Source organism: Dysidea avara, chromosome 9 (genome assembly GCF_963678975.1).
Source record: "Dysidea avara chromosome 9, odDysAvar1.4, whole genome shotgun sequence".
Classification (NCBI taxonomy): domain Eukaryota; kingdom Metazoa; phylum Porifera; class Demospongiae; order Dictyoceratida; family Dysideidae; genus Dysidea; species Dysidea avara.
This window is the reverse complement of record NC_089280.1, coordinates 21831834-21976012: the sequence shown is the minus strand read 5'-3', so window position 1 is coordinate 21976012 and position 144179 is coordinate 21831834. Positions and strand designations below refer to the sequence as shown.

Here is a 144179-nt window from a genome sequence, read left to right as displayed (position 1 = left end):
TAGTCCAGGAGCTTGGTACAAAATTGGACAGTCACTGCAAAACAATTGAAGCGATACCAGCAAAAGTCCCTGACCTTGCTACTACAATTGCTACCGTAACCTCGTCCTTGGCTACAGAACAAAGAGAAAAGGAAAAACGACAGCTCAACTTGATATTTCACAATGTTCCTGAGTCCAAATCTAGTGATCCTAATACCAGAAAGAAAGAGGACACTGACTTTGTACAATCAGTTTTTTCAGACGTGCTAAGCACTCCTGCTACTATCACAAATGCCATCAGGCTTGGGAAAAAAGACTCTCGTACCAGGCTTCTTAAAATTACTGTAGAATCACTTGATGAGAAAAAGGCTATCCTTCGTAATAAACTTAAACTTAGGAGGGAGGAGAACTCAGATCATGTACGTAAAATTTTCATAACTCCTGACCTTACTCCATCAGAACAAAGGGAAAATAAAGCATTAAGAGTTCAACTAACTCAAATGAATCAAGGTGCAAAGAAATATAGAATAAAAAACGGACAAATAGTGCAGCGCGAGCCTCAATGAGTCACTCCCGCTGCACTGATAATGTAATATTTAATGATTCCAATCTAACACCTTTAGATAACCCTAATCGCGGTAAAAATCACATAATTAAACTTAATATGCACAAGTCATCCACCAACCATATATCACCTGATATAATTAAAGTTATCAGTGTCAACTGTTGTAGTTTAAGGTCAACATCCAGACGAGCTAGATTTTGTGGACTTTTACAAGAACACGAGCCGGATATTATAGTGGGTTGTGAATCACATCTTGACAGCTCTTACTTATCATCTGAAATCTTCCCAGCAAGTTTCAATATATACAGAAAAGACAGATCAGCTGGTGGAGGGGGTGTATTCTTGGGAATTAAAGATACCTTAGTTTGTACAGAAGAACCTAACTTAGATACTACTGCAGAACTTATCTGGGCTAAGATAAGCCTCCATAACTTACCATCTCTTTATATCTGCTCATACTACCGACCACCACATTCTGACCTACAATCAATTCTCGAACTCAATGAATCGATAGTTAAATTAACCAGACAAAATCAAAGCTGCAATTTTATCCTTGCTGGAGACTTCAATCTTCCCAGCATTGAATGGAGTGACGGTCAGGGAACCATCTTACCCAACCCCACCTATGGACATGGCTTAAATGAAGCTTTTATTGACATTATAAATAACCACAACCTAGAACAGTTTGTCAGTTCACCAACTAGGCAAAATCATGTACTAGACCTTGTATTTGTATCGACACCATCTCTAATTAAAGAACTTCATACTGCCCCTGGAATGTCAGATCATGAGATAGTAACATTTTCGATCAACTGCAACCGTCCCCTAGTTAACAAGAAAGCTTCTCGTAGAATATATCTATATCATAAAGGTGACATAACTGGTTTAAAAAATGAACTCCAAGAATTTCAAGAACATTTTAGTGCTTCAGATCCTTTGCAGAACTCAATCAAACACAACTGGCAGCTTCTAAAAGATGCTATTCAGACAGCCATTTCCAAGCATATTCCATCCAAACTTGCAAAATCACGGGACAAGTTACCATGGATTAATCCGCTAATCAAACAGAAAATGAAATTGAGAAAGCGCCTGTATGACAAGGCTAAGCGAACAGGTAACTACACTGACTGGTGTGACTATAAACAAGCTAGAAATGAAGTTAACACATTACTAGAAACTGCACATCGTAACTACTGTACCAACTTATTTAATGATTCTTCTTCAAGTAAAAAACGATTTTGGTCATATATTAAGACAAAAAGAAAAGATAACACTGGAGTTGCACCACTTAAGGATGGAAAAAATATTTGTACTGATGCGAAACATAAAGCTCGTGTTTTAAATAACCAATTTCAGTCTGTATTCACAACTGAGGATTTATCAAATGCACCACAGCTAGATCACTCCATTCATCCTTCAATTCAAGACCTCAGTTTCTCAATCCATGGCATCCAACTACTACTGGAGAGGCTCGATCCTACCAAGGCTCCTGGACCTGACCATCTTCCCACTAAAGTAATTAAGCTTTGTGCACCACAAATCGCTCCTGTATTGCAGACCATCTATTCCCAATCTTTAGAACATGCTACTCTCCCTCAGGATTGGTTGTCAGCTAACATCACCCCTGTCTTCAAGAAGGGAAATCGAAGTTCTCCTGCAAATTATAGACCAATCTCACTAACATCAGTCCTTTGTAAAGTAATGGAACATGTTATTTTTCACCATACAATGTCCTTTTTTACATCACTAAACACTTTAAATCCTCTACAACATGGATTCAGGCCCAACCACTCCTGCCAAACACAACTAGTTGATTTTATAGATGAGATCCAACGATCTATGAATAGCCAGCAACAGACTGATTTATTGTTTATAGACTTTTCTAAGGCTTTTGACACAGTTCCTCACAAAAGACTATTAAACAAATTAAAATTCTATGGTATACGAGGGCCTCTTCTTCAATGGATCTCTTCCTGGCTAACCAAACGATATCAAAGGGTAATTGTTGATGGAGAATCATCTAGCGCAACAACTGTTAAGTCTGGGGTACCACAGGGTACTGTACTAGGCCCCCTTATGTTTCTTGTATATATTAATGACATAAATGAAAACATTACATCTTCAGTTCGATTGTTTGCTGATGACTGTGTTATTTACAAGACTGTTACAACACCGCAAGATTCAAAGCAGTTACAGGAAGACTTACATAAAATATGTGAATGGACTCACAAATGGCAAATGAAAATAAATGTTGAGAAATGTGCTGTGCTGAGGTGTACTCGTTCCCTGAACCCCATACAATATACGTATACCATATCAGGTCATAATGTCGATATAAAGAAGTGCCATACATACTTAGGTGTAGCGATTGATAACACTATGTCATGGTCATCACATATACAAACAGTAAGTAACAGAGCAACCAAAGTGCTAAATTTTATTAAACGAAACCTAAACAACTGCCCATCTGATACTAAAAGAACAGCGTATTTAACATTGGTTCGACCAATTATGGAATATGCCGCCCCAGTTTGGGATCCGTATTATAACACTGACATTTATAAGTTAGAAAAGGTGCAAAGAAGAGCTGCTCGATGGATTTTATCAGATTACTCCAGAAATAGTGTTACGTCATTATTGTCCTCTCTTAGTATACCTACATTACAACAACGCCGTCAGTCATCAAGATTAACACTATTCTATAAAATAATTAATAATACACTACCGATCTCCATCCCCTCACATTATCAAAGAACTCAATTTTGTACCAGGCAACATCACCCCAATCATTTCATTCTGCCACAAGCAACCCTCAACACCTATAAATATAGTTATTATCCTAGAACTGTTAAAGACTGGAACGAGTTGCCAATTAATATAATAGAATCAAGAAATTTGGATGAATTTATTTACGTACTTAACCTTCACTACTGTAATTAATTATCAAATTGCATGTATGTATGTATGTATTTGATTGTACCATTTGGGGTTTTCACCCCCTGGGCAAACCAGCTGAGCTGACTGCCCAGTACCTAATCTTAAATCTTAAATCTTAAATCCTTTTGTTGGTGTATAATATAAAATAAAAGGGGCGTTACCACGTGACTATATAGGCTATAGCGGATTGCGTGGGACAGATCCGAAGTCCACGTGATCTTTGTACTTCATTGCTTTTTGCTCACTCTGAGGGATTTTCTAACATGCTAGCTAACAAGGCGTACTCGTGCTACTAGGTGAAGAAGGAACTCGACTAATGGGATATGAGGTATAGGAGTAAGGGTCGTACATATAATAGCGTATTTTTGGGGTAACTATGTGTTACCTTTGGGGAAGACTTTATGCATTTTATTCTAAAGGGAAGATTTTATGCCACTCTGCTTTATGTATTAGAAAAATTTTACGCCAAACCCCACACATTGCATGGCATAACAGTAATACCACTAATTGACATGGTTACTATGGAAACAAGAACAAGCTACCGTATGGCTCCAAATTTAAAAAAATTTTACAAGTTTAACTGCAGGTTAAAAGGTGTTAACTTAAGGCGACAACTGTCTGCTAAGCAGGCGCCCTAGCTATAGCACAAGTATTTCAAATTCCCTATACGTGATTGGTAAAGGGGCGGTTAGTAGAAACAAGTGGGATAATTTACCCACTTCTGCAAGAGCCATATCAGAGTGACAGCTTACATCTTTGTCTCCGCTCCAGTCCAGTTTCTGAACGTTGTAGACTGCCCCTTCTTCTGGTGCAGCACCATGAATGGACCACTCCCAATTCTTCTGGCGTGCGCCGTGTGAGGACCACTCCGTACGCCCCTAAGTGGATCACTTCGTCGAAGTTTCTCTGCCAACAGTCCAGCGCATACCGCGCTGTCAGTTCTACCGGTACCATACAAAGTCACATTTTTGGCCACTTCATCGTCATGGTTAAATGGTACAACTCGACGTCATCAAGGAGCCGACCCTTGGACCCTAACAGCAGTGGCGTATCACAACTCATGGTCTATGCAGTGTTAGCTATTGAGTGTAGTATTCCCACCCCAGCTCACGGATATGTGCTATTGTTTTCAGCTAATGGATAGTGTGCTTTCACTCCAGTTAATGGACAATGTGTTCCACTTCATCCTGTGGATATGATCTTCATTGTAGGGTGTAGCGTGCCCACCTCAGTTCCTGGATACCGTGTTCTGTTTCAGTTCACGTGTAATGTTCGGAATGGTTGGGGGAATTTTAAGCTCCACTTCTTGGTGTGTAACTACCTACCCCCCCCCCCTTCCGTTCCATGGATTGGAAACTCAATCAGCATACCAAAGGCATGATGACATGTACTAAGGACTTATCAGCTTGGAGAGCTGCCATGAACACTTGATGACCTCACATCATTAGATGGATGTTGTATCAGTTATGGTGAGTTCCTCTTTCAGATGTCAGGGGACCGCTATGGAGGATAGCGTGTTCCCTTGTTGGCAGCATATCCTCCTACACTCTGAATAATATGTTCCACTGTTAATGTACATGTCAAGGATAATACTGGATACTTTCAGCTATTGGCTCCAATAAGGAACTGTCTGATCGGATGCAGCGTGCCCATCCCAACTTCAGTAAGAAGTACTTTCTCTCAGTTACTGGGTGCATTGTGCCCATCTCAGTTTTGATGTGGATATTAGAATTTGCTATGGTCTTTTCGGCAACAAGTGTGTTACACTTCAGTTAATGGCAGATGATGTGTGTTTTCAGGTAGTGTAGATAATACGATAAAATGTACATATGTCAGGTGCATGGATACTGTGCTCCCATTATATCATATATATGGATGTCACAGTTATGATAGATGGACAATGTCTCCCTGTTGAGCTTTTGGGCACAGCATGCCCACCCCATTTCCATTAGTACCAAGTGTAATATGTACCTTGTAACATTGTTCTGTTTCAGTTGACGGCTGATGTTCCTTGGACTTAGGAATGTTGGGGGATAAACTCTCCACCACTTGGTGTGTAACTTCCCTTCATTCTGTGGATTTGGAGCTAATGTACACCTACAAGCATCATGTTAAGGGTACACTGAACTGTCATGATCATCTCCCTCATCATTATACAGCAGAACCTCAGTTACCCGGACTCCACTTATCTGGATTTTTTGGTTAACCTAGCTATGGAAATGACTGCTCTATTAGAGTAGTGACTTTGTTGAATACTACAGAAAATATCTGATATTTTTACTGTTATTCTTTATGCTATTTATACACAGTTCAGAGATAGACTTTTCAGACTTATGGACCGGTCCCAATGGGTTCGGATAACTGAGGTTCCGCTGTAGGTCATGTGTCATCAGGTACAGAGGTTAGCATACCACCTACTGGTGCAGCGCATCAACCTCAGTGGATAATTTGCTGTGGTTTTAGTTATTGGGTGCAACACACCCACCTCCCCAATTATGGGGCACTGAGTGCTTTGCTGTCTCAGTGCCATGCAGAACAAAATGCTAAGTACGGGGACTTAAGAATGGTGGTAGGTAATTGATTTAGTTTGTGTAGCATGAAACACAGCACGCGAAGCTTGCCTACATGTAACAGGATCTGGCATGTTACACAAGAAGTTTGATCACTTACCTTTGCAACATTTGATGGTCATAATAGTAAGTGACAACTCTCTAGCAGTGGCCAACTGCTCTGTTAGAGTATCTTGATCTTGCAAAGTGAAAGGGTTAAATCTCTGACATAAGACTGAAGGGGTTCTATCCCTTATGGCTCCCCCCTTTGTATGGATAAAGTTATATATTTTTTGGATGCCATATAGTTCCTCTTCAGCTCTTCAATAAGATGTTTGTGCTTTGTGTGTCAGTTATTTGGCCGCAGTGTGCGATAATGTACTCAGTTCATGGATACAGGGTCTGTGGGGCTCACCTCAACTAGTGGATAATGCGTTCCAACTTCAGTCATGGGGTGCAGCGTGCCCACATCAGCTTATGCCTTCGTGTTTCAGATGGGTGCAGCATGGCACCCCAGCTTGTGGATAATGCAATTCAATTTTGATTATTGGGTGCAGCATGCCCACATCAGCTCATGCCACTGGTGTTCCAGATGAGTGCAGCTTGCCACTTCAGCTTGCCACTTCAGCTTGTGGATAAGGGACAGTTATTGGATGTAGTATACCCACTTCAGCTCATGCTGCTCCTGTTCCCAGATGTGTGCAGCATGCCACCTCAGGTTTTGGTCCAATTTCAGTTACTGGGTGCAGTGTGCTCACATCAGCTCATGCCTTTTGTGTTCCAGATGGGCTCATAATGCATTCATATCAGGGGTGCATCAGCTTATGCCATTACTGTTCTAGATGGGCACAGCTTATCACAGATAGTGTGTTTCAATTTTGGAAATTGGGTGTGGCATGCCCACTTCAATATGTGTTCCTGTCTCCATTACCAGATGTATCACACCCATCTCAGCTCCAATGGCAGGTGCTTTTATCTCTTTTACTGGTGCAGTGCACCTCCAATAAGAGGACACTATATCTCAGTTTTGGATGCAGCATTATTCCCCTCTCAGTTTAAACAGGTAAGAGCTTATATCTCAGCTATTGGATGCAGCATGTCCATCTTGGCCCCAATGGGGAGTGTTACTACAATTTGGCAGCATGACCATCTCAGCTGCAATGGTAAGTCAATTATTAGGTGCATGCAATACACCTACCTAAGATGGTCATAATGGACTCAGCACCTTGGCTTCACTGTATGCTCAGCTACAACATGGTGTATATGTTCTGATTTCAATTCATAGCTGGGTCACAATGTCCTTCTGGACAGTGCTCAGTTCATGAATAGTGCAGTGCAGTGCACTGTCCTTCCGGACAGGGCTCAGTTCACAAAGTTTAGTGCTCTGCTCTTATGGACAGTGCTCAGTTTATGAGTAGGATCCCTGAAGCATTCTAAAATTGGCTGCAGCACTCATGGTTGTTCATGAGCCAGCACATTTTCCTACATGGCTACAGTCCTTGTATTTAACTCATGGGATATGGCTACTCAGTTCATGGATATTGAGCTTCCGTGTCAGCTTTGAGGTTTACCTTACTAAGCCCAGTTCACATATCAGTTATGGGTATGACATATTGTAACTTTCTTGTACTGGTGATGGTCTGTATGCATTATCCCCATACTTGCATTCCAGTTATCAGATGCAGTGTACTAGTATCTTTGTTCTGGCTCCTTATGTTGACAGTTCCTTACGTTAGGGGGCCTTTCACCCATCTCGTGCGTAAAGTTTCAATCTCTTTTCAGGTGGAATTCAGCACTGTTTTAGTGTTACACTCTACTTAGGACTCAAGGTTTCCCACTGTTACCATAGTAGCATTAGACCAATGGTCACCTAATAGTTGACTTCATTGAGTGCTTGCAGCAAACCTGCAGTACACAATTGATTGAAATGTTCTCCCCTATCCATCCAGTCTGGTCTGAGTTAAAGGGAGTTGTCGTCAGTATCTGATGTGGAGTTTATGCTAGGTCAGGCCTCCTCATGCTCTACAGTTAACTTACAATCATTCCAAGGAATAATGCCCTATTTGCTGTGTCAAAATGGAGCCAGCATGGAAGCTTCAGCTCATAGAGCAGGATGTTCTGTTACTCACTCTGGAAACTTGTATCTACTGCAAGTGTGAAAGGATCCTACACATGTGCAACACTGGGTACTGCCCACCACTCAGGGAAGGAACTCAGAGGCAGGGCTGTTCCCATGGCCAGGTTGCAGTTGTTGATAAAGCTGGTACCTGATGTAGGGAAGTTCTTGCTACCAGGGCAGGTGATTCAGTCGCTTTTGGCTTTTCCGAGGTCTGTAACTTGTTACCATGGTACCACGCCATCACTAGCTAATTGCCCTGAGTCTCAGGGCTGTGTCCTATCTTGTCAATGGAGCTTCCTCTTATGGTGTACCAGGAGATTTTGTAGTAACTCAGCCTACATTAGATGGTGTATTCCTGGCTAATTGATAAATCACTCAACTACCCATGCGTACCATTGCAGGCAACTCTAGCATTGCACTCACTGAAATACAATCGTGCTAATGCACAACTGCTTTAATGGGTGAATGGTTACTTGTGTGCTGTAGCTTCATTGCCGTGGGGGAATGCTAGACTGCTTTATCGCAGTCTAGCTTATATGTGTTTAGTGCCCCCACGTATGGAGGGAAGGCAACAAATGCTGAGGCAACTCAATTCAGCATTCAGCCTGCGTGCTCATAATCAGTTGCTGTGCAAAGCAACCACGTAAGAGCCCCCTCTGCCAGTCACAGAAACAGTCGCGTGGGATCACGTGATGTGACCTTGCATAATTTAAGCCTACAGCACACAGTTCCCATTCTCCCATTCCATAGATAGCACAGACATCATATATATAGATACCATAACCATCTATGCAGACATCAGTATCCTTTCATAATGGCTTGCTGCCCATATGGAGCCGATGAAGTTAACATAAAATGCCATGTTTTCATGAGTATGTAAATTTTCGTAAAAATAAATTCGTAATTATTCAAGTTTTGTAATTATAGCGGACGTACTTTTACGGAGACATAGCAACACGTGTTACCATGTGAAGCATCGTACTTGTGTCAGAGGGTATCATGTGTACCAAAACGACTGGACCCCGGTTTTAGGTGAAGTTATCCATTGTTCTCGTGAAGTAAGCAATGTTCACGACCCATTTGCCATAAAAGTCACCAAGGATGGAAGTATTGTAGGTCACTTGCCGAAGAAAATAAGTTCAACTTGTTCACTCTTTATCAGAAAAGGCGGGAAAATTAATGTGAAGTGACTGATCCGAACAGAAGATACTCCAGGGATCTAGTACAGGGCGGTCTAGAAATACCTTGCGTTATAACGCTCCAAGCCACCATGGACTTGATAGACAAAGCTAGTAAGTTACTAGCCATAAGCAACATGGAAGTGGTCATACCTCCAGTGACAGAGGTTGTCACAACCTCATTGCAAGCTGGTGAGACAAAAAGTGATTCCTTCCTTGTAATTCCAGCTGGAAAGAAGATTAAAGTGGAGCCACTGGAGGTTACTGTAGAGGTGGAACAAGATGTAAAGGGAACTACAATAGAAGAGAACCAAGATGTTTGCGCTACCTTTCACAACACAAGAATACAGCTGTTTTTTGAAGACAAATTAATGATTCAAAATGGCTGAAAGCTTAACGACAAGCATGTGAATTTTGCACAAGCTGTTCTGAGAGCACAGTTTTGTCAATGTGAAGGGTTGCAAAACACTATTTTGCAAGATCGACTGAGATGGAGTACAACTTGCAAAATTGTTCAGATAATTCATGTCTGAGGTGATCACTGGGTTGTGATTTCAAATCTTTTTTGCACTGAAAACAATCTCAGGGTGTACAACACTGCTTTCAATGACATTAGTAACTCAACAATGACTTTGTTGAATTCAATGTTCAGTAAGGATGTTACTGTTACTCTAGCACCACTACAGAAGCAGCATGGAGATGTTGACTGTGGTGTATTCAGTATCGCCATTGCTACTTTACTGCTACATGGTCTTATTCCAGGACCTTACAAACAAACTCTCCTCCGACCACACTTGATCCAGTGTTTTGAAAACAAGTTAATGCTACTATTTCCTTAAAAACTGTTACTGTACATAATTGTATGTAACACCATAACACAATACTATGATACTCAGTAGTGTCATTTTGATTTGCAAAATTTACATGTACAATTAATAGAATCAACCAGTTATAATTGAATAAATGCCAATAAACTCTATTTACTTGGCAAGAAAGTCAGTGATCCCAACATGCTTGAAGCCATTTTTAAAGATTTGCGGATGGGCGAGAAAATCAGAGATCCACCATCCATTTTGCAGAAATGGGCTTGACAATAGATAGCCGCATGTCCACTGGCTCAATTTCTTTTCCCACATCCTTTTGTGCGACAATTTGGTCGGCATACCAGTTCTCAAATTTGGTTCTAAGGAACTGCTTGGCTGCTCAGTTGACGCTTACGTCAAGCGGTTGAAGACGATCCGTGCAATTCGGTGGCACAATTACATACATTAGATCATTAGCTCCTAACAACTTCAAAACCTTCTCTGTTGTCTGCCCTTTGAATTCATCCAAAATAACCAGCCCGGTGTGTTTGGGATCTAAACCTAAATGTCTCCTTTTCTCATTCACATAAGGAACAATGACAGTGGTAATGTAATCAACCATTGTATCCTCATTGCACCAGTGATTTGGTGTATGAGTCACATTCCATCCTTCTGGGAACTTTACAGTTGGGTGGCATTTTGTGGTCTTCCCCTCATATACCATTTGAACTGGTAAAAAATTACCAGAAAACGATGCAGCAAAGGTTGCAGTTATTTGATGCTTATCGTCAACCCCAACTACCTCAACCCGCTTGGATCCTTCTTGAGCCATAGTCCAGTTGGACAGTGGAATGTATTTGATGGTAGTCTGATCCCAGTTTACTATCATGTCTTCTGGAACGTCTTCCATAGTGACCACAGCTTTAATATCAATCAAAAACTGAGCCTTTAATTCTTCAAAATTAGCTACTGTAAACTTATGTTTCTTTGTTGTTGCTTTACGCTTGACAAAGTTCTTTTTCCCTAGCAAATATTTTGTCCAGCTTTTCTGCAAAACAACATGTCGACCATTACACTCAAGCAATCGTGGATCCATCCTCTTCACAACCCCCAAGCCTGCAGCAATTACAATGGTTGTATTTATGATGCCACCAGCATCACATATTGCACTGATGTACTTCATAATAACAGTGGTGATCTCGTATGGAAGCATTGATGGCCTTCCTCTCTTCTTGCTTTTTAATTCTGTAACAGGTTATTGGGTTTTCTTCTCCTCGTCAGCTATTGCCTTCTTCCAATCGCATATAGTGGTATACTTCAACTCCGGATACTGAGTTTTAAAATGGTGAAGTGCAGCAGTTGGGCCATGCATTTGTGCACAGTTGCCAATAGTTGCTCTCTCTGTATCACTGTACCTCTGGTAGGGTCCTCGTTGCTTCACACCTTTCCCATTTAAATCTCTAGCCTTTTCAAGAACTTTCAAAACTTCATAATTTGCTGCACCTATTGCTGTCGAAGGTATTTCACCACTTGGAGATGGTAACAGAGAATTCCTTTTAAAGTACTTGAACAAACTCATTTCGTACCAACATCCAACGCTAGCATACTCGAGCGAACTTCCTTGTGCTATAGGACTGAAAATACCATTCATCAGTTCCCACATGAAAAATTTTCGTAGCAAAATATTTTGTAATTGCAATACAATTACGAAAATTACATAATTTTTTGCTACGAAAATTTGGAGCCATACGGTATATACATTATTAGGTAACCATGGTAACAACAACAGGAGGTAGGACATGACATCACAATAATTGCATGACGTGTGCATGTACTGTACATTTTTAGCATAGGGTATAGTTTCTATTAAACTGTGAAGTTTAGCACTGGATTAATTGTCATAAGTGGTAATTCACTAGTGTAGAAATCATTTCATATGTTGAGCTCCAGTGATTTTACAATGAACTTTGCAATAGAGCATTATTTAGAATAAAGTGATCTTATTTCAGGTATCTGTGTCATTGTTCACTGTATTCTTAGCCACTAGTAGTAAATGCAATCGACTTTAATGTCTACAATGATGCAAGTAGCTGGTACGGTTAGTTTCATCACGTAATTATCATTGGAATATCAATTACCAGGCCCGTAGCCAGGAATTTTGAAAGGGGGGTTCTTTTTGACCAAAAGTGGACCTTTACTTGCATGATGATTAATAAAGGTACTGAGACTGGGTGTGCGAAGCACACCCAATCTAGGGGGGTCTGGGGGCATGCCCCCCCAGAAAATTTTTTGAAAACAGATACTAAAAGGTTGAATTTAGTGGCATTTCAGTCAATAAAAATAACAATTTTTTTAGGTAAGCTGAAGACCAGCTGTATGAATGATATCTGGAAAAATATCTCTACTGCTACTGTAATTATACCATCTGCACATGCATGTGTCTAAATATAATATATTGGAATGTCACAATGAATAAGAATGGGAAAGATTGAGCACTCTGCCATGATCAACAGGGGCAGTGTAGCAGAACAAAGGGTGTCTTAAACAATGAAATTTACACATTGCATGGAGTTGAAGCATGGATGCTATTTGTGGGCTCTGCATGGAGGGGCTTGTCCACCAAAATCTTATATTTTAATGAAAGCTCGGTTTAGACAATCTACATGTAAATTAAGTAGCTTTTAAAAGAAAATGTAATTGTGACTGTTCTATTAGAGTGATTGTTCTATTAGAGTGGTTGACTGCTCTATTAGAGTATCTCGATCTTGCATTGCATTTAATGCAAGCATTGAATGAGTTACTCGGAGCACTTATTTTAGCTTCTTATTATAGTGGTATCTAGTAAACTGTAGCTAATGGACTTTTGCTCCTGAAAATTTGGACTTGTATACTAAAATTGTGGACCTTTTTGCTAAAATTGTGGACCTTTTACTGAAATTGTGGACCTTTTTTCCAAGAGGGCGGTTCTTCAGAACCCCCCGAACCCCCCCTGGCTACGGGCCTGATTACATTACACAAAATCGTACGTAATGACATCATGTCCTACCCCTGCCTGCATGTGTATGCACTGTAAACAGTGTGCATCAATTAGACCAACCACAAGGACAACTATACCAATTTTCAGTTGTCAGGATTTTTAGCACAGATTATTTAGGGTGTAAGATTCCAGCATCACAGTCTGACATAATACTTTACAAGGAACCACAGAGTAGATAATTAATGTACGAAATGCAGAGTAGACTTGCATGTGCATTTATTGCATGGCAGCACAGCTTTAAGTTCTAGCATTAATAATATCAAACAGCTAACTCACTGCCGTGGTCAAGTGATAGCCAAATTGGTAACTTTAGTTGTTATACCAACAATAAGTCTTATGCAAGACTAAACTGTTGAATTGAACAAAATAGACCTTCCATGCAACTTAGGATCAGTGCAGTTAGACCGGCATGCTGAAAGTAAAGCCCTGACAGATAAATCTGATACCCTTAATTTAGCCCATAGTGGTTATTTGGTTATGCAGATAGTAAATCTTGCAAAGATACAGGCTGTAAATAGACAAAATCAACTTGGTCTAGTAGCCATTGATAAGGCACATTTGGTGTATGAATGGGACTTCAGGCAAATGTATAAGAGATGTGAAGAGCTGCATGTACTGCTGTACGTTAAATGCTCCTATCATGGCACTTTCTGTCACAGTAACAGTCCAAATAGAAAATGTCTTTTAAGTGATCCAGTAGTGTCGTGAAGTACAGTTAATCATGACAATGTATACTTAGCTGTTGAGCCATGTAGCTTCAAAAGGAAAGATGGGTCTTGGCAAACCGTATCTCTAGACTCAAGAGATTTCAACAATTTTACTGACTGAATTAAGCAGTTAGTTGGTGATCAATTCACCATAGTGTACCCTATCATGTATAAGTGCAATTGTTACTGCACTCAGGGATAGAGATTTAAAGGGATTAGGTTACTATGGGAAGATGAAGGAAATAGACAAACAAGATTGATGTGTACAAAAAATGGAAAAATGATGAGGTTCAGGCTGCATCATATAACAAATCCATAAGGTTCTGAGTCCATAGTTCACCAGTATGCTGTAAAGTGTACTTAACTTGTGAGTGACTGTTGTTGAAGGTGTAATATATTGTTGGTTAAATTTTAGGTTTGGAACTGGTGCCCTCTTCGGAGATGGTCAATATGCTGTAAAAGGAGTCTGAAGCAACTACAACAGGTTTGTAAATACTTAGTTCCTATGAGATAGTGAGTCATCCACTGGTATTCTGATCTTATCCAGGCCCCATGTAAATGAGAGTCTTTTAAAATATAGTTTCCCAAGTGAGTGTGCTACCCTAATAGTAATAAGTTTCCAGCCTACCAGTCATTAAGCGACACCACAAACCTAAGATGCAACAGACGCTTTATTAGGTGTGTCCTGTTAGGTGTATGCAAAACACAGATAATATTTGACAAACAGCTAGTTCTGGTGATAAAAAAAATTGTTAAAAATTTTCATCAAGACCGCATGACATATTTGGCACTTTAAGTGAAAACACTACTTTCATTGTTCAAAAAGAAGGTGTGCATTGTTTAGTGGATGCTTATAGAATTTATTTTGGTGGCCTGTCAACAGTGTTGGGAGTAACCATTACTTATGTAACGTGTTACGTAATATTATTACTTTTGTAGTAACAAAGTAATATAACGAAATACGCTATGAAAACCAAGTAATATAATGCAAGATACTTTACTTACAAATGTAACGCGTTACCTAAGTAATATAATTACTGTAACGAGTCTAATGTTATGTAATATTATTATTAAAAGTAACGAAATTACTAATCTCGTTAGTAATGCTCTGAGTAATGCCTAACCACAACGAAGTAACGAGGCCTACTGAATGAAACTTATTCACTAGCTTCTTACTTATAACCAAGATTTGCACATTGTCCAACAACGCAATCATGTCACGTGATAAGGTGGTAGTTTCACACATGACAGCTTAAGGCTGTGGACACAAAGTAATATAATATGTAATATTATTACAGTTACTTTATTTTATGGGTAATATGTAACTGTAACTAAATAGTTCAGTTGCAAGTAATATGTAATATGTAACTAGTTACTTTTACAAAGTAATTTGCCCAACACTGCCTGTCAATATGATGTTTATTCAACACTCATTTCACAGTCAGTGTTGGGAGTAATGCATTATTATTACTTTTGTGGTAACTAAGTAATATAATGAAATACGCTATAAAAACAGATAATATAACTCAAGTTACTTTACTTACAAATGTAACGTGTTACCTAAGTAATATAGTTACTGTAACGAGTCTAATATTACGTAATATTATTACTACAAGTAACAAAGTTACTAATGTCGTTAGTAATCCATGAGTAACGCCTAGCCACAACGAAGTAACGAGGCCTACTGAATGAAGCTTATTCACCAGCTTCTTACTTATAACCAAGATTTGCACATTGTGCAACAACGCAATCATGTCACATGATTAGGTGATAGTTTCACTCGTGACAACTTAAGGCTGTGGGCGCAAAGTAATACAATATGTAATATTATTATAGTTGCTTTATTTTATGGGTAATATGTAACTGTAACTAAATAGTTCAGTTGCAAGTAATTGTGTGAGTGAATCAACGAGTGAATAAACAAAGAGCGAGTGAATGAGTAAAACCCCTTATTGCAATCTCTCTGTGCTATACAAAAATCATTGGCTTCTTCTAATTCTTTTCAATGAGTGTTAGAATAGTAGTGAGCTGCATTCATACAATCTTACCACTTTCAGAGCAAGGGTTTCACCATAATAAACAAGAGTTATGGAATGTTTCACAATAACTCCAGCCATTGTGCCTGATCATGATGACCTCATGTTTGTCCAACATGTTATCTTACCACAGAGTGGGACATGCTGTGATGTGTTGATAACCATTAACCACATGTACTGGTAGGATGTGGGGTTACTATTCAGTGGACTGGACTACTGGACTGGACTACTGGACTGACATATTTTTGGTTTTTACACATTCTGAGGTTGGTTTTATTGAGTCTTGCTAGTAAGAACCCTTTGGGTACCTGCAGCCCACTTCTAAACACTGAAGACAAACAGCGGAATATGCGAAAACTGTCTCTTAATAATTTCGCTACTGTTCATTATGCCACTATACAACACTTATTCCTTACCTGGTGTGTAGTAATGCTGCAGGCAGTGAAGGGAACTGAATATGACAGCAATAGTTAACCAGCGATCAACTAGCCAGTAGACAATCTTTCGAGATATCCTTGAGGAGCAAGCTAGTCTCGCCAGCATGGCCAGACCTCTCTAGTCAGTGCAGGGGCTTACCAATTAGAGATTTTTCAGCATGGGCGCTTATAATCTTTATTTGATAAGCCCCTACACTGAAACAGCAAGACTAGTGAGAGCAAGACTAATGAGACTAGCTTGTTCCTCAAGCTTGCTCTAAGGATATATCTTGAAGGATTTTGCCTACTGGCTAGTTGATTGCTGGTTAACTATTGCTGTCACATTCACTGGCGGAATTCCCTGCACTGCCTGCAGCATTATGCACCTATCAATGTAATGCCCCACTACCACAGGTACGGGCTGAGGTGGGGGAAGGTGGGGATTTGTATTCCTGAAAATTACAATGCCCCACCTACTGGAGGAGTACAGCTGGTAAAAGCCCCTACAAATCCCGACAATACCCCTAGTATATACCTGGGGGAATGTGGAGCTTAGAGGGGGTTAGATATTTTTCAACAATAATAAAAATTTCATTAATGATAAAAGATGTACACACTCTGCATTAAGCCACACCAACTATTTACACTCTTCACATACAAATTCTTCAGGCTCTTCCACAATACCTATACAAACAAAATGGAACCATCTGTCACATAAATCACAGCCTATCCACTTTTCTACGGAATCCGTGAACTCCTGGAACTCTTCATAACAAACTGCACAGTGGTAAGTGGCTACAGCTGTTTTACGTTCTTTGTTTTTTCTTCTTGTTTCAGCAGCCTTTACTGCACCTCTTCTGCGGTTCTCCTTGATTGTGTGTAGGTGTTCGAACCATATAGTGACATCACTTACTGATAGCAAGGTTTCTTTAGCAATTTCAGAACAAAGGGACTCGGGTGGAGGGTATGAAGTTAACTGGTCAAATTTTTCCTTAAGTACTGTTGAAGGAGGCTTTTTCATTGGCAAAAGTTGTGATTGAATAGATGACTTAGGTGGCAAATAATGACCAGTACAATTTTCTTTACATTCAGTGCAATCAACATTACCCCATGGTCTGTCAGGGTCAGGAATAGGCAGTGGTAAGTGCGTGATAAGTGGTCCTCCACTGTACCAGGGTGGCATGTGCTTCTGCTCACTCCTGCACACAGGATGACAACAAGAGGGATCAAAACAGCAAACAAGAAAAAATGCGTATTGGGGTGGTAGTCCCTTAATGCTATGCCTTTCCTTTAACTGCCACACAGTGTCAAAATAGTTGTACAATTCTGGCCTTTCCCTTTTTAATGCTTCTTTTTGCTTCTTAGTACCCTTATAATATTGTAGAAAATATTTACGGACTACTTGTTGTTCTGAAGAATTCGCTCCATTGTACAAATGTATGACAGTATCTCCACATGGAGCATCATTAACTCTGTTTATGTAAACATTAGTAGCCAATTCCATATTATGCTCATATTTTTCTTTATTGATCTTTCCTGTGTTTGAATCCATGCATGTTCCTCCAAGAGTGGATGGAATGAATAAATTTGCATGTGCTAATGCTAAACAACCGTTTTGTAATTCAACGCGATTTAAATAGCTGGACCCACTGTTCCTTGCTGTAACAAGGCATGCAATAGTTGACCGTTTCAAATGTCTCTCTGTCCATATGAATTGAACCTCTTCATGAATCGGGCCTTCATCACTGGCACCATCTACCCGAAAACATTCAACTGGTTTTCTAATATCTGTACTAGGATTGAAGAACATTGGCTTGAATTCTGGTGTTAGTTCTAGCATTTCTAAATCAGCACTGTGTTGAAATGGGTTTTTTGGAAAAACACCAGTTGCCTTAACTACACCTGCACACATCTCTGCAGTAGTATCTGTGGCTGTAAAATTATATGATGTAGTCTGCAGAATAGAGGTATAAGGATTAACATAGTCTGTATAAGTCGTTAGAGCTTCATGATCTTGCACTACTGGGCTCTTGTGCAAACGATGAGTAGCCATCGTATCTAAGCGGAATCCAGCAGCATCATCTCTGTTAACATTAACAATGTTGCAGCCATCCTTGTATTGTAGGTAGTTTAAACCAGCATAAAAGGCTGCACTCCAATGAGCGTCGGGATTAAACTTGAGCATGAACCCCTTTCGTGCACGTCTACAAGTGACTTTGGCCAAGCCTTTATAACGTTCAGCAGATTTTCTTCTTTTGTTCCTTGCCACGCATAGCTCTACTACAGTTCCATAAGCAAAGTTTCGTCCAAAGGTTTTGATTAAATGATCACGTATCCTTCCAAAAGTGGCTTTTGATTTAACACGGATGTTCCCATCAAATGTCAACACACCAGTTCTGCGCCATGCATCAGCCCCAACATTGCAACTTTTCACAAAATCTTCGATTTCTCTTCCAATAGTAGGAAACTCCTTTACAATTGTTTTCACACGGTCACTTTGCTTCTTCCTAAGGTAGTTTCGGCTAGCAATAGTTTTACTTATTAAGTACTGGGCTCTTCGTTGAATGGTCTTCCTTTGTTTTGCTACAATAGCCTTTGCCTTCTCACTAAATGCATCTTTGAGGCCAATGTACTCATCAGGATCTTCACTTTCTGAGTCTGTCACAATAAAACCATTTAAGGCATCCACACTCCTTTCTGCCTCATGTCGATGGGTATTATTATAGTTGGTAAATGCTTGATATGATTGCTGTAGCAACATTTTATGATCAGATGTCAAACATTTCTCTAACAATTTTGGAAACTGTTGGGACAGTTGATTTGTAATACCTTTTTCATCATCACAATCTGCTTTTGTTAGCATGTGGTCAACTAAATGAAACCAATTAAATTTACTTTCAACTAATGCTACAAGCAGCTCATCAAAAACAAAACATTTATCTTCTGTGGCAGTTTCTAGTGAACAGTCAGGCTCAATATCTGAATCATCAATGTATAACTGAGTTACCGCAGCTTCTTGATCTTCACTTAAACTTCTGATTGATTCTCGAATATGCAGAGACTCTTCAATACAAGCCTCCACCCTAGCAGTTCGCTCAGTCATATTTTCAAACCCATAACAGCGCCTGGCTGATGATGGTGTAAGTCCAGAAGCTTTGAATGTTGCATACCTAACTAGTTCTCTCTCCCGGTCATTTTGAGCAAGGGACAACAAATTCTGAAGGTCAATCTTGGAGAATGTTTTTGAACTAGTAGCAGAGCTGTTAGATGATTCACAAATATCAATGAGTTTCTCATAGTCGACTCCTGGATTGAGTTCCATCACATACACTTTAGGATCTTTATTTATCTTGATTAGCAAGGCAGCTAAAGGCATTTGTAACAGTCTACGCTTAGCATTTGGAGTATGATAAGTTACGCCTGGAAAGCAGCTCTGAAATAATGATTTAAGAGGAGTGATGCCTTTCTCCATTACAATATTTGCAGCTTTTATCATTTTAGGGCATTCCTTACAATTACGGTGGTGGCTTTTACAGTATTGTGTTCTAGCTAAACAGTATTGTCTAAGGTTAAATTCTTTAATTTTACTTATGCTTACACGATTAGAAAGTATTTCATAATCCGATAGTGAAAGATTAACATAATCATGGTAAGTACTAACAAAGTCAGTCTGAGGCCTCCCTGTACCGGCAATACCAGTACAAGGAGGCTCTGCTAAAAAAGTGTATCTTTTTGTTGGTTAGTTATTTGACCAACAAAAGACATCTGGCCAGCAGAAGAGATCTGGTCAGTGGAAGACATGAGTTCAGTGGACGATGTCTGGTCAACCGAAGGTGATTCATCAACAAAAGAAGTCTGATCACCAGAGGACATTTGGCTATTTGATGATGATTGACCTCTGGAAGATGTTTGTGAACTTTCATTGTCAGAGAGTATGATTGTATCTGCACTACTGCTGTCATCACTATATACACTTAACACTTCAAGCACAACCTTAGATTCCTTTGGTTTCAAAGATTTATGCAAACGCCTGGTTTTACTAGAGGAATCATCTGACTCCTGACTGGAAGCAACATTTCTGCTATGGTAGGACATCGATCTTTTAGTTTTTTTCTGTAAAACCAGCAGTTCATTTTCTAGCTCTCATTTTTGTTTGGACAAACTGGCAATCTCTTCAGTAATATCGTCACAAGCCTTGTAGTTTTTCACATTTTCAGCCATCTGTCTTCTTTTCTCTTTGTATGATATTCTTTCCTTTAAATTTTGTATGTCTTCTTCCAACCGTTTCATGCGTTCCACTCTAGCATCAAAAGTGAGCCTTGGCCGTTTTGTAGCAGTGGACTCTACAGCTCCACAATATTTGTTACTGCGGCTTTTCCCCTTCTTAAATGAGTAGCTTGAATTTACTTTACTCCTAGCCGCATCCAAGAGCTTCTGACGACTTGAAAGATATACGGGATTCTGTAGGCAAATTTCTTGAGCTGCTTTATTTACTGATATTTGATATTCAGTTAGAGATCGTATGGATTCCTTCTTGTAAATAAGGGCTCTCTGCTTGATGTCTTCATCAGACAGACCTGGACTAGCCATCTCAACATTTGGAATGCTAGATTCCTTTATAGGGTATAAAACATACAGAATGTAAATGCAATGCAACTGTTACATGCACTTAACAGGAATAAGCATACATTTGTTTTTGTGTGTGTGTGTGTGTGTGTGTTCTTTTGCAGCAACAATATAGACTGAATTAAATTCTTTACGTAAAATTTGTACGTATGATATACCTGTGTTGTGCCTCTGCAAAGCGAAACACCAGACTTGGATAAGCTTAATTGGAGTTGGGTAGAAGTTTTACCAGGGGCTGCTGCAACCGCACCAGAATCCTGAGGATGGTTAAAGGCCACCTGTACACAAAATATAGATACTATGTATAATTTTACCACTGGAAAGATTGAATACATATTCTGCAATATAAATTTAGTAACACTATGCATGCTTTATACAAGATAGTAAGTAGCTGCAACTTAACAATGCATGAATGCATGTATATAAATGCTTAGAACAATATCATAATACTCTAACCGCTAACAAAAGATTGCTAATATTTAGTAGTGCAAACTATTAAAACTATAGATACCAGTATGATAACTACATAAGTGCAACATTGCACTTGCTTGCAAGAGTTAACTTGTTCACGATGAGGTTTATTGCCAGTAAAGGGACGTGGTATTCACTATACTCACGAGTTTTCATCCTGCGGAATACAGGGTGAACCTGGCTATTAGCTCTACGGCAAACAAATTGACTCTTGCTAGCAAGTGCAATGTTGCGGTTGGGTGGTACCACAGCTAATCAAATAGCTATTAATCACAACCTATGCATTTAACTATAGCACTGTCAGCAATTAACCAACAAACCATATGCAAGCAAATGTAGGTGAAGATAAAAGATTTTAACAAATAGATAAACTCTTCACAGATACATTTCAATACTCTAGAGCCGGAGTCTAGACTGGTGGGCTGTATTGAGCTCTGTTCAGAACTTCCAACTATAAGTAAAATTTATCAGCTAAGCCTCAATTATATATATAGCATGAAGCAATCAGTCTGTCAACTAAAGCTAAGCGTACAATTCTGTAGTTTTAGACTTAAGCTGAAACTGTTTTACAGACCATCTTAGCACAGATTAGAGCGTGGTGGATAAGAGTGCTATTAGCAGTAACAGGTTATCACTGTTAGGCTTCACAATAACAAGTAGAGCAAGCCAGTGTACATGCAGCACTTGCATACCATGTAGTTTAATACCAGGAATGTATTGTATGCATCTAATTACCCCCAGCAACATGCACTGTGTGACAAACATCAATCTTTTTCAAGCAAGTATAGTTTTTGCCTACCTATCATGACAAAATGCACCAAGAAAAAATAGCTATTTAGCTAGCTAATTTATTTTATATACAAGCTACTAACCGACTGTGCGGTGGAAAGATTGTTGGCTGCACCTTCCTCGGACTGAATTGTTTCCATTATCCTCATCACAGCTCTGTCAGGAATTTCCTGGTCCAAGCCGCAGGGGCGTAGGCAGGGGGGGTTCAGATGGTTCGGACGAACTCCCCTTTCAGAGGCAGATTTTTTAAAATTAAAAATCACACCAAATCTTACAGCCCTGGAGCTCTCCGGTAGCTACTTGCCCACTGGCGCTCCTCTGTACTACTCCTGAGGGTCACATCACATTAATGCTGAACCATTGAAAAGCATATCTATTGCATCACATGATCAATTGCACACGTGATGCATGGTTGAAATGGCGCGAGTGAAATGGCAAAGGACTGTTCAATGGTCGGTTGAGACATATTACAAGGCAGCAGCTGATAAATTTGAGTGGTCATGTTATACATGTGTCAGGTTAGCACAAACTGTGAATTGTTGTTGTATATTTACTTGACGAATGGTTTGTTTATTTGTTACATGTTGTGGGCACGTGATGTCTCGAACATATTGGAGTACAAGCCAAGTCTGAAGTTGCTGACCATCAACAGGAGGACCGGCCGAGAATAATGTATCTGGAAAGAAGTATTGCCAACTAAGGGACTCGAGTGTGGAGGGCTTCCGTGTGTTAGGAAATTGAAGTTGGCTGTCAGTATTTATTTAACACTTTACAGTGACCAGCACTGAAGGTCTACAGCAACATGTGCTGCAGCCTTAGGATTACCTAACCTAATTTCCAGGACTTAGATTTAATGACTTATAGCTAGAAAGGTGTAACAGAAAGAGGCCAAAGTAAGGAAAAAAATCCCTCCAACCCCAGGATTCGAACTGCAGGTCACCCAGTATGCTGTCTGGAAGTGAAGATTAGTTAGTTTTACAACAGCTAGGTTTATAGTTTCTATAAGCTGCATAAACAGCACCTTTTAATGTTACTGCCTAAGGGCACATTTTGTGTATGCATCATTTTCATCCAAACATGGTCTAGGGGAAGCACCCAGGCCTTCCCTGAAAGACATTCCACTTTAAATCCGAACCCCCTTTAAAAAAGTCCTGGCTACGCCCCTGAAGCCAACTACATCAACAAACACGTTCTCTCCCCAGCTGTCATCTCGTACTTGCAATATCACACTACTCTGGCTGCACTGCAAAATATCCTTAAAGCTCTCTAGAATTGCAGAACGGAGGACAGAGACGTCGCCACTATATCTCACAACTCTTGTTCTTAGCCCACTAGGTGTGCTGATAGACACCAGCGCACTCTTGCTTTCTCTTCGTTCCTCGCTTCGTTCACACATCGCCACCAGGCCAGCTGCATTCAAAAACGAGGCGTGCGCAGTTAATTATCTCACGTGATTGCCAGTCATTGCATTTTAATGCACTTTGAGGATACGCTTGCGGGTTGTGATATGTACGGCTGGAGTACGCTGATGGTTGACTATCCGATACAAGTGAATTTCTTTTATAATTTTCAAGGTAAATACAAAGCCCCACTACCTCGGGGCAATCGGGCTATCAATTCCCTTACCAACCCCGACTTTCTCCCACCCTCAGCCCGTACCTGTGGTAGTGGGGCGTTACATTGATAGGTGCATTACTACACACGGACACCAGGTAAGGAATAAGTGCTGTATAGTAGCATAATGAACAGTAGCGAAATTATTAAGAGACAGTTTTCGCATATTCCACTGTTCAGTCGAAACGCAAGTGGCAAAATTATGCTTTTTTACGCGTATTTAATTGCACGGCTTTTCCCGCGAAGGAACCAGCGGTAATTGTAGTAAAACACCATCTCTTTTCATACGCTTGTAACTTCCTGCTGTGACGCTACACATAATTATCCAATGGAACACGAAATAATACGTCAGCTGCCTTTCCCACAGTAAACAAACCAGGCAGCTAGAATATGCTAGCAACGAAATAGAGACCGCAGAATGAACCAGGTGAGTATTAACACAGTGGTTTTGCATGTAGTACAAATTTGTTTCAAGCCATACTAGTGTTGTTAATCCATTTAGTTAGAGAAACAAAGGCTTATGCTTGAAAATAAAGCTTTAAAATGTTGTGCACTTCAGTTGTTGTAGCCAGATTCGTTAATTATTTACAAGACTATTTTAACACATGTTTTTAATCAACAATTTTAAATTTAGTCATCAGGTGGAGACTCCTTGTGCCAGAATTCTGCTATCACTGCTCCTGAGTCAGCTGAAGAGGAGACCTCACAGTGCTGTGTCCTGTGTGGAAACAGAGTTAGTCAAAAATTAAGGTACGTATATCAATGTAGGGGCTACAGAAAAAGAGTTTTTTAGTAAACACCTTGGTAAACACCTACCCGAAGATAGCAATATTTGTAAAAAACATTGGATAGAAGCAAAACGCTACAATAACATTCCCCACTATACCCCGAAATGGAAAAATAGTATACAGACATCTTCTAAATCCTGTATACACCCTGCATGCACCAACAAGTTAAGTGATAAACTCATCAAGCCTGCTTTTGCTAACATAAGTGAACTTGAGGAAATGCTTGGGGTACAGTCATCACCAAGTACTCCATTCCTCCTGTGCCCAAGCTGCTATAGTAAAGTTTATCGTGAGCTAAATCATCCACAAAACTGCTCCTCTTGTGGAGCTACACCTAAACCTGGTCAGAAGCTTTATCGTCACAGTCCCAACCCTGTAGTAGTTTCAAAATACATTACAGATACAACTGGAACTGACACTGTTATATCACCAGATGACTATATTTGTACTAGCTGTTATAACACACACTGCACTATTGCTAAGTCCACCAAAGCCATAGTTTCATCTGTGATATATGTAGCCCAGCACTTATTGGTCCAGAAGGCCCTTTTACTTCCATGGGTATGTCAAGTGTTTCTTAATGTTTATGGTATTCAGCCCTCTGAGGACACCAATACTGTTCAAGTTACCCTAGACGTGGGAGATAGCAGTGTGAAATTTACTTCTCGTTGGCTACTACACCAACTAATCACTCACCTTGATGGTTACATGATGTACTAGTGTGTTCACAAGAAACTTGGGACTGTATTGTATCGTCAAGGGGGACATGTCATAGTTGCATTGTCTTGGGCACTCAGTGCATCACAACCCCCAAATCAGTACTTATCTGAACCTGAAATCCAATGTCAAATACCAGACGTAGGCACAACACTAAAGGAAGCAAGCATCATTGTCAATAATTTATTACATGAAAAAATAAATAAGTCATCTCATTCACAACCATCTCCCAGCTGTGCGTTATTTAACATTAACGAAAAGTTAAATAGTATCAATCTTCTATTACTTCAATTTTTAACATCTATAACAACTACAGTTAGAGATAGAGAGACCACCAATGTTACAGAACACATTTAAAAAATTCGATTATATTAGAGATGTGGCTGTAGAAAGAGACAACGAAGCTGTGGACCAGGATGTTTGTGCCAGGAATGCACCAATTTGAATATCCCCAAACCACCACCAGATGATGGTACTGAATCAGAAGAATCTGAAGATGAGCCACAATGTGAGGGTGATGAGTGTGAGCTATATGAAGAGGAGGTTATAACAGAGGATTTATTTTTAGATAGATATGATATTGTATAACAGAAACAACTAATCACATACACTGTGTGTATAATTATTAGCATGACTACCATGTGTGGGATAAGGAATTTAATGCTAACCCCACTTTTGATAAATGTCTGCTTTTGTTGCAAGAACAAACATACAGCTATGGGGATGGCTACAGTGGAACCACTCTATAAATAACAGACAATTTGGGAGGCAGGATTCCAGGCCTAAATATGCTGCAATAGGTGTTTTTCTCCTTCAGCGGCAAAACATATATTGACTGGACCAATATCTTTATATTGTCTCCTTTGTTAAGGGAGGTTCCACTGTATTGCAACACCAACTGCAATAAGCGAGTACAAATTTGTTTCATAGCAGTAAACACCTTCATACAGCTTCTAAACATACTACATACAAACCTTTTCACTTTCATAGACTTGGATTTTGTGCACTCTTCTTACTTTATCCACAGCAAAGCGAAATCGGGAGCAGTTAAATTCCTGTTCAATTCTACCAAGGAAACATTTCCAACCTGCACGATTCATGATTAAAAAAAACTGCATAGCTATCTTCATAAATCATCTCTTGAAGTGTTTTTGTTCGAATACAACCCAGAAGCTCAGTGGTTGAAAGGCATTTTTCTCATCCGCGTGGCACGTCTCGAACGCCATTTTAGACTTCTCGTAAATTGCGCGTGCAATTAAAAACTCCCGTTTTTTGACGGTTGCGTCCCGACTGTGTTTGTCTTCAGTGTTTAGAAGTGGGCTGCAGGTGCCCAAAGGGTGTTTACTAGCAAGACCCCATAAATCCAACCATAGAATGTGCAAAAACCAAAAATATGTCAGTCCAGTAGTCCAGTCCACTGAATAGTGACGCCCGGTAGGATGAAACTGTGTTGATATCAAACATATGCAATAACAGCAGTAGCAGTACCAAAGATCCAAAATGCTCAACCCAACAATTCTATTAATTTTTAGCGGCATAAACAAGCTTTAAAGAGAGAATATGGTGACCTGGTTAGGAAGGTGAAACATCTCTCATTTGCCTTATTAGTTTACAGGTACCAGAGGCATGGGTAGAGAGGCAACTGTTTTCTGTCGCTAACTTGTCGACTTAGGGTTTCACAAGAACACTTTTTCACAAACACCATACTGACATGATACTGGAATACACTATCATTTTCGTATTGTGTTTATCACTAATAACTCCTATCAGAGATACATATATAGACTCTTGTGTACATAGTGACTATAATTTTATCCAGTAGTTTTCCCCTGCAACTGCATCCGAGATGTTGGCAAGAGCATTCCATTTATCTAGCCAACAGAACTGTTGACAAGTTAAGATACAAGTACCAGGAGTCCATAAAATTCATAAGCACTACAAGCAACAAAGCACCTTGTGGTACTTATGGGCTCCTATTAGAATAAGATTGTCTCTGCTACTGTCAATGTTTGCTGGTACACATTGAAAACAATAGGACTTGGTGTAGAAGGGCAGCAAAGTATTTAACTACATAGCTGGGCACAGAAATTAAAAACATGGACAGTCTTTGTCAGATTGTGATGCCCAAAATTTCTTAAGGTATATACCATATTGCTTCAAAATACAGCTGGTCCCCACCTTGTCCCATTTAGCTGATCATAGAGAATCACAACAAAAATAAATGCCATGTTTCAAATAAATGCCAGGTCATCAGTGTTGGGCGTAACGTGTTACTTTTGTAATGCGTTACGTAATATTATTACTTAATGCAGTAACTGGAGAAATGCAGTAACTGGAGTAATGTAATGTGCTACATTTCTTATGCTAGTAATATCTAATGGATAGTTACTTTACATATGTAATGTGTTACTAAAGTAGCGCATTACTACTTGTTACTGACTTAACAAAGTACTAATGTGTTACTTAACTATCACATTACTGTAATATTATTACCTAACAAAGCACCTTTATACATTGTGTAATATGTAAAATTACAAACTGTGGAATCCCATATCCGACAAATATTGATTAAAATCATTTTGTTTGTTCTGAAATTTTGGATTTTGCATAATTGCTATTTTTGTATCTGTCTAAATATTCTTTCCAAAGTACCCAGTTAGGAATCATTCTCATGACTACATCTTAACACATCACTAGCTAGATTAACAAGTACACAAAAATTTTTGGAATTTTCAACTAGAGTAGGGACCATAGCACATCGATAAAACAGTACTGAAACAAGCTGGAGTAGTCCATGATATTAAATCACAGTAGAACAATAAGAAGTGCTACATCCCTACTGTGCATTTCCGTTATGGTATCTTGAGCACAGTAGGGATATAACACTACTTATTGTTTTACTGTGATTTAAAACGTGCACTACTCCAGCTTGTTTCAGTACTTTTATCAATTTGCTATGCTCCCTACTCTAGTTGAAAATTCCAAATTTTTTTGTGTACTTGTTTGTTAACTTCTTTTGTAAATAATTATTATGACTGGTGAACCCACGCATACCGCATCTGAAATGGCGCCACGCACCCCAGTTAAATCAATTGTTGTCTAAAAAGTAAAATATCCACTACGCTTCGTTGTCAGTTATGTTCAACCCATTACACGACATTACGAATCAAGAACTGTTTGAAAAGTACCTTTGCAATCAAAGTAGCCACTATGAAAAATACAGACGATTTCCATTACAAATAAAAGCCATCACGTGTTACCGCCAAATTGACACTTTTTGCTGTCAGCAAAGATGAATGGGTCACAAAAGAGGACACTGGTAAGTCCATGAAGAAAGCATTGTACATACTGTGGTATGCTAAACGGCACCTGTCAGGCCGAAGTGACATGAAACAGTGAAAAAATCAAGCCCGTAGCCTTAGCCATTATCAAATTACGCTTGTCTGAAGGCATCAGTCAGTTACTCAGTCAGTAGAAAATTCTGTTAAATATTTTTTTAACATTCCGTAGCAACTTGTTGAAAGCATTACTGGTCGATCTAAAGGCTTGTTTGGGCTTAGTTTTGCCTAACCAATACTGCCTCATCGTCATCTGGAAAAAGTGAGGCTGGTCTTTGGGTGATGTTTTTTCATGGGCCACGCCTGCTCTTTGTGGTCCATACTGTACAATACTATCATACTGTATGATAACCAGTCGGTTATCTGGCAGGTCATCACTTGTAGTCCATACCATGTACCATTGTGTGGGCAGAGAAGTGAACTCTGTGATAATGGTTGTTATCAGATTCACATAGCATTTCTGTGTTGTACAGTACTATCATGTATGATAAATATGGTATTCATTACTCTCTCATTGTAATACAACAAGTATTGATTAGCTAAATCAAATCCAAAGGTGCATTCAATGTGTTTCAAGAGAATTTTTATCTCTATTAAGCGAACGGCTACTGCTTTTCGAGGGGGAAATTTTCATGGATTGCCACTATCCAAAATTTTGAGGGGGAAAATTTTTGCTTCTTCGGGGAATAAATGCTATTCCAACTGAGCTGACAATTTTGAGGGAGAAAATTTTCGTGTAACTGCCAATCCATAAATATCGCAAAATTTTTCCTCCTTGAAAAAATCCTGCTATACGGTATGTTAACACTATAGGCTTGGTTTCTTCACTGCTCAACATTACTCTCAAGCTGTAGTATGCAGCTACATTGCATGCATCTTGGACTTATCTTGGTTTTCCTTTTGCGTCCCATTTCTTAGCATGTAGGTGTTGATTAGTGGGTAGTGCATGAATGGCTTCTTGTGCTGGCACGCTTATAGGAGGAACTTGCACTCCTCTTACTTTTAAAGTGAGCAGATTGTTCGTAGAGATGCTGCTCATGTTGTTCTCTGTATATACATATTATACTTCAACTCCCTTTTCATGGAGTCTAGAGTTTATGAATCTGTGTTCATAAGTTTATTCTCCATCTCGTGGAAGTGAAAAGGGAGTTGGAGGATTTAACTGCTTGTTCTTTGCCCAGAATTTGATCTTATATCCCTAAATATTGTTATATATAAATAGTGTTATAACCAGGGATCTGAGTGAAGGTACTTTTATCCAATTTGTCATTACCAGGATCTGAAAGGATCTGTGGCCAAGTGGAAGATTCTGTTGTACCCATTAAAGGGCTATAGCTGTAGGGGTCTTGAGGGTACTGGGAGTACCTTTTCTTGTTAAATTTGTTATGTGTAAGAGCAGTGTCCCCATTCAAGGAGTTTAGTAGAAAGTGTCTATTGTCCTTATCCTGTGGAGGATAACCACAGGAAGGTCCTTTTTGGAACCCTTGAAGTTCTTCAGTTTTGGTATAGTTGGAGTTTACTCCAACTCATATCACTTTTCTTGAGATGAGCATCCTGCTTTGGTTTAAACTACTTAAGTAGTATTCCTCAGATCTTGAATAGCTTCAGCATGTTTTCTCCATTCTCCAAAAAGGTTAGGGACTGACTTTGAAAATTCTATTCCTTGACCATGTAGGCCTAGACGTATCAATTCAGACAATTCAAATCTTCCTATGTTGCATGTGAGTGACATGTGACTCACATGAACATTACAAAAGCAGTCTGTAGCGGTACTCACGAGGTTGGCATGTGCCATTTCCTTGCCTGGCTCCTCATATGTGGCCACAAGGGGTCCAACTATAGATTCTGGAGACAGCTATCAGCATCCTTCTCAATAACACCTTGTTGCATTACTTGTAGGCACTTGGAACTTTTTCTTCCTACACCTGACAGACTGCAAGGCTCATTTTTGTCTAAAGGCCAAATATGGCACTAGATGATGTTTGAATGAGTTATCCTGACCATTGTCAAACCTTTATCTCCAAGTCTCCTTCTGATATGAACCTTGATGGGTCTGGAGCAATTGAATGAAGTATTTGTGTGTCCTCAATTCCATTTGTGTGACAGGATCTGTCAGCTTGATGGTGTTTACTAGTAGTGTAGTGATTGTTGCTGCCATTTGTCTCATCTGTTGCCACCCAGTGAATGGGATACCTGTGCACCACTCAGGCACTCTCAAGTCTTGTGCAGGAAAATCCTCCTGGGACAGTACTAACAACCCACACCACAAGAAGGCTATCCAAGTCTGTGGAACCCAAAGTTCCACAATGACCTCAACACTGCTAAGCGAGACATGGACAGTTGGCCATTTGTTCCCCAGTTAACACCAGGCACCCATTGATGTTACGACTGGGTGGGCTGCTTCCCCCAGTTGACACCAGGCCACCAGGTCCCCATTTTGCAGCTGGGTATACTGGAGCAATATGTGTAAACTTTCTTGCTCAAGGAAACAACAGGAAGTTGGCACAAACAAGCATCGAATCTGGAACCTTTTAATTACCAGGCCAATGTTCTAGCTAATCACTTGGCTATGCTGCTGCTTCACACACACACGCACGCACGCACGCACACACACAAAGGAAAAAGCAAAGCCTATGGCAGCCATGTAAAACACAGTTATTGCAGCCCAGCAAACCAGCACTGGGATGCCTGTGCATCACTCAGCCTTGTGCAAGCAAATCCTCAGGCCAGTAACCCGCAGGAGGACTGTTCAAGTCTCACAGAGAGAGGTCACGGAAACCGAAGTTCCACGACGACCCCAACAGTGCTAAACGAGACAAGGACAGTTGAGCATTTTGCTTCCCCAGTATACATTGATGTTACGTACAGCTGAGTGAGCTGCTTCCCCAGTTGACACGAGGCCACCAGGTCCCCAATATACAGCTGGGTAAGACTGGAACAATGTGAGGTTTAAGGAAAAACAACACTAAATTGGCATAACCAGGCATCAAACCTGGAACCTTTCAATTACTGCCAGGCTAATGCTCTAGCTACTTGGCTATGCTACCACACACACACACGCACACACACACACACACACACACACACACACACACACACACACACACACACACACACACACACACACACACACACACACACACACACACACACACACAAGCAAAGCCTTCAGCTGCTGCTACACGGTCACGCTGCCCAGTGGTCAGCAGTGGCATACCTGTGCATGCACTACTCAGGTGCTATGAGTCAGTGCAGGCCCATCCTCCTGGGGTAAGACTAGTAACCCACAGGAGGCTGTACCATGTCTCACAGGTGAAGGTGTGGGCACCCGAAATCCCACCTGGACCTTCACCTGCTATATGAGACATGGACAGTTGAGCATTTACTTCCCCAGTTTACACCAGGTACCCATTGATGTTACAGCTGGGTGGGCTGCTTCCCCAGTTGGCACCAGACCACCCGGTCCCCATTTTAACAGTTGGGTAGACTGGAGCAATGTGAGTAAGTGTCTAGCTCAAGGAAACAGCAACAACACACACTCACACACACACACACACACACACACACACACACACACACACACACACACACACACACACACACACACACACACACACACACATACTGGTAGCTATTAACTAAACAATGTGATAGCTTTATTACATGAGTAGAATTCTACACTTCATATATAGAGCTGTCACTAAGAAAAATTGACCTGTAGAAGTTTTTAAAAGGGACACTCTTTAGTACTGTTTTCATTTTACATATAATTGTGACCCATTGATATTAAAAACACATTGAAGAGCTGTTGTATTACTCAATGATATGTAAACCAAGTTCATTGAAATAATTGAAAATCTAGTGTGTTTACAAGACAGTTTAATAAAATGATAACAAGTAGTGCTTGTCACAACTTAGAGACCTTTCTCACCAGTGTAACATCTGATTGTTGTGTTAAGATAAATAATGGAGATTTCCCAGGGAGATTGGTAGCCTCGTGAGGATCGCACTAAAAGTACGATCGCACTAAAAATATCTTACAGTGTTTTTATTGGATAAAGTTTCCATAACATTCACAAGGTGCATGGATAATGTAAGGCTTGGCTGTTAGCTAAAGCAACATACATATATTAGGTTGGTTTGTGCTATGCCTATATGGCATGGATTTACAATTTAAAAATTAAAAGTTTCTTACAGCATATGCGTACATATAAGTAAGATGTGATAACAAATATTCTTGTGGTGAAAATAATTTTGAAACTATGGTACAGTTATTGAAGTGTTCACAAACCTGAATGGCTCAGATCACAGAGAGGTCACCAGCTATTATGGAGTGCATTAGGAATGTGAGGTGAGCATATCATCCTAGTTTTCCATATTCAGGAACAACAAAAATGAGAAGCACCTACATACCATACGTACATATAAGTACCTCCATTTGCTCATATGCATCAGCTGTTCCCTAGCTACAAGCTGTGATCAATAATACTAGTTGGGGTAAAAACAAATGACTAAACAAATATAGAGGCTCTGTTTTCAAATCCCAACGTGGCATACCAGGGTAGGAAAAACAGTGGACCCGGGAACCCACAGGGATCCAACTCTTCTTGGAATTTTATACACTTCACAATATTCTATACTTGTACTAGGTACCTCTGCAAGTAGTCTTGCATGGCCAATCCACTTTTTCCCCGTCACTGTGTCTCACAATGTTTACACCGATTAGAAATTATAAGCACCTCTGAAAAAGTGTCTGCAGCTGACTGCATTTATAGGCCACTTGCCTGCTGTACAATGAGCATATTAGTCTATTATGTTGCCTAGCTACTAGTTTAGAAACATTGTGCAAATGCACCACGATGTATGAAGTCTGGTTGTCGAGCTGCTGGAACTTGCTTAGCTCAGTTTAGCTAGTAATCGCTATTTCAAATATTTGTTTGCACAATGTTTCTAAACTTTAGTAGCTAGGCAACATTTTAGACTAGTATGCTCATTGTACAGCAGACGAGTGGCCTATAAATGCAGTCAGCTTAAGACACTTTTTCAGAGGCACTTATAATTTCTAATTGGTATAAACATTGTGCGAGACACAGTGATGGGGAAAGTGCAAGACTACTTGCAGAGATACCTAGTACAAGTATAGAATGTTGTAAAGTTCCAAGAAGAGTTGGATCCCCACTGGTCCTGGGTCCACTGCTTCTACCTACCCGGCATACCATGGGTTGGAATTGGGTGGGATGTTGATATGCTCACCACAATCACATTCCTCAGAATAGCTGGTGACCATTCTGTGATTGTAGCTATTCAGGTAATTATGTTTCAGAATGCTTGGATTACACATCAACGTGTGATAGTACTGGGATTCCAATAGCATTTGCTGTAGAAGGTGTATAGTAGAGTCATTGGAAAACAAATTCTGAACTCCATTCAGTAATGTTGCTTACTACATATTGGATTTGTTGTCATACCAGTAGCAGAAGCGGCGGAGACACCTATATTTAGGGGGGGCTGGGGGTCTAGCTTGGTGATGCCATGGCCTAGTTGTAAGTCAAAGACCAAAAAAAAAAAAAAATTAAAAAAAAAGGTCATTACCTGCTGGCAATAGTTGCCCTCTACCAACTAGACTATATCTCCTTATTTATAACTGCATGCGTAGCTTGCTACACTGCTCCTCAAAGAATACTGTGACTGCTCTATTAGAGTATCTCAAATGATGCTATTAAGCTAGGCTCTCCATCACAGCTACAGATAATTTTAGGGAGGCTAAGCCTCCCATAATTTTTTCACAGGGGCTGCAGCCCCCCTTGCCCTCCCCCCTTCTCCACCGCCCTTGACCAGTAGAGGTCAGAAGCACTTCTGACAGATTGAGTGTCCATGCCATCCACTTTCAGCATGGCCAAGACCTATCTGGCAATGGAGAAGGATGAAATGGGATTATTGTGGTTTGATATAGAGCTTAAACTCTGAATTTCTATAGGACTCACATTCAGATAGTACCTCTTTGGGGCAAAGATTCTTGTTTGCTGGGAGGCTGGAAACACAAATAGAGTGGCTGGCCTAGATGGTCTGGATTGTTCAGCAAGACAGTGTGAGTTTGAATTATCCACACTATCTGGTAGTGTTATCATATAGGTCAGACCATGGTTGAAGAGATCATAAGATTTTGATGGCTTAGTGAATGCCAGCAGCATTAGCAGTTTCATGGAGAGTGACTTGAGAGATAGGGAGTGATTCTGTCCTATCAAGGGAATATGCTTCATATTTTTAGACACATCCCATGTGGTAGGATTACATATGACTCCTGTTTCCGTTAAATGGGCAAGCTAGTATATCAATTTCTTAGCAGAGCTACATTGAATTGGCTACCAGCACAGATCTCTAAACTCTATTGTTCTGTGATCTGAGCACCCCATAATTATGTTGATGGTCACCCTGTCAATGCCACCATTGCCATCATTGCCAGGAGCATTCAACCAAAGACCACCCCAGAAGGTCTATGTGAGTAGAGTCCTATCACAAACATGCAATCAAATCACTCATCCTGTTAGCTATAGTGTGGAAAACTCAACCTTGGTATCCTCTGCTCCTACAGAGGTTGGTCAGAGAATTGCTTCTCATACATCAGTCATCAGAGAGTGTGCTCCCTGACAAAGTACACTGACTAGCCATATGGATCATATCAAGGAGAGATGCCAACGTAGCTGTCTTGCAGAAACAGCCACTGTCTCTTGCTAATGGTGCAGGCATTCTTCAGGTGTACCTTTGTCATCCAGTCCACTTTCTGTAAGGGAGACTTCACTGTATGAAAACTCTCCATCTTGAAGTATATTATGGTTGGCCTCAGAGGAGGGCCAACACAAGTAAGTGCTATCAAAAAGATTTCATGTTGATTACATAACTTGCATTCCTTTAATTGCTGAAAACAGCATCTAAAGTAGTGTTGTAGATTGTATGGCTCCTCAAATCTGTTTCAGCCGTTTTTATCTTTCCTGGTGGATGTTTGTCTTCTATTTTGTATAGTGAGCTCTTAATCACATGAGTAAGTCTCCAATGGACCACATATATTTGAAATGAAAACTATTCGGGTTGAATGGGATTGATTACGCTGATGGATTTAGCATAAGAATTGCTTTCGATTGGCGCATATATTTTAGTATTACCTTCCCAAAGTAGGTTCTCTGTATAAACCCTATAGCTATGGCTCACATGAACACGTCGGACCTCCTCTGAGTTGGCCTTTTCAGGTTGATAACTGATCTCTGACCACCATCTTTTTTTTTTAAGTACCACACAATATGCTACAGAAGAAGCCCTTTGTCTGGGCTGTTTCTTCAGCATGGTTAGAATCTCCTCCTGCGAAAGGGTCTGCTTCTTTGATAGGAGGTGATGGCTGTGTGGCATGGTCTCTTGACTGTTGGGGCTGACAGGAGAAGGATGTGATAACCCTTTGTCACTGTTTAAAGGACTCAGTGTCATATCCCTCTGATTTGAATGGAACAAGCTGGTTCTGCATGCAAAGAATTGGTAAGACCTCTTTTATTAGAGTGATACCCTTGTTTGACAAACTTCAACCTGCAACTTGCAGCTGTGATAATGGGATTAGCCCATTGATGTTGAGTGGTAGAGTCTCTGCCTCCATTGTGCATAGTTGTGACTCTGTCACACTATGGTAACTGGTGCTACTTTTCTGGTACTGTGACTACTACTGTGACTTATGCAAACTGTGGCATCACCCAGTGTTGGTCCTTAACACCTCTGGCGTTAATTGCCTTTGACTTTGGCTGCTGTTTACTGCCCTTTTGTCAGTACAAAGTCTAAAGGTTTGTCTGTGTCCGATACTTAGGCTTGTAACAATGCTAGGTTGGCATCTGCATCTTTAGGCTGCTTGGGCAGAATAGGTATGGGTCACTTTGTATGTACAGTGTAGACTGTCTGTAGATTGTGTAGGTGCGTTGTTTTCACTGTTACGTGTTCTTCACTGGAAAGCACCTTGGTGAAGGTGTCTTGAATGACCTTGACCATGCTACCCAAGATCCTCAATGACTCATCTGTCTTGGTCTCTAATTCGCCTGAGCATTCCGAAAATGTAATTCTGTACAGAGAATGTTTACTCATTAATTGCTATGGACCTTTAACACTCCTACATGAGATACTGATGTAGTACACAATTTCATATAATAATCCATAGGGCTTGTGGTAGTGTCTTTCTACAGTAGTTACTAAGTTACATAGTCCTTATACTATTGCTATTTAAAGAATGCCCCTTCGTTATGTTGTTTCAGGTACAATCAGATTAGAAAACAGCAATAATATAGAGGTGTGGCATAGCAGCCCAGCTCAATCTGGAAATAGTTGTTCAAGTATGTAGTCACATCAACTATAGTAAAATATTTTTGTCATGGTGACAGTTTCTCTTGGCTCTTCAGTTATAACTAAGCCTAAATTTGACCTAGAGTTGTTGCAGTGTTTAGAATAGTTTGGAAGTAATTCTTAGATGTGTTTCATAAAGTTTCCCCCAAACACAATCTATCATAGGCTTTTCTGTTGGTCATCAAATAAATGTCATACCCACTTGTGTTGTACCACCTGTATAAAGCAAAGACATCATTACAGAGCTTGAGGTTACTAAATCCAATGTTTTGAAGTCTATGAATGTATAGACTCTTTGTTACATAGAAATTATTATTATTAAAGCTTTATAGTGGCCACCACTGACGGTCTGACAGTATATAACATGTGGTGCAACCTTTGGATTAATCTAAAAATGTAGCAGTATTTAGAATTGTAATTGTATACGTAACTCTTGGTGGAACAAATCCCTGTAAATTTTGTAGTAGTCGGGTGCTGCTATTGATTTGATGCCCATGGGTTGCTTGTAATTACCGTATTTGTATCACTAAAGATCTATTGAGAAGAAACAAGGGATTTTATTGTAGATCCTACCAATCAAATCACCTTGCTGTAGTGTAGTAACCACACCATACAGTAATATTGTGTGTCAATTCATATAACCATGTACCTACTGTATGTACTGGAGAACTACATGTACGTATGATAATTGGGTACATATGTTGATACTGCTCTTTGTCAAGACTATGCTACATAGCTCTTTAATCAAGGAAGTACGTGTCAGTAAAAACCCCAACTATAATATATTTAGTGTTATTATTGTAATGACAAAGCCAAGAGATCCTTGACTTACCATACAACAGCCCAAAATCAAACGTAGGTTAATTGTTAGCTGAAATAATTTCATATCCACATGTATTGCTTACACAGTTACTGCTAGATAGTTTCTACTTCAAACGGCTTGAAGTTCACTGAGAAGAAGCAGCAGCTGCTGCAGCAATCAAACAAGTAGAAATAGCTTATTGTGTTATTTACATTAGGAAATATGGTAGCACATTTCAACACTATCACGTTTATCATATCTGATGATTTTTGGGTGTTAAAAAGATATTATATGAAAATTAATATGTTTTGGGGGTTGGTTGCAGAATCAGTATCCGAAGCATTACATTTGATTAAAGTGTACCACAACAGGAACACCAATTAAAAATTAACAGTTAAAAGGCAACATGAGATAGCAATAATATGTGGTTCTCACACTAACTACTGGATTCTATACTTCCAGTATTACCAGGTTTTGTGGTCCCCTGGTTGTTGTTTTTGAATGTCCATATTAACAACAACAGGCTTAAGAGTATCATAACTGAAATTCTATTCATCATACAGTATGGTAGTACTGTATAGTAGGGATGATGAAGGTTTGGACTTTCTTGCCCAAAAAACCAGCCTCACTTTTCCTTCATGACTAGGTGGGTGGTATTGGTTAGGCATAACCAAGCCCACTACTGACTGACTGTCTGACTGACCCACACACGGATCATAGACTTATCTTTGTTCTTCTTTGTATCTCATTTCTCTTTGCTGACAGCTCAAGGTGTTGATTCCCTATGTTTGTAATAGGAATCATCCATATTTTCAGATTGATTGCGGAGGTGCTTCTCAAACTGTTTATTTGCAACACTGTGTAATGGACTGAACATAGCTGAAAACAAATCATAATAGTCCTTCACTTTTCAGTTGGTAATTGATAGTTGGGGTGTGTGTTCAAGCAATATCATTAAGGCGCCATTCTTTCTTTTGATGATATACGCGGGTTCAGCAGTCATAATGTTAACAAACAAGTACAAGAAAAATGGATCGTAGACAAAATAAAGTAGTGAAACAATGAAGTTCTGCAGATATAATAGTGGACATTTACATGCAGTAATCCCAATACTCTTATGCAGGTATTAAATGTCCACTAGTATATCTGCAAGTGTACGCAACCTTCCTTGTTTCCTTACTTTTATCCCTAACTGAATTTTTCAAATTTCTAATTGTCCTTGTACTTGTGTACTTGTTTCACAACTTTTTTTTGTCTATGATCCCTACTTACCTATAGTTGGACTTAGGTTATAACCAAAGGGCTCATAACTATCCGGAACAGTTATTTTTGCTGACAGTGTGAGGTGTCAATTCGTGGTAGTACATAATGGCTTTCCCATACGTTTGTAATGAAATTGTCTATACTTTCTGTGGTGACTACTAGCTGGATTAATTGCATTGCAGAGGTGCTTCTTCATTGTGATTATAATTATGAAGTGTAATCACCATGCAGTTCATGTATTTGATAGTTGGGACACACATTTAGACAATTATAATAGTCTGACACCATTCTGTCTTTTGATACAGTATGCAGGGGTTCACCAGCCACAATTATGTTCCAAAAAAAGCAAACAAATGCAAAAAAATCAAAGAACTTTAATTTTAGGATCACAGAAATAAAAAGTAGTAAAACAAGGGAGGCTGCCTGCACCTGAAGATATACCGGTGGAGACAATTCTAAAAAGTATATTAGCAACCTCTCTTGCTTTACTACTTTCTCAGCATCACTATGCAGAGTGGGTAGAGTGAATATACACACTCAAGGCCAGAAATGGCATAAAACCAAAGAGAAAGTGACAATTGTGACCCGCTGAGTGAAAAGCAGTTTGTTTTTGCAGAATTCTATTTTGCTATAAAATTGTATTGAAATAAACTGGGTAAAAATGCACGTGTTACACAAAATTTACACTCATTTTAATCACTTCAGTATATGCTGTGAAACAAAGTTCAATTCAACAAAACCTATACACTATCTTCATAAGGAGTAAGAAAGTCTTTGTTTCGTTTTCATGTAGCATAAGGCTCGTAAGGTATGGGCACTTGTTTACAATGCAGTAGATATAAAGTTTACCATCTTCATTTCATTGTTGGAACGGTCATCCACATGGAGACGTACAGTTGGTTGATCGATTTGCCAGTTCATGGTGAACAGACTGAATCAAACCTCATCTTTGTAGCTTGTTCCAGTCGTGAGCTATGGTTGATAAATAAGTGCCTGTAATTTATTGGCCATATTGTTGCTGAATTTTATTCCTGTTCTAGTGCTATAATACCAAGACCATTCATAACAAAAGGCTGAAACTTTGGCTGTTACTATAGATAACAGAGATGGAATTCTGGGAATGTGCAAAAAAGACTGGTTTAGTTTTGCTCAGCAGGTCACAATTATAATAACACTCACAAATAGTTAAGGTGCTAATTTGATCAGACATGATTTACTGTGTTCTGGAAAATGCTATTTTTGTCTCTTCTTTACTGCTATAGTTGTTAATTCTTGTTCACAGCATATTTGCATTTTTTCGCATGTGTTGTTTATTTACATGTTGTGTTGTTTATTTACATGTTGTGTTGTTTATTTACATGTTGTATTGTTTATTTATATGTTGTGTTGTTTATTTACATGTTGTGTTGTTTGTTTACATGTTGTGTTGTTTATTTACATGTTGTGTTGTTTGCTTACATGTTGTGTTGTTTATTTACATGTTGTGTTGTTTATTTACATGTTGTATTGTTTATTTATATGTTGTGTTGTTTATTTACATGTTGTGTTGTTTGTTTACATGTTGTGTTGTTTGTTTACATGTTGTGTTGTTTATTTACATGTTGTGTTGTTTGCTTACATGTTGTGTTGTTTATTTACATGTTGTGTTGTTTGCTTACATGTTGTGTTGTTTATTTACATGTTGTGTTGTTTATTTACATGTTGTGTTGTTTAATTTTACATGTTGTGTTGTTTATTTACAGAGGAATGTAGACCTGCTAACAGAGAACATTATTCTTAGTAATAGCACATGTAATGTGTCACTGTATTGGTAACTTTTTAATTTGTTGTGTACATCACTGTACATGGTGTATGTTCTATTAGAGAGTTTGATTTGTACTTAATATCTGTACAGATGTTTGTTTTTTCTCTGGATGGTAAGATTGCGTTACCTTGAGAAAGAATCACAGTAGCTTGTATTGGTTCCATTATTGATTCTACCCCACTGCCCATCTCAGATAGAAATCCTACACATAAAACACTTCCCTAAAGTTTCTTCAATTCTTCTGTGCCCTATCAATAACTGTGGTCGGCCAGCAGGTGCATGCTCCTCAGTTTCTACACCATGATACTAAAATTAGAACTAGTCTGTCATTATTGAACCAGTAAGCTTACTTTATATTTTCAGATGGGTAACCATAGAATATTTGCTTCAAAAGAGTGTTTGTCATTTTTTGATAGGACCTTCTGGTGAGAAAAGGCATACGTAGCAACAAAAAAGACTGATTAGTTCCAGCTCAAGTCTGGAAGAAGAGTATCTGATGATTGAGAAGCTATAATGGATTGTAAAAAAACTGCTGTAGACCACAAAATGTAAGACTAGTTCAAGAAAGATTTGAATAGAATTTACCAACCCGTTTGTGAGTTATAGAGCAAGTGGGAAGCCATGCTGAAATAGTACAGAGCACCCTTATTCTAACATGCATCTGTTGTTGTGGAATTGTGAGAGTATTTTGGTTGTCTGACCCTTTTCATTAACAAATGCTGCAGAGTTATACCTAATCTAAAGGGCAGTATATTAAATATTTGTAGGCAAATTATAAGCATTTGTATGTGAAAATGTCTCCAAATCGCAGTACTTTAGCATCTATTATTTCAGGGGGGCATGCCCCCAGACCCCCACTAGATCCAGCATTTTGATTTTGCTAATGCTGTATACAGCCATCTGCGCCAGAGTTCTCTTCATTCAACTGATTTGTGTACTAATACTGTATTTTGTGGATGTTTTGTACTAGTTGTCTAGTTGTATGTGGTTGTCTGTTCTTTGTATACTGTTTTGTACCTATTGTGTGTGTTTTTCCCCTATACTCCTCTGTGGAAGATTGGCTAAACCAAACAGAGGAGTGTAATCAAAAATCAAATCAAGCATGCTGAGAGGTGTGCTTTGTGCACCTTCACATGAGAGATAAGTATCTTGAGTTAGGGCCCCCCCCCCCTTGTACATCCTAAACGTGCCCCTGTGTGTACTTCATTCATAGGTTAAAAACAAGGTGCCATTAGGCTACTCTAGATTAGTTTAACAAATGAAATGTGTGGATTGTTCTGCAAGTACTTTATTCAAAAGTTATGTTGATATTTGCTGTTCGTCTTGCTCCTTGATGACCTCTCAATGTACAAAAGTTATAGCAATATTCTTGGACTATGTACAGTCCACATGTTGTCCAAGGTCACACCGAGACTAAGTTACTATGTTATTCACTGCTGCTTGTTTTGTGCATATTGGAGCCAAATACTGTAAGTTGTTCATTAGGTTTTTATACCTGGTTGATGTGCTAATTGAGGTGATAATCATGGCCTGAAATGGGACAAAGCAGCAAAGCCGATGTATGTGTAGTCACCTGGCACTACAGATCTGGAGATGGTACATCCATATGTTTATTGAATTTCACTGGGGGTTTTGCACAATAGTGCTTAAAGTATAATGAGAACAGCTAGTCATTTAAATAAGGTCGATATTTAATTTACCAACACTTCACAGTTTGCATAAATGCATCATGCGTAAACTTGCAGCTAGAGAGATAAACATCCTATATAATGATTTGACAATTACATGTACAATATAATTACAAGGAGTTAGGTAGGAGTCTAGAGTCAGGGTTATCAAGTTACTAAAAAGGTAATAATAACTGGAGATCTGGCAAGACAAAAATAATAATCATAGCTACTCGTAAAACTATATGATTTTACATGGCATATCAACCATTTAGTAATAAGGTTGCTTAAATTAAATATTTTAATTTTGTTTCTCAGGCCTGACCAAAACCTGGTATTTTAATTGCAAAATATTTGTGATCACCTTTCAAGCAGAGATAATGCCACGAAGGGATTTTACGCTAGTGGCACAGCAATAACTATGCTGAATAGCTCCAAACTGACCTAGCAACCCTGTAGCTACTTGGCTGAATTTGGCCCGAGCAACAAAATATTATTTTAGTTGAAGTGGTCAAGTGGCCTAATCAAAGTTATTTATTATTAAAAATGCAACAAATATTACAAACTAGACAACTAACAGTAACCAATTAAACTTATACTAGTCTAGTTTATAGTCTACTTTAATGAAGATATTATCATCTTTGAGGTACTGACATGTGGGAGTGATCTTGTGGAGGTCTTCATTGGATATGAATTGATTACTGTACCACATGTACTTAGTACTTCTCTCCCCACTAGTGACCCTCATATGACCACTATCCTGATGCTTCCCATTCCCTAAATGATGTTCACTGTTACTGATCTGGTTCAACAACTTCACCTCACAATGTCCCTTCAGTGGCCACCTTAACTGATCATCATATGGACCCTTCATGAGGACCAGGCCAACTGACAGGTGAGTACCTCTACCATCACTATAACCAGCAGGTATAATATACAGTATCATTCTGTATCCCTTGTGATGAGTGTAGAATGAGTCACTGTACCAGTAAACTTTACAACTCTTCTTCTTGGTATACTCTGACATCTTCATAATCACTGGAACAACTTGATCACCTGATAATAACCTTGAAGATGAAGTGCTGATAATGCTAGACCAGTCACTGAATAGTAATTTTGTATTATTTTCCAGTTTAGTTTCCAGTTCAGTGATTCTCTTCTGAGCAGCAGTTTCAATCTTAGTGATCTTTGTTTGGAGTTTGATCTCCAGTTTAGCTAGTGCCTCATCAGTATTGGCAGCTAATGTGGTGTGCTCCTTTTCAGCTTTTGTAAGATTTTGACAAGTTGTAGCTATTTGTTGTTTTGTAGTGTTCAGTTCTCTTTCTGTGTTAGTGAGTTTCTGAGTGAGTTCATTTTTTGTCTCTTGCTGACTAGCAACTAGTCTTTGAGTAAGATCATCTACTGTTTTCTTTGCTTCTTGCTTAGTTACCACAAGCTGTTGAATAAGATCATCCTTCCACTTTCTACTCTCTTCTTGTGTGTTCATCAAATTTGTGTTCATATCAACTAATTTTTTCGATTCATCATCAAACTTCTTTCTCATTTTTTCCTCAAGCTTGTCAGTAGTTCTCTTGTTTTCTTCTTGGGAAACTTTGAGCTCATCTTTAGTAGTTCTGAGATTTTCTTTAGTAGCTACTAATTCTTGTTTGGTTGTTGTAAGATTATTCTCTGTTTGTTTAAGCTTACGGGAAAGGTCATCTTCAGTGGCTGCTATTTGTTGTTTTGTAGTGTTAAGATCTCTCTTTGTGTTTGTGAGTTTTTGAGCAAGTTCATCTTTTGTCTTTTCTATTTCTTGCTTAGTTACCACAAGCTGTTGAATAAGATCATCCTTCCACTTTCTGTCCTCTTCTTGGATGTTCGTCAAATTTTCATTCATATCAGTTAATGTTTTTGATTGATCAGCAAAAGACTTTTTTATTTCTTCCTCAATCTTATCAATAGTTCTCTTGCTTTCTTCTTTGGAGACTTTAAGATCATCTTTGAAATTCTGTTTAGTAGCTGTTAATTCTTGTTTGGTTGTTGTTAAATCATTCTCTGTTTGTTGAAGCTTTAGAGTAAGGTTATTTTCAGTGACTTCTAGTCGTTCTTTAGACTCTTTTTCCACCTGCTCAGCTTTCACAGTAAAGTCATCTTTATATTTCTCTAACTGACGTGTTGTTAGTTCTTGTTTAGTTGCAAGATCTCTTTCTGTTTGCTGTAATCGCTGTATGAGTCTATCAATTGCCTTCACAGTGTCAATTTGAGTACTGGTCAGTTGTTGTTTGGTAGTAGCCAGGTCTTTACCTATCTGAGTAGTCTTTGCTATTAGTTCCTCTCTACTGTTCGCTACCTCAACTTGACTACTGGTTAAATCGTGCTGAGCCTTAGTGAGCCGATGTATGGCAAAGGACAAGTGTTCTTCCATCTTCTCCTTGTTATGTTTCTTCTGATCCTTACGAGCCATCCTCTCCTCACAACCCACCACGTGATACTCACACTGGATTAGCTCCAGTGGACACATCTTCTTGTGTTCTTCTACATCATCTCTTGGGACACTGCCAACCTCACACTTGTTGGGACAGGCTATGGGGAACTTGGGACATTGTTCCTTGTGTTCACCCTCAATAAACTGTTGCTCTCCTGTAATGTGACAATGTTGACATTCAATCTTAAGACGTGGACACTCCATTTTGATGTGGGTGTGTATATATTGTCGTTGCAAAGTCATTCCACAATCATTGGGACAGGTGACTTCTTCAAGTGGACATATCTTCCTGTGTTCATCAATATCTTCACGAGGTATATTATCAGCTTCACATTTGTTGGGACAGGCTATGGGGAATTTGGGACACTGATCTTTGTGTTCACCCTTAATGAACCGATTTTCTCCTGTAACATGGCAATACTGACAGTCAACCATACGACATACACACTCATCCTCAACATGACTGGACAGATATTGTCGTTGTACACACATTCCACAACCATTAGAACATATCACGTCCTCAAATTGACAACCGTCACTGTTCGTAACATGACTGACAATGTTATTCACTTCACCCTGCCACTCACAACCTTTCTCTTTGTTAGTACAGAACACATGGAGACTCCTGACTGTTCGGTCAGCTTGTTTGTTGGGCATGGTAGCGAATTCTTCATCTCGACAAATGGGACAAGCATCAGATATGGTAGTAGCTTTCTTTGCACCCTCAAGACAAGACTTACAGAATGTGTGACCACAACATCCACTAAGATAAGGATCTCTACTCGGATAGTGACAGATATTACACATCAACCAATCTGCTGGTGTCGTGACGAAGTGATATTCATAACCGCCCCCACCATTATTGGGTGTGACTATCGCCATCAACCTCGGTACACCTGATAAATAAACACCGTAAAATTATTATCATCAGTAAAATTAATTTGTGTTACCTTTCTCGGTCCTTTTAAAGGGGGCGTTACCGCGCGATCGCTACTGCCAGGGTGTACCTCGTGACTCTTGGCAAAATAATACGTCAATGACTAACGTGATAATGTTATGGTGTGCTATTACTAGAAAGATAGCGTCAGTCTTGTTGTCACCAAGGGCCTGTACTCCGCCTGTACGGAAAGCACTACACTACTAAGGTAATGTGGTAACGAGTATAATATCTTGTTTAATTTTTGTGTAAATATACCGGGTCATGGCCTTTTAGTGTTGGAATGCGAGGAACGCAGGTTGTAGAGTGACTTTCGATCTTCATTCGCCGTGTTTATTCATATACGTTTATGTATGTTAATAGGAACTCCCAAGAATTACCATTTACAAGAACAAGTATAAAGAGCTGATGTGAAGGTTGTGTGAGAGCGTAACATTATGGCGGAGTCCGATACTACGTCGAATACTAGTTGGTGGGGCGGTCTAGTCTCCAACTTTAAACAGCAGTCTGAACAGGTCCTACAGGCAACACAACGAGACCTATCAGAACTGGTCACCACTGTACAAACAGACACAAGCAACTTTGTTGGTGGTGCTACGACACAGTTGGTGAATTTCTTGTGGAGTAAAGATGATGACAACAGTGATAACACAAAGGAGACATCTGATCCTAAAGATGCTCCGGTGAAAGAAAAGCAATCCAACAAACCTGAACTTGATCATGAATTATGTAAAGAACCCAGCCACCCAGAGTTTAAACAGTGGAGTGAAAGTTTCACTCTTGAACAGTTTACTGACCAAATATCTGAACTGTTAGCTGAAAGCAGTAAGGTCAGAGGACTGCACTCAAACCTTGTACCAGCAGTGCTCTCCAACATTGATTTCTGGCAACGATATTTCTTCCGCCAACATCTAACTGAACAGGTGATGGGATCAACCCAGTGGAAGTTATGACATAATGTTTTAATTTACATAGGAGCAGCGTCAGAAACAAAAGTTGATGACCCTTGCTGATGCATCATCGGATAGTGATGATCTCAGCTGGGAAGAAATCGACGAGAGTTGTCTAAAAGACATTGATACTACTGACTCAGTGAAACCAGACCTCAAGGTAATATGATTTGGGATGAATGCAATCCTCTACTCTTTGTGGTGTAGCAATAGAGTGTAACCTGTTACCATGGACACTTGAAAATGTGGACAACTGCACTTGGTAGTGGTCCCACAGTATTCCTTAACACATGAAAAATCAAGACACCTTGATAATCTGGTTGGTCCCAAAGTGTCCATAATACATAACTAGGTTTCATTGTAGAGGTTTAGCTTGAGAGTCATTCGTGGGTGAAATGTATAAAGCTAGACCTTTGACTAAAAACTTATTAGCTAAATAATTTTTAGATGGTTGTAGTCCAATTGGCAATCCCCTTTTGCCATATAGCGGAATTTCAATTTCTGTTTCTCATAAAGAATAATTACTGAGTAACGTCTGTGTTGCAGTTTTTTTCACATACTACTTCACCCTTCGATACTTTAGGTTACTCTTTATTAAAACCTGTAGCCTGTAAGCACCCTTGCAGTTCTGGGACATGTCTGATTAGAGAATGTCTGGTAACTGACTTTAAAGGTGTTTCAGAATGGAAAATTTCATGGTAACCTTTCTTGAAGAACCCTCCAAATAAAACACAGTGTACGTTTAACTTCTCCATAAATGATAGTTTCTGAGTTGACAGACCTGTACCAATACAATATTACTTCTGAGTAAAATACTCTCCTCTTAACAGTACAATCACTTGGTCCCAAAGTGTTCAGTATAGAGAGGTTTCACTGCACAAAATGTGTGGAGGCTGTTCACACTTAAATGTAACAATGCTTCTTTGTCTTGTGTGTGTCTGCTTCAAATGTGTCTAACGCAAAACAGTTGGTAAGATGGTTATGATGTGGCTACTATACCTATTTGAGCTGACGAGTGATCAGCATCTACCCCCACTTTGTGTCATACAGTATTGTGATATAATAATACGTGTCCGTCTCAACAAAAACCCACCTAGCTTCCAAATTTATTTTATATTGCCTCAGTATTATCCACAGAATGGTTGCCCAAGTTTTACCTATTATGGTAAGTGGTTTTGGAATTATAGGAGCAAAGACAGCATTTTTTAACAGTAACTATACTTACATTTGCACCCATAACTTTTGTTCTACAGAGTTGGATTAAATGCTCATCATGAATTGCAAATCGACCAAGATATAGTCTTGGCCCTGTAGAATTGCTTTCCTGTGTAATGGTTCAAGTAAAGTTTTCTTTTTCTTAAAAACATGCATCTATTTTTATTTTTTTATTTTGTAGGTGTGCTTGTGCAAACTATACTGAGACAGTCACATATATTGTCACTCACGCACAAGTACACACACAACACACAGTGAGCAGCCATACTTCATCCTGGTGTTGTATTTATGTACATTTGCCTAAACTATCCTTAAAGGTACAGCTGTAGTTGAACAAGTAATCTTTACAACTTGCTACTTATTGTGTATAGCAGCTGTTGCCAAAATACTCAACTTTTGTCAAACTCCAAAATGAGAGTAGAGTAGTAGCAAATTGAACACCTACTACTCTATTATTGAACACCTAAATTATTATTGAACACCTACTACTCTATTATTGAACACAAAAAAAATTGAACACCTACTACTCTATTAGAGTAGTAGGTGTTCAATTTTTTTTCACTGGATATCCTACCGTATTTGTTCAAGTACCATGCTGTACATCCATGCTTAATGGACTAAATAATTTTGCCAGTGGTGTCCACTTTAGAGGACTTTGTGTGTTTTTCATTTATTTAGCTAGTTTAGGCCACATAAACAGTTTCTCATCCCCATCCTCACTGCCATTTTTCTTACCACATTACGGATATTCCACTGGTGGCTGAATGCGGCCATCCAGCACCTTTTAAAGTTGATATCTAGCTAGAGCAGTCTATTCTGATTCATGTGAGCTATCAAATTCAGCCACGTGGCTAAAAGAAAAGTCTGCCTGCCCACATTACTATATTGAGTTCTGGAGGATGAGAAACTAATAGTTAAGTCTATGTGGCTTTACAGTACTTTTTTTTATTTGTCTATAGGAATCTGAAGTTGATGAAGACTGGATTTCTTGGGATGACTGAGAATTTACAAATGTAATAATTTTTATAATGATTTGATATGATCAAAGTACATGTAATTCCAGGTGTATAATTAAAGCACTCCTTTGGTGGGCGAAAATATCTTTGCATGTGATTGCTGGGAATACCCCTGGAAATCAGGAATTCACATATATTTCAAAGATGCTTGAATACGTAGAGGGAAAGTCAAGCACCTCGGGGAGAGTTTTCGGATTTAAGCCCACTAATAAAATTAATAACTGGCTGCCACGTTTACCTATGACTTCATGTGCAAGTGCAGTGGTTCTGTGGTTTTACAGGAGAGCAATAGATAATGGCAGGTCGTGATGTAGGTCTGCCGGTTCAACCAACGTGTCGCATACCATCGTCTCTGCGAGACTGTGTCATTAATAATATTCGAATTGGCAGACAAATTGGGAGAGGAGCCAATGGCAGGATCCTAGATGCCAGGTGGGAAGGAACTGAAGTGGCTGTTAAGGAGATTCACCCTATCTTCATGTACGAAGTTAGTGAACCTGAATTTCAGGCATTCAAACAAAGCTTCTTACGAGAATGTGAACAGAGCAATCGATTACGTCATCCTAATATAGTTCGTTTCTTTGGTATCTACCTTCCTCCTGGCGCCAGACTCCCTAGTTTGGTCATGGAGCGACTTCACTGTAGTCTAAATAATCTGCTAGAACAAACTCCAGTCATTCCGATAGGAACAAAGTTGTCAATTCTTTATGATGTGTCGTTAGGTATTAGGTATCTTCACTCGCGCAATCCACCCATCATTCACCGCGATTTGTCTAGTAATAATGTTTTACTTACAAAAGGAATGGAAGCAAAAATTGGTGACCTAGGTACAGCTCGTCTTGTAGACCCTAGAAGGCAATCACAAATGACCAAAGCACCTGGTACTGTTGATTTTATGCCTCCAGAAGCATTAGCAGCTAACCCACAAAGTGTTCGATATGGAAGAGAACTGGATGTGTTTTCATTTGGTTGTGTGATGCTCCACACATTATCCCATCAGTGGCCAACTCCCTCAGAACCTGTAGTCACTGATCCTGTGACGTTTGAAGTGAAAGGTCGGACAGAAGTTGAAAGACGCAATCAATATATCGGTAGAATAGACAGAGGCAGGTTGGGTGTGTTGATCCCCTTGATTGAAAGCTGCCTCAGTAACCTTCCCAAGAACAGGACATCAATAGTGACACTATGTGAACAGTTGGAGGGTCGGGTTGACAGGGAACATGTCCCAAATGTTGCTTCACTTCAGCAGGACATACAAAGGAAGGATGCTGAACTGCTAAGGAAAGACAGTGAAATTCAAAGGAAAGATACTGAAATAGATGTACTAAGAACTAACTTGGCCATGCTGCAGTCTGATGTACTGACAAATGAGGTATAGTTAGTGTAGGTGTTTGTACTATGATCTTTGAGTCCCATTTCAGGTCAATGACAGTAGAAATGATTCCTGGAACCATTTTGATCTAACGTGGGAAAGATGTTGTGATCTTCCCGAAAAGTTCTGGGCCAGATCTGTTGCTATATATAATGATAAAGTATATGTTGCTGTGGGAACTAACATTCCTTATGTGTATGACTCCAAATTGGATCACTGGTCCCAACTACCAGAATTACCTTATCATGATTTTAGTTTGGCAGCTATACCAAACAAAAAGGAGCTGCTAGCAATTGGAGGAAGGAAGGTGGTGATAGTGAGTAACAAAGTATATCAGTTTGATATGAATTCTGAACAGTGGTTCACTCCATATCCGGACATGCCAACTGCACGATATGGCTGTTCAAGTATTTCACATGGATCATCAGTGATAGTAGCTGGTGGAAGAACAGGCTGGAATGTGATAAGAGCAGTGGAAGTTCTTCATATGACTGACACTGACTCACACTGGAGTGTGGTTGAGCAATTACCACACGTTACATATGAAGCTATTCCTCTAATTGTTAATGATAACTTGTACATTGTCGGAGGGTTCGACGAGGATGATCTTGATACGTACAACATAGTGACTGCATCTCTACCACAACTACTACAGAGTAGTAACAACACTAGTAGTGGTCAAGTGTGGAACAAACTACCTGACATGCCTTGCACAGGATCCTCTATCAACCACTATTGTGGTCGTCTGATTGTGTTTACAGGAGATAAATTAATGCAACCAATTGGCAAAGGCAGTCCAGCTTGGACATTAGTTCCTTTTATTTACATCTACAATGATCGCACTGATTCCTGGGATTGTGTTGGTGAAATTCCCTATGGATACCTCTTTGGACCTTCTGTACATCTAAAAGAAGACAAAATCATGTTTGTAGGAGGCCTGACTGGTACACATGATCCATGTTTAGAAAATGATATTGTGCAAACTTGCATGTTGCTAACTTTATCACCATGGTGACTTGACCAGAAGTACTGTTGTGTAATTGAAAGTCATGTAATATTAGATTTTTTTGTCAATTATAGTTTTAAAACACTTCCTTATGGGTCATTCCATGTCAAATCAACAAGGAATTTAGGATCACCTCTCGGATTTTGACGAAACTTGATGTGTTTGTAGTACCTGTGGTGCTTATCACTCATGCAAATTTTTAGCTCCATACATTTTATAGTTTCTGATTTGTGACCAAAAATATTTTGAATATTTCATGAAAATTTGGTCCATCTCTAGTTATAAAATTGAATGCAACTTTGTTCTGTGTAAATAGTTTTAAACACAATTTTCACTGATGGAAGACTGTTGATTGACCTTTCCAGTGATCCCTAAATTATGGGATATCTACTTAATTATGGTTCAAAAGTACTTCATTGAAAATTGTAATCCTTTATATTTTGAAAAATGTTGCTTGAAATTTTCCAAATTCTTTTGTGAATAATGATTGGGTCATAGTCTATGTTTGTTAAAATTTTTGTGGTGGGACCACAATGGGCTCACGAGATATAATGAATTATGATGTGGTATGTGGTGGAATTTGCAGGCTATTATTGCTGTATTGGAGTGTACACCTCCAATAACCACTCACAACAAGGCTATGCCAAGTTTGTCTTACAGAGTGAAGGTGTCTAGGTACATTGCAACCTGTATTAGTGACCACCTGTATTGAAAGGCCACCTATATGCTGCAGTTAAATTATACTTCTTTAATGTATAGCACAAAAGCATCAACCCTTTCTAGCAAATCCAAAAATGGTCCTTATTAGACAGGTTGACTATAAATTATAGATCTGACCACCATGTGTCCCTAAACATCATGTAAATGTTGTACCATCTCTTCACAAGTACCTTCTTTATTAAGTTGAATCCCACTGTAGTGGATTTAGCCATATTTAAGTTCCGTACGTGGCTGCATAGATACATACAACAGGACTCCTCAGAAGGGATACCTGGATACCTTGATAACCAGGACACCTGTTTATACACTGTACTCCCACTCTAGCGGTGCACATACATTTGGACCAAGATACTTCTGTAGCTTCTGTAATATGAGCACTTTATTATGGTCCTAACAATGGAGGGGTTTTACCATATACGTACATGCATTGATTGTACCTCAATGTGTGAAATTAATTACTACATTACTTTACATTCAAGACCACTTTGAAGATCAAGTCATAAATTCATACACATACTCATGTAGGAAGTAAACCTGTTGGCCACATATTTACCATTTACCTGTACTGATCTTCAAAAACATGAACACAAAATACTTTGAAAAACCATTAATTTTAGTAATTACAGTACTATAAATCACGCATTGAGGTGCAAGCAAGTGTTAATAATATAAAAACTCTTGGTACAAGTAATGCATCTACTATATACAGTGTAACTCTTCTATTCCCTGGACCATTGATAAAGTGTTCATTTTTGAGAAACCACAGACTTGTCTTGGGTCCAAAATGTACATACAATTATAAAGTGAGATCATGAGGCTATCAAGGTACCCAGATATCCTTTTTGAGGAGGTCTGTTGTACCTATGCAGCCATGTACGTAACTTACATAGTGTAGAGTGGGGATATGTATGTAAGTGCACTATGACAAGATTTTACTTAATAAATAAGGTATAACTGAAAAGATGGTACAACATTAATGTGTTTATGGACGCATGATGATCTCATTTATAGTCAACCTGTCTAATAAGGACCATTTTTGGATTTGCTAGAAAAGATTGATGCTTTGGTGCTATTCATTAAGATCCAATTAAAGTATAAATTAGCTGCAGCTTATAGATGGTCTTTCAATACAGGTGGTCATTAATACAGGTTTCAATGTACCTAGACACCTTCACTCTGTAAGACAAACTTGGCATGGCTTTGTTGTGAGTGGTTATTGGAGGTGTACACTCCAATACAGCAATAATAGCCTGCAAATTCCACCGCATACCACAACATAATTCATTATATCTCTTGAGACCATTGTGGTCCCACCACAAAAATTTTATCAAACATAGACTATGACCCAATCATTATTCACAAAAAAATTTGAAAAATTTCAAGCAGCATTTTTCAAAATATAAAGGATTAAAGTTTTCAATGAAGTACTGTTGAACCATAATTAAGTAGATATCCCATAATTTAGGGATCACTGGAAAGGTCAATCAACAGTCTTCCATCAGTGAAAACTGTGTTTAAAAATATTTACACAGTACAAAGTTGCAGTTGATTTTGTAACCAGAGATGGACCAAATTTTCATGAAATATTCAAAATATTTGTGGTCATAAATCAGAAACTATGGAATGTATGGAGCTAAAAATTTGCATGAGTGATAAGCACCACAGGTACTACAAACACACCAAGTTTCATCAAAATCCGAGAGGTGACCCTAAATTCCTTGTTGATTTGACATGGAATGACTCTTATATCATTGAGCTCATCTGATAACATGTGCTGGCAAAAGTAGTATATGCGTGGCCATACGAGACTGTGTGTATAGTGAAAAATGCTAGCTGTTGTCTTGTGTCAGTCATGTGTGCCTCAAGTTGATGGTTTTCTACACCAGTTAAAGTACTATCTAGGTCCATGTTATACCTCAAATATAGTACTCAAAGAGTGGTCTTAATACAAAATATAGCACTCGGCTTCTGTGTTTCTCTCTTGCTCACTCTTTGCCTTGTGCTAAATTTGTCTCTTACCCAGATTTGTGAAAAGGGGTCTTCCACATACATCCAATTTTACAAATTCAGAAGACCATAATTAAGTCCTCAGGTAACACATTAATGTGAAAATTTCTCCATGTTGGTGCTCACTATAACTGACCAAATTTTAAGTCAACAGCCTTTTCCACTCTGTAGTTATGAGTCTTCAAATTTGGTAAATTGGATGTGTGTGGAAGACCCCTATTCACAAATCCAGTTATGTATGGCAGTGCTTTAACTCTTACATACGTATATCACCTTGCAGGAAGTTCATGCATCATTATGTATGCATGACTATATATCATACAAGTTGCCACAGAGAATAGTGTGTGTATAGTACATTATTTCTTTTTTTGAGTGAAACTGTCTGGTCCTAATTGTATACAAATACACATCCACACATATATGCGTAGCATGTTTGTGTGTGTTGGAGTGCTTGTATTTTGCTGAGTATTGAATGGTATAAGTTTTATTTGGGGTTGTTGGGGCCATTGATAGTGTGTGTGATGATTATATACCAAAATGCAAACATCGAAAATGTCAGGTTAAAATCCAGCATACTGCCAATGGTTCATCTGCAATTCTGCATGCATGTAAAAAGTCTTGTACAAAGCATACATTGGTATACAGGGGGTGTAAAATACATCATGATCAGGACTTAACATAAACACACCCAAGCCTGAACACATGCACTTGTGCAGAATCTCTGGCACACTATAATATATAATAAGTCTTGTAAGTAGCCTAGCAATTGAAGCATACTTGACCTGGCTAGTTGATCAGCTGGCTTGGTATAGGTCACCAATTAAGCAGTCTCAGTATCATTGCTCATACAAAGGCAACAGTTGTATATCAATGGTTGTCCAAATGTCTTCCTCTCTATAGTGAGAAGTTCAGGGTCTCCTGCAGTACTCTGAAATCAAAACAGCTATCAACAGATAATTTCCAAGTTAGTTTTGCAAACAATTGTCAAATAATTTGTCAATTTTTCACTGCTTGCCACATGCACAATTAATTAGTCTGGTTCAATAGAAAACATAAACTAGCAAATGAGTGAGAATCTCATGACAGTGCATGGGAATATTATAAACAACACAAAAATGCATCATCTACAATCTGCGACATGCAGGCAGCTAGCTTTTAACATGCAAAGTTACAACTGAACAGCACAACGTATGTATATCTTTAATTATTGCAAGTACCTTACACACCAAGTCCACCATACCAATGGGAGACATCAATAAAATTAATATACAAACATGAGTACTAAAACTGTGTAGTGTATATCCTTATTTTAATGTAATCACATGCCAAGGAAAGGAATTCCACTGATTAACAACAATATATGCTGTTATTGATCCTACAATGCTGCATGCTAAGATCATGGCCTCTAATGTGTTAACAAAGGGATTGGGGAAAGGTAATTGACTCAAGGGGTTAATTAACTTAGCCTCCTCCTTGCTTGTGACGTTACAAGGTATAATTTTAGTTGTTGTAGTTAGTCTTTTAACACTTGTACATATAATTATGGTAGCTATATGTAAGTGTGCCAACTCTAAAACTAATTTTTTGGTTTTGTTGTATTTGTTTTGTAAGCTATAGTTTCTATATGGATGTAGCTAGGTATAAAATGAATTCGCTAACCTATGCATGCATACATACAAGTTACAACTGTTGTTTATTAATAGCTACTACAGCTATATGCAAGCATACACAGTAAACAACTAAGTGTGTTGTTACAGGTATCTATCTAATTAGTGCACATGCATTGTATTACAAATAGCTATTATGTGAATGACGAAACTGAGAACTCTATCTGTAAGAAAAGGATCGGGGAGGAGAATAGTTATATTACTAGTCCTGACTCAAACTAATATAACTGCTCATGTAGCTATTTGTGTTGTGGAGTATGATAACTTTATGTACTGCATGCAGTTTGGGTACAGATCAGAGCCTTTTCTTTTGGCAGCTTCTGTAGTATAACCTGCTGCTGACTCTGTACAAGGAACAGTAGGGAGTTAAGGTTCTAAAAGAGCCCAAAACAAACTAATATAAACTTGTGCAAAAGCTATGCAGGATGTTTATCCACCAATCATTCTTAAAAATAATTACATACATTTTAAAGTTGTGTTGTATAATGCACCCTGCATGTGTATTCATCACTTTTGTTACTATATATTAAAGATTTTTGACTATATATATGTTCTGTAAATGCTATACAAAATTCATTAGGGCATGCATTTGAGGCACTTTAGCTGATAGCTATGAACCCAACGAACATGCTACCAACAGTTTCTCTGGACTTTGTCTAAGCAGTATAAAATTATTCTACATGCATGGGAACTAAAAGTAGCTACGTGATGTCACCACTGAACTTTTGCATTTGAGTAGCTAGCTAGATAAATCTTTTCAATTTTGTTATCAATTCGAGTTTATTGAAGCCTGCTGACTTCAACAAACTTCTTGAATTGATAGCAAAGTTGATGTAAGCCAGTAGACAGGAGTTGGAAATCAAAAGTCAGTAGAAAAGTCCATCATTTCCAGTATAATTTTAGTAGTAAAAAAAATGTTATATTATATTATTATCATAAAGATTAGCTATATCGCACTAGTGTAATCATATAATTATTATAGAGGTTAGCTACTTAGATTGATTATTAGGGGGATACTGTACTTTAAAAAATCATCACTTGCATGGAGGGGGTGAAGGTTTACAAAAATCATTGGGGTGGGGAAATTAATTACGTGAACAGATCTGGCATACTTTTAGCAGCAAGAAAAAGAGATAAAATTAATTTTATATGCATCAATTAGTGTGAATAGTTGGTGATGGTAGCTGCTAAGTAGCCACTTCTACAGCTTGAAAGTTTATGAATAAGGCCTTTTTGTGGGTATGTCCATATTATTAATCGTGAAATGTTATTAATTTGGCACTGTTTCTCCTATAGTCTGTAATAGATCTAGAGGTATAGATTTATAAAGGACAATGTATCAGTGAAAAATGAAAACATTGAAATGATTATTTACAGCAAAATCTGTGGGGTTCCCAAACAGACACAGCATATTCAATAATTGACTAAAAGGCCACAGCCTTTGTAGCAGCTATATTTTCAAAAAATTTCCTGGAGGAGGAGACTGGTTATGCATGACCCCCCTAGCTTCAGCACGCTGAGTGTGCTATTTACTTCCTAGCTGATCCGTAGTCCTGCGACAGTGCATGATATTTACACTATAATGCCACTACAGTATTTGTTCCTGCCTTCTCTATCTGCTTGTCTACATGCATGGACAATTTGCATCCCACTATGCCTAGAATGTTCATTAGTTATGGTAGTTTTCTTGCAACCGGTATTAAAACGTGTATTTAGACATATTTCGCTTTATTTCTCAACCTTGTGTTACACCTAGTGTCACGTTATACCAGTCAACTTACCCGTGTTTGTACAGTCCATCTAGCACTGACATTATCTAATCCTGGTTTGTTCATACGCGTATTTTCTTCGATCAAACCTCTAATCCCTACAATAACTTTTAAAGACACGATGTGGACACAAGCCCTAATGTCTGATAAACAAGTTTTAATAGCGTATAGAATCGTAAGTTCCCTAAGAAAGGCGTTTTAAGCAAAGATCTTTTAAACTCCATTTGTAACATGAGCTGAGTTTGGAGTATGTTTACTTATTTTTCAACAGAATTAAGAGACCAGTCAGTCCAGTACAGGTAATCACCAAACACTGCTACAGAAAATAGGTGATAACTGATAAGTAGTTGGTGCACTGAGCAAAGTGACAACATTGTTACCATCCAAATCTCCTCTGGCAATAATATAGTCCAAACGCTGCCCAGGCTCAGTGAAGTCAATAGTTACAGCATTTGGCCACTCCAAGTTTTCTGTGACAATAGTTACTGTACCACTACCATCTAGTGCATCTTTTCAATACAAGGGCTTACACCCCAGTCAGTCATATAGAGAGTGTTATTCAAGCAATTCCTCTGGGCTCATCTGTATTATTAACAAGTAAACCCTCCTAAAGTTTCCATAAAGATCAAACTGTTCTAATGTGTTCATCCCAGTATCAGTCCAATTTAATTTGGTATAAAATAGCTATATATATACCATCTGGTATACTCAGTCCTATCAACAAATGATACACATACGCTGTGTAACAGCATACAAGTATGTTGCTTATGAATAGAACATTTCAGTGTTTTATTTTTGAATACTGAAGAACATTTTTGTGTGCAGAGCAAACTTGCAATTTACATTTTTCCTACCAGTACTGGTACAATACCTGCACTACAGTGCAGTAATTAATTATCAAAACTGTGTTACAGTAACTTATGCTGATTAGTGTGGGAGGTAAGCTTTGGATGACCAACAAAAAGTCCAATATTGAAGGGTGTATGTAAGTACAATATACCAAAGTAGCCATGAATTACTAACAGAATATGCTTACACAAACTTATAACAAAAGTAAAAATTTAACCCATGTGTATTTCGCCATGATTTGGCAAGGTAAAGTATGGCAGTCACTTTAGTTTGGCTACCACAACCCACCAATCGGTCATGGCACTTATTAATTTCCATGATATATACCGAGTACTTAGGCATTGCTTACTACTGTACGTACCTCAACTCCCTCTGACTCAGGGTGTATATAAATGCAACAAAACTCATAGCCGTAAAGTTAATATATTACACATGCTTATTATGTATATATTAATGAATTAAATGCTAATAGCCATATTATAGACTTAATAATTACATTTATGAAAATTTATTTGTAAAGGAGGATTTGTGTAAATTAGCAAGAAATCACATTTACTTGTTGTTCCTACAGGGTCATACCTATTTTGATCACTCAGTAACCAGCACATCAATTAAAGCCGGGGTTACAGTACCACACTTGGACATTCCATGTATATAGAAAGCTGGTTACAGTATGAGTGGAAGTAACAGTTTACCTGATATGGGAGCAGTCCTAATGTGATCAAGTGACACCTCTGTCTAATACATCCTATCATTGTAGTGGTCATATATAGTCAAAAGCAGCTAACTCTTCTTGAAGGGTATCCCTTTGGCGGTGAGTAGTGAAGTACTGGCCACTTGGGCTGTTCTTCCAGAGACCCTTAACGCTAGCTTAGCATTTGTGAGGTCTGTACAAGGCATGGAACAGCAAATTCTCACCCTTTTTATAGAGACGAGAAACTACAAACTACAAAACAAATTGCCAAAAATGGGAAAACAGGATGTGATTGCACATTCCTGAGATGCTACAAGACATACGTGCCAATATGAAAACAAAGTTTATGTCTTGAGGTAACAATCCCCTCAGTATACCATCACTGGGGATTGGAACCAGGAGTACTTTGCATCAACAGTGGCCGTCTCTGGGATCTAGTCTGCCTTTCCTCACTGGCTCCATTCCCTATTCTCCTTGGTTCTAGCCTCCATGCAGTGTGCATCAGCAGTATGGCACAGGGTAACATTGTGCAACACTGGGTATATTGAATTCAATATACAATCTGATAGTGTCTCTTCCTTCTATGTGAATGTGTCTACCATGTTGATGTAAAGCCTCTAGTAAACTAATCCTAGCTGCAGCTAGGGGATATCATCATCTTCCTGTGTCAACACTTCACAGGACATAGTCTCTTCTTCTTGGTGCAGCAATCATTAATTAAATATGCTAAGTGTAACTCCATTACTTAATCCATTAACTATATGGTCTAAGTTACCACCGCCATCAATGTTGACCCTGCTAATATTATTAACTAGCTGTAGTACCTGCCCTATCGTGCAGGGCAGTATGTACAATGACATGGAAATTAAATGAAATTACAGTTGGTAATATACTATTATAGATACTTTATAAAAGACTAAGGAAACAATGTGGTGTAAGGATTGCATGAATGCAATAATTGTGGAGAAGTGCACTCTTATTGGAATATTTTGTGACTTAAGTTGCTCAAATTCTACCATCAACCAAACATACCATGAATTACTGTAATCTGCACTACAACGATTCTGTTATGACAAAATATAATGGCTTTATAAAATATAACAGCATGGGCACAGAGTGGAGGCTAGCAAGAAATAATAATAAATGAAAACAAAAATTTTGAGTCATCCAGCCCAAGACAGCTCATGAAAAAAACCTGCCAGCCTTTTCTTTTGTTTTGCTGCACAGGAAAAACCGAAAATGCTCCACTCTGCTTTGTATGCATGTGTAGAAAGAGTTCAAATCATTGCTGCAAGGTTGCCTGATCACAACCCTTGTGTACGTATTTCAGTACATACTTGATGGATTTGATGGACACGCAAAGCTCGACATTACAGTGACAGTTTAAAGAACGAAGCAGAAGTTTGTTGTAAGGCACAATCCACCTGTTGTCAATCTCTTGAGTAACGCGAGACCCAATCACCCTCATATTAATGGTAGCCACTTGTCCACCATCCTCAGGGTTCCTCCTCCTGTACAGTGGGTAACTGTCTGCACGTAGTTGGATATCAGCCTTGAACTGCTTTGGGTAGCTCTTACTGCAGCGGCCATCTTCCATGCAGGGTGAGTCAGGGTTGATGCTCCCACAGGGCCCATGTACCATGTTGGAAATCACGATCTGATGCAGCTCAGGATCAACCATTGGATCAGGGATCTCAGCACAGATGACATCATCAATCTTATCTGGAGTGATCTTGTGCTCTGGAATAAGCCATTGCAGCAAATGGCAATGTGGCAAACCGCACTTTTGCCATTCTGTTGAGTAGAGCCAAGCCCGTGGTTTCCCAAAAATCATCTCCTTTGTGAGCATCTCTAACAATTTCTTCACCTTAAGCCTAAACGCATGGGCCACTAAGTCTGGACAGTCCAGAGGCTCTTGACCTGGTAGTAGATTGTTCCTAATCTCTGGCCAATTAGGATTGGTGGTCATGGTGATAAAGAGGTCGGGGTGGCCATACTTCCTAACGTAGGTCATTGCATCCTGCTGACGCTCATACATGTAGCGTGGTCCACCAGTAAATGACGATGGTAGGATCACCCTACGACCAACATTCCTGGGGTCACCATCCCCATCTACCATTGCATCCCGCAAATCCTGGTAGCAATCAGCACGTAGTGCCTTTTGCTCACGCCTGAGAAACTGTAAGCGCTCAGTTTCAATCTTACAGTAGGCGTCAACCAGGAATTGCTGGAAAAGCCTTTTAGCCTTAAGCAATACAGGCACTTGCTGCCTGACCATGATGTGGTAGCGGTAATACACCATGGCTGTCAATTTCCTACCATTAGCCAATTTCAGGTTGATGTGCCATCCATTGGTGCCATAAGAAAAGAGTAAAGGATACTGTAAAGGATCATACCCCCTATGAAGTTCAGAAATGCGCTGCAAAGACCCATCCCTATAGTGCAAAACTATGTCCCTATTATTTACATTATCATTAGGCATTAGCACTCCTACCTCGTCACACATCGGGCCATTGTACCTCCTAGCATGCTCTCCTACAGGCCGTTTGTTCTCATTAATCACTACCCTAATATTTGCTGGCTCATCATGCTGCTCAAATATTTCTTTAGCTACCTTAATAAGTTGAACATAGTGATTATCGTCATGCAAAAGCTCAGTAATACCCCTAACTATGTCAAGCCTTAACCCATCAACTATCCCACATCTTGTAGCTACTTCAGTTTGCTGGTTGTCGATAAAATAAATAAATTTAGGAGACTCACCTGTTGATGGAACTAAACTACCTATACGATGATAGACTTGACCCTGTACTCTAAAAGAAGGATTGAAGCCAGCCATAGTTATCTCGTTACAGCCAAAGCTTGTCATTTGAAATGCACTATTATACTTACGTATGCTAGCTAGAAAATGTTTACCTGCTGTGTTTGTACCTTCATACAGGTGTCTCAAGAATGACTGGGGCTGTGGAAATGCCTCTAACTGGACATTACCCTTCAAGCAACAAAAGGGATTCGGTCTCCTGGGGAAATTTTAATGCGCCGCAGTGTGTGTATTCTACACTAAGTGTGCCTACATCTGTAGTGTTGAAGAAGTTGTGTGGCTGATAGTTAAGCCCCCTAAAGCTTGGGTGTGTGCTTGCACGTACCTGTTGTTTGCGTGCTGTGTTAGCCTGCTGCTCCAGAGCTCTGTAGAGTGGATCAGCTCGAGCGGCTTTTCACTCTTATAATATAGATAGTGATGAATATCAAATAAGGGTAAGAATTTCCTTCACAACCAACAGCTGGACCTACAGTGTAATATTTATCCTCATACATATGCATTTAGCTACATACAGTGTATACGTACCTCACAGTTACTAATACAGAGGCTACTTCGAATTATAATGCTATGCATTTACCATTGAAATTCTGTGTAAACAGATTTGCAGTAAGCAGCAGCAATATTAGATGCTGAAGATCTAATCTCACTATGATCCGCTATATACGTATCTGTATGAAGAAATTTAATGTATATCCATTAAAGCAAGCTAGGTGATTGAAAAAGTCATAACCTGTGATATGAGGTTATATATGTGACTATAGGCCTGTGAAAATAGGGCACATCAAATTTCCCTACTTTTTCAAAAGTTTACGGCTCATGACTATTATTAATATAATATAATTTTTGACACCAATTAAACATATAGTTGGCTTTATAGTACAAGTTGCAGAATGGAAATATTCTATCCTAGTAACCTAGTACTGAGATACGACCTGTTGTGCGATGGAGTGTAGTTTGTGTGCCCACATGCCCCATTATTGCAGACCCAGTCACATACAGTACATGTTTTGGCTTAAAGACTGTTGTAGCACAAATGATGGCTTTTTAAATTGCCAATGAAGGCATCACTCTAACTTCAGCTTGTAACAAGTGGATGAGATCCAGATTAAATCCACTTACAACCCAGTGGCACAATGGAACTGAGTATTTATAGAGGAGAATATAATTATATTTATTTCTAAGATGTGTGGACACATTACAACACAACATGTGCGTACAAGTGATGCTACATACCTTTATAATTTTATAAAAAATACAAGTCGTAAGACTTATAAGTAAACTTTATAGCTAAGTCCACTAGTCCGGTCCAGCACACCCCTTTAGAAATCCTACATACTTATCTACACCCTGTATGTGATTGGAACCTTGTTGAAGTTTCACAAACTCACAACCTAATCAAGATTTGTGGCAAAGTTGCCTTGTTAATAAAAACAAATGTTTTACCATATAATGACTCTGATGAATTTATTTATTTTATTTATTTGCAAAATTTAATTTCATTTTCCATGCATTATTATGTTCCAGCTCCTATGCACATGAAAATCAATATGTGGTTTGTCTGTATGCTGATCATGGAAATCTTAATTGCATTGTGCACATTACATCTAAGTAATTTTTGTGTCATTTTGTAGTCTTATAATATAACCATGCACAATACTTTGAAACTTCAAATAAACATACTGTCAGATGGAAGACATTCACTAGTGCTTACTTTAAAGTGAGTAGTTATACCTTCAGCTACACAAAAAATTTCTGATGTTTGTGTCAACAACTCAAAAGTATAAATAATGCCATAGTTGAAACCACAACTCCACCGTGGTTATTGTTGCATCATTGTGACACCTCCACTTTAGTTGTTTATATAATATTATAAGTTGCTAACTTTTAATTAATCTTTTTTACTTACGGACTTGAGATAGCCACTTGCTTATGGGTATACACCATTGTATTGGCAAGTGCACACAAGGTAAAACATATTTGCTCACTACGAAGTATACAAAGATCACTTCATGAAATTCAATAAATTAAACCATGTATGCCAACTTGTAGCTAGAAGCAACTGCAACCAGATAACTTTCAATTCAATTGTGTCATTTTTTCCCTTTAAAATGTACAGGAAGCCCCAGAGAAATATTTGTACTTTTTTCAGTTGTAAATACTGTGCTTGTCAAAGTAGTTATTCTAACCCAACAAACTATATTTATAATTTAAACTCTATTATTTCTGAGATCAACAATCACCTATTGAGCATATTTTAAAAAATCCATTTCTCCAAATTTAAAATCAGGTTGGAATGCCAACATATTATATCATGTATTACTGACAGTAATTTCACATACAGTATCATAGGTGAGAATCTGACCTTAGGCCTGAGTCAAATGTGCTCAAATTTTTGCCCAAAATACTTACAGGAATTTCCCAAAATTTTCACCTAAAGCAATATGCTCTTCAGTGTTCCCATTATGCTTGTATTATGCTCCTAGGTTAACAAAATTTCTTACAATTATCTTGGAAGATTTTGTATATGTCCAGAGTATCTCACTATAAAGTGACTGTTCTATTAGAGCATTTGGTATCCACCTACGTAATAATATTATGATAGCATAGCACTCCCAGCCTAATATGTTATACTGGCATATTTAATTTGCCAGCATAGCGGCCTACCCAAGTTCAACACTACACTTATTCAGTAAAATTACTGCCATGTTGTCCATAAAGCAGATAAGCAGATTGCCTGTAGAGACAAACTAGGTCTTGTCACACATATAATCACTTAATATGTCAGCAGCAACAACAAACATGAGTAATGAAAAAGAAATGAGGCTTGCTGAGCTACCCATGGGTATTTGGTACTTTTATTGAGGTAAATGGCTGTTCAGTACTTTAATACCAATGGCTTTTATATTAAAACTGTGATATTTATACAAAGATTAAAGATAAGTAGAATGGGAGCCAATATTATCATAATTGGAATTTTCCACCAGTTGCTTTCACATATCTGCTGACACTCTGCAGGCAAAAACAACTGAATCCAGCTTATTATAGCAACTTTCTGTAATACCATAAGTCCATAATGCTCTCAGTTAGTGAGGAGCCTATATAGCATGGAGCACTGACTAATGCACTGACTGTATGACGTATAGCTAGTATAGGATTCCCAAATGAAACAATGCTAATGTTAAAAATTATCAATACCTTCTCCAAAGAGTCTTACATGGTGTATTAATTGAATGTCAAATCTGGAGATAACTATGGGAAAATTGACAGGCATGCTACTGTAGCTACTACTAATATAATATCTGGACTACTACACTACACAGTATACTTCTGGACAAACTACAGTGTATATTAATCCTGCTCCCCATTCAAATAATCTTATCCTGAAAATTCATGTGTGACTAGACAGGATATGTGGGCACAAACTACACTCCATCACATCACACAACAAGACATATCTCCACGGTGGAGTAAACTATTTGCATTCTGTAACTTGTGTAATAAAGCCAATTAAATTTTAAGCATTGCTAAAAGTTGTATGGCCATCGCATGATGGAATTAAAAGTTGTGAAAATTTGGAAAAGTAGGCAAATTTTGTGTGCCCATGCACATGCCCTGTTTTCACAGGCCCAGTCACATATGTATTACTTCAGAGACCTCGTTCATCATTAGAACACTAAATTAGCAGCACTTATTCAATGGCAGTAATGTTTATCATATAGGTTTGGCCAATGGTCAATGGACCCAGCTTTACGATAGCATAACTGACTGATCAAATGCATACAGTGTTGTTTGCATGATATGAAAAACAATTGAGAGTACAAATACAACTGTAGAATTGCTATAACACTGATATGGCACAATGCCAAAAATGGGAAATGTATAGCAAAGTTTGGTAAAGTGTAGCACATTATATAACATCAAGAGTTAGTAATAGAGAGGGCCCTCTCTCCATTATTAACTCCTGATAACATGATGAAGGCAAGCAGTGCAGTCACTAATATAATTTGTGTAGTTAAATCCATTATGATAGTGTCCTGGACCATACAGTATAGCATTAGATGTATCAGTAGTCCAATTTTTGACATCTTGACCCCCATTAGTCTAAGAGCGACTGTGTTTTTGAGTACTAGTGTAGCCATTGATGAATAGTAGCTGGGCTATTTGGGCAAAGATGACTCACCTTAGCAAGTCCGCTGTCTAGCTATAACCACTGTAGTAGTTATGAGCACAACTGATAAAAATTTTATAGGTACAACATGAAATACACAAGTGACACAGAGACAAAAGCAGGAAATTACACAGATGTTAGCTAGCTAATTAATGCATGCATGAAGTCTAAGTCAACATTACAAGTCTTGACTGGCTTCTGTTGGTGCTGCTACACTAGCAGTGACAAAAGACAAGTGACTTTTTGACATCTATATGGTTAAATCAGTGCTTTGCTTAAACAACTATCTGCTTATTAAGCAAGAAAAGGTAACCATCTTAGCAGGGCCGCCCACAGGGGGGGGGGGGGGGGGGGGGCAACTGGGGCATTTTGCCCCGGGCCCCAGCCTGAAAGGGGCCCCAGGAGGCCCCATGAAGGGCCCACTGAATACCTGTTTAAAAGATCGATATACTCTAATAGAGCAGTCAGATCTAAATACTCTAATAGAGCAGTCATAGTATTCTTCAGAGGAGCAGTATAGCAAGCTTATAGATAAGGAGATATGGTTGGTGATGGGTAGTTATTGTCATTGCCAGCAGGTTGTGACCTTTTTTTTTTTTTTTTTTTTTTTTTTTTTGGTCTTCACCTTACAACTTGGGTCAAGGGCCCCACTTTAACTCTTTGCCCTGGGCCCCTTAATTTCTCTGGGCGGCCCTGCATCTTAGACAGGTTCCACTGCATGCACCCACATAGCTGATTTACTACTCGGGTGGTATATATGGTAGCCATATCAGTATACTGCCTAGCAGTGACACTTATCATGAGTATTTGTGTCACAATGCGTCTAATCAAGTCACTTTATCATCCATCCCTGAATGTGCCACTTTATCATCCATCCCTGAATGTGCCATTTTGTGTACAGAGCAATCTGCCACCTCCTCAATAAGGTTGGCCATAAAGTGACCTGCAGAGTAAGGTTTCAGTGTATATTGTTAATAGTGTTAGCCATAAATATTATTCACCATTGTTAACTGTACATATTTATGTGCATTTCTACTTTTTCCTCTTCAGGTTTACTGATGAGAACTAGACAGTTTTGTTGACTGGTCTGTACATAACGTGGCGATTTGGAATACTAAAAAGGTATGTAGCATTTCTTGTATGCACATATTGTAATGTGTTGTAATGTGTCTGCCACACATCTTAGAAATAAATAATATAATTATATTCTCTATAAATACTCAGTTCCATTATGCCACTGGGTTGTAAGTGGATTGAGTCTGGATCATCCAGGACATTTGGGTCACATTTTGTCCTGGCCAAGTGGAACTGACAGAATGTACAGGACCAGATCATGTGTATAAGTTACAGTGGAATCTGTCCATTGCCACCTTCACTCAATAAGCAGGTAGCAGTGTATATATAAATTCTCACTTTGGAACTGGCCTTACGAGAGAGCCGGGTTGTCTTTCTATACTGATAGCCATTAAGACAGGTTTCACTGCAACAAGCTTGGTTGTACTGATGGAGTGTACATACTAGAGAATATCGGTCATGCTGGTATATAATAGTGGTGTAATATGGGTAGTACTAGTAATATGAGTAATATGGTGATGCTCGTATAATATTCAGTTATGGGTAACAATATTATAGTGCTAATATGGGTAATGCTGGTAATATGGGTAATGTAATATCAATACTTGTAATGCAGGTATTATGGGTAATTCTGGTAATACCAGTAATGTGGGTAATACCGGTAATAATTATTATGGGTAGAGTTTATAATTTTTTATTATGAACTCTCTTAATACCAGTAATATGGGTAATGCAGGTAATAATATTCTCCCACAATGGTTGGCTGTGGAGACTATGCTATATTGAGCAATGACCATGCAGTACTTTGTTACAACAACTGTGGTATAAATTCAGGCTTGTTGAACAGGTCCGTTCTGCTACAAATTCCTTGATGCATGTCTGTCCACTAGTACCTCTTGAGAACTCATAATCAGTTTATCAGGTTGCATGGGTAAATGGCTGTAACTACTGCATTCAATGTCATAATAGCAATGTCTAACCATTTGATATTTGTAACTAGGCTTTTTAGCAGCTGCAGTGGAGTTCACCAAAATATGCATGCTGCTGCAGTACATTCCTAAATGCGCCAACAACATGTCCAAAGCAGAGTACTATATATATTTCATATCTTAAATATGGAATGCATGGTTTCATTTCCACCACTGATCATCACACAGAAAAGAAGGGTACGGACAATGCAAGACTACATCTTAGATATGCTTAATTAAATGTACTAGAAGGTTCTTCACTCAGTATTATTAAACTACAAGTTAAAATATATAACACAGCATTCAGTATACAGTATTATGCTCAACACATGTGAAGTGTATAAACTATAGCTATTGTCTTTTTGCCATGTGTATGTATACTGCTACCTAAGCAACATGTCACACATCACTATACAAGTTAATTACTGAATGTAAAGCTCCAGCTGGTCAATCAAGAGAGATCCACGATCAAACAAATCAATATGGCATATTCTAGCTTCTATGTTGTTACATTCAACTCTCGGTAGAACCATGGCTGAGTAATGTTGTCGCAACATCTGCTAGTGATGCAGCCAGATTCATCCCACAATGGGTCATCAAAGTAATAGGCAGACATATTGCGTATATGGACATTTCCTGTTTCGCAGTAATAGTTAGTATCTAAAAATGGTGGGGCAGTGTAACCACTACTGCTAGCACATGGACAGTTTAGAGAACTTGTAACATTTTCGTATTCTCCATTAATGTAACTCCAGATATGATTACGAGGTTTGCCGTACGTGATAAGTAGGCCATCAGCATAATTACCATCAATATTGAAACCTCGCCTGTGATATCCCCAAAAGCTAGCTGCATATCCCTTCTGATACCCTCGTGCTCTACCACACACCCTCTGATAGCTTGTTCCATTAGTGGAGAAGATGGCACTAGAGCTAGAATAGTGATTATCACTGACCACACGACAGAAGCTTACACCAGAGTAAGTGTCTTTATTCCATCCACTGGGACAATCACCCCCTGCACTGATATCAATGTTCACGATTCTTCTCCATTCTCCTTCAATGCCAGCACATATAGGGAGAAAGCCAGTAGCAACTGCTGTCATGTTACAATATGTCCATTGAGTGCCAATACGATAATATCCTGACTTGTCACCGGTTTGAGGATTATTCACCCCCTGATTATTGTTGTAAATATTCAAGTTAAACAAGATGATCCAGTATAATTCATTCCACAATATACTTGAGTCAATGGAGCAATGATCCAATAATATCCTGACACATCCCAACTCTTAGGATTCATGTTGTAGATATCTTCACAAGATTCTCCAGGGTAGAATGGATGGTTAAATGTGTAACGAGTACAATCACTACAATGTTCCGAAGTAGCCATCACCAGTACGGTGAGGATCATAGTGAAGATATAACGAACTACCAACATAGCAATCCACTAACACTTCGGTGAATTTTAATGGTTAATCTATTGGTACAGTGACACTCCTACTACCATAAATGGACACTATGTCAACATCATGCAGGCTGCCTACACGCCTGCCTACATACTGTGGTTGAAGACACTGTGAAAGCCTTCCGGTTTTCCATATATTAGGCTCTACTGTCGTCAAACAGCTAGACTACCTCCTTGGGAATGACGAATTCCTTCGTTTAAAAGTGGGTGTGTCCCTTAAGGTATTCGCAAAGAATGCCGTCTTTGCGAAATTAATAATAAAATTCACGGGCACTTGCGCGGTGAACTCTATCTCACTCTAAAATGCATAGTTTTGCGAGTTGAGTTGATTCAACAAACCATAAGGGATTTTAATTTTGGGGGCTGCCCCTCCCTCGTTGAAAATTATTATGAAAAACCTTGGGGAATGTTAAATAGCTAGCTATATTGTTAGTTTCAGGAGTCAGCATTTTTCCTGTTTTACATCAATTTTAGGCTACTTTAAAAATCCTACAGCTTCTGCAGGTTGTACCCCCAGACCCCCTGAAATTCTACTAATATAGATAGCTAGCTGCAGCAATATCCAAGCTGTCCCCCCAATATCATGCTGGGGTATAACTCATTCAACAACTAATTATTTTCTTGTAAGACGGTACAGCATCATTAATAATTGAATATTATGCTTATGTCGTCTGCATACAGGTTAAAGTTGAGTAGTCATTTAACATTGATATTGTCATGTGCCAGCTGTATAATTGCCACTGCTACAAACTACGAAGGAATGTGAGCATTATTCAGGTTCTTTGATCTCAATGTTCATATGGTGCCAGATAAATCTTATAGGCTTAGGGTAGCTAGTGTCTAATCCGAATGTTTTTGCTTTACACTTTATTGATAACTCAGTTATGATGACATTTCAGTACTGAGTGCAGTTAAAACAAGTGATGAATGGTGCAAAGGTGTTTGTAATTACATACTTGTTTGCATGAGGTGGTGGTACTCACGCTCTTGTAGCGGTAGATCTGTGACTATTATCAAACAACCAAAAAATTGGTCCATGCATGGTTGGTCAATAGTCAAGATAAGGCAAATGGTACAAAACCCACAATCAAAAACTTAAATCAAGTTTACGGAACTTAAATGTAAGGAATCCTATATGGTGTAGTTACTTTGAGTTTATATTTCATTAATACTTATAAATTATAATTTTCTTAGTTTTATAGGTATCTTGATTAATCATGTTACATTATACCACACTAAAGTAAAATGAGACAAAAAAAATATGATCACTTTGTACCGGCACAAATTCATGAAATGCATCACATGCAGCTTTTTTGAAATCGCTCTGAAATGGTCACTAAAATAGTTAGCCTTCATGAAGTTGTGAAATATATTTGAAACCTGATCACTATAATGAGATAGCCTTATCATAGAGGTGGTCTTGTAAAGAGGTGAGTACTATTAGCTATTTCAAAGATGCAGTTTTTCAGTTTCAAGTTTCGGTTTTCAGTTTCCATTTTCAATTTCCACTGTTTCAATGTCCCCACCCTGATGTAGCTATAGTCCTGCATGATGTTGCATCACACCACACAAAACGTCAACCTTTTCATCTAAAAAAACCTGCCCAGATAAAAGTCAGCTGCCATGGCTCCACAGCCCTGTCAATGCATTAATATAGCTATGTGTGTCATGTGTCACATGAAGTGTGTGCACTACAAGATATACTGAGCCTCTGTATACTATTGGTAATTGAGTCTCAAGAGCACATGAATGCATGTACTGCATGATAGAAATTGGACTTGAAATGCCACCAGCTAGTGCTCAGTATAATTAATGGTATCCTCAGCAAACAAAATAAGTAAGAAAGATTATTTTATGGAACAAAATTAAAGCTGCATGACATACCATTTAGTATAAGGAAACAGTAAGTACTCAAACTACAGCAGTGCTTTAGAATTTCTCCATATCTACTCTAATTGATACCCTGTGTTCAAATCCCAATATCTCAGAGATGCATATGTTTCATACCTGGCAACTAGCGACTTTCACACCAAATCATGGATATTCCCTTATCTAGGCACCTGACAGTGAAAGTATCAAAAAAGAAGTCCAACAGAAATCTCATACAGCACTGATATCACAAATATATCACGTCCCTTTTTGTGATGAATCTGTTTTAATATAATCAAATGGCTATGATCAATCCACTCTAAGTACGTACCTTGCAGTGATTATTGACTCATAACTCTCCTGGTCACAGCATGAAGAGACCTCTAACAAAGCCAATAATGATTTGTAACAGTTTGCTTTGACTGATGGAGGAGAACTTTGGATATTGTGTTGTAGAAAACCTTTGACTCATCAAACCAATATTGGAGTATTCCTGTATGTGGTTAATTGCATGGGCACCACATATGCTAATATAGAGACAAAAGACATATCTCTTATTAAGTCAGTCCAGAGGCGTCCTGCAAGGTTTGTTTTATTTTATAATTATACTCTCCCTTTTCAAGTGTCAGTTACTGAAACGTCACAAAGACTTGATTGGAAGCCATTAGTACATCATTAAAAGTAATCAGCAGATTTATATACAACCACCTTATACCTACCAATATAATTCATACTGACTATATAGATCCTTTACCTATGATTCGACCACTACACTAGAGGTCACCAAATGAGATTTCAACAACCAATGATAAGAATATAATCTAATATTTTTATACTCATTTTTACCCTCCAATAAAATTCGGATTTTTAAAAATAATATGCATAACCGTGCATAACATTGGAACAGTTTGAAGAGAAATTATAGCTATCTGGGCTTGATTATACAACTTTTTCATTTATTGTAAATTTATTTTATCTGTGCTGGTTTTTATACTCATCGAGGCTTTGCACAGTAATAAAATCTTATGATGTAATGTATGAAGTCACGTGATACGCGAAAATGTTCTCACTAGCAGTTCGTCGTTGTGTTGTGAGTGGTAGATTAGCTATAGCTACGGTGTAGTTTATACAGTTTATATAATGTATACGTCTCTGTGTCTCTGTATATCGACTTGGTTTATATTTTAATCATCCTATGGTTTAATACGTAAAGGCGTAGGCCGGCCACCCTAGTCTCGCGTGGCACAGACCGCTATTTTCGCGCAGGGCTTATCGATTGAAGATTTTCGCGCGGGCGCTTATAATCTTCAATCGATAAGCTTTAATAGCGGTCTGTGCCACGCGAGACTAGGCCACCCGGCGGTAAAGTTTGACTATGCGATAGCACAGAGTCTATAATCTATGGCCATAGGTATATACCTTAGGTATATATTATCAATGATCAAAGTTACAAATGTGTGTAAAACCATATGGTAAAACATAGGTAGGGTCCGCAATCCGAAAAATCAACTTCTACAAATCAATCCCCCTATCATTGTGGGATGTTCATTGGAGTATCCCATTGCTTGATCTACCATGAAACCGGAGGCACGATTGTTGTCTTCACAGAAATATCATTTTCAGTATCTCACAAGATGCAAGATTTATTTTTAAAATTTCGTGCTCAACACAAAGGACCGGATGAAACTTGCTACTTAGCCAAATCGTATCCAGAGTTGTTGTAGTTGAAAACTACGCACAGAAATAAGTAAATGGTTTGCTGGGTGCCCGGCACAGGGTTGCTTTCTTTGAAAAAACAGACAAAGAAATACGAAGTTTCGAATTCAAACTGCCCTACCACCCAGGGCAAGAGAAGCCAACTCTTCCTCATAGTGTTTCGATACGGTTGGGTGCATAGTCTGTCTATGCTGTTAGTTTGGAAAAGATCTGAGACTTCTCACCATCTCAGAGATGCCAACCTCTGAACAATTTTAGGAGTGAGACCTCAAACACTACCAGCAATGTGGACCAGATTCAAGTGCAGCTCCAGGATTTTTGGTAGTGAAGACCAAAAAAAAAAAAAAAAAAAAAAAAAAAAGGTCGTCGCATGTTCTAAGTACAAAAATAAGCACAGGTCTGCCCAATTTTAAGCACAGGGCTAATTACGAAGCAGATCAGGCGTGAGAAATGCGTGAGAACTAAGCTGAAAGAGTGAGAAACAGAGGGTTAGGCGTGAGAGCGTGAGATTACTAGCCAAAGAGTGAGACTCACGCCTAATGCGTGAGAGTTGGCATGTCTGCCATCTGGGTGACGAGCGTCAAAATTTTTTGCAGCATCAAAGAATTGTGTTGCGAATTCTACCCATTTCCAGCGCTTCTGCAGCCACAACAATCATCAATTATAGACTAAAACTATGGCAAAAGATGTCCCTGAACGTTTGGTAACGGCGGTTGTCAATTATTATTTCATCCACAGCTTCCACGCCTCGCTCTAAGCATGCATCAAGGGAGGCAGCAAAATCGTCCAAATTTGACTTCACCTCTAGCGCTCTACAGCAGCTTCAAATCTTCACTAGATCACCCTACATCACCATTATGCTGCAAAACAAACCGAAAAATGTACAAAATCTTTCATTTTTTATTCGAGCTGGGTGGAGCTCCTGGTGAGCTGCTGGTATACTGCATCATATGAAATCACAGAAACACCAACTACTGCTACTGCCAAACGTTTTGAACCATCATTTATCATCATTCTAAACAAAATTAAGTGACCAGTGTGGCATCAGAAGTACCGGAAAGCACTTTGGTACCATTGAGAGAATCCCTTGAAATGAAGCACGACGTTTTTCACCAGAAGTCTCAGATCCTTTCCAAACTAACAGCATAGACAGACTATGCATCCAACCTTATCACATCACTATGAGGAAGAGTTGGCTTTTCTTGTCTTGGCTGGTAGGGCAGTTTGAATTCGAAAATTTGTATTTCGTTTTCTGCTTTTTGAGAGAAAGCAACCCTGTGCCGGGAACCCAGTGAATCATTTGCTTATTACTGTGCGTACTTTTTAACTACATTAACTCTAGATAATATCTAGCTAAGCAGCAAGTTCTATCCTGTTCTTTGTGTGGAGCCTGAAATTTAAAAAATAATTTTTGCATCTCACAAAATACTAAAATCGATAGTTCTTTGAAGACAACAACTGTGCCTCCGGTTTCATGGTGGATCTAGCAATGGAATACTACAATGAACATCCCACAATGGTAGGGGGATCGATTTGTGAAAGTTGATTTTTCGGATTGCGGACCCTAACATAGGTATAAGTTAACACCAAAGCGCAGTGACAAATACTATTCTGTGTGATGTCATATGACGTCATGACTAATGTAGCTGGTATATTCATCATTACAAAGCATGCACATAGCTATCAATGCCATATGACTGTAGAGCTGCTTATGTTTATTTTCATGACATATATGTAGCTAGCTGGCAGTCAATACGATTCAAAGAAATATGAGAATTCACTATAGCTGGTATACTGGGCATGCCGAGGGGGGTTTCCATGGTCAGGAAACGTACCCCTTTACAAATTGTCAATAGCAAGACCAGTGTGTTGCTACTGATTTGTTGGCAAACACAAAATCAGCACTAGTATACATTAGTAAATACAGTGGTGAGCAGCTAGAGCCCCTTACCTAAACAAAGTAACACTATTAAAAATTAACTACAGTTGCTTGCTATGAAAGCTTGCTATGAAAGCTTGCATCTGCAGCACTATCCCATGCATGAGTATGTAGCCTACCAGGAATTAAAGTATACATGGTCCAGGGGCGGATCCAGGAGCTGGCAAGGGGAGGGGCACAAACAGGTTAAGTTGTATGTGGTTGGGAGAGCAAGATTCTTTTGTTATAGTTGCTGCATTTTGAAGCAGCAAATAACCACCTGTTAGTAGTGTCTTACTGTTGATTTTTGCCATTTTGGCCTTTGCAGATGGTTGTAAAGTCTTAAAAGCTGCTTTAAAGGCTATTAATGTCTTTAAAAGCATCAACATGATAATTATTTTAGAGGCGCTTAGTACGCACGAAGGTGCTGGGTACCAATTTCACAGCCATAGGTGATTCTAAGGGGCATGCCCCCCCCCTGCTGAAAAATAACATTTTAAAAATCTTGGGGAAAAGTTGCAGTATAGATTGGCCTGATTGTTATTTTAGCCATTTTTCATGTTTTTAGTATCAATTTTAGGCTGTTTTCAAGCCTTCAAATTGTAAAAATCTTGCAGCTTCTGGGGGTTGCACCCCCAGACCCCCTGAAGTTCTACTTTATAATACAGCCATACAACAATTGTCATGCGTGCTGTTCCCTACTTGGCCCCCACTGTAAGTCAGGTCTAGAATCGCCACTGCACAGCTAGTCTGATTGATTCGCTTTGGTTTTAGGTGAATTTGTAATAATAAATATATATTACTGAAATGTGCATATTTTCATGAGTTATAAATTGATCTTGGTCTGACATAAAATTTAGTAGCTACTAATCAAAAGAAGTAGCTAGCCCATGAGGAGGGAGGGGGGGATTTGCCCCAAATGCCCCATCCTGGATCCGCCATTGTGGTCAATTGTATAATGACAATTTACTTTAGGTTCATAACTGATCATGAATTACATGTGTACTCATGACTGTCACTGATTATTACTACAGCTCTTAATCAATTTGCATTATTATACTGAGTGAAGTATTGTAATGTTAACTGGTATATTCCATAGCTAATCTGTTTTCTGGCTAGCCAGTTAGAACATGGGTATAGCTATTATTCATTATGATACTGCATGATATAGCAACACAACATATGTTTATATAGGTCCGTCAGTAGCTAAAAGTTGACCATGTACTTGTTGTGTTGTAGCATTCAGACTAGCTGGCATTTGACAATCTGCAAAATTATCAGTGGGGACAGCAGACCCTTGCATTCTTTTCAGTGAAAATCCCCTTTCTATACACACTCCTGTACTATGTATGCTACTTTACAGTGACTAGTACTGTCTGCGTGACTGCATCTACATAGTGAATTATACTGCTGGTTTTCTGTAGTTTTGACAGAAACCCCTTTAAGTTTAGCTCAGTGGCAGTCAAACTAGCTTTATTATATATTGTTGTATTGCCAATTTTATCATAACAAAACCTCATTGTACTTCAGTAGCAAGCATATACAATATTGCATCCATGCACTATGAACCCTCAGCAACACTTCAAGTTACTCTTCACTTCCCACTGCATTAAGAATGATAAAGATACTCTAATAGAACAGTCAAGTAACTACTCTGATAGAACAATCAAGCTACAGCTTAGTCATAACTGCAGTTTAGTTATTTCATGCACTATTAAACACTTGATTTACTATGATTATTAGCTAAAAGTAGCCAAAAGCCCAATCTCAAAACCTCTAAAATCTCTAATCTGGGGTATCTCCTTAAATGCATTAATTTATTCTTTGTCTATTAATACAATTTTTAGCAAATCCCTTTTAAAAAATCCTAGATCCAGGCCACTACTTCATTGGCCAGCTGAATCATATTTTCACTAGAATGGTGGTCTAGAAATGCTTGCCCCAATTCTAGAATAGAAAATTTTAAAACAAGGATGACTACATGCATATTCATTAGACAGGTCAGTTTTTATATATTGAAAGATGATTAGATGGCAAATAGACAACCAAGTTTCACTGCTTCATCCATTATTGTGATATTTTTATTGTGTATGCACACATAAAGACTTTTTTTTGCTGTTTTAGTCAACAGCGTTGCTGACAAGGCTGTCAAGTTCCGCTGCTAGAACAGTGGTGGATTTTGGATTAAATTTTGGTAAGTTATACCTTGTACCTTGTAAGAAACTATTAGCTACACATGAAGACCATGTCAGTGTGTCTTGTTTCATTGTTTACACAGACCTGACGGAAGAACAGAAGGAGATACAAAACACAGCTAGACAGTTCACCTGTGATGTTATCATTCCTGCTGCACCAGAGCTAGATAAAACTGGCGAGGTATATATGTTTGGTAAAAGAATTATGCTATTGCTGTTTATACACACAACAGTTTCCAAGAGATATAATAGAGCAGGCTTGGAAACTTGGCCTGGTCAATACTTGTGTTCCAGCAGAATATGGTAATTGTATTGCATGAATGTTTGTATATAGTTGTTAGTTTGGTGCCCAAAGGTGGTACAGGATTATCTTCTATGGATGGAGTATTGATATTAGAAGAACTGGCTTATGGCTGTACAGGAGTAACATCTCCGATTGTAGCCAATGATCTAGCAGTGAGTAATGTGTGTATTACATGCATGTGTCTGTATGCCAGAGAGCTAAAAACAGGAGTAATTGTGGCCAAAAGAGTGACTTTGAAAGTCAGACTAAAATAGCAACAGAATAGCTAGTACAAAGTTACATATTTATTATGTATGATAATGTGTATATTTTAAATGTCAATTTCTACTACAGACATTTCACATCAACCTTTGATTTTACAACTTTTTTCACTGAAGCTAGTCATACCTTTTTTCATATATAACTTTGTTGTCATGTGTGGATAGTATTTCCAGAATGCCTTACAATCCAACCTATAGACAATGCTTTTTATAGTCCACCATTAAAATTAAAATTGCCTTAAAATAAAAAAAAAGCTCTTTACAAAATTCCTGTGTGGCAAAGTGCCAGTGGAGGGGAAGACCAGTACTGAAGAAAGTATCTAGATTACTTAGTATTGGTGAGCTAATTCTGAGGACAAAAATCTTGAAAATATATTAGCAGATGAAATGGTGGCAACACATGATCATAGTTATACATTATGTGCATGAGCAGTGCATATAAATAAACTTTACTTTTATCCAAAACGTGTACAGTAAATGTATAGCGTTTTACCAATCAGGACACTTGAAAATGAGGACACTTGCATGTGTAACCTAGATACTTGGTAGTTGTCCCCAACTATCACTTAATATTTGGAAAGTCAGGACACCTTGATGATCAGTACACTTTCGCTCAGTCCCAAGATGTTCTTAATATAGCTACACAAATTTACTGTGTATTGTCATAAATGTTCAAACAGTTAAATAGGATACCAGAGGGGCTTTCTTAACTTTGCTATTGGCTTGTATAAGGATCTTTATTTTTCTAAATTGTTCCCTTCAGCTATTTCATTAAAATTAATTATCATTTCTCTTGAATTGCTACCAGATTCAATCTTGTCACAGCTATTTTTCAAACTTTTCCTAAGGGAGTACGCCCCCAGATAGCAGGTGGTATGCACCTGTCCATGGATGCACTGCACACACACACACACGCGCGCGCGCATGCACACACAATACAAGCACGCACAACACACACACACACACACACACACACACACACACACACAGAGCAAAGCAAAGCCTACGGCAGCTGTATGAAGCACAGCTATTGCTGCCCAGTGAACCAGCACTGGGATTCCTGTGCACCACTCAGCCGCTGGGGCAGGGCTAGTAACCTGCAGGAGGACTGTCCAGGTCTCACCGAGAGAGGTTGTGGAACTCAAGGTTCCACAACGACCTCAACACCACTGAGCGAGACAAGGGCAGTTGGGAATTTGCTCCCCCAGTTAATACCAGGTACACACACACACATACACACACACAGAGCTAACATTGGTATAAGATGGTGATTGCTGCAGAGTGTAAATGCTACCATCACTGCAGCTCTGTGAAATATCTGCATACAGTATACATGTGAGTACCACTAACCCAACAGAATTTAACACAGGGAATATATCATACCTACAAGAGTTTCAAATTCTTTAAAATTGTAACTATACTTACAGTCAGTATATCAGGACACCAGATACAACATAAAAATGATTGTCCTTTGTTGATTTTAAACTAGCTATATTCTTTATTGCATCAATTTCAATGCCAGCTATGTAGGTGGACCCCGGATTATAGGTTTCATTGTATTAATGATGTTCTACAACTGCATGGAGATTAAATTTGCATGACCTTATTTAAGTACTGTCTTTGTGCACTTCTCTCATATTCTCCAGCTAACACCAGTTTTGGTTGGTGGAAGTCATGAGCAGAAGAAGAAATACTTTGGGAGGGTGACTGAACAATGCCTTCATGCTGTAAGTGGATTAGAAAAATATTATACCATACATTCACAAAACTAAGTTATAATATCTAGTAAAGTTCACTACTGGGTAATATTTTTGGTATATAGGCATGCCACTATAAAATACATACGCAATATACACATAATGTCATGAATGTCTTGTGTATAATCATTACAAATTAGATAGAGAATTGTTCAAATTTAGCAATTTTGTGATGTCATATATAGGCCGAGATGTCCTACCGGTTTATTCAATACTAATTTAAAGAACATGTGAATTTCTGTTTGTATATATAGAGCTAGAGTCATGGACTGTTTCACCATTCCAGGCTTACTGTGTTACAGAGCCAGGAGCTGGATCTGATGTGGCTAATATTAGGACAAGTGCTGTCAAGAAGGGTAATGATGTGAGTGATATGGTAGTAGTGTGTGTAGATGGGTCAGTGTTGTCATCCAGTGGGTGATTAATGGACAGAAGATGTGGATAACTAATGGTGGAGTAGCTGACTGGTAAGTGTGCGTGTGTGCGTGTGCGTGTACGTATGTGTGTGCTTGTGCATGTGTGTGTGTGTGTGTGTGTGTGTGTGTGTGTGTGTGTGTGTGTGTGTGTGTGTGTGTGTGTGTGTGTGTGTGTGTGTGTGTGTGTGTGTGTGTTATAGTGTTGGTGTTTGTGTGTGCGGATAGCCAACATCGGCCTGGTAATCATAAGGTTCCAGGTTCAATGTGCAGTTATGCTAAAATGGTGTTGTTATTGTTTTCTTGAGCAAGAAACATTTCTCACTTTGCTCCAGTCTACCAGCTGGGGATCTGGTGGCCTGGTATCATCTGGGGAAGCAGCCCACCCAGCTGTAACATCAATGAGTACCTGGGGAAACAATTGCCAACTGTCCATATCTCACATAGTGGGTGAAGGTCCAGGTGGGACTTTAGGTGCCCACACTTTCACCTGTGAGACATGGCACAGCCTTCTATGGGTTACTAGTCCTGTCCCAGGAGAATGTGCCTGTGCATGCTGACTCATAGCACCACAGGTGTCCCAGTGTTGGTCCATGATTGTGTTAGCACAGCAGCTGAAGGATTTGAAGGTTTTGTATGTGTGTGCGTGCGTGCATGTGTGTAGACATACTCTGATAATTTGTATGAATATGCAATAACTTGTAGGTACTTTGTGCTAGCCCGTACTGATCCTGACATCAGGAAAGGGTTCAAAGGATTGACTGGATTTATAGTGGATGCTGACACACCAGGAGTGACTAAAGGACGCAAGGTAAACATGCACTGTTTGTACTACACAATGTTGTACATCTACAGGAATGGAACATGGGCCAACGTACATCAAACACTACTGGAGTTACTTTTGAAGATGTAGTTGTTCCAAATGAGGTGAGCCCTGTATTCCCAGACATACTATATATAATACTATTCTCTACCCATTAGAATCTTCTTGCAGCTCCTGGTGAAGGTTTTAGGATTGCAATGAAAGCATTTGACCACACAAGACCTGTGGTAAGGTATTGATGTTGTCTACATAGAGAGAGGTCATGTATTGGTCCATGTACATCAATAACAGAAGAAGCACACCAAATCCTAACAACAGACATTCAGTACACTTCTGGTGTTAGCATTTGTGACATTATAGCCGTACATTTCACATTAGCAGAAATACACAGAACACGATTATAGTTACCATGCACTATATACATACATTTACATTTACAACTTTGCTCCCAGCTTTTTCATCGCAAATTTTGCCACCTACCTTTACTCATGATCAACAGAAAATAAAAGTCTGGGCCTGAGAGGAATGCAATCACAGTGTCATGTTCCTTTATGCATATATATATGTGTGTACTGTGTTGCCACAGGTTGCAATCAGTGCTGTGGGCCTTGCCCAACGAGCAATGCAGGAGGCCCTGAACTACTCACTAGAGAGGAAAACATTTCAACAACCATTGATACAACATCAAGCTGTTGCCTTTATGTTAGCTGACATGGCTATTGGTATTGAGACTGCTCGATTAGTGTCCTACCGAGCTGCATGGGAACTAGATCAAGGAAGATCAAATACCTATTATGCTTCAATTGCTAAGTGTTATGCCAGTGAAGTGGCCAATAAGTGTGCTGCTGATGCTGTACAGGTGTGTACATACATGCATGTGTGCATTTACCGTGTTACTTAAGTATTAGAAGTTAGAATTTACAGTATACAATTTTATTTGTAATCAAAACTTTTCTTGATAGATATTTGGTGGAAATGGTTACAATAGTGAATATCCAGTAGAGAAACTGATGAGAGATGCTAAAATATTACAGGTAGGGATTAACAATAGCGTAACGTATTAATTCATTACTTTTATCAGATTTATGAAGGAACTACACAAATCCAAAAGATGGTGATAGCTAGAGCAATGGCAGCTGGTCTTAGAACAATGACTTGTTAACTAATCTATAAGTATAGTCTTACATATATAGTGCACACATCAGTCAGTATCACTGCAACTATGAACCTGCATGTCGCACAGTAGTACATAGTATAGCCAATGAGGCTGATTTGTTGGGTATTTTGAATTCAGTGTCAGATTAGAACAGTGTATTTCATGCAGTGAAACCATACTTGGCATATGTAGGGATGTTGGAATGGTTGCCATCCCATACTATGTCATGACAAACTTTTGTGGCACAATTATATCAGCCAGGGTTCTTTCACTCTATTGGTGTTCTCTGCAACTGTAAAAATAGACCATGTACCATTATTTTACAAGAGATTAGCTAGCCAGCTGTCCAAGAACCACATGCTGGGATAGGTTAGGTGTCATTTGTCTTTTTGCATACTTTGATCTGCAACACAATTCTTCACAAGGCCATACATTAAAGTGTGTGCTCCATGACCTGATCCCGCCATCAGAAACTCATTTTTTATTATAGTTTCATTTGTCTGTTTTTTGTGTGTATGCTGTTATTGAAATTTTAAAAAGCCTTGCAAATAAATGACTCAGGGGACAAAAGTAAGTCTGTGATGCATGCATTGCATATATACTGTTGTATATGTCAAAAGGCAACTGTGTGGCTGAAACAACATCTAAATCAAGCCCATATTTTTAGCCATTATTGAGTTACACTTGTCGGAAGGCATCAGTTATAGTTGGTTCACATTCACCTGCCCTCACCAAGTACAGTGATATCAAAGAGGTGAACATGTGTTCCCTCCCAATGGTTTTGTACTAGAACAAACATGTTTGTGTGCCTGAATCATCTATACTAATGTATGGGATATTTTTTTTAAAACATCATAACTCAGTTGTTCTTGTCAGTATCAAAGCACCTTTTGACAAACAGTTCTAGCATTTAAAAGGCTTCACAGTGCTGGTAAATGTTTGGGCAGCTGGCCCATGAAACAAGAGTTATAAACAAAAAACAACAACAAGGGCTCAGGTGAAGACTCTAGTCAGTCGGTCGGTCAGTCAGTCAGTCAGTCAGCCAGCCAGCCAGTCAGTCAGTCAGTCAATTGGTTCCACAATTTTTTTGTAACAAGTTACTTGAAGCTCATTGAAGCACTTTTAGGTTTGATTGCATCTAACTAACACTGCAGTAAAAGATATTGTGAGGCTGGTTTCTGGCCAATATTTTTTCATAGGAACAAGGATACTGCAACAAATCTTATATGTAGTGGATAGTACCCCATAATCATATGCATGCAGTACAATATAGTACTGTATAGTAGGGATTATGAAGGTTTGTACCTTGAGTTTCATGGGTAGCTGACCATAATACTAAGTTACTAGATATTTAGTAAAAATGGTTACAATAATGAATATCCATGCAGTGGAGAAACTGATGAGAGATGCTCAGTTACAATGACGATAAAGCAGGCAACACACTTTTGTCAGATTTATGAAGGAACTATATACCCAAATCCAAAAGACTGTGATAGCAAGAGAAATGGTGGAACGTCTGAGGTCTTTGAATATTAACTTGTTGATCATCACACTTGTGGGGTTCTAGCGAATTCTGCGTACATCATAAATTAATTGTAAATTATGGCTGAAACACAAATGCTTGGATACTAAGGATTTGTGGTATTCAGTACAATTGGTACTTGAGTACTTGTTAACTTGAAGATAATGTGATCTATTTTTTGCCAGTTCGTGTGATGTATTTGTCAGATGCTGAACCTCCCCTCAAAAGAATTTACCATGTTCTACCTAGAGATGGTTAGTAGAAGGTTCAGGTGTAATTGGATGCATCTTGTAGCATATATGCAAGAACAAGGAGAAGGTCATTCTTCTAGCAATCAAACATCACAATTTTGTAAAAGTTATTGAAATAAAATTGTTCTAATAGAATGGTCAACTACTCTAATAGAACATTCAAAAACTTATACTTTCTGCACAGCGGCGGAGCAAGTAGTTGATATGAGGGGGGGGGGCTGGGCTGACCCAGACTTATTTCTATAGTTTGGTAAGGTGAGACCAAAAAAAAAAAAAAAAAAAAAGGTCGCAACCAACTGACAAGAGCTTTCCACCTCACCAGCTACCATTTCTAGCTGATAAACTACATAAAAATCCTTACATAGCTCGCTACACACTGAATACTTTATTAGAATGACTGCTCTATTAGAGTATCTCGATCTTTATCACGGTTTTCAGCCCCATTCCAAGAAAGATAATTTCGGTGTGATATCATTCTGAGGGGGGGCTAAGCCCCCCCTCAGTAGATCGAGGGGGGGCTTAAGCCCCCTAGCCCCCCCCCTTTCCGCCGCCTATGTTTCTGCATTTAATCATTTCAATTCTCTGACTCCCTGCTTCACAGGCTTTGTGTATAGCACTAATAAAATAAATTCAACCTTTTGAAACACAGTTCCAAAATAATTAGTTACTTGTATAGCTTCAGTTCAAGTTACTTAAAGAATTTCTACAAGCAGGAGGCTGGGATATTACTACATTTAATGTATGTATATATTGGAATGGAAGTAAGTGAAGAATCTGTTAGAGTTTATACACTGACAACAACACTAGCAACAACAGTTTAATCAATAGAATACATAACTAATGCACTGGGTACAGTAACAATAGAACAATACAAAAAGAACAGTTAAATTAATACCTTACACCACAAGACTTATACAATGTAAATGACCTAATGCATGAAAACCTACAAAAACAACCACAAGTGCATATAATTACAACCAATGAATTCTAAATATGTGTTCCTATAAAATATCACACTTCATGCATTTATAAACACATATACTTAAAAGTGCATTCTTTAACAGAATCTCTACAAGCAGGGGGCTGGATTCTTCACTCTTCTATAGTGAACTTCTAACTGAATGTAGGTCACATAATATACGTATGCTGTAGAACACTGATAATCTGGTCACTATACTATGTGGATGACAAAAGCATGCATGGAAGCAGGAGTTCATAACATGAGTGTCTAACTGGAGGCCAGTAAATCTAGCTATGAACTTTTGGTGGAAGGTATAGAACCAGAATGTGGGTTTGATACGTATATATAACAGTGCAGAAATTAAAATGACAAAATTTAATTTCAGTTGGCATGCTGATTCTTTTTACCAGCCGCATAGCTTAAACAGAATCCTTTCAGATGTTCGAAGTTCTTGAGCCGTAAACCGCATGCAAATGTAATTTTGACCACTCCTATTGATTCTTGGAAGAACTTAAGCTAGTTGGAAGAACTTAAGCTAGTTCTTAATTTCTTTCTTTTCATTGTCTTTTCTTGACACCCATGTCTGCCTGGTCACACACTGAACCACATTTATATGGAAGGAGTGGACCAGTGTAGGTACCACAATTAGGATATGGATACTGTGAAAGGCCCCAGGCATAAAATGTTATAGCTATATACATCGGTCTTTTTCCATATATAAATGAATATAGCCGGCTAGCTAAAATAAGTAAAATAAAAGTTTGGCAACAAAGTGATAGCTGGTATGCATTTATGGGCTCCGGGTTGTGTCTGCACAAATCAGTGCTGATTACCTAATAACTGCTGTCCAAATCCTTAAAAAACTAAAAAAATATTATGCTGCACCCAGGGTGATTTTTTTCAGTTTTCCTAATCGTTGCCCAACTATTAACTCAATAAAGTTGAGAATCCCTAGTTGAGATGGTGGTATGATCGATGGCCAGACATGAGACCACCACCGCTTTTGATTTTGCCTTACAGATGCAACATATAAGGTGATAAAATAACATCACAGTGATTGAAAGCAATTCTTGTACATTTTAGCCATAAAATAAAAGGGGAGTATACGAAAATAACCTGTCGTGGGAGTGACGGATCACGTGAAGTGCAGTGGTGGAAGTTGAAGAACTCGGACAATAAACAATGTTCCATCACGTAGCTCGCCGTTGTAGCAGTTTAATTGTGAGTTGCTTGAAATGATTATATTAGTCCGTGTGAGTTCATGCTATTAAAAATAAAAATCGGTCTGATGAAATTCCCGCGTCCTTTGACGTGGCTTGTTATTTCCTTAACTCTTAATAAATTGTCTTTGTATTCAAAAACTTAGCAGATTTCGTTCACCAATGCCACCGCAGTTTCGTAGTGTTGGGTAATGTCTAGATTGCTCATTGCTTCACTGTAGAACATCGTGACCTTTTCTATAGAAACCGGGGTCAAACATCTGCCTTTTCGCGCAAAGAAGCTGAAGCTAGTGCTTGAGAGATTTACAAGTTGTTTACAATTTGTTTCTTTCAGACAACCCCGTTGTTAAGGAGGCTGACGACTCCAGCTGCAAGTGCAGCGGCAGACATTGCTGCCAATGGATTAAATTTTGGTAAGGTTAATGTATTAAAGTCTGTCGTGGTCACTTTATTAATTGTTTACACAGAACTGACAGACGAACAGAAGGAGATACAGAAAACAGCTAGACAGTTCACTCATGATGTTGTCATTCCTGCTGCACCAGAGTTAGATAAAACTGGCAAGGTATGATAAAATATAACATTTTGTTTTATTTCCTTGTTTGTACCCAACAGTATCCATATGATATATTCAAGCAAGCTTGGGAGCTAGGCTTCTTGAACACTTGTATTCCAGTAGAATATGGTAATTGTGTATTGTTTAAATGTTTGTCCAGCTGGCAAGTTGTGTTGGTTTGGTGTATGAAGGTGGTACGGGCATGTCTGGAATGGATGGGATGTTGATAGTTGAAGCAATAGCTTATGGTTGTAGTGGAATATCAACTGCCATACTGAGCAATGATCTGGCAGTAAGTGCAGTGTATGCGTTCGTGTGTGTGTGTGTGTTATTATTATTATTGTACCACATCTCATCCAACCTATTTACATTGTTCTCAGCTAACACCAGTGCTGGTGGGTGGAAATCACGAGCAGAAGAAGAAATACTTTGGAAAGATGGTTGAAGCACCCATTCAAGCTGTAAGTGATTTAAAGTAATGGCTCTTATACCTGATACATATACCTAATACTGTAATACAAAAAAAGAGATTGTTTTCATACATTTGCGAAAACTTTTGTAGCTAGGCGTTTCATTAACGTAAAAGCTAGGTTGTAAAATACTATTAGGAAAGAGGAAATATACTTTTAGGCTAGCTAGTAAATCTTCTGTTTTTTTTTTTGTTTTTTTTTTGCCATTCCAGGCTTACTGTGTTACAGAGCCAGGTGCTGGATCTGATGTGGCTAATATTAGGACAAGTGCTGTCAAGAAGGGTAATGATGTGAGTGATATGGTAGTAGTGTGTGTGGGTGGGTCAGTGTTGTCATCCAGTGGGTGATTAATGGACAGAAGATGTGGATAACTAATGGTGGAGTAGCTGACTGGTAAGTGTGTGTGGGTGTGCGTGCATGCATGCGTGTGTGTGTGTGTGTGTGTGTTGGGTGTGTGTGTGTGTGTGTGTGTGTGCGTGTGTGTGTGCACATGTGTATATATGTGTAGTGTTTAGACATTAAGTTCAGTGAATGCACTTAATCCGATCCCTAGGTGTACTGTAATGTACAGTGTATCTCATTTCAACACTTAGAATATACTTGTTCACCAGGTACTTTGTGCTAGCCCGTACTGATCCTGACATCAAGAAAGGGTTCAAAGGATTGACTGGATTTATAGTGGATGCTGACACACCAGGAGTGACTAAAGGACGAAAAGTAAGCATGCCTAAAACATACGTATGTGGATAAGCACACATACATGGCATATGCACACATGCATGCACTCACACACTACACAATGTTGTACATCTACAGGAATGGAACATGGGTCAACGTGCTTCAAACACTGCTGGAGTTACTTTTGAAGATGTGGTTGTACCAAATGAGGTGAGCTCATCCATAGCTATCAATTACAAATACATTTCATACTCTCTAGAATCTTCTTGGAGCTCCTGGTGAAGGGTTTAAAATTGCAATGAAAGCATTTGATCATACGAGACCTCCAGTAAGGAAGTTTGTCTCTGTGTGCGTGCGTGTGTGTGAACCCAAGCTGGATGCTATTTCCTTAAAATAAATTTAGACCACTTACTAACTGCACACACACACACACTTCTGTGATTGTGTAGCAAATGCTATCATGTTGTAGAATACAGGTGTGTTGGTCTCCTTCCTCATTGTTGTTTACAATCCCACATTACTTGATGTGCTTATTAGAATATATTATCACATCATGTGGTGATAATATTGTGTAATTTACACCCAATAGTAATAACAGTAAACATGTTCACTACATGATTTCATCTTATGGTGTTGTTAAGTTGAGGTTCTTTCTTGTTAAATAATTATGTTGTAATTTGTAGGAGCATAATTCCTGTACATTGTTTAGTGATGGTATATACTCCAAGTCTCCAACAAGCCTATAACATGTCAAGTGATTAGGACATTTGTCATAATTTTGCAGCTTTAAAACTTGGCTATGGGCTTCCATGATAATCCTGTGCAGTAAACCAACATTCAAATAGCCAATTGAAAGATTAACATTTTAAATTGAAGTTATACCTAATATGATTACTCTATATAGGCTCCTGGACAGCTTTGGGCCATCCAATAGCGTCCTGAATATCAAGATGTCCTGATTTTTCCTGTAAACTTTTTTTTCTGTTATCACAGGTGGCAATTGGTGCTGTGGGTGTTGCCCAGCGAGCAATGCAGGAGGCCCTGAACTACTCACTAGAGAGGAAGACATTTGGAGTACCATTGATACAACATCAAGCTGTTGCTTTTATGTTAGCTGACATGGCCATTGGTATTGAGACTGCTCGATTGGTGTCCTACCGAGGTGCTTGGGAACTAGATCAAGGAAGACGTAACACCTATTATGCCTCAATTGCTAAGTGTTATGCCAGTGAAGTGGCTAACAAGTGTGCCACTGATGCTGTACAGGTAGGCCTGAGACTATTATGCTTTTGAGCAATATACTCCACAATTTTTCCTACTATGCTCCAGTCATACTCAGTTTCGCCCATTATGTTCATAGAAAATTGTACCTTCTGCTCTATTAGAGTATCTAACACTGTCTTCACATGGACACTGATCAACCCACACTTTCAATCTAGTACACAAGTAATCATCAGATGATGGTATTCATTAAGTGATAATTGTCTTCTGAGCACTGGGTTCAACCCCTACTGCTTTGTAGGTACTTATGACATTCGAAAGTTAAGGAGCTCATACTAACCCAGGTTGAATGTTCAACCTAGTTTTAAAGTGACCATATGAAATAATGTGAACATTATAAAATGCATGACCGTTCCATTAGAGCATCTTGATATACTTCCCAAGTGGTTAGTTTTATTAGCATGCAAACATGCAGAGTTTCAACTTCAGATACACAAAAAATTGTGCTTATTATGATGGCATTATGTTCAGTGCTTTTGCATATCCATTATGCTGGTATAATTGGTGCAAGCTATTTATGTAGGATCCAAGCACACAGTTTAAACATTCATTGCAAGTTAGGACCTGGTTACTAAAACATAGTGGTCTTGTCAAGGAGGTGGCTGCTGTCATGGCAGGGATGTGCCCATGGTGGTGGACAGGGTTGAGTCCAGTAATGTTGTGTGGGGCTTTAACTCGTGTAGTAAGTGGTAGTGGTGGCTGTTTTATTAGAGTTCGTTGGTGCTGTCCCTGCCATGGAAAATTCTCTTTTTTAATACTATTTCATTCTTTGGAAGGATGAAATAGCATTTATATGGCACTTATAGAGCTTCTAGTGTGAATTCATTTTCACTGTTTTCCCCATTTAGATATTTGGTGGAAATGGTTACAATAGTGAATACCCGGTAGAGAAACTGATGAGAGATGCTAAAATATATCAGGTATGCATACCAACTATATGACACACTCTCAACTCATTTGTAAAACTAGATTTACGAAGGAACCAGCCAAATCCAGAAGGTGGTGATTGCAAGAGAAATGGTGGAACGTCTACAGTCCTAAAACGATATGCACATTACCTCAATGAAAGTTTATGCAAGAAATATAATAATAAATATACCAATGACATTATTACATTAAGACACGCACACATACGTATTATGTCCAGTGTGTTGCACTGTATAGTTGTGTTAAGTGATAGATGCTAGGTCAGGGAACATCTGTCATTTGCAAGTTTTTGTTGTTGTCTGTTCTTTGCTGTGTTTCCTCGGGGGTAGTTTCATTCTTGACGTTTATGATTTTCCTCAACTCAGGGCTCATAAAGTAGGGCTTGTCTTTGCCATTGTTTCTCTCTGAGTCTTCCACTGCAACAAAACAAACAATGAATATCAAATTGCGTGTAAGGATACATGAAGAACAGTTAACTACAAATTATCAACAACTTTAAAAATATGACTTGTGAAGTCTTAGTTCTGCACCAGTTTAACAGTGATTTTTGCATTTTACTCTAATACAGCAAACTCTCCACAACTGACACTGGGACCTAGAAATTGCAGCCGAATGCCTTAAGGTGGTAACAAACAGCAACCAAATTTTTTGCTGCTAGTATCTATTGTGCTCTGTAATCTTACACCCGCCTTAGGGAAGGTCCTAAGAACAGCTCACTGTTCTCCCATTTATGTACACGTTTAAATTTATCAGTCCAATTGCTTAAAAGGTGCACAAACCTTAACACCAGCAGCCATCTTTCCCACCAAATACTTTATGTAGGACTTACTGTGTAAAGTTTTCAGACTATTTAATTGTGTACTGAAGTTTACAACAGTATTCAAATCACATGACAATTGCGTGGGGCATGATCATCACAATGAGTTTGAGAGTAGACAGCTGCTACACAGTCATGCATAGTGTCACAAGATTCGAATAGAGATGCTAACGTCAGTATACATGCCACTATTGCACAATTCTCTGATATACTCTTGATGAGAACTGACTTTGTTATCAGCAAACAAAAACATACAAAATCTAACTGTTGTTGAGGCAAATATGTACAGTGTGAAACTACTAAATGATGAAAGTTTGCTACAAAATATGAAATGATAAATGAATTGATAATCAAACAAGTTAAATGTTCCCTGTACAAAACTGGTTGGACTTGTTGAATTGGTTACTCGACCAGGGCAGTCTCATCACTTCCATGGCGCTGAGGAGATGGCGGATTCATTTCGTTGTGGAGATCCATCAGTTTTTGTAGACTTGGGTCCATGAAGTAGGGCTGGTCCTTACCATTGTTGCGTTCCAAGTCCTCCACTAGAGCAGGATCAAAAAATCCCTCTCAACAGCTTCACATGCAAATTGTATTGCAGCTGTTTGCTGTCATATTTCAACCACACTGATCTACTGTACGTTTTAATGATAAAAGTTTAGCATGCGTGTGTGTGTGTGGGCAGTGAGTGGTGTGTGGATGCATAGTTCACAGTCAAGTACACAAACTTACAGAAACAGATAAAGACGGTGTCCACAGCCATCAGGAACACTCCAGTAAACCCAGCAGCCACCAAATATGCCACAAAACATAATACCTAACACACAAGGACATACAACTGAATATCCATATTGCCACACTAGTGTATTTAAAATTATTGATTTAAAAATGAAGTAGGGATCCGAGTGATAAAAAGTAGTGGAACAAGTGATGAATGATTGTATTATATAACATAACCCTGTGGGAAAATCTCACATTTCATAACAATTATTTTGTTTAACACCAAAGTATGGACTTTCCCAGGGAAATAATACCCCATATCTTGTTCCATTACATCATTTTTGAAATTAATCATTTTTAGCTCAGGTAAGCTATGGTACATGTGTGACCGTTCTCTATTAGAATATCAAACATGGCTGTTGTATTAGGGTGACTACTTTATTAGAGTATCTCATCCAATTGGTGTGGTCTTTCATGCTTCATATTTCACCATGCTACCAATAAGAGCTAGGCATATATTTTATGATCAATCACTATAAGTAAAGCTAGATCATTAAGGGGTGTGTCCCGCAATTGTTATTGGTCCAGCTGGATTGTAAAAGGTCCTATCGTTCAGGTACAGTGTCTACCAACTGTCTACCAGAAATATATCTCTTAAAGCAGCGTGAACACTTTTAAATAAATTTGTGGCCGCTAAATACAGAAAGTGTTACAGTTTCCTAGGATGACCAGCATGATTGAAGATAAAAGGCAAGGTGATGAGGGCAAGCACTCACCAGAACCCAAAAAGGCGCATGCCATTGGTGAGTTTGTTATTGTGGCTAAAAATGGTGGTCATAAAATGCAACATTTAGCCCCTAGCCTAGTGACTGTGGTCATGCAGACCAAAAATTGGGTTAGGGCAATTTTTTTTTTAATATTAGGGCTTATATGTGTATGTGCCTTTTTGTTTGACTTCAGATACACTAACACTAACCGTTCCGCAAGGTACTTTTGCCCCTTAAGATGTTTCTAGGGTAGTTTTAAGATGTAACATTCTGGTGGGAGCCATTCATTACTGGAACAACCCCTACTTAAAACAGTACTACTGTACTGTTTGATAAACAAACAGGAAACTTCTACAACAATTGACCACAATGAGCATTTAAATCTCATCACCATGGGAAACTGTGAAATATTTCTATACCTACAGCAGAGAAGTGGGGTTGACTAAAGCGAAAACACTTAGCTATCATTTTGGACGTTTTCCACCAGCCACTCTCGAGGTCCCTCCCATTTCTAACATTTCTACTTACCAGTATTGGAATGAGATAATAGTTGAGCCTTCTTCCCCAAATGTCTTCACCATAGTTTGTGTATCCCCCAAATGCCAGCCAAGCAACTCCAGCTACAAGGATAAGATGAGACATTGTCACAGTTCAACTTTAGTACAAAAAGCAGTAAATCTGCTATAGCAGTGGCTGTGACAAACATGATTTTGTTCTTGAAAGACCAGTTTGGAATGGAAGGTCTATCATGATACATAGAGACCTATGTTGTTAAAATTTAGATTCATGTTTTACACATACAATCCGACAACATTAACAGTTCAAAAAAAGAAAACAAACCCTAACATTAAAACATACCCACTGCAGCCACAATACAGATCTCCCCTAGGAACAGCAGGAACCTGACAATGTTGTCCTTGACAACTGTTCTTATGATGTTCCTCAGTAATAGGCTGACCACCTTACACGTCGCCACACAGAAGTTATGTCCATATATGGCAATCTGAATGATCAAATACACACACATAATGTATATCCTATACATATGTACATAGTGACTAGTGTATGGCTTGAATAGACACATGTGCCTCTATTCAAGCCAGTTTTAAACCTATGTTTAAGGCCACTGTATCTTACACATAGTACAATGTGTACCTCAATGTAAGCCTGGCGATTTACATAACGAAGGACTTTTTCCAGGCACCAGAAGCAGCACTGGAAGATGGAGAGCATTATTTGAGCCCAGCGGGCCTCCTTCCTCTTCTTCAGCTGTCGTTGAATGTACCCCAGGATAAATCTGATGAACTGAACGATGGCAATTATGAGAGCACCAAATGCAAGAGAGCCACTGTGATATCTAAAAACAAGAAAAAAAGGGTAAATAATTGGTCTTGTTTGTAGTGATTATAACATGCAGTGAATTATATATAGCTCAAGATCTCATTAATCTATTATTCAAGCTGCAGGACCTAGTTGGGTTTGTTGATAACTAGATGAATTTTTTCTCTCTCTCGCTATATCTGCTACGGTGCTCAATCCATTTTGAGTGATTCCAGTAGTGAACAATCCAATAAGAGTTCATTTATTTTACAAGCCAAACTCAGGGTTGCAGTAATGCAATATCGCCATGGCACCATTGCTCTGTGAGTGATACCAATAATGAACAACCCAATTACAGCCCATTTATTTAACAAGCCAGTCACAGGGTAAAGAAAAGAGAGAACAGTTGTAAGGACTGTAAATAGAAGTCATCTACTCAAATAGAGCAGTCAAATTACTCTAATAGAGCAATCACTGTAGATTGCTATTATACACGAGGCTCTGCATTTGGAATTATCATATCTTTGGCAGCCGGCACACACACAAAACACTCACACTAGAGTTCTGGAGAAAGCTCTGAAGACAGCAAACCATGGCACATCCTGCAGAGTGAAAACAGCAATACACAACATCATACAAACAGAAATATAATACACAACCTTCTTGTCAAAAGTCCAGTAGTAGGTGGCAAACGCTCCAGCCAATGTACACTCTCCAAGAGCTAGTATAAAGTTAGCAATCCAGAACAGGCCAAACAAGTGGAATAACTGTATTCCTAGCAGAAAACTGAAACAACAAAAAATTAAATAAGAACTAAAAATTTCCCACAGCTCAAACGGCCGCTTACTTACAGCCACCCACGCCGCTCACTTGTATACAACCGCACCCACTCACAAACAGCCACACCCACTTACTCGCTGGTGATGAAATCATCAAATACACACTGTGCCAACACACGTCGTCCATCTTCAGTTACCATATCAATAGAACCATTAACAAAATCCTGCAAAAGAAAAGTAAAAGATAAGCATAATTGCTTCGTTTACACAGCCCAGACTGAAAACAAATTTAAACTCATAAATACAGCTCACTGTAAAGTAAATAATATATATTTGATACATTCTTAATGGTGTTATTAGCTACACAAATACTCACCCCTGCACGATCACAGTCAGAGTTGTTAAAATAAGAGATGTTATAAAATTGTGACAGATATTCAGTATCATTATCAGAAAGACTGTCATTAAATGTGGTGATGTATTGTGCCTCTGAGGAAGTTACTAAGAATCTGTGATGATCTTGAGTTAAGGTGGAATATAAAGAATAGAGAGATGTGTTTCTTTAAGTTACTTCTGTGTTCACAAAAAATTACTTGGATTGACACACACCCACGCACACACGGGGACACACACTACATTACACACAATAGAAGGATACACAGCTACCACCACCCAATAGGTGAAGAGGGCTACCAATAGGATCCAAGTTACCAGAGGGTAGAACAAGGTGGATGGAATTGTACCAACAGCCCTGTGGAGAAAAACACATCAAGTACATATATTTGTGTACATGATTCAAAGTTGATGTTGTGCTACGTAAAAACCAGGTATCTATGCTATTACTGTCAAGAGAGTAATTTATGTTTAATAATACATGTAAATTACTCAGTTACTAAAATTAAATATTTTTCATAATTCACCAATTATTCTGTAATTCATCAATTATGTTGCTGTGTATCGCTTTATCGTTAAAGAAGTATAACTTTCTTTAAACTACCAACTACAGTAGCTTCTCAATTTTATAGCTTGTCTACCATGTTTAAGTAATTTGCGAGAAAGAGCCCTTTCAATTCAAAAGGATACACTTTCCTGGTGGCTTACAAGGCTTGCTACATTATTTTTACACCTGTTACACCACAGTGACAAATCCTCATTCCTCATTAAGCTGTTTTAGTGATGGACTACACCGCCCTTCAAGCAAACATGACAAAAATGGATCACAAAAAGCTAACCTTCAGCACAGTACATATATAACCCTTAACACGCATAACCCTATATATAGGCAAATACGCATGGTTGTAAACAAAGTGCTATAACTTTCAAAGCATACCTCCTATGGCTAAACAATTTACTTCATTCTGTTACAATGATACCTAGGGCTTTCCCCTTTGTGCTAAAGCATGATGCCAGAGCTCGCCATGTAATCAACTTTTCATTAAATAAACACACAAAACCTTTACATACCTTTATATAAAATGATCCATAACTTGATGGTGGTTGTTCCGATCGACTTCCAATAAGGTTTGTTCGCTTTAGCACTAAATTTGTATTAGGCCATGCAAAGCTCACGTGATTAAACCCACAATCGAAGTTAAACACATGGCGAGAAGCTTGATTGATGGATAACACTTGCCGTTGTTCTTTGCTTCATAACAAGTAAGTCTTCACTGTTACAGTGTTTATTTAACCTTCCCCAAGTAGCCCAGTGAATAGACTTGTTATCAATGTGTAGTCTAACCACGAATGCGTGAAATGTGTAAACACGCATTCCCCAAAGTTTCATGCGCGTTTAAGGGTATATAAACAGCCATCAAATATCATTCATTAAATAAAGGCACAGCTTAAAGTTAGTTGCTCATGTGGGTGTGTACATCAAACCTGGTGTATACCGTCATACTGTACAAATGCATGCAAAAACGTTAACCCTATACAGACAAAAATGTGGTTGCTTACTTGCTGGCTACTTTAATCAGAGCAACTGCAATCAGTATCCTCTTCCGCAGGCACAGTAATGCCAGCAGTAGTATCACAAATATTATAGTAGAAATAATTGCTATGTATAGTAAAACAAAATTGTTAAATTTTTTTTCAAAAACATGAAATGATGACGTGTGTGCGTGTGCATGTTGTTTGATGATTTGAAGAAGGCATACAAACTCTGTGCCTAGGGATGCATTGTGGACAATCTTTGAGAAGTGTGGTGTTCCCCCTAAGATGTTGATGAGTGTATTCAGGTCCTTTCATGAGGGAATGTCTGAAGGAGTTGTCTGAAGTTAGAAATGGCTTGGCACACAGTGGCTCCCAAATATCTATTTTAATGCTATGGTGGACACTGGCCAGATGGGATCCAAGTTACTGAATTACAGTTTGTTGATGATCTTGTGCCAGTCTGCCTTTGAATATGTTGGAAGTAGCTTTGTTGTAGGGGCATGTGTTGACTGTAGGTTTTCCCAAAACTAAGGGTAGGGGTTGGTATGGTTATGAGGGCTGGTATATTGGTGATGATGTTACTCCACTGATTGGGGAGCTAGGGAAGTGAAATAGAAAATGTGATTACCTCAGCGAAAACCCATATAGTTTGCACAACTTTCAAATTTCTTTTTATTTTCTCAGCATTATCTGCATTGTTCAAGGAATGGTTCACCAAAGTTTCAGTTGATTATGATGAGTAGTTCTGGAATTACAGCGCTAGACAGTAGGAAGAGCAAGGAAATCGATTTGTACGGTGACTATACTAAAAATAAACTACAGGCGCTTGCATTCACAGCCATAACTTCCGTTTGGATTAGTCTATAGAGTTGGGATTTGGCTTACAATGTTCATCATGGACTGGCAGATCGACCAAGGTTTAGTTTTCACCCAGCAGTTACTTGCGCATATGTGTATGAAGACAGTTTTATTGAAGAAACGGCAACAATTTTGTTTACGCCTACCGCATCGTAAACAAACATACGTGACACGCAAACCATTGGGGCTACAGAAATTTAATAAAGATTTTAGAACTACCCATGACTTGGCGAATAAGATGGTGTATAGGTTTAATTGACTTGAATCTTCCTTCTCTTGATTAAAACTTGCATAAACTTTTCTTTGTAACACATGTAATTTCACCAATTTTTTAAAATTTCGTTTTTCTCAAACGCTTGCTTGTGCGAACCAGACGGGTTTTTACTGAGATGGTCACAAATAGAAATGGTGGCTGGGTTTATGTACCTGGGATCATGTCTGTGCAGGTTACTAGTGAGGTGGCATGTAGAATTGGCAAAAGTTTCTAAGGCATGCTTGTGTGACTGACTGACTGTGTCATCCAAAAAGAATGTGTGTATTGTGCGTACGTGCGTGTGCACGTGTGTAGTACAGACTTAAGATACTTAAATCGACAGCGACATGTAAAAAGAGTACCCCATTTTAAAAATACACTGTAATGACTACCATACTGTCTCACATACCAATAGCCAGCCATGTTTCTTGCTGGTATTCCCACCAGTCCAGCTCCTCGTTGAGGTCGTTGATGATTTCAACATCACTAGTGACCTCACTGTCATCAGCTGTGTCAGAGTTACTGAACACTGAGTACTGGTACCAGGAAACTATCATCACTGCATAGAGAGAATAATGAGTGGAAACTATATAGCATGTTATTGTTGTGATAAGCACAGAAATGTTTAATAGACAAGGATGTAATGTGTGAAATGCTGACTAAAAAGCACTAGATGGACACACACACACACACACACACACACACACACACACACACACACACTACATGTACACACTCACCTGCTACTATCATCAAAAATGCTAACAATATACCACCCCAGATGATAATCGGTGCCAAATACCTTTAAACGTGAAACATTGACAGTTTGACATATCAGCAACAATAGCTGAATGCTCTATTAGAATATTTCACAGTAAAAATGGAATAGCAGATGGAATTAATAGCATTCTTCAATGGGCAAAATAATGAAGAGCTTTTGGAATCACATTCCACAACTACGTATATAAACGTATAACTACCTAGTTGGGCATTTTTCTTGTGATAGTTTATTGACAAAGTAGCAGTGTACTGCCTTTTCAGTGTAGAAATTGCTAAACAGGTTAAGTTGGTATTAATAGTAAGGTAGTGATGTGGTGCATTGTGTTACCAGGACAACGTGTTACCAGGTCATCATGCATTTTGTATCATGCATTCATAAATGTACTAGAATAGACCTCCTTTGACTATTCTGTATTCTGTATTGATGTGTCTGCAGTGGTTGGCACCAGACAAAACGAAAACTTTTTGAACACTAGTTTAGCATAAGGAACAGACATTTACTAACTTGAACAACCTATGGTTAAGCAAAGTGTTTACCTTAGCAGCACTATGTAGAGAAAACCTACAAGCAGGCATCCAAACACTCCACTACAGAGAAGTAATGATATACGCACACTGGTGAATTGCACAAGTCAGTAACTCACAGTAACAGGCCTGGCCACACTACTGCAAGATCTTGATAAACCTGGGGAGGAAAGCACAGGTTAAAAAATATTAACAATAAAAAAGAAAGCAATGAACCCACTACTTGTGGGTGGCTTTACATAGAAGAACAGTTCTAAATTGTACAACCTACCTTTTAAAAATAGTTTTAAAGCTATTACAACTTGCAAGCCGAGGAAAAGCCTGGTATCTGACCATGACACATTATGGGAATATTAACATGCCTACACCTGTAGTAGTTCTGTTCTCACAAGTTTTCAATGGAGTATACTACAGATAGTGAACTTGGCTGGCTTAGAATTAATATGATTATACGTAGGTACAGGCATCTAAATATTTAAAAAGAATAGAGTTGACTAGAGCGAAGTCTCAATGCATGTATGTGACCGGCTGATCAAAAACCTGCCATGTTTGCAAAATTACAATAGCCTCTTTGTTAGTACACACAGATGGATATAAGGAAAGCACTACACTTTGATGGATTCTCTTGTTTATGGTGAACATACTAAGCCAAGTATCATCTTTGTACCTTGTTTCAGTAATGAGTTAAGAATGATTAATTAACTGCCTGTAATATATTTACCATATATCGTTTAGGGACAAATTGAACTTCTAGCTGTTCCAACTGTCTAGTGTTATAACTTCCAAGACTACGCAACACAATTTGCCGAACCACTCCTTCATTACTATAAAGAACGGAGAAGCAATAAAGCAAACTTGAGAAATGTGTGAACATGGTGGTGGGTTTGTGCTCAACTGGTCACACATTTATTACAAGTAGTGCATGTTCACTCACATCTAATAAGAACTGTTTTCCATTTAGCAAAAGGGTAACTGCCCTGCAAAATGAGATACAGTGTATATATAAATTCAACAAAACGCACACACGACGCACATAAAAACAAACACATACTACAAAACACATACACTCCAACACTAAGCATACAGTGTTCCATCTCTGATATCACCCAAAGTAACAGTGTCCAGTGAAAAAGAAACATCGTTTTCAAGGTCTGGATCAATTGTCTCATTACCCTCTAAATACAACGCCTCATCAATTATGCTATCCAAGTCAAAGATGGTAGGAATGCATCGGCCAGCCACTAAAGGGGTGAAGAACAATGCAATCACGTAGGAAGTCCCCAAGGATGGCCTGATGTTACAAATTTCACTCATGTCACCTCTAAAAAGTGCTGATTTATACAACACACACATTTTAACTCTTTGGGAAAAATCCACAACAAGTACAAAGGCATTTACCATGTTTACACAAAGGGTTTCGACTCTGAAAACATCTTAAATTGTAACAAAAAGTCTTGGTTCTTTAAGTGTTGGCATAGAGAGGCAACTGTGCAAGCAAATCTTTTATTTTTCAAGGACCTAACTATATATATCACACAAGGTGAACTCCATACTATACACTATTATACTACATATTAGAAACAGATACCAGAATGCGTACATATGATACCCGTTACAAAATTTGCTGTCCAGATCTGAAGCCCTCCGAATAGTTGCCAATATAATTTCAAGTACTGTGTAATTCTGAGCACCTATCTTGATACAGAATTTCCGACAGTCAATACTTATTGTCAAATGTATGCTATGTTTGAATTATTAAATAAACAAGAATTTTCATCAAAAGTATACACTGCCTTATGACGTATTAGGACTAGAAATTTTTCCCTACATAAAATGAGGAGCTTGTGGGATGCACCTGTGGTGTTTACAAGCTCCTGGTAAAACACATGCTACAGTGTTAATTCTTACAATCACTGCTGGTGAGATAATAAGGAGCACAATCTCCTGCCGCAATCAGATTAGCAAGCTCCTACAAAATAAAATTTTCACTATCACCATGGATGTACTGTGTGTACATATAAGTGCATGTCATTCATGATATGTATGTGTCACATGGAAAAGGTTGACCCCAATTGTAATCCTTTACATACACTACTACATTTTTGTCCATGAAATAAGTTGCTGTTTCATGCAGAATCTATAGAGCATTCATAGATTCTTATGTATGAAACATTAACATTTCATGGACAGGATATATAATTTCTGTATAAATTCATGGCAAAAATCTACCCAGAAAATTTACATGAAAACATTTTTTATGGCTCTTTTAACATTTCATGCATGCATTGACAAATTATCTAGTAGGTTCACTAGTCAATCTTTCCAGTTATTAATGTCACTAAGGACTAAATAACGTGTGTGCATCACACATGTTTATACAATACAATAAGGTCATGTCTGTTATGCCATAGCTCTACATATGTATACACAAGTACATGCAAGTACTCATACTACACTAGACTACACACAAAAGCAAGCAAAGCCTTTGGTAGCCATGGTAACAACACTGGACATAGGAATCATTGTCGGCAAATCCTGCAGGAGGCTGTACTATGCTTCCTAGGTGAAGGCATGGGCACCAAAAGTCTCTCACCCCATGGACAGTTAGTATTTGCTTCCCAGGTTTCCATGCATGACAGCGCACGCAAGCAAGCACACACTAACACTAAACACAGGCATGCACGCACACACTACACACACAATTAAATTTAAAAATAAAGGAGGGTTCCAGCAACAAAGAGTAGTGAAACAAAATATATGAATGATGGTAGCTATGTGGGAAAAATCCTCAATGCACATATGTAGCTACCATCATTCATATATTTATCTTGTTTCACTACTTTTTTGCTGGAACCCTACTTCATTTTTTAACTTAACAATTTTTAAATGCACTAGCTTACAATTTATTTTTTATTGTAGCGTCTTTTGTTACTCCGGTATTTAGTAGGCTACAGTGATGAGCCATTAAGTACAGTATTCTTGGTTGGACACCGCCACCCACCTGCTCGATAACGAATAGTAAGTCAATACCAATCTGCAGGTGCGCACTCACTATAAATTATGGCTAAACTGCATACATGCCACCCTACATAACTATGTAGCTCGACTAGTGTCAAACATCTTTGTAATAAATTAGTGCACACGCAAGCTATGTGACTTGTAAGGAAGAGCAGTACTAGCAGTTGCAGCTTGATAATGGTGTCTCCAGCATTACAAGAGATTGATATATATATATATATATTATTATTATTATTATTACTAGGACCGCGTCACATACAACCAAGTACATACACCAACGTGACAGCCCCCCGGTGAGGCTATTAGGTGGTGAATGCATTATCCCCAAATCAACTCAATATGTCACAGTAGTGACAGATATAACACAATAGTGGCATCGTAACTAAAGGCCACCAGTAGCTAAGTGCCAGTACATCACTGGTGTGGTATAAATGGCACAGTGATGTGTACAAAGTATATGTATACAAAACATACAGGAGAGAACTATACATTATTGCAGTATTGTATGCAGCAATACATTATAGGCAACATCACCAGATAAAAATTATTAGCCAATATACAGCACAGTATATCCAACATCAACTAGAGCTAGCTACATAGGGTTCATCAGTGGTGTAGCAATGGCACAGTGATGGGTGACACACTATAATTATGCATACACAACTTGCAGGAGAAAGCTACACAATACTGTAGGAGTATGCAAGCCAGATGAACCAGATAAAGGAAGACAGCCAAGCCAGCCAGAGCCTAGAGGTAGTAGCTACGCCAGGTGAAGGCAAAAATATTAAGCACGTATTGAATTGCCTGACACCAACACAAAGAAAGTTCACCATGCCAGCTGCACAAGACAAAATTGTTTACTTGTATTTTATATGTAACTGTAAGCTTATTGTAAAGAGCGTGGCATATGTCAGTTTAATGTTTTCTTGTATTGTTTATTTACGTGAATGAATCCACTGGCAGCTGGCATGGAGACTTGAGATGTTACAAACATAAAAACTTACTTGTAATCTTCTTGTTTACACAAGTGGCTTCTGGCTCTCCTGCACGGGCATCACTAATCTTCTTCGTGCAATATGTAAGTAATTAAGCAAGGGTGTGGTACTGGGCATTATATAGAATTACACGTATGGTCAAGTCATCAGCACAAACAGGAGCGACGATTATACGTTTGTGCCTTCATTCACAGGCGAATCTATCCTCGGTTAGTTCATGTCTCTAGGCCTCGTAGTTTTCTCAAACATTAATTATTAAATTATTTATTTATTTATGACGTAATTTTAACCGCGTTTCGTATTATTCTTAGTACTTGGTTGTATAATTATTAACACTTTACAGTGACCAGCACCGAAGGTCTGACAACAACATGTGCTGCAGCCTTAGAATTACCTAACCTAATTTCAAGGACTTATATAATGGCTGGATTATTGTTAAGAAGCTGTTTCTGACTTAGTCTGTGAGTTCAGTCCACGAAATACATTACGCCCATGCAAAACACCATAAATCACTAAAACCAGCCAAACTAATCCTACCAGTTTGCTCTATGACTAGAAATAGATTACATGAACACTTACTGATAGTGTGATCACTGATGACCAGGAAGTACAATATAATTATCGTGTAAAGCACTACCTATGCAAAAAAATATAGCACTTGGGGGTGTCTCGAGGTAAATACAGCACTCAGCTTCACTTTATGCTGTATTACCCTCTCAACACACCCCTCATGCTGTATTTTTCATACATGTGTGTGTGGCAGTGCTTTAATTATAACATGTATGCATATGTGTCTCTCTTACTGCTTGGAGGGAAAAGTCACTTTCAACATCATCAAATCTCCTAGTATCTACATCATCCACACACACTGGATTGCGACGGATACCAACTTCGTTTCTACCAGGACAATGCTCCACACACACCTAAAAAGGACACAACAACTTTATACAATACATTATTGTGCTGGTATGTACTTCATAACCTCATTAATAAGACCCACTTCATTAAGTAAGTCAGCTGAGTCATAAAGCCAGTGTATTAATTACTGAGGAAATTTTCTGGGTTTCTTTCTGACTACTGGTATACACATATGTATGGCATGTGCTGTGTGCTAGTTATGTCATGTCATGCGGTACCTGAGTGGTTGGGCAGGCAAAGAGCGTCGACTCATTAGAGGACAAAATCGATTGGACTGTTGTTGTCACCACATAGATACACTCGGTAAGATCGAAGAAGAGTAGATAAGGTTTGTCTCTGTAGCATGAACACAGTAGCAGTAAGCAATATCCTGATAGGAAAATCACACACGCACGCACACACGCGCACACACACACACACACACACACACACACACACACACACACACACACACAAAACACAAACTCACTCGACTTCATCATCAACCCCACAGAGGCGACCTAAGAAAGTCACATCAGAAAGACCTCAAAATTAAGTCAACACAACACTATACTGCATAAAGCCATACACAAACTTTTAAGCTGGACTCGATGAGCTCCTGATACATACAATACATGAGATACTTCCATGTAGATGGAGAAAGTACCCCACATGTAGTGTCATGTGAGGGCACACGTTACTAATGCAACTGAGACACAACCAGTGACTATAGCTGAGCGATAGTACAACTATCACTATTCACAATTGATAGTAACTTTTATATCACGATAGTGATAGCATCACGATATTACTAGTTATCAAAGACACTCAACCTCACCATGAATAATCCAATTACACACCACGTATCTGCTTTTCTAATACCAAAAATTGCTAACTATTACACTTGTAATCTATGTTCTACTGGACTTTCACAGTTACCTTAACTTTAACAGTATCATGTTTGCTTCTTTTTTGACTAAGCACAGATATGCATAATTTATCACAATAGTATGATAGCATACTATCATAATCACGATTGTTACTCACTATCACGATAATCGATAGATCACAACTATTGCTCAGCTCTAGTGCTGACTACAAATAAGGTACCACACATTTTCAAAAGTAGCAAGGGAAAGCCTCTAAACTTCCTAGCAACAAGACAAGTATAGTGCCAATATAGTTTTATGTATTTCTGAAATGGGATACCTCTGTATATAACTGCATCCAATGTGTGTTAGCCATACAACATAGCAAACAGCAGTTTAAACATTCACGTACACAACTGGTGAATGTAGATCTTAAATTTATACTTCTTTGTTCAGCGATAATACTAGATTTCAAGTGAACTGTTTACAGCAGTAGCTGCCGACATAGACAGCAGGAGTGCAAATAAAGAAGAAAAATCACAGGACTGTGCAGGAAAGACATCAAAACCGCAGAAGCAATGCATCTACATGATAGCTACCTGACTGACACAATACTTTAGTAATCTCAACTATTTATAAAGCATAAAGAGGTAATAGCAAGAGTTCATAATATTATGAACTCTTGGTAATTAGCCTTTTCCATAATGACGTCAAAATAAAAAATGGCGACCTCTATTTGGGGGACTCTAATGTTTTCAAGTACAGGTGATATTGGGCGACAAATAAAGATCGATCATTTGTGTGATTCAGGAAGAAGATATCAAGCTAAAACTAACAGGTATGGGTATAACACAGCGGAATAAAATAGTTTACGTGGGTTTTGAAAATTTCAGCTGGTTTCGAAGATTGAGTAGAAATAACATTCCTTTATATACGTTATAACCATACCTGGTAACTTTAATTTGCTTCAATATCACGCTTTATTAACAACGAAATGGTTCATGAAAAACCTGCTGTCATAAGACGCAGTACTCGAAAATATAAGAGTACCCCAAATAGAAAACCGATGTGACGTCATTATGGAAAAAGCTTATAGGCATAGTGGAAGACAAAATATTTTGGACAATGCTGTGTGTGCATCTCAAGACTAGGCTTGGCTGGCAATATTTATTTAACACGTATTCTCAACACATTAACAGCTCTACAACTCTTATCATTGTGAACAAACAATACAGAGGGCCACACACAGAAGATATAAGCCCTAGAAACTACAAATAATAGACTGGACTCATGCAAGCTGGAAACAGCCCCTTAACATTAAAACATTATCTAGCTCTTGCAAGGCTGGAGACACCATTATCGAGCTACGACTGCTGATATTACTCCTTGTTAGAAGTCACAAAGGTTGTGAGTGGACTAATTTATTAGAATATTTACAAAACACATGCATTCGTGCATGCTAGTACTGACAGAGGCTATTGATGTAGTGTAGATTTATTCTATTGCTGCTCAAGTACTTAGCACTGGTGTCTATAGGCTAGAAAGTGTTCTTTGTTGCATATAGCCATGTAGTCTTGTGCTGCCCACCCATTCAATATTGAAAATACAAAATACTAAGTTTAGACCCATCTGCATACAGGTGTGCATCCTCTAAAAATTATGGCTAATCTAGCTATGAACCACCCTAGAAGCTATAGCTCAACTAGTCTCATACATTTTTGTAAATACTCTATAACTTAGGGCATGTACGTGTGACCTTCATGATTTATGAGGAAGAGTAGTACCAGCATTTGTAGCTCCATAATGCATTGCAACATGCCTGATATCACAGATTTTACAACCGTAGTCACAATTATTTATAAAATAGCCAATCACATTTAAGTATAGCCATTCAAATCTCGATATGATTGGCTTTCACGCGACAACAATGACTTTATGACAACGGTTATGCAATTTACAATATACATACCACAAATGTTACACCTATTACACAGCCAACAGGTTCTATTTATAGACCAGCTTTGTACAACAGCAAATCATCATAGCTTAGTGCAGTACTTTATGGAAACAATGCTAACACAGAAATTCTATCAAGTAAACACTTGATGTGTGATGTCACGTACAGCTGGATGTTGCTAAGCAACCATATTCAAATTTTCTTCTCACCTTCTGAGTCTACTGGATTAATCAGTCGCTGAGGATTACCCTCCACCCATGCTATATATGGTAACAGTAAACAAGATCATTGACTAGTTGGTAAACAAATCAGCAACTCACAGTAGATTCCAATGGCAAACATAAGAACCATAAAAACAATGAACAGAGCAAGGCAAATGATATCTGTAGGCCACCTAAAAAAAATCGTTACAAAGTGTTACAATTAAACACCATGCCACTATTTTATTTTTTAAATGTTGTATTTCTGTTTGAAAACATACAAAAAATCTTTCAACATGTGACTCAATATATAGTGTGGTTAGCACTTGCAGCTAATGACAGTAGCCATAAGACTGTCCATTGTCACTATAGATGCATTAAATGTGTACATACACTCCTACCTCTGCTTGCCATGTATGGGTCCTTTGAAGTCAGGATCATACTGCAGTGGCTCACCTGTAAAACATGACATTAACATATAACTGTGAATAATTGAGCTTGATTGTATTCAGATGTTTCAATACAGGTAGGAATGTCTACAGGCTCCAAACGTTGAGTACCATTTCCCATTTTTGGCACCTGACATAAAAGGCATTTGTAAACAGGAACTGAACGATCAAGGCATCGCTGCACTTCGTAAGTCGCTTCTTTTGGTACAGTTCAGGATAAAGAATTTTAAAAAATGCTTTTAAAATAACACCTCGTACAGGCTCTGCCTCCCGTGTTCGTCCTCCAGTGCCAAACTCGGGCCAAACTGCAAAGCAGATACAACTTCCTTGTCTCGGTCTACATTATTCTACAAAAGATTTAACCCATGTACGCACCTCCTTTCTCTTTGCCCTCTCCGAGGCATCCGCACCCACAGATCCTGCATATTCCAGCGCCCATCTTGAAGGAATGCCTTTACACCCAACTTTTCCTCAACAACGACCTTGGCGCCAGTTATGTTTTAGCGCGTCTAAAGAGTATTTTAAATACGGTCTCCTCTCAGTACAGTATTTAAATTTCTGGCGGAAATGTTTGACGAAGGATTAGAAGAGTCAGATGAAATGGATAATGAACTTGAAGAATATCTCTCGCTGTTTAAAAACACTTCAGAAACAAAGGTAAAACGGACGTCAAGCAGCACAGGGCGCATCAAACCAAAGGTACACCAGAAAAGCCTTCCTCAACTCAAATCCAAACCTTCTTTCTCACTGAAAAACAAAATGGTATCATGTTCAGATGAATCACTGACCTCCTCTTTACAGCAGAATTTGAAAATATACAATTTACAAGAGTTAAGTAGCACCATATCTTCAGTGCAACCAGAAGACAACAGTATTAGGCCAAGTGAAGACACCAGTTCAGCCATGGGTAACCTTGTGCTCACTTTAAAAGATCTAGCACCATCAGAAGCTACTTTAAACAAGAGCAAAAGTGATACAGAGGAAGATACTACCTTTGAAAGTTTCAACATCAAAGCCAACATATTTACAGTAGAAGACTTAGTAGTGTCAGAACACAGTTATAATGTGAGGAGTGTTAGCAGTGAAGTGGTGGATGAATGTATTGATAAGAGTGCAGTGAGTGAGAAATTGGTGGAGGATGGTGTTAAATTTGATACTGAGTGCCATGATAAACCAATATACAGAGATGATTTTGAAGACATAACTACTTACAAAGACGATTTTGAACAGATAGAGTATAACGATGATTTTGAAGATGAAGATAGCCAAAAGGATAAAGAGTCTTCAGACGAATCTGTGGATGAGCGTATTGAAGAAGAAGGGCAAGTTTCAAATGATGCTACAGAAGACCACTCTGGTAGTTATGATGATGATGATGATAAAGATTCTGGATCGGCAATGCTCGGTAGCAGTCGGTCTAACTCTGACACTAAACAATATACTAGTGATACCGATGAAATATCACAGACTATACAATGTTCTGAAGATAGTAGTTCTACAACTGGTGATGTGTCAAAAACTGAGGTATGTAGAAAATACTGGTAATATGGTTAGCGAGAGGTCATGAAATGTGACTGGATTTGTGAAAGGGGTCTTCCACACACATTTAAGTGGAACAAACCTTAGCAAACCCATTGTTTGTACCCATAAGTTCATCTTTAGAGTCTATCATGGTAGACCTAACATTACAAAACTAATAACCCACCTAAATTAATTTTTGACAACCACTATGCTGTCTAAGTGCAACCATGTAAACCACTACTACTTATGCTAATATCTACCTATACACTGGTTGCAACTGTGGTCAGTGAGGCAGGCTGGGTATCAGTTTTGATGATTTTTAGAATTCTACATCTGGCCATCTGTAAGCATTTTCTTGTTTTTAACGCTTTATTTGATGATGAATGGAGTAAAGGTGAAATGATGTTTCTATAATGGGCCTTTTTAGTGGCACGTGTCACTCTAGGAGGGAACTCTACTAAACAGTACTGCCGTACTGTTTGATATAGATACGTACATGTTTTTTACAAATTTCAGGTAGCTGTTCAGACTGATCCATGGCACATGACCAGTCAACTTGATGCACTCCTATCTGAAGAACCTGCACAATGTAAGTGTCTAGTAGTAGTATTGTATGCCAGTAGGGACACTATGATAATGGTGACAAGTGATGTGACATACTGGCTGTTTGCAGACTGGATCCCAGGTTGTGTGGTTCCTCAGGCACCTAGACTGCAAGCTGTAGTCACCACCTGGTCTGAGATTTTTTTTTCCTATTTCATAGCATCTCTACATGCCAGACCTGTTTCTACACTGAAGCTTATTTGCTTTCAATATGAGCACTTGCGTAAAAGGTTCTGTAGAATCTGCAGCAAAAGTCTTAGCATTGTATTGTTTGGTAGTTAAGGTAACTTTATTTATTGAATGCTATCCCACTAGGGACCTGTGAGAAGGTTGTAAAGCCTGTGAATACAGGAAGTCAGAAACATGTAACTGAAATGTTGAAAACTTGCTCATACACTTTGATACTTGTAGGATAGTTGCTGTTTTACTTACTGGAATTTGGTCCAGATTCCCCAGGCACTTCTGCACAAATTTTTATACTGGCCCCAGCATGAAAACTGTTAGTGAGGTATTGTTTTTGTATCATTGCCTGGTCTAAGAATTGCTTAATTTGGGTGAGGGGTTTACCATGGCCTAAATTTTCTTCTATGATTTGAAATGCATGGATGGAAATTGGTTTGGTATACAGTTTGACTGTTCTCCCTCAAGTATACAGTACGTTAAACTGATTGCCAAAGTGATCGCACTATTAGAGTAGTGAAACGTTTATTTATTCTGATATTATAATTTTGTCCTTTATACTCGTCCACTTCCAGCAGGGATTTGGATGTAAAAAATAACATTATAATTTTAATCCCTGAAGTGCCTAATACCATGCAGTTTTCTATATGTGACCTAATTTGGGAAAATCATCAATGTACACACATCAATGTACACACATCAATAGATTGTGAGATGTGCGAATTTATATAGCTTAGCAAGCCTAGGCCTAAAGCTACAAATTTGAACTTTTTACTGTGAGCTAGCTACCACGATTTTGAGCAACTTTTATCACGATGGTATCTGTAACACAGGCACACCACCATGGGTGGTGGGTGGGTAATTGGTGCAGTATAATGGCCAAGTAGGTCATATGGAGTCTCCAACCTAAATACCAGGCTCTAAAGACCACCTGTGCCATTCAAAGTGGAAGAAATACACAAGTTGAAATCATCTGGGCAACTGTCCAAGGATGTCCATGCCACTATAGCCATGTGTTCTAGCTGGCCAGTGGCAGTCCAAAGTGCCAGAGTGTTCCCAGAGACTGGCACACAGTCTATATAAATCCACTAGTGAAAAGCAGTCCAAGCAACTCAGTGGCATGGCTGTGGTGTGAATGTGTAGTGTGTTGGTGTGGCTATCTGTTCATATCGAAAAGTTGAGTTCAATGCTGTCGATTTCAATGCTGTGTGCATGACGATTGACGATTTTCAAAAATTTGGTCACACAGTAATATGCATGTACTAAAATTAAAATTTACAGACTTGAGGTGTGGGTGATGTAATCGAGGCTTTCAACAAGGAAAGTGGTGTAGTGTGATGTCAGTTCTTTATTAGCCCACTCAGTTAAAGATAGTGTTACAGTAGCTACCTATAAATGTCAAGGGATGTACCCAGGTTTAAAATAGCGGTGGCTACACAAGAGACAGGATGGAGTCTCAATGTGTGGGTTCTTGTGTAAGTCAATCTGTAATGGTTGGTGAGGCTGAGTGCTGGTCAGCACCAACCACTGTGGGCTCAACCCTGATATATGATATATAGGTAGCCCAAAAGTGGGATTGTGGGATTACGGGTATTGTCCTTTGGATATGTATTGTGTCCTTATGAGATGAGATTCTTCCATTGTCTGGCATTGCCCACCCCTTCACATAAAGTAAGGGTCTGGTGAAATACAAATACCAAATCATTTCGAAAGGAATTCAGTTAGACAGCATGCATAACGTCAGATGATTGCCCTTCAATTCGAACAAAAGCATTATGTTGCCAAGGTGATTTCTGTGTGAACATCATCGGCACTCATTATTTGGCTACTGCTGAATCTGGGCGGTAGAAATGATTTCACCAGACCCTTACTTTTTGCGACTAGGTAACTATATGTTACCAGTGCTTCTATTTACCATATCTGTTTCACTGTCCACACTAAAGCCTCTATTACAGCAGTGGAATTAATCTCAAAAACCACAGGTAGCGGTATAATGTCTCCTTATTTTCTGTTTCAAGGTTCAAATGCAGGAACAATGGCACTACACAATCTTATTACTCAGCAGCTAGAGTTAACAAGGAGCTTAATAGCCACTGCCCAGTCACTACATCATAGCAAAACGCTTGCCATACGTCCGGACTATCACTATGTCACGCTAGAAGACACCAAACAAGTATGGCATGGATTTTATTGATATGTGTTTTACTGCTGTTTTTCTCTCACCTAGTTTATCAAAGAGCACAAGCCGAAAGTACTTAGGAGGAAGAGGAAAAAGAAGTCGAAATGAATCAGGTTTTGTACAACTTTGTTCAAGACTTCCAAGGTGTAATGTGGATCCGATACTCTGAATGAAGTAACTGCTATTGTCTGTAGCAAAATGGCAATGTGTTATGACAATACAATAGTGCAACTCATCATTGCAATCGTATGAAAAAATAGTTGTTGTTTTTTTTTTTTTTTTTTTTTTTGTGATAAAATCGGTGGACCCAGACAGTAGTACAATGCAGGCTGTGCAATACACGTGGGTGGATTGCCTTCACATGGGGTATGTTAAACAGGTTTGCGGAATGTTTGCAACGAAAACAACCGAAAAACGTGATCCATTAACTTTTGAAATGTGTCGAATTACGTCACAATTTTGATAGGTCGATACGTGGTAAATGCACGATATATGGTCGGGTGGTATTTAAGCAGGTTGTCAGTGTTAACCGCATTCACCGCAATGGATTATCGTTACGGATTATTCCTACTGATAGTTACTATCAGCTTCATCTCCGCTCATCAGATAAACGGGCTTGGTCGCTACGCAGAGTGTGGATCTGGGAAAGTAAGATTTGCTGTATGTTTATGTCGTGGTTGCTCTTGATACGGGGGAGGTTGCGACAAATTGTGCAGGAGCCCTTAGCATGAGCTGCGACCAATCATGCTACAAAGTGCTCCTGATTGCTGTTCAGTATGCATATGAAGAAGTTTTGCTCAAAAACGGAACTTTCAGGCCAGCTGACATGACTAATTAGGTGATTTGTCCAATCAAGATCAAAGCAATTAAGCAGCTGTAATTGATTCAACTTGCTATATTTCATTTATTAAAGGCTTTACTGTTGCTGGTTTTTCATTTTATAGGTTTTGGGACATCTCTACTGCACTGAGCGTCAAAGATTGGCTATTCTTCCATAGTGCCAGTTCATGACAGATGTATTGGTGTACTAGAACTTTTGCACACATACAGTGTTTCATTAATAAAATAGTTTTAAAGCACTGGATTAAGTGTGGGAAGTTATTTATAGTTAAAGATTGGCCGTGCGTTGCTTGTCAAACCTAACTCGACGAACTCCGTGCCAAAACACAGCTTTAATCTCGCTCCGAATTGCCCGCATATTTTACCTCCGACTTTAGCATCGTTTTGACGAGATATACTTTACGCTGGAAGTGCTCACTATGGCTTGTTAGAAACGCTCAAGAATAGGCTACCAGAATCTAGCAGCGAATCCTGAAAAATCCAAACATGTCACGAGATATGATCGAATCCATAAGAATAGTGAAAATGCCCCATAGGAAATGTATTGAAACCAATTGTGTTCCTGTATTGTCAAAATGACGAGCGGGTTTTTTGTGTACCGAGCTTCATTTAGTATCATTCTGTTCACCATGAGTTGCTCTTTCTCATGCTACTTGCGAATCTGAAATACGTATTTGGAGTGAAAAGATACGTGAGTATAAAGTGTCTGTACAATAGAATTTATCCACTTTATAGTGAACAAATCGGTGAGGCTGGAGCAAAAACGTAGCAAATTTCCGCAAACTTCTTGATATGATGTACAGTAGCTTTGCAAAATTAAAAAAAACAAACTTGCAAGAATGTCAATCAACTTCGCGATCAACTATAAGGGAGGTTTATATGAACCAATTTAATATTTCCAAGAATGTTTCTCGCATTGCAAAAGAGTACTTGATAAAGTATAGCACTGTACAATTGCCATGGATGGAATGGTTTTTGTCTGCAATTATTTAGCAAATTATATGAATGTATTCTGTCATCTCTATCTAGTACGTACAAACACAAATGCATTAAGTTCAAGCACTGCATGTACTGTACTTAGCACATGTAGAGATTGGCTGCATGGTTGGCAAGCTGTCAAGTGTGTATCTAAGAAAGGTCAAATTCTGCCAGACTTATGTGCACATGTACCCTAATTGAGGTATGGGTGATACTTGCTTGGGCAGGGGATGAAGAAAGTAATCAGCAGTGCTGGCCTTATTTTAATAAAAAGGTAGTGTTAGTATAATAGCTGTGATGTAATGGTCAGTTGATTATCTGTCGACTCATTTAGTAATAACTATGACATCTGTTGAATTGTTTTATCCTTTCAACATTTCAACAAAACTTGTAATTAGCTAGCTATATGTGCTAATTGATTACCACATAAGGGGAAGTCAACATTGGCTAAAAGACTGACCCCTTTTGCTTGCTCTTAATCTGTCTCTGCCATGTCTAGAGACAGAAGCATGGCATGGCTCTGTTCAATAGGCCTACAAAATTAATTCTCGTTACTGCTAGCATGGTATTTCAAGATTGCTCTAAATCTGTTTTTACCCTGCAAGGGGTAAAGTGTGACTTGTGTCTGTCGTCTACACAAAAAAATGTCCTGTTTACAACACTGCAATAAGTATCTTTCTCACTTTAAAGTAGTTTTGGAATCCTCAGTGTCTTCTACAAACATTGTACTTTTATTTTTTGCTCTACCTTAAATGACAAAACTTTGATGACGCTAAATATTTGCAAATCAAGGTCGCATATGTAAATGAGACAATTCCGCAAATAAATGGAAACAAAATCACATACTTGAATGATACAGCTATATTATAGTCAGTTCACATTCACCTCAAATAATATCAAAGAGGTGAACATGTGTTCACTCCCAATGGGTTTTGTACTGGAAAAAGCCTGTTATCATGTTGTACTGTAGAAGGCATGGCACTATATTACATCATTTTTGCATAACACAGTCCGGATTTATGTAGGGCAAAAAGATCAGGAAAATCAATATAGTTCAAAGTGCTACTGCACACTGCAATACTGCATCAAGTAATCACTTCCCAAAATACAAGCCTTGTAGTAGGAGGTAATTTAAATTTTGCATTCATAAATCATCCATACAGAAAAGTTACCCCATTATTCTTTTTCAGCAATCCAGAGTATTGATAAAGTATGACTCCTAAAAACTTACTTTAGTGTCTGAAAGGTAACTTATTTTACCATGCCTGAGTTTATTAATGGTTATGGTCCTCAAACTACCTATTGCATGGTTGATAAGTTCCAGTCGACATTACATTTCTTTTGCCCTACAAAAATGGCTGGCAATTTGCACATGCAGTGCATTTTTATGACCACACTTCTTTGCTAAACACATCTACGTGTATACTAAATGTATGGGATATTTTTAAAGCCTCATAACTCATTTGTTCTTGCCTGTATCAAAGCACTTTTTAAATAAACTGAACGTTTGGGCACCTGACCCATGTAACAGGAGTTATTAACAAAACCAAGGGCTCAGGTGAACTTGAATGGACTGTATCATTCAATGATTAACGACTTGGATATCTGTCAATTATTTTGCTTGTCACCAATATACATACACCTTCAATAACCAGCTGCCTTTATAGCATTATTATCTGTAAAAATGGAAGTAGTAATAATTAAGTGAGTGCATGATGAATTCATTTCGTTACTTTTGGCTTTTTCAATACCATATATCCCTCCTATGTATATTTATACACATCTATTATCACACCTTACTGTACATGTGACAATCCCATAACTGCAAGTACAGTGTGCATGGTATATGATCTACAGGTCTCTTGTTCATTACTGTACTTTATCACTTGATATATTCAACTATGCGTACTAGAATAACAGGGCTAGCGTACATATGCTGAGAATAGAAAACTAGGTGGTTGTGTGGGCTGAAGTTTCGCATGTACTTTGGATCCAAATCAAGATACGGTATAAATTTTGTGATGTTATATTCTTGACAAGTCATGAATGCTCCTCCAAGTGTACGTATATTGTGAACCATTTATGGCACAAAAGTGTCTCATAAATCAGTAAGGTTACATATAGCAGTTTACAGTTCAAGGGTTTTTTTTAATCTGAAATTCAGAGCCTAGGATTAATAGTATGCAGGATTGTCACACAAAGTGAGGCACATCTCATGAAGGCTTACTGTAGGTATGCTCAGGTAAAAGACTATACAAGGAAGCCATAGTAAGTTTTGTTAATTAATATTTGTCATAGTAACCATCATGAAGTGAGAGACGCATTTTTGCAAAGCAAGACATACCCGGATGCACATACCATATCATAGGGTGTGAATGGTGTATGATTGTTCTGTTCATGAACAACTCATAAATTCACAAGCTGTTATATAATCAGTGAACCTTCATGAATGTTCAAACTTTGAACGTTCATCATTGGCTGCATGAAAATGGTTGGGCTGCATAGTTAGCAAGCCATTGAGTATACAAGGTTTGTTTCGGGTTGACTTGGTCCTTATAAGAAAGGTCAAATTCTATAGAACTGGTATATACTATGAAACATCTACCATGACTTTATACCCTTGAGGCGTGCTTGAGGCCTTAATGAACAGGAAATGAAGGAAGTAAGCAGCAAGCACAGTGATGTGCTGGCCCACCCAGCTTATTTAATTAAAAGGTAGTGTTAGTGTAATAGCTGTGATGTAATGGTCAGTTAATTAGCTGTCTACTCATTTAGTAATAACTGTAACACCTGTTGAATTTTTTAGGTCAAACTTTTGTAGCTATCCTATCAACAAAGCTTATTCACATTTCTTTGAAATTACGTTGATTAGGGACTCAACTAGTTACTTTTGTTACAAACTGACCTGTTTTGCTAATTCTTCATTTGTCTCTGGAATGTCAGAGGGGGTAATATGCATGGTTCTATTGGTTAGGCCAGCAAAATTAATTCATAGTTTATCGTCACTACCCACATGCATAATATTTCGAGATTGCTCTAAAATTTTCTTTATTCATGCATCACTGTATTTTGTTACGTGATGTCTTTAACTATATTACGTGTAGAGACATTTCCATAATAATTAGGGATTGCTGGTATGGAAGAGGTGGTTATGTGAGCTGAAATTTTGCATGCATGTACTTTGGATTCTCAGTCCTTTCACTTCACAAGATCAAGATATAGTATAAATTTTTTTGACAAGTCATGAATGCTTCTCCAATTGTGAGCTATTTATGGCAGGTGAATCAGTCCATTCAACCAAGGTGTGCAATTAAGGGTATGGCTTCTGTGGGGTGCCTTCTTTTAGCCACAAAGCTATGTTTTCCAATGGTTCTAGCCTTCATGGCACTCTCGCTGTATTATAAAGCTTTCAGACTGCCCTTTAAAACAGTCTGTATTTCTAGTTCATACCCATTGATTTGCAGTAGTATAAATAATCACTCACATATGACATCATTTGTGTGTGTAATCTTCTCAGAAGACAAAGGCTAGCAATAAGTAACACGTACAAGGAAAACATCAATTGCAACAATTGCACTTTAAGGTGGCGGTTATCTCACAATTTCCAGTTTGAAGAATATTTTAAAAATTCAGTTGTAAACACATTTGTAGAGCTACGCGAAAGCAAACACCGTTACATCGTAGACCAGCTCTTCCTCTACCTACATGATGATTTGTACGTCCATCAGATGCTGAACTATAATGCTATAAAGCCGATTGTAAGAGCATGCAAAAATGTTTTTGGCGTCAGTTTATGCAAAGCTTGTTGCACATTATGGCAAAGTAAAACGTGTAATCTATTCTTTAGCAGCATAAGTAGGGCGCAATCAACACAACTTCAGCCTATGCCAGGCTGAAACACAGCTATGGGATTTTGAAACCCTTTTGGCTACCGCGAAGGGACCTAAAACTTGCTGTAACATCGACAGGCAGTACAAAATTCTTTTTTTCTCGACATGCGGCCCTGCTACAATAACCAATCGCTTATTTTACGCTAATACAGAGGTCTCCCTCACTAGTATACAAGAAAAAACTGACGCAGAAAGTTGTACTAACACTTTAGCATACCATACAAAACCACATATGACGTATGCTGCCTAAGTTTTGCGCGAACCACCCGTATCCCCGTGAACAAAGCTTCTAAACTACTCTACTTACTTTAGTGAATGTCTTCTTTAATAATACTCGCACAATAGTAACAAGTTTCTTCTTGTTACAAGGCAATGGGCCTTAGTACGTGCAGCTGCCATTTTAATTATTATGTAAACACTAATCACATGACGCAATAAATGAATTTTTGTGGCAGGGCATATGGCTTCGTTTGCAATGGCTTCAAAACCACGACTTCCAGGTAACCGCCACCTTAAGACTTGATGGTTATTCAACGAGGATCAGTTATAAGGCTGTAGTGTACTTTTTGGCTTCTTGTATGGCTTTACTGGGGTGTCTATAAATTAACCACGAAAGCCTGTTTTCCATAGGCTCCAGTGGCGTAGCCAGGAAAAATTTTTTACTGAGGCAAAGTTTATACATTGACCAAATTGAGAGGGTCTGCTTCTGACAACTGATTCACAAATACTTTCAAGCATGTGTGGTACAGCATTTGTAGGTTGACTACCTGGTTGGATGGAGGAAACTGTTTCAGAAGACTCTGAGTGTCTTTTTACATGTCATAAGTAATGCTACAGCATAGTTAATGCTACAATATACCAGAGTCAATTATTACTGCCTGACATAGGCCATTTGTCAGGCAAATATCATGCATGGCCGACCATAATGGAACCTGCCTGACAAAATGTCAGATCAAAATAAAAGGAAGTTGTGGAGTTTTTATAGTGAAGCATTGTCAATAATAGCAAACACAATTTGACAACAATGATTGTATTATTATTATAGGTTGAGTCACTATATTCTATCAATGTATTGTAAGGATTTCCCTATTATGGTGAACTGTGTAAAACAGTAGTATATCAATGTCAGGTAATGCTTTAGGTTGTCTGACATTTTCACTGGGATTTGAAAAAAATTATAATTGTCTCTGCAATATACCATGGTTCAATTATTAGACTATGGTTTAATTACATGCCACACAACTTACTCTGGAGATATTTTAGCAGTCAGACCATTCATGGACTGCAACAGAGGTCATAGTCATGCACACTATTTTTTATTAATCTGATGTGATGTTTAAGTCAGAGATAATTATCTCTTTCATGTGATGCTCAACTGCATGTGCTAAGCATGTCAAGCTAGGAAGTCTGGGGGAATGCTCCCTCAAGGAAAATAATTATTTTGAAATATATGTTTTGAATGGCATGTAGAGTGGGTTGTTTTTTGGATTGTAACTGCTAATGCATGATATGCATGATCAATTAGCTCAATGTAATGCCATACAATTGACTCATTGGAACTTTTGAAAAGTAATGTAAAGACAATTAACATAAATGTAAATGATTGAGTAGTGTAATGAGAACAGTAGCTATAATCTGTATTGAATGCTCTATTAGAGTATAATTTTTTGATGACTGCTCTATTAGAGTATCTCAATCTTTACAAATTCAAGCCACACAAAATAGAATCTATGGTTGTACTGCTAAGCAGGGCTGGAGCTTATGGTGACATGGTGCCTTGCATGGTGCTGGACTACTTTTCAGCTATTGGGGTGCAGTAATGCTGTCTAGTAACATTTGAGCGGGGTTCCAAGACTCAGGCCTGCTCAACCTGTTGTTGAGTTTTTAACGAGGCAGCTGCCTCGGTTGCCTCAATGGTAACTATGCTACTGGGCTCCAATGTATTTTGACATCACTTTTGATTAGCTGTTGATCTCTATACTTTGGTATAGCAATAATTATTATGATACGGATTTTCAGAAGCTTCTAGAACCATTCTATTAATTGATTCTTGTTGGATAGTGCATGAAGTTAATATGCAGCAATATTGATGACCTGTTAATTATGACATCACTTGTGTGCCAGTTGTGTTATCAGTTAAAACAGGCTATATGAGAGCTCTTTTGTGAGGTAGGCACTTTGTAGTGAAATAATTTCTGGTGTTGTAGCTATTACATGCGCTGCATTGCTTTGCCAACTAAGTTTTCACATATGATAGTGCTGATAGTGGTGTTTCCATTAATTTAATCATCAAGTCTTACAGTTTCAGGACTGTAATCAGGGGCGGATCCAGGGGGGGGGGGGGGGGGGGCTTTGGGGGCTGAAGCCCCCCCCCCCCTTCATATTTAGGCTTTACAGTGGAACCTCTATTTAACGGACACTTTGGGACCAACCAATTTTGGTGAAATTTTACTATTATAAGGAGGTTGTCCTCTTTCAGAGGTAAAATTGTATTGGTAAAGGTCTATAGGGACCTCAGTAACTGTCCTTTATAAGGAGGTTAAATGTACAGTGTCCTTTACAGGGAGGGTCCATTAAAAGAGGTTCCACTGTACTTGATCAATATGCTGAGTATTATAATGAAATTTTGTCTTAGCATAATTATATGATCACTAATAATACAAATACTCATAAAACCACCTTATAAACGTCTTTCCAAGGTATTATCAGTGGATTTATGCTAAAGTTTATGTAACAAGGACCCGGATCAGCATTGGAGGTGTACAAGATCGAGATACTCTAATAGAGCAGTCAGCTAGCTAACTACTCTAATAGAACATTCACTGGAAACATGTAGCAAGTTCTGTTATAGAATTTTTCTAAATTTGCCTGCACCTGTACATACAATGAAGCACATTGGTCTGTTTAAAAGGCTTGTTCATCTACTTGTGTAGTTGATATATATGGCAATACTTAATTCAGGTACACAATTTCCATTGAAATTGCTCTCAGATTCAATCTTGTATTGTTCAAATTTCAAAATTTTCCACTTTCAACATTATTATTCTAACATGCACCTATTCAGTGTTGTGCAAATGTGAGAGGGTGCATCATGTACTTGGTTGTCTGTACCTACCCAAACTTTTCCACTAGCAAAATGCTTCAGAGAGCTATACCTATAATCTAAAGACAGTATATAAAATATCTACAGGCCTATGAATTTTATGTGGAAATGTCTCCAAATTGCAGTATTTTAGTATCTATTTTTCAAAATTTTCCTGGGGGGGCATGCTCCCAGACCCCCCTAGTTGCAGTATGCTTCGCATGCTGGGAAGTGTGCTTCGCACACCTCTACCCAAGAGATTAGTACCTTGAGTTAGCCCCCCCTTTTATAAGTCCTAGATCCGCCCCTGGTAATTGATGTTTTGTTGTATTATTGTTTCTGGTAGTGGTCTAGCCCAGAGGATGCTTTAAGCACCACTAGAACAAATTATGCAAAACTCAGGAGGGTAATGTGCCGATCTCAGTGTAATACAGTAAATCATTATTGTTCCATTTATAGAGTATGTACGTGTCAAGTCTGGTGAAGTTGTATGCATCAAACCACAACTTATTAATATTTCACCCAGAATTCAAGTGCTTTTTACAAAACAAAGTACATTGTCTTGAAGCTTACGTGAAGCATGTTTTTGAATACCTAATGAACCCCAGTAAACCCCAGCATTTTTCAGTTTTGTATTGCAACTATTGAGGGTCATGTGAAATACCAAATAAAACAATGCAATAAAGAGAGTAATATATTAGGTAGAGTGCTTCTCTGGGTCTAGCCTTTGTCCTCCCCTTCTTTCTGGCACAAATTATGTCATATGTGAACAGTTGTTGATACTGCTGCATATAAATGACATACTTACTTCATGGTGTTGTCTACCAATATAGATTGTCTTGAAAAGCACTCTTTAAAGTTTATAAAGCTTCATAGCAGTTACCAATACTATGCGTTATTCCCTAGTAAGATCAGTAGAAAGAGAGAAGGCTAAAATGCATTGGAGCCATTGGAAAACATAGCTTCGTCATTAAAATAAAGTACCCCACAGAAGTCATAAACTTAATTGCATAACTTTGTTGCTTATTGAGAATGGACTCTTATATTGAAAACAGGCAATACAATAAAGTGACATATAGCAGCTTGCAGTTCAAGTTTTTGTTATCTGAAGTTCACAAATCAAACTACAGTCTGTATGAGCATCATAAAACCTAGTAGAGCAGATGAGGCCAACAATAGTAGTAGGGACCATCTGTGAAGTCAACTGTAGCAACTGTAACAAGCCTGTGGACCAGTTGTAATGGATATTTTGACTGCTGTATTAGAGTATCTGATGTGTGTGTTATTCCTTCCTCTATAGGTAAACTACCCAATCCTTCCTGGTAACATTGGAGGGACTGGAAGAGCAAAAAGACAAGCACCTCAACCAATCCGCATTTCTCCTTATTTTGTCACTTCAACCATATCAGCTGGACTACTTACCAGATTACAAGCTAGTGATGGGCCAGTGATGAATGCTCTGAGCTATTTCCGGAGAACATTATCTGTTGAGCCATTTGGAGAGAACATTCGTGCACCATCAACTGGAACTTGTGGTCCTCATGCTGTGATTCCTCAAGCTCATGGTCCTAGTGGAGCTGGAGTAGATGCAGATTATCTCTACTACATCACTGCTGTTAATGATGGTAAATGATGCCATACCTCTTGCAATATGTACATATGGCGTATATTATATTGCATATGTTCATCTGATATCCCGTCCTATTGTGAAACTAAATTTAGATGGGCATAAATGATTTATGCTGAGGATTTTTGCAGGCTAAGTTTACTTTTAAGGGGTAACTATTGCTATCTCACATGCAGGGTCTTAGTCCTTTAAGGCAGGTTGGCTGTTTATACCACTGAATTTACTAGTATTACCACAATTCACAGATGAATGTTAAACACTAATATGTTACATGTCTGTGTTAGCTATATGCACTGTGGCCCATGCATTCATGACATGGGGGTCATCACTATGTGTGGTAATAAAGAGAATGGGTTCTAATAGAGCAGTGAAATATTCTAATAAAGCAGTCACATTACTCTAGCAGAAAAGTTATGTATGCTTCACCTGTTTAAAAGTTACATGTACATCTTTTTGAAAGCCATATACCGTATATCAATTAAATTTGGTGGTGAACTAAATTTGGCGAATTGGCGATTCGTCACTAAACCACCAAATTTAAATTTCGTCAATATTATTTTCAAACCTTAGGTCAAGCAGTTGTTGAAGTATAATAGGTTTTCAACAAACCTTCATGGATACTGCTGAAACTGATAAATTAGTGTGGTTCCACGCATGCAAATGGGTGTGGCTTACCATAGATTATATATAATCTATGGGCTTACTGACTAGCCTAGAACTCGTACTCGATTAGTGGGCGTGGCTCCACATAAGCTTTCAGACGGCAGCAGACATGAATTCATGCGCAGCCATTGATAAATGGGCGAGTATATCTACAGACAGCAAATAATCCTGAAAGTGAGTGTGGCCACAATACTTGAGTACAATAGCGTCTGTGGAAGCAGGACCCGAATATTATTTAAAGCGAGTCAGTACTGCGTCGTACTTATGCCATTTGCCAATTTTTCAGTGAGAGCATTTCGCCAAATTAAAATTTCACCGACTGCAATTTTATAGCAAATCCCCAAATATTCGTTTCACCAATATTTGTTGTCATACGGTATATGTCTGCTGTAGATGTGACTGAAAAAAAAACATTTCTGAGTAGTGTAATTCAGTTATCGAGTGGTCATTTTCCATTCAATAAATAAAATTGTGGATAACTATATTCAAAACACAGAAGTTGATGAACATTTGTGTCATAGATAACTAAGTTAATGTGTAATAAATTTCATTGTAGTTTCATAATAAATTTTTTATTTCAAAAGGAACATATTTAAATAATCCACATAGCTAACATGTTAAAAATGACATCTCATACAAAAAGCCTAGTCTGGCACCGCCTGACCTTTCACAAAAAGTAAGGGTCTGGTGAAATACAGATACTAAATCATTTCTACCGCCCAGATTCGGCAGTAGCCAACTAATGCATGCCAATAACGTTCACATAGAATTTGTCTTGGCAACGCAATACTTTTGTTCGGATTGAAGGGGATCATAAGCAGTTACATGTGCCGTCTAATTGAATTCCTTTTAAAATGATTTGGTATTTGTATTGCACCAGACCCTTACATTTTGCGAAGGGGCGGGCAGCACCAGACTAACAATACCCTTGACAAAATCGTGATTATTGTTAGAAAAAATTGTATGATTTTTCTTCAATTGTAACAGTTTCTTGTCAAAGTGGACTTGCTGCATATGCTGGCCCATGTTATGTTGCACCTGCAATGGACAATAGACCTTACATCGGTTATGTCAACTTTTGTCCAGATGTAAGTCACAATAATTATTTGAATGAAGGTTATATCATGTAACTACAGGCATTTGATCAATTCAGCAATGAGTTCTTCAACGTCCTTTCCATTCATGAGGCTATGCATGCCTTGGTCTTTCTACCATTTCTGTTTGAAAGGTAAATTAGTGTGTATATAGAACTTCAGACAAGTGTTGGTCTCTTGTGCCATATATAATTATTGTCTTTAGGTTTCCCGATCATAACAATGCACTGCAGCGTCAGCGCATACTTAGAAGGAACACGTATACCCTCACTACGCCCAAGGTGCAGCTGTTGTACAATGTAACGCATCTCATTACATTAGAGTATTAGGTTGTACAAGCTGCTAGAGATTACTACAATTGCCCTACATTAAAAGGTGCACTGTTAGAAAATGAAGGAGCAGAAGCTACACAAGGGTTAGTAGTTGTAGCAATTTCTTATCTTTATCTAGTACCTCTATTTACAGTACTCATTGGGAGTCTCGTGTTTTCTTCCCAGAAGTTATGAATGGAATAATTTATGACCAGCTTGCTTCGTAAGAAATGATTTATACATATATGTGTCACCGTATTACCCTCTGTTTCACATTTCAGTATTACAGTAATCAGTAGACAAACTCTCAGTGTGTTTGAAGACAGTGGCTGGTATACAGTGGACTATGATGCTGGATTATCCCAAGAGAAACTGTTATGGGGTGCTAGTGAGTAGTGTAACAGTGTGGTATGTCCAGTATGGGACTATGGTCATATTACAGATGAAGGATGTGGTTTTCTAACAGTCAATTGTAACAGTACATCATACCCTTATTCCTGTACTCCATGTTGTGATAGCAGTCTCCAATGTGCTTATGACTACCAGTCAGCTGTAAGTACATGTGCCTACCATGTGTTATTTTTACTGAGTGTAGTTGACAATGTGTCATATGAAAATTTATGATAGTTTGTGAGGTGGACTTGTGTATAATCAGTAGCATAATCTGTCTGTTAGTGAACAGTACCTATTGTCAAACTTCCTGCTAAGAAATCCCACCCACACACGTTATCCTTGAGCCTATTCCCTGTGTAATACTGATACCAGTGACAATTATGTTTCATCTTATTATATAACTCTTCAGAAGTCATGTTATGGCAAGCTTTTATCGAAACTTGTTTAATTTTAATGCTATCTTTCATTAGTCCAAGGTAATGTTATTGTGTTCTATAGTCGGTTCATGTTCACCTGAGCCCTAGTTTCTTGTTCATAACTCTTATTGCATGATGTGAAGCCTGTTAAACACCTGAACTGTTTCTCAAAAAAGCGCTATGATAGGAGCAAGAACAAGTATCCCATACATTTAGTTTGCATGATTCAGGTACACAAACATGTTTATGATTGTTCTAGTACACAACCATTGGGAATGAACCCATGTTCACCTCTTTGATATTAGTGATCTACTGTTTTTGGCTGGGACTCAGGTGAACACAAACTGGCTATATGTAAGAAATTTTGTGGCCAATGTAACAGAAATCCAAAATTATGAATGTATGTATCTTAGTCACTTGAACATGTGTACTTCTGTATACTATTGAACTCAGCTCAGTGCACCTGTACAGTTGTATACTGTAATTTGCTTTATATTCGTGCAAAAATAAATTTTGTGTAAAAATATTTTTGTATGATTGTTACGTGGATAACTACCCTATTACAATATCTCCATCTTTTGCAAAAAAAATCTGTGTAAGAAATTTTTGTGTAATTGTTGCATATGAAAATTTATTGTACAGTAAAAAGACTGCGAATTATGGTAGTTATCTCTTTTGCAGCCATTAGAGGTTCTGTATGCAGGGATGGGGTATGGGTCAACAAAACCCTGTTATGTGTGGCGATTCAACTGATATATAGTTTTGTGTGCATGTAGCATGACTGAGAAGGGATAAGCAGCCACCCATTCCTTTCAGCAAGGTGCTTTGTTTTCTAAACACCAATTTTATCAGCACAAAATAGCCAAGCTATGAAAAAAGGGTGCGGCTTTTAAAAGCCTGGGTGAAAGAGGTTGTGAAATCAACACACTGGCAGCCATTTCTTGGCTGCCATGATTGATTTCACAACTTTTTCACTCAAGATATTTTTATTTCATTGACACCATTGCAGCTATTTCTTGGATTGATTTCACAAATTTTTCACCCAGGCTTTGAAAGCCGCACTCTTTTTACAACTTGGCTGTTTTTATATCTTTTGTACTCTATATGGTCACAAAACCAGCGTATGGGGCTATTTTTACCCCCTTATCTACAGACACAATAGTGATCATTGAAGACAGAAATTATAATTGCATTTTTTTATTTGGTTTTTTGGTAATATTGTTGTATTACTCTGATAGAACACACATTTTTTTTGAGGAATTCTATTAGAACGCACAGAATGCACATAGAAGGTTATAGAATTTACATTGGTGAGGGTTCTGTCCTCACTGGTCGGCAGTGGTTCAAAGAGACCAGTACCTCTAAAATCCAACCAGTAACTTCTTAAATCTGACCGATATCACTGATACACATGCAATATGTAAACCCTCAGTTATCCATACCTCGAAATCGGAAATGACTGTTCCATTAGAGTATTTTTGAGTACAGTTTTATGTTCTATTAGAGTATGTCAACAGAGCTCTGTATCTTCAGTTATCTGAACAATTTAACTTTTATCATTGCCTGAGATACATTGGAGTTCGGATAGCTGAAGGTCTACTGTACTGTAATATAACACACAAACATTCTAATACAACACACAGCACATCAGTTCATGTTAAGGGTCCACTGAAATGGTAAAATACACTTTGGTTAATATCAATCCTTGTTATTAGTGGGATAGGTTGGTGCATGTGATTTAGTTAGATTTGTTTTGTTTAGTAGATATAATACATTTTAGTGTATTGTGGTTAGTCTATTATATTGCATCATAATGCAATCAAACAAACTAATTTTAGTATATAAGTACTATGTACCAAAAGTGTCAATGCTTGGTCCATGTACAACTAGATTTTGATTTAGTTTCATGTCGTATCTATCATAGTAACTTGAAACACGATAAGAACTTATACTATAGCCAGTTACAATCCTACTGGAAATAGTTAGTGGATTTTTGTTGGTCTTATAGTGAAGAATACTTGAGAATGCATCACCCAGTACCTACTAACATGTGTTCATTTGTATATCAACATGTTTATAAGCTGAAAAGGATATGGTCTTTAATACCTTGAATGTATGTTTGTGTATTTATTGTGTTTACAGGGATATTGTACTAAACCAAGTCTATTTGACTTCTGTCCTGTTGTACTTCCTGGACAACCGTGCACCAATACAGTAGGTCCCCAATCAATATGTGTGGAGAATAGTGATCAAGATTCTTCTGTTATTGCTAACTGTGTTGTACATCGTTGTGTACAAGTAGAAGGATCTGATTTAATGGCATTTACACTAACTATTAATGGTATGTGGATACCACATGATGGGATATTACCACTATTTGTTTTTGTTTGTTTTTCTTAAGGTCAAACTGAATGGTGTTATCCAGGAGGAACAGTGAATAATGGACTACAACAATGTCCACCTGTCAAATATGCTTGTGCAAGAGGCATAGTTGATATGTTGTCAGTGGGTAGTTCTCTTCCTCCACCTTGTGAGCTAATCATCCTCTGAAGTTTACTCCCATTATCTTTGTTATTTTGACAGTGTGTGATCCTAGCTGTGCTAGCTGTAGTGCCGCACACAACCCAGCCTTCTGTCTTACTTGTCCTACTGGGAGGAGACTCAATGGAAATGCTTCAACTTCTTGTGTTTCAGATGACAACCCTTGTAATGGCAGCACCTATCTTAACCCTGGAGGAAGTTGTTCTAGTAAAATAACAACTATAGCCATGTGTACTTTGTAATGTGTGGCATGTTAAACAGCTTGTCCTTCTGGATGTTCCTTGTGTAATGGTACAATGAACTCAGAGTGCTTTGCTTGTGAAGATACAACTCGTTATCGTGACACTACAAATGTTCAAGTTTTTTCTGGTCCATGTGTCACCAGTTGTGGCAGTTCAATGGTGGCAAATGAGGATGTGTTTGGAGTACGAACTTGTACACAACGTGAGTGGAACAGCTACTGCTATGACATTTAAAGATAATGTTTTTGTAGGTGCAACTGCAGGTGGTGGGGTAAGCAAACATTATCTATTTGTAAAACATGTTTGATCATATACTACACAGGCTGATGTACTTGGTGGAGTATCCACTATTTACTGGACTATGATAATGATGATGTTCAGTATAGTGACTACTGTACAGCTCTGATAACTGTAGTCACATCACACAAATATAGTTGTTAATTGTACATTCACTAGCTGTTAAGTGCACATTCACTAGCTGTACAAGAAAAAATTAGCTGTTTTAGATTCATTTAGGGAATCATAAAAATAGTGGAGTAGGGAGGTTTCCTACACCTGCAGATGTAATAAATTTAAAATAGAGATCCATGAGATGAAAATGTATTGAAACAAGAGACATGACATGCATATACTAGTATTATATATTTGCAAGGAAAGCTTTCAATAGGATAAGATATTCTACAGGTTGTATGGATAGTCAAATTCTGCCAACATAGTCCCAGTGTCTGGTGTAAGGATTGTACAAAAACTAAGCCATGGCCATGGTGTGGCTTAAATTCCAACAAATATATAGCTATTGTGTGGTGTTTTCAATATGGGATTACAGTTATTGTCATGTGTAGATGAAGGATGTGCTTTTATCAGTCAATTGTCATACCCTTATTCCTGTACTCCATGCTGTAATATCAGTATCCATTGTGCTTGTGACTATCAATATCAGTTGCCGTTCTCTTGCTATACATACAGTTTTATGACATGGTTATTTTGAACTATATATTGCTCTCTGTTGCATGCCTCCTCCAATACTCTCTTCTGACTTCTATGATTTACACCGTTGATGAATTCTATGTGTTGACTTTGTAAATTTCCATTTGCTCATACTTTGAGTGGCTGCCCTGTTGTACTTCTACAAGTTAGATATTGTATGCCACAGAGTGAAAGTTACATACCACACAGTGAAACCTTGTGTCACTGTGTCAGTTAGTTTTAACCGTGGCTATGACCTCACATAGGTAAACCAGCTTCCATTCTACTTTGCATGGAGTTGGAAACTAGTCAGTAAAATTTCTAAACTTCCCCAACAGTAAATTTCTGGAACTATGTAGCTATATATAATCCAACAGTTTACAGCTACTCGTAGCTACTAAGCTATGTCTATCTTGAGCAAAGCTGTCCAAAAGCTATCATCAATTCATTGCAATGGATCCCAGACATTGTAGCACATGATTGTCCTGAATGGAGCATTTAATTAATTATTATTTTTGTTTTGTGTTAATTTTGCATTATTGTAGTTTTTTGTCATGTCAGTATACTGTGTATATTTTGTGCGTATGTCACATATGTCCAGTATTTGCAGTTGTATGTTTCTCTTATTGATGATGGCAGTATTCATAGCTATACAGCTTGCCAATAATATAACAATTCTTGAGCACTGAATGTGCTTCTATTGCACAACATGTTTGATGTCTATAAGTGTATACACTGTCTTGTGTGTAGTTATTATCTACTGCAGCACAAATAAACAATATTTATCCTGTTTATCTGTAGTTTTCTTGTTCCATATAAATCTATTATGTGTAATATATAAAGCTGTCTGTCCATCTGCATTACTATTTGAGTTCATGCATTCCTCTTGCTGTAGCTAGATGCTGCACACATTGAAGCATACTTGTATTATATTCTGAACTTTTTAGTGCACTTTTAATGCTATAGTAAGGTATGTGTCTTGATCTTTCATCAGTGTCAGCTATATAACATAATTCTCTTACTGTACGTGTATCTCTCTACCTGATTCAAAACACCAACATTTTCTCTATACTTACAATAAATAACTGATAATTTGCTTTACTGCAGGAAGTGATGAAATAGATACAGTTGTAGGGTAATATATATATATATATATATAGGGAGCAGGAGTCTATGTAGGTACTAATATTGTTTTTGGTATTTTTATAATAGGCCTGCGTCAAATATGCATAATAAAAAGCATAATAGGCTGGAGTGCTATGCCAGCATAATGCTAGCATATTAGCTTAATTCATCATCAATCCATTAAAATAGTCCTAATAGAGCAGTCAGTGGAAACTGCAATAAATTCCTCAAATGCATTGTACATAGCTCCTTAGATACTCTCTAATAGAACAGTCACTTTGTAGTAAAATACTCCAATAAAGCATTCACTGATTAAAATGTTCCAAGATAATTGTAAGAAATGTTGTAAACCTAGCAGCATAATAGGAACACTGAACAGCATAATAGGTGAAAATTTTGGAAAGCATTTTGGGCAAAATTTGGAACATATTTGACTCAGGCCTAGGTCTACATTATGATAAGCTATTATTGTTTCAGTAGTCTAAGTCCTTTAAATTAGGTTAGGTAATCCTAAGGCTGCAGCACATGTTGCTGTCAGACCCTCAGTGCTGGTGACTGTAAAGCACTAATAACAATAACAAAGTACACTATGGTACAAGGGGAGAGAGACAACTGAAGTGATGTCGTGAGCAAAGTAGACCTAATACAAAGATTTACACTAAGTTTTCAGTACCACCAACACGAAACAGTTGTGCAAGAAATTGAGGAGTTAGTTGTTGCAAATCAAAGAGAATAAAACATCTGATTCCTTGAGTGGTAAAGCCCATATAAGGAAATATTAAGAATTTTACAAGCTAGTAGGGATTGACATCATCACTTAGATAGAGGAGATCATTTCCTAATTTATGTGTTTAGTTACGCTGGTTTGTTGTTAATTATATGGGCTGAATAAAAGTTAATTCTATGCATGAGCAAATTTATCTAGTTGTTTTGCATGACCGACAGCAGGTTCTTTTGTAGACTCGAGTTACTAGCAGATGCTGCATGGTCATAAACAGACTGTTTAACTTTGATCTGATCAATTCAGTAGCCATATATGGAAGCCTTTTACACTGAAGAAGGCAAAGTATAACTATACAACCAATTTAAAAGTCATGAAATCTGTATAGCACCTACAAAATTATAAATATTTCTAATCATTCACCATTCTCTGCATTATACTGTGTTGTCACAACTGTTACATACACTGGTGCTGGTACATGGTATATTTTTGACTCAGCTATATTATACAAACAGTTAAGACACATAGCTACAAAATAATTAATTACTAAGGTGTAATTGTTAGAGTCACAATGGTCCATCAAGGTCACTTGATTGCCTTCAGTGCAATCAGTCTGGTTGAACATCCAGCTGAAGAGAAGGCAGTACATCAATTTGTTGCACTGTACAATCCCAACACCAGATGCTGGGACTGTGTTGGTAGTATTGACTATCCATACAACCTGGGAATATCAGTCCATATTAGGGAGAATAAGATTTTGTTTATAAGAGGATCAACTAGTACACATTATGTTAGCAAAAGTGATGATGTGGTGAGACGTAAGGCATGTCAGATAGTTTGTTCCACACTTGACCACTGCTAGTGTTGTTCAGTACTACTCTGTAGTAGTTGTGGTAGAGATACAGTCTCTACAATGGCGGATCCAGGATGGGGCATTTGGGGCAAATTCCCCCCCCACCTTGTGCAGGAGCCAGTCATAGCCATATACTTCTGATTAAAATACTAAACTTCATGTCAGGCCAAGATTAGTTTATAAAACTCATGAAAATATACACATTTTACTAGCATTAATTACAAATTCACCTGAAACCAAAGCAAACCAAAGTAAAACTAACTGTAAAATATTGTCATCCAGCATCTTCGTGTATAGCTACTAAGCAGGGCCGCCCAGAGAAATTAAGGGGCCCAGGGCAAAGAGTTAAAGTGGGGCCCCAGAGGCAAGGAGGTTTCCATTCTGAATCACAACTTCACCCAAGCTTTAAGTTGAAGACCAAAAAAAAAAAAAAAAAAAAAAAAAGGCCTATCACCAACCATATCTCCTTATCTATAAGGCTTGCTGCACTGCTCCTCTGAAGAATACTGTGACTGCTCTATTAGAGTATATCGATCTTTTAAACAGGTATTCAGGGGGGCCTCCTGGGGCTTTCGGGCTGGGGCCCGGGGAAAATGCCCCAGTTGCCCCCCCCCCCCCCCCCTGTGGGCGGCCCTGATACTAAGCGCCTCTAAAATAATCATCGTGTTGCTGGCATTCAGTGCCTCAACAGTTTTAAAATACTTCACAACCATCTGCAAATGCCAAAATAGTAAGACTCAACAGTGAGACACTACTAAGAGGTGATTATTTGCTGCTTCAAAAATGCAGCAACTGACACTGAAGCTCTCCCCAACTACCTAGGCAACTTAGCCTGTTTGTGCCCCTCCCCTTGCCAGCTCCTGGATCCGCCCCTGCTCTATACTACATGATGGATGAGTAATGTCATCTACTCCTACACAAATGTACAACTTTTCATCAATAATTCAGTAAAGAAATTACAAAACTGAGTCTTCGAATTAACTAAGTCCACTGGAGCACACTGACTTTTCAAAGTGTCCTTGTGAGGATCTCACTCCTCTAATACCCTGGATTGCTGCTGAACGAAGGAGACAGAAAGATAAATGGCATCTAATCCATCCTAAAACAGCGCGCTGCATATATGGTTCTTTCCATTTTTCAGAAAGTAAACTGGCCAGTCTCTTGTAAAAAAACAGTAGCTTCGTGACCCATTCCTCCTGTAGCAGAAAACACTAATGACTGTGTTCCACTTCTTGGAGTTGTGACTCATAAGCTCTCTTCTACAAAGATTCATGCTTCCTGTAGCTTGAGTGAAGATTGGATCCTCTGTTGGAAGTTGCTAGTGGATTGAAAACTCTGATATCTGTGTAGCACTTTCAAAACGGCCGCCCCAAAAACCATTCATTGAAATATCCAAACGTGCACCATCCTCAACATTAGCTGTCTTATATTTAAAAGTCTCATCATCCAGTGGAAGTTCAATCTCTACATCATGACACACCTCAGTTAAAAACTCAGCAGTTAGATCCCTCACCTCATTGTGTTGTAACCCACTCTTCGAACATGACAATGCATGATCAACAGAGAATGCACAGCCACATGCACAGTTAGATGGTGTTCGGGTGGGTAGCCAACCATACCGCAATGCAAGAGCGTCTCAAAAAGCTGTCTTATGTAGAGAAAAGCCATGTTCCTGCACAGGTAAAGCTTTAGCCAGCTAGAGACACCCTTTTCTTGTGCCAAACCAACAGTTATTTGAAGCCTAGTTGTAAGCTGAGGGAACAGCTCCTTTGAAATTGTGGACAAATTCAGCATCTTAGATTCCTTGATTTCCATCTTACATGAAAGCTGACTACATATAATATCTGCTCCATAATTGAAATTCTGTGACAGGATGTGCAGTCGTAATGGTGCAGCTGTTACATACAGTGAGGCTGAGAATTCAGCAGGTGACAAAGAATCAGGAGCAACAATGCCCAAGCCTCCAAATCTAGTTGGCAGGGCAAACAGTGAACGTTGTAGAGTACCAGGAGAGTCAAGACCAGTCAAGGCTGGTATGAACTTTGTCAACAATGCCTTCTCAAGTTTGTGGAAAGAAGATGAAGTGTCAAGAGCTGTACGTGATACATACAACCACCTACTAATTAAACCATGAGTGAAAGAAGTGTAAGCGGCATGCGGCTGGGAGATTGCAATAGAAGACAGTTTGTCAGTTGCAACAGAAGACAGTTTGTCTGCAGTTGGCATGTTTATATGGAGTGAGCCACTTCTGTGACTTCTCATTCCATAGGAATACTTTAATATTGCATCTTTTCTTGAGCTAATAGCTGCTTATCTGGCATAGTTTTTTTTGTGCATGAACCATGCTACGAAAGTCCTGCTAGTGTGGGGCTCGTTCAGGCTCGCCCCAATTATGGCGTTCATCACGGCTGTCACGCATGTTCCAAAAATTCGCGAAATGTAGATATCACGTGATAGAGGGTAAGCACCTATTTGCACTGCCGTATTATCTAATTTTTCGTTTTCGTTTCTTCTGTTTTTGTGTCCTTTTTATCTTGTTTATTTTTCGTTTCGAAATTAATGTACGACGATTGCTGAGCACTGAACTTCGACCATTGGCTACTGAAAATAAGATAAAGTTGATCAACACTTATTATTCAGCTTTTGAACCACTAAATGCTATCTTCCCTGTTTAAATAAATTGAAAAAAAAAAAAAAATCCTACCATGAGCTCGACCATGAGTACACTGACACAGGACGAAGTGGTGGTAAGCCTTTCATTACTGTATAATGCACCTATCAAGTCATGGCACATCTACCCCAGGTGGGTAGTGGATTCGTGACATTCGCCATCCGAACTCGTCCCCATGCAGGCTAGGGACATTTATTTATTTTATTTATTATTGCTTTATGGTGTAAACACACCAAAGGTCTGTTGGTAACATGTACCAACAGCCGCGAAAGTACATTGCATTACATTACTTATTTACCTACTTACTTACTTACTTATATACACACATACATACAGATTCTACAAGTAGTTCAGGTTTGAGGTGGGTGGACGTGACTGGTGGCATCTTGAGCAAGGACAGAGATAGTGTAATGAGCAATTGTTGTTATCTTCAAAGTTAGTTATAAAATGATCCCAGAGAAAAGTTTTTAGTTTTGATTTTAGCAGAGGAAACGTTAGATCCAAGTTAAGGATAGGCATGGCATTCCAGAGAGTTGGTAATCTATGGAAATAAGAATGTCTAGATACGTTATTTAAATGATGAGGGATGATCAATTTGTTGCTGGTGCCGGATCTAGTATTAGCTGAGCTGAAGTTGATATGATCATGAATATTGAACTGTTTAGATTGTACCTTGATTGATTTGATTGCAAATAATATATCTTGTAACTCGAACAGGTACATCAGAGGAAGGATCCTTAGTTTTACTAGACGGGTTTTGTAACTACTGGTGTAATCATTTAATAGATACTTAGTGGCACGGCGCTGGATTTGCTCAAGAGTTAAAATGTCTTTCATCAGGTGTGGACGCCATAGTTGGGTGCAATAGAGCAGCTGAGATCGAACCATTGAAATATATAATGTGACCAATGTAGAAGTAGAATGGGTAGAAGCAATAGTACGACGTATTAGTCCCAATACCTTGTATGCACAAGCAGAGATTGATTTGTAGTGTTTGTCCCAACTTAGATTCTCAGATAATATGAGCCCTAAGTCCTTGTGTGAGTCATTATGTGGTATAGTTATATCCGAAATGGTGTAGGTGGTTTCTAACTTGCATTTAAATGATAAATGTACGAATTTTTTTAAATTAAAATTCAGATCTGTCTCTCTGGACCAAGTAAATAAAGCGATATCTTCTTGCAGAGCGTTGTAGTCAGATATAGTACAGATGTGCATGAAACACTTGGTATCATCGGCAAATTTTAGGAGTTGGCTTTGGTGTATATATGATGTCATGTCATTTATATAAATTAGAAATAGCACGGGGCCAAGTATGCTGCCCTGGGGCACACCTGAGAGAACTGGCAGTAAATCGGAGTAACAGTTGTTGATGCAAACACGTTGATATCGATCAGTCAGATATTCCCGGAACCAAGCCCAGAGTGTACCAGTTATTCCAGCAGACCAAAGCTTGTTGAGCAAGATGGCATGAGATACGGTATCGAAGGCTTTACTGATATCGAAGTACACCACATCAGTTTGTGAGGGGCTGTTAATTATGTAGTCTAGGAAAATTAGCATTTGTTGTAAGGTTGAACAGTTTTTAGTGAAACCAAACTGAGAACAACTAATATATTTACTAATGTGAGTGATAATTTTGTTGTAGATTAGTCTTTCAAGAACTTTAGATGTGTTGGATAGGAGCGAGATGGGACGATAATTTCTTACAGAACAATGGTCGCCAGCTTTGAAGATGGGTATTACTTTGTGAATTTTCCAGCTAGAAGGTAAGGTGGCATGACATAGTGACATGGAAAACAGATGATGTAGTGGCTCACACAGAGGTCCAGCACAGCTGTGAAGTACTTTAGGAGCAATTCTGTCAATGCCGCAAGATTTCTCAACATCTAATGAAATGAGAGCTTCGAAAACATCAGTGACAGTAATAGTTATGGAGTTTAAGGATTCATGTATGGCTGGGTAATTGTCATGGTTTGCTGGTGAAGATGAATTGTGAAAAACAGAGTGGAAATATTGATTAAACAAATTGGCCTTGCTGGAGTCAGTGCTAGCAGATGAAGAGTCAAAGTTCATGATAGGAGGATTAGTATTAGTGATAGATTTTAGATATTTAAATATTTTGTTGTTGTTAGTTGGGGCAAAATTGTTTATGAGGTGAAATTCATAGTTCTGTTTGGCTGCTTTTATTTTGTCTTGAAGAGAATTCTCAAGGGAGTCAATGATATGGGAAATGTGATATGTTGGGTGCCGCTTATTTCTACATCGAAGAGTTCTGAGACGTTTGATGCAGTGCCTTATTTCTGAATTGAACCATATGGGGTGTCGGTCTGAATGAACTTTATTTACAGGAATGAACAGTTCCATGGCTGTAATTATCTGATATTCAACAATGTGCCATATATACTCAACGTCATCACTTGAATAGCATGATGTAAAGTCAGAGCAACATAGGTAGTCATGTAAACCTTGGTAGTCACCTTTGGAATAACCAAATGTAAAGTAAGTGGTTGGCTTAGAAGATATTGTAGTACTTGTAGACAGTGAAAAGGTAATGTTGAAGTGATCTGATGGTAGTAGTGGAGTTGAATGGACTTGTAAATTGGAAATATTGTCATCTAAATTAGTAAGAACCAGGTCTAGTATGTTGCCATGATTATGGGTAGGTATGTCGATGAGCTGACTTAAACCAGTCTGGAAAACCAGATCACAAAACTGATTGGAAGGAAGAGAATGACTTGACAATGAGTCCCAGTCTATGTCTGGAAAGTTAAAATCACCAAGAATGATTAATTGATCAGAAGCATTAGATAAATTTGAAAGAAAATCGAACAGGGTTTCATAATAAGTAGCAGTACTGTTGGGAGGTATGTAAACTGTGCAAACGGTGACAGGATTAGGTAGATTCAGTATGACACATACGGCTTCCAAGTTTACAGGTGAAGTTAATTTCTGGGAGGAGATTTTGTCGTTGACTGCAATGAGGACCCCACCACCACGAGATTGACGATCGTGACGAAACAGGGTATAATTGGAGGGTAGAATTTCATTATCAAATATGCTATCGGAATACCAAGTTTCTGTTAAGCCAATTATATCAAACCATTTAGAGTAAACTACAGATTGGAATTTCTGGAGTTTATTTATTATACTTCTGGAATTGGTATAGAAAAAAGAGAGTCATTGAGAGGTAGTAGGTGTGACAACTTCCATTGTAGAATTACTATTAGAAGTGTTTGATGCTTCAGATCTAGATTTAGGTACAAAGGTTGAATCAACTAGTTCACCATGTATTTGGTTTTTAACGTAAATTTTAGTGCCACGAATTTTAATGTGTTTTTTATCAGTTCCTGAACTAATCAGGCTCCAACGTTCCTTTAATAGTAGTTGCTCTCTCAGCTTTTCTTCTTTGCTCATATCCGGTTTGACTTGTGTGCCTTCGGGGATTTTGGATCTATTGTAAAGGATAGTATTTACATCAAAAGCACGAGATAATTTCACAAGTAGAGGTCTTGGCTTTGTTCTAGTTGAATCGAACTTTCCCAGTCGGAAGCAGTCTCTAATAGACTGTTCAGTGATGTCATTATTTGCTTCCTTCAAAATGTGGATACAACAATCGATATCTGACTTAGTGCGGGCACTCCTAGGAGTGCCAGTGGGATTCTCTTTGATGCCATAAACCACGACATTGAATTTGCGATCTATGGGATTGTCAGGCACAGCTACATGTTTGTTGTTTGGTGAAGGAGTAGACTGTGATTTGCTGGTAGAAGATTCTGAAGTGATCAGTTGTGGCTCTGGAATGATATGTTGAGTGATACCAACAATTTCCTTGGGTTGGGGACTTTCAGCTTTCAAGTCTGTGACTTCTTTTTTGAGGCTATCAATGGCGGATGTAAGCTCATGTAGTTGCTGCTCTTGAATGGCTAGGCGACAGTGGGGACAGTAGAATGGATCATCTCCATCTTGGTAGACTTTATAAAGTGTTTGTGAGAGACCGGCACACTGCCTGTGAATCCAGGCGTTGCAAGTACTTTCACAGTATATGGCTTCTTGTCCTTCTGCATCTTTTGTGGCATCTATGATAGGGTCAAAACAGATTGGACAGATCATTGCATCAGAATCACCAGGTGAGTTTGGCGGTGGTCGCTTCCTCTTGGAACGTGGGGTCGTTGTCATTTTGCCGCCTCAATCTAAATAAAGAACACCATGAAGAAAAAACGAATCTGAAATCACAGTGACTAGCCTTAGGTGGTACCGTTATTAATAACATGCCACGGTACAACAGCGTCTCAACGTAGTGGCGGAGAACACGAGAGGAAACAGTCCTGAGCAAAAACAGCATAAACGTTTCCCACAATCGAAAGTATGCACATTTGCAACATGAATAACCGATAATACTGTTAGTGATTCCCGGAGTGAATAATATGAATTAGTAGGGGATTTGTAAGTCGAAGTTGTCCCCAAGAGTGGAGGAATTTGTCGTTTAGCTTTTGCAAATCCCCGACCTGGGATGGATGGGGCTTGACATTGATAGATTATTAAGGGGTAGTACTAATTTGCAGATTGGACTGGCTGGATAAACAGACCAGAAAATTAGTGGCAACCTACTGTGTAGCTAGCATGCACACCCTGTGCTAGTCTAATCAGTACCTCGGGTGGCACTTGTCGATTAGATCTTATTCCCAGACAATAATGTTTGCTGTCATTTCCCTGAACACGGAACTTAACTTATGATATTCCAGTCGGCTAACCTTAGAGTTAGGCTGGCACTAGCTGGGGAAGGAAAGGCTGGACCCTCATAAAAGCTTACTACTTTATTAGTAAATGAGGCTGACTTTCATGATCTCATGCCATCCTGAGGATAGACTCTGGTAATGCAAGACCAACTAATGAACTATAAACTTAGTTAATTAATATTGTGATTTTTTCTTGTCCATTTCTTTTATGCCCTTATCTTGCACAGAAAGCCAATATTAGGGTTTTTCCTATCTTTGATACTTTCTTGTAAAAGTGTCGATATGGCTCAAAAGGTGCTGAAATGAAGGTACGTATCTTGGTATACAACCCAATGTTTTTTTGCTAGCTATAACTATAAATGGTGCTTTAAATAGTTAATCAAGCATTACAGTGATGTTCCAAATAGCAGTTACTTCTCATTTACAATGAAATCTTACTAATTGATCATGTGAGCTACCTGTATCAGTATCTACCCTGTTGGTAGCAAGTTTCAATGCTCAATTTGAATTGTATCATATCGGTGGTATCGATATTTTTGGTATTGTGTTGCCCATCTCTGCAGAAAGCTTGTAGGCCATTGAGTGGGTGTACTGATGCATAGTATTATGTTACTAGACATTAGCTGACATGCAGGGCACCTGTAAACAGTAGCAGCCTGTTTACACTAGCCATATAGTTCGAGCTGTCTCAAATCAGAGTGATTTCTGATCTAGTGTAAATGTGTACTGTGTTAAACCGAGGATCTGCTAGGGATGTGCAATCAGTTTCAAAGATACAGAAAACTAGCTAAAATGGCGGGTGCGATGATGAAATGAAGCAACAGCAAAGTATTTAGGCAACAACACTGATCAGAAGACAACCTCAAAAATAATGTAAAGGTTCGAAAATAAACAGGTATGCATGCGAATGAATATTTAACCTTGGAATTGAGAGGTTAATTGTCATCAAAACTTAAGACTTTATCATGCCTACTAACCTGGCGATAATAGAGAACACAAATCCTTTAACTCTCTACTTTGATGAAAATTATAATCGTGAGTTAAGTTTTTTTTGCTGATTCAAGTGGGCTCGGCCTTCATAAAGAAGGCTCAAAAATCGATCAGGATTACACTGAAGTGATCTCATTCAGCATAATTGTAGTATAGACAGGCTATAAGGTACTTTGTTAGTTTAGGCTGGACACGCATGTAGCAATTATAGTTATCATGTGTGCTATAATGTATAATCAGTACTGACAAAACTAATAAAGTGTGCAGGCCTTCACTTCATCATGGCATGACCACAACAGAGGATGTATTCATGCTTAATGTTTTGGCATAATAGTCTGCAAATTAGTCTCAAGTGTATAAAAATGTGGACTGGACTGTGTAAAGTACAATTTTATGCATTGGTGTACTGGGGTCCAGTCCAGTCTGCAACTCAATGACTATGTACCAATGCAAGGGAGCCTGCGGGCATACAAACAGCAATGTGGTGTCACTGATACTACCCAGAATAATACTAAATTTGTTTCACTTAGGAACCGGATGATACTCATCATGAAGCTGCAGCAGGTGATGAAGAAGAGCCAGATGAAGAAGAAGAAGAGCCAGATGAAGAAGAAGAACTAGATGAAGAAGAAAAGGAGTGGAAGGCTTTCCTTCCCTCTATTTCCAGAGAAATGGTTGGACCGACATTTACTTGCTTTCTTAAAAGAGCTGCTGCTGTGTTGTTTTCTATTGACTTCTCTGCTCCTCACCTCCCTCCAGTGCTAGAAGGCAAATCAGCAAAGAGCCCAGTGTGCAAGTTGGAAACTATTTCAATAGGTCTATGTAAGATGTACCATGGTACAAAAGATGAATCTCAGAGGAAATCACTTCTTGACTTAGTTGCTCAAAACAAAGCATTTATCTATTTTGTGATCCAATTGGCCTGTAAAGCCATTCAGCTTTGTGGTAAGTGCAAAATGATAATAGCAATGCATGTGTTTTGGGTACCCATGCGGCAGCAGCCAGGGTTTTATCAGGGTAAGTTCTCTACTACCATCCTACCCTATCCTATATTATACTAAGTACTAACCAAGACACCTAATACTCAGTACTTACTATAGCTTAACCCTGTAACTTGTGGTTTGAACAGCAGCTGTGTTGAAAGATGTGCATGGTACAATCAGAACTGTGGTTAATGATGAAATAAAATAATGCCTTAAAAGTAGTTTTTGAAAAGTTTTCACTGGCGGATCTTGGGATTTGTGGAAGGAGGGTTCCTATTGATAGTATTATTGGTTGTGTACAAAGTGCACAGAACATTTGGGCTGCCCCACTTATACCCATTTTTTACCCAACAATCATATATAGTCAAATGCTGGAGTGCTTATAACCTTTGAATTTGTGTGCATATGAACATTATTAGTGAGTTAATTTGCCTGGTTTGTAGCACGTAAACTGTTAAGTATTTACTGTACGTATGATACATTACTGAGGTTAGCTGATGTCATTTTAAAACTCTGGAGCCCAAAAAGTAGTACCATATGGCATCCAATGCACACACCCTGGATGAACTACTTTTATTCTATTATTTTAATGCAGATAATGGATTATATTAATTGTTGTGTATACTTTATAGGGAATGATGAGTTGCAACTGTGGCTAATACCTCTTGTGAGGTTCCTGGAACTGATTTTTATGACATTAGAGCTATGTGGTGAATCAGATGTAAAAATGCAGTTGGAAAAGCAGGGGCTGTTGATAAAGATAATGAGTCAACTCAACCACTTACCTGTGGATGTAGTTGAGAACCTATCAGAGGTACGTACTGTATAGAGATTATCATGATAAGTTATAGTTATATCCCGTTATGAGGGTGACATCATTGTTATTACATGAGTCTGAGGTGGAGCCGAGGACGAGTGTAATAACAGTGATATCATCTGAGTATATGGGATATAACTATTTTATATCCCAGTGCGTGGGAGTGCACAGAAGTTTACGGATAGTAAATTAAGTTCCAGTTTGAGTTCCTGTCACTGTGCTCAAGATTTCATCTGAATTGTGTGGAGATCCTACTTCGTAGCTACAAGAGAGACCTTGCATACTGCCTACAAACTGTAGCGAAGGGCGGTGTTACGAAGCAGCGGTTCCAGGTACGATTTTCCTTCGTCAGATGTTGGTATGGTGGTGTCGTATGGTGTGCAAGAGAACAAAAAGACCAACAAGTGGCTACCGTAGTCTGAGATAGAATGATGAAGCTAGAGGAAGTTAGTTCTTCACCATAGTGACCATTGAGAGTGATTGCTAGAGCGAAAATCGTCACAGAATGTTCTTGACATTTGTTAAACTATCGTATTGGTAACTTGTAGTGTTACTGTGTAAAGGATTAACAGTTTTCTAGCTGGTTTAAGTGCTGTATTGGTGTGTTTTGTATCAATATTTCCTTATTTGGCTCTTTGTTCCATTGGTAAACAATACTGTTCACGGTTATTATGATGTCACGAACGAGACTGAGTGGCTCTGCAACAGGGTGATAAGTTAGTTATCACTGGGTGATAACTAATATGTCTTACAGTAGCAGTGCCGCTCTGTCTAGCTGTATGGTAGTTATAACCCAGCGCAGCACTTTGATACTCCCACGCACTGGGATTTAATATACTTTATAGTATTCATATTGCTGGAATCTCATGGACGGTGAACATTAGGCTATTCAATGCTTGTTTTATTGTACATGACAATTGTCCAGGGGTATTAGCTATATTATGCAAATGTGTATTCAAACAATTTAGTATACTACTAGTAATCTTCAGTATAATATGACTTGTCCAAGTTAGATGGATTGGTGGCACTTACAGGAGTGTGTATGCGGTGATTTCATGGAATAGCCCATGCATTCTATTACTTTTTGTGAGTATACCATTGATGTGTGTGAGCAAACAAATTGTGATTACCTCAATTTTTTGGAGTGTTAGCTAGTACTGTAGCAAATACTATTGTAATCTTCACAGAATGCCTATAATTCTTATCAGGCTTAGAGATCTTTCTTGAATTTGAAAAATACTGTTTCACTGCCTTTTACCATCCTAAATTGACATGATGACATGCACATTTCTGCTATAATAGCTTTAAGGCTACAAGTACAAATCTCATGTATGTATATTTCCATAGAACCATGCATAACCCCTAAAATTGCTGTACTGTACATGGCTAGAAAGTTTTGCAGAAGCAAAAGTTTCATGGATTCTTTATCATCAAGCTTTTCTTTCACAGATAGTTGCCTCAACCAACTCTGCGCATGCATCATCATTTGTTAGAGAACTTCTCTTTGTTTTTGGAATTCACTTGCATTAGATTTACGAGAATGATGAACAAAGGTTAAATGCATGCTAGAAACAGTATGACATCACATGTTTTGCAGAGTAAAACTTATTCAGTTATAGTCTGTGATTAGCAAAAACCACAGACGAACTTTCTAGCCATATAGTACATTTTTCAAACACCTCAAACTATACTGAATTTTGACTTACCTTACAGGAAAACGTTATGTTACAAACTGTCCTATTCTGCATTAAGATTCTGTTCCAGTGTGCTAGCAATATTCGATCACAGTGTGGTTATCACAAATATTCACAAGGCCTGCTACTTCTCCTGCAATCTCCAAATGTTACACTGCGGCTGATTACCAGAGCTCTCCTCTTATATATAACACCTCGTGAGCATGACGATTCTACACATGATGTGCTCAGAAATGATGAGATGGATAAATTGATTGACATGCTAGGAAGAACTGAATCTGATTTGTTGCCTACTGACATTTCTTTACAAATGCTTATAAAGATGATGGAATATTTAACACAGTGTTGCAGAGAATGTTTCATTCTTATTACAGTGGGGAGTTTGTGATTTATTAACTCCATTGGTTGATAGGTTGTCAGATGATTCAGAAAAACAGAAAGTTCTTACAGAATTTATATTGAAATTGATGCAATTTGAGAGTGGCTGTGACTTTGTTGCGATTACTACCATAGTTGGTGGGACAGAATTGAATGAAGAAAGTTCAGGTATTCTAAGGCATATAGCTATATATACCAAAGAGTGGCTAATCCAACAAAAGCACAAACTAAAAAACAACAAAAAAAACAAATGGCCAATTGGACCTGTTATCATGAACCATGATAGTGGTTCATAATAGGGATAGGTCAGAAAAAAATTAAACTCTCCAATAGAGCGCATGCTAAAAGCAGCCTTCCAGGCTTTGGATTTATTTTTATAACCTTCCAAACCTTTTTCTAGTATTGTTAAGACTGACCAAGAAGGTGTTATACACCGGGGAAGTGGTTTAGATGTTTCTTATAATTTTCCAAAATAGCACTAGATCTTTTCATGTCTTCTTTCAGCCCACAAGAAGTAGAATTCTGCAGTAAAA

General features: G+C 38.4%; 11 protein-coding genes and 3 long non-coding RNA genes across 19 annotated transcripts; 9 read left to right on the top strand and 5 right to left on the bottom strand.

Moving 5' to 3' along the window:
• The first annotated feature begins 643 nt into the window (after nt 1-643).
• On the top strand, nt 644-2225 carry LOC136267586 (uncharacterized). The gene is made up of 2 exons (XM_066062746.1): nt 644-2059; nt 2124-2225. The coding sequence occupies exons 1-2, from the start codon at nt 644-646 to the stop codon at nt 2223-2225; spliced, it is 1518 nt and encodes a 505-aa protein (XP_065918818.1).
• Nucleotides 2226-3699: 1474 nt separating this feature from the next.
• Nucleotides 3700-40979, top strand: LOC136265942 (uncharacterized). 2 transcript variants are annotated; one of them, XR_010705812.1, is made up of 3 exons: nt 3700-3809; nt 14290-14358; nt 40847-40979. It is a non-coding gene; the product is annotated as an uncharacterized lncRNA (long non-coding RNA). The 2 variants fall into 2 exon arrangements; XR_010705813.1 differs by lacking the exon at nt 3700-3809 and adding an exon at nt 14106-14241.
• On the bottom strand, nt 24400-26590 carry LOC136265933 (uncharacterized). Of its 3 annotated transcripts, none has more exons than XR_010705803.1 (4): nt 26306-26590; nt 25311-25859; nt 25103-25244; nt 24400-24544 (listed from the first exon to the last, which is right to left on the bottom strand). It is a non-coding gene; the product is annotated as an uncharacterized lncRNA (long non-coding RNA). The 3 variants fall into 3 exon arrangements; XR_010705802.1 differs by having other exon boundaries at nt 25311-25484; nt 26306-26587; XR_010705804.1 differs by having other exon boundaries at nt 25311-25446; nt 26306-26587.
• Nucleotides 40980-43086: 2107 nt separating the features above from the next.
• LOC136265895 (paramyosin-like) lies at nt 43087-46079 on the bottom strand. The gene is made up of 2 exons (XM_066060836.1): nt 45990-46079; nt 43087-45935 (listed from the first exon to the last, which is right to left on the bottom strand). Exon 2 carries the CDS (start codon nt 45919-45921, stop codon nt 43174-43176), a length of 2748 nt encoding a protein of 915 aa, XP_065916908.1. The 5' UTR covers nt 45922-45935; nt 45990-46079; the 3' UTR covers nt 43087-43173.
• Nucleotides 46047-49191, top strand: LOC136265898 (BSD domain-containing protein 1-like). Its single transcript, XM_066060838.1, has 4 exons — nt 46047-46184; nt 46340-46899; nt 46952-47086; nt 49101-49191. The coding sequence occupies exons 2-4, from the start codon at nt 46414-46416 to the stop codon at nt 49140-49142; spliced, it is 663 nt and encodes a 220-aa protein (XP_065916910.1). The 5' UTR covers nt 46047-46184; nt 46340-46413; the 3' UTR covers nt 49143-49191.
• A 96-nt stretch (nt 49192-49287) lies between these two features.
• On the top strand, nt 49288-51647 carry LOC136265897 (uncharacterized). Its single transcript, XM_066060837.1, has 2 exons — nt 49288-50529; nt 50579-51647. Exons 1-2 carry the CDS (start codon nt 49453-49455, stop codon nt 51542-51544), a joined length of 2043 nt encoding a protein of 680 aa, XP_065916909.1. The 5' UTR covers nt 49288-49452; the 3' UTR covers nt 51545-51647.
• Nucleotides 51648-60523: 8876 nt separating this feature from the next.
• On the bottom strand, nt 60524-61360 carry LOC136267585 (uncharacterized). Its single transcript, XM_066062745.1, has one exon. The coding sequence runs from the start codon at nt 61358-61360 to the stop codon at nt 60524-60526; it is 837 nt and encodes a 278-aa protein (XP_065918817.1).
• Nucleotides 61361-68515: 7155 nt separating this feature from the next.
• Nucleotides 68516-72313, bottom strand: LOC136267169 (uncharacterized). Of its 2 annotated transcripts, XR_010706550.1 has the most exons (3): nt 71940-72313; nt 71747-71889; nt 68516-71690 (listed from the first exon to the last, which is right to left on the bottom strand). It is a non-coding gene; the product is annotated as an uncharacterized lncRNA (long non-coding RNA). The 2 variants fall into 2 exon arrangements; XR_010706549.1 differs by having other exon boundaries at nt 68516-71889.
• Nucleotides 72314-72644: 331 nt separating this feature from the next.
• Nucleotides 72645-82327, top strand: LOC136265855 (medium-chain specific acyl-CoA dehydrogenase, mitochondrial-like). Its single transcript, XM_066060789.1, has 14 exons — nt 72645-72698; nt 77367-77436; nt 77521-77618; nt 77671-77740; nt 77793-77893; nt 79648-79728; nt 80045-80122; nt 80173-80225; nt 80877-80982; nt 81027-81098; nt 81153-81221; nt 81581-81853; nt 81957-82028; nt 82076-82327. Exons 1-14 carry the CDS (start codon nt 72669-72671, stop codon nt 82154-82156), a joined length of 1254 nt encoding a protein of 417 aa, XP_065916861.1. The 5' UTR covers nt 72645-72668; the 3' UTR covers nt 82157-82327.
• A 3622-nt stretch (nt 82328-85949) lies between these two features.
• LOC136265930 (medium-chain specific acyl-CoA dehydrogenase, mitochondrial-like) lies at nt 85950-90285 on the top strand. The gene is made up of 14 exons (XM_066060882.1): nt 85950-86105; nt 86439-86517; nt 86572-86669; nt 86720-86789; nt 86852-86952; nt 87041-87121; nt 87343-87420; nt 87471-87523; nt 87742-87847; nt 87947-88018; nt 88068-88136; nt 88802-89074; nt 89938-90009; nt 90059-90285. The coding sequence occupies exons 1-14, from the start codon at nt 86067-86069 to the stop codon at nt 90128-90130; spliced, it is 1263 nt and encodes a 420-aa protein (XP_065916954.1). The 5' UTR covers nt 85950-86066; the 3' UTR covers nt 90131-90285.
• LOC136265927 (choline transporter-like protein 2) lies at nt 90153-107675 on the bottom strand. 2 transcript variants are annotated; one of them, XM_066060878.1, is made up of 25 exons: nt 107525-107675; nt 107102-107156; nt 106821-106894; nt 106710-106760; nt 104165-104195; nt 103914-104031; nt 103581-103700; nt 100673-100733; nt 99849-100005; nt 99699-99741; nt 98884-98924; nt 98777-98827; nt 98200-98261; nt 97869-98018; nt 96373-96472; nt 95078-95170; nt 94796-94928; nt 94555-94643; nt 94300-94426; nt 94196-94242; nt 93476-93677; nt 93179-93323; nt 92849-92940; nt 91566-91650; nt 90153-90432 (listed from the first exon to the last, which is right to left on the bottom strand). In XM_066060878.1, exons 1-25 carry the CDS (start codon nt 107586-107588, stop codon nt 90278-90280), a joined length of 2346 nt encoding a protein of 781 aa, XP_065916950.1. In that variant the 5' UTR covers nt 107589-107675; the 3' UTR covers nt 90153-90277. The 2 variants fall into 2 exon arrangements, with proteins under 2 accessions (XP_065916950.1, XP_065916951.1); XM_066060879.1 differs by lacking the exon at nt 90153-90432 and adding an exon at nt 91043-91378.
• Nucleotides 107643-111938, top strand: LOC136265931 (uncharacterized). The gene is made up of 4 exons (XM_066060883.1): nt 107643-108673; nt 109187-109259; nt 111472-111626; nt 111681-111938. Exons 1-4 carry the CDS (start codon nt 107717-107719, stop codon nt 111738-111740), a joined length of 1245 nt encoding a protein of 414 aa, XP_065916955.1. The 5' UTR covers nt 107643-107716; the 3' UTR covers nt 111741-111938.
• Nucleotides 111939-112091: 153 nt separating this feature from the next.
• On the top strand, nt 112092-128220 carry LOC136265929 (leishmanolysin homolog). Its single transcript, XM_066060881.1, has 15 exons — nt 112092-112280; nt 121723-122047; nt 123700-123800; nt 123849-123940; nt 124012-124087; nt 124136-124221; nt 124272-124340; nt 124399-124505; nt 124560-124669; nt 127069-127267; nt 127328-127456; nt 127510-127674; nt 127729-127911; nt 127961-127980; nt 128032-128220. Exons 1-15 carry the CDS (start codon nt 112125-112127, stop codon nt 128113-128115), a joined length of 1902 nt encoding a protein of 633 aa, XP_065916953.1. The 5' UTR covers nt 112092-112124; the 3' UTR covers nt 128116-128220.
• An 11943-nt stretch (nt 128221-140163) lies between these two features.
• On the top strand, nt 140164-143505 carry LOC136267584 (uncharacterized). Its single transcript, XM_066062744.1, has 4 exons — nt 140164-140719; nt 141390-141571; nt 143288-143416; nt 143500-143505. The coding sequence occupies exons 1-4, from the start codon at nt 140446-140448 to the stop codon at nt 143503-143505; spliced, it is 591 nt and encodes a 196-aa protein (XP_065918816.1). The 5' UTR covers nt 140164-140445.
• Nucleotides 143506-144179: the final 674 nt, after the last annotated feature.

Excerpts from the sequence above, each read along its gene's own strand:
- LOC136265927 (XM_066060878.1), bottom strand. The coding sequence starts at position 107,588 with ATGGGCGCTGGAATATGCAGGATCTGTGGGTGCGGATGCCTCGGAGAG. Across the intron at positions 106,761-106,820 it reads GTTTGCCATTGGAATCTACT|CATGGGTGGAGGGTAATCCT; the intron begins GTGAGTTGCTGA and ends TACCATATATAG. Across the intron at positions 94,427-94,554 it reads GATGATTTCATCACCAGCGA|TTTTCTGCTAGGAATACAGT; the intron begins GTAAGTGGGTGT and ends TTGTTGTTTCAG.
- LOC136265898 (XM_066060838.1), top strand. The coding sequence starts at position 46,414 with ATGGCGGAGTCCGATACTACGTCGAATACTAGTTGGTGGGGCGGTCTA. Across the intron at positions 46,900-46,951 it reads GCCAACATCTAACTGAACAG|GAGCAGCGTCAGAAACAAAA; the intron begins GTGATGGGATCA and ends TAATTTACATAG. Across the intron at positions 47,087-49,100 it reads CAGTGAAACCAGACCTCAAG|GAATCTGAAGTTGATGAAGA; the intron begins GTAATATGATTT and ends ATTTGTCTATAG.
- LOC136265895 (XM_066060836.1), bottom strand. The coding sequence starts at position 45,921 with ATGGCGATAGTCACACCCAATAATGGTGGGGGCGGTTATGAATATCAC.
- LOC136267585 (XM_066062745.1), bottom strand. The coding sequence starts at position 61,360 with ATGGTAGATGGGGATGGTGACCCCAGGAATGTTGGTCGTAGGGTGATC.
- LOC136265930 (XM_066060882.1), top strand. The coding sequence starts at position 86,067 with ATGTTCCATCACGTAGCTCGCCGTTGTAGCAGTTTAATT. Across the intron at positions 86,670-86,719 it reads AGTTAGATAAAACTGGCAAG|TATCCATATGATATATTCAA; the intron begins GTATGATAAAAT and ends TGTACCCAACAG. Across the intron at positions 87,122-87,342 it reads TTGAAGCACCCATTCAAGCT|GCTTACTGTGTTACAGAGCC; the intron begins GTAAGTGATTTA and ends TTGCCATTCCAG.
- LOC136265855 (XM_066060789.1), top strand. The coding sequence starts at position 72,669 with ATGTTCTCACTAGCAGTTCGTCGTTGTGTT. Across the intron at positions 72,699-77,366 it reads TAGCAGTTCGTCGTTGTGTT|TCAACAGCGTTGCTGACAAG; the intron begins GTGAGTGGTAGA and ends TTGCTGTTTTAG. Across the intron at positions 82,029-82,075 it reads GAGATGCTAAAATATTACAG|ATTTATGAAGGAACTACACA; the intron begins GTAGGGATTAAC and ends TACTTTTATCAG.
- LOC136265931 (XM_066060883.1), top strand. The coding sequence starts at position 107,717 with ATGTTTGACGAAGGATTAGAAGAGTCAGATGAAATGGATAATGAACTT. Across the intron at positions 109,260-111,471 it reads ATCTGAAGAACCTGCACAAT|GTTCAAATGCAGGAACAATG; the intron begins GTAAGTGTCTAG and ends TTCTGTTTCAAG. Across the intron at positions 111,627-111,680 it reads CGCTAGAAGACACCAAACAA|TTTATCAAAGAGCACAAGCC; the intron begins GTATGGCATGGA and ends TCTCTCACCTAG.
- LOC136267584 (XM_066062744.1), top strand. The coding sequence starts at position 140,446 with ATGGTTGGACCGACATTTACTTGCTTTCTTAAAAGAGCTGCTGCTGTG. Across the intron at positions 140,720-141,389 it reads TAAAGCCATTCAGCTTTGTG|GGAATGATGAGTTGCAACTG; the intron begins GTAAGTGCAAAA and ends TATACTTTATAG. Across the intron at positions 141,572-143,287 it reads TAGTTGAGAACCTATCAGAG|GAAAACGTTATGTTACAAAC; the intron begins GTACGTACTGTA and ends CTTACCTTACAG.
- LOC136265897 (XM_066060837.1), top strand. The coding sequence starts at position 49,453 with ATGGCAGGTCGTGATGTAGGTCTGCCGGTTCAACCAACGTGTCGCATA. Across the intron at positions 50,530-50,578 it reads CTGATGTACTGACAAATGAG|GTCAATGACAGTAGAAATGA; the intron begins GTATAGTTAGTG and ends GTCCCATTTCAG.
- LOC136265929 (XM_066060881.1), top strand. The coding sequence starts at position 112,125 with ATGGTCGGGTGGTATTTAAGCAGGTTGTCAGTGTTAACCGCATTCACC. Across the intron at positions 123,801-123,848 it reads ATGTCAACTTTTGTCCAGAT|GCATTTGATCAATTCAGCAA; the intron begins GTAAGTCACAAT and ends ATGTAACTACAG. Across the intron at positions 124,506-124,559 it reads GAAACTGTTATGGGGTGCTA|ATGAAGGATGTGGTTTTCTA; the intron begins GTGAGTAGTGTA and ends GTCATATTACAG.
- LOC136267586 (XM_066062746.1), top strand. The coding sequence starts at position 644 with ATGCACAAGTCATCCACCAACCATATATCACCTGATATAATTAAAGTT. Across the intron at positions 2,060-2,123 it reads CTGACCATCTTCCCACTAAA|AACATGCTACTCTCCCTCAG; the intron begins GTAATTAAGCTT and ends CCCAATCTTTAG.